The following is a 144,179-nucleotide window of genomic DNA, read 5'->3' as shown; positions in this document are numbered from 1 at the left end:
TGGGGACTTCCTCTTGGGGGCATTCAGTGCGAGAGAGTAATTGTGATATGCCTAAGAACAATGCACATACATGTGGCCCTCCACCCCCACACAGGTTGCATTTCACTCGCTCAGTGCACTCAGCGCCAGTATGGCCAATCTGTTTATAACTCGCACGCACCTGGGAACTGTTGATTTTCCGTCACCCTGACATTACCGTGAATTAGCTGGGGGGGGGGGGGGGGGGGGGAAGGGGAGGCAGGAGATGGGCAGGTGGAACTGGATGCACACAAACTTACCTTCATACACACATTAACATACTCACAAGTTCACACTCACTTTCACACACATACTGTCTCACACACACACACACTCTCTCTCTCCCTCTCCCCCACAGTCATGCTCACTTGTTCTCTTTCCCCATCAGCCTCCTACTCAGTTCCCCAGAGCAGACACCTCTTATTTTATTGATGGTTTCTTCTTCTGAGGGTCCAATGCTCCGCGCCTTCAGCCGCATAGGCCCAAACAGGCATCTTCTTCTCTCCAGCTGGTGCAGCTCAATGCCCCTTCTTTAAGCGCACAGGATCGAAGATGCTCCTCTTCCTCCCAGCCCACGTGGCTCTGACGCTGCTTCTTCTTCCTGGCCTGACACAGCACCTGGAGTTTTTTCTTTTAGAAATCCGGAGTCTCCGGGCCCAGCCCAGAGAATTCCCAGGTATGATTTTACATATTTGCAAGACAAGCTAAAATGCTCTGTGGGGCCACATTTAAAACATTTCTTTATCTGCCCAGGAGCCTCTCTCCCTTGCAGTCATGAAGCTATTAGGAAGGTGCTGTATGCGGCCATCAGCCAGTGGGAGACACATCATTGCTTTCCAGTCTGCAGCCCAGAACCCCTCTGAGTCCAGCACAGGACAAGGCTCTTCCAGCACCGTGCAGTATCTCTGCAGCCAGGCGCTCAACTCACAGGCCTCAATATTCTCAGTTTTAAATAGAGATGTGATTCGTTATTGGCCCGCCACAGGAAATTTTGTTTTCTCGTGGTTTGGGCCAATTTTATTTCGTCTGCCCCCGAAACGAAACCCGAATCCCGCTCTAACCCTTCAAATTTAATTAATTACAACGGGGGTTGTAAAAAAAAAACAAAAACAAACAAAAAAAAACCCAACCCACCCCAACCCTTCAAATTTAATTAATTGCAACCCCCCAAGACTTACTGAAAGTCCCTGGGGGTCCTGGGAGCGATCTCCCACTCTCGGGCCGTCGGCTGCCACTAATCAAAATGGCGCCGATGGCCCTTTGCCCTTACCATGTGACAGGGGCTATCGGTGCCATTGGTCGACCCCTGTCACATGGTAGGAACAATGGATGGCCCTCGCCATTTTTTAAGATGGTGCCGGCCGTCCATTGCTCCTACCATGTGACAGAGGCCGGCCAATGGCACCGATAGCCCCTGTCACATGGTAAGGGCAAAGGGCCATCTGTGCCATTTTGATTACTGGCAGCCGATGGCCCGAGAGGGAGAGATCACTCCTGGGACCCCTGCTGGACCACCAGGGAATTTTGGCAAGTTATGGGGGGTCAGGAGAGTGGGAGGTTGCAATTAATAAAATTTGAAGGGTTGGGGTGGGTTTGGGTTTGGTTTTTTTTAATGTGCCCTTTCTCCCCCCACCCCCCCAAAACGATAAGAAGACCACACGAAATTTCTTGGGTTTTCTTATCGTTTCGGTGCCCTCCTGAACCGCGACAAAATAGGAAATATCATCTCTATTTCCTATTTAGTCGCAAACGAATGCATATCCCTAGTTTTAAAATGTACGTTCACTGTTCTCACTATGTTCTATGAAAGGATCGATGCATTGAAACCCTTCCACTCTGGGGTGTCTGTCAAACTTTTCATACTGGTTCCAAAAGGCCAATAGGTGATTCCCAGCTCTGAATACCACATCATACTGAGAGCTTCCCAGAGCAGCAATTCTCAACTGGTGTGTTGTGACACAGCAATGTGTCACCAAGCACCAGCAGGTGTGTCGTGGCTTTCCAGTGTCCTGCTGCCCCGGTTCTGCATCCCTCTCTTTCCTTCATCAAGGCGAGACGCACATATTCTTCCACTAACACCGATGCCATGCTGTCCGGGGCAGGAATGACAGCAGTTAGTGGAAGCTGGTAACATCAGCGGCATAGCCTTTTCTTCTTCCCGTCCCCATGGCCAGGGTCAGGAAGTGATGTACAGTGGGGCGCGCAGGAAGAAGAGAAGACCATGCTGCACGAAGTAGTAACAGAAGTGCGAGCCTGGACAAAATGAAGCACAGCCGGCGATCAGCAACGGGAGAAAGAGCAGATTTAGCCAACCGATGGGATTCTTCATTCTCAAGATGCAGGGGATGGAGGAGGCTACTGCAGCTGCCATTTGTGCTAGGGAGGGGGGGGGGGGGGGTCGTGAGTGAGAGCGAGCCAGAGGAAGAGAGAGCGTGTACGTGTGATTGACAGATTTATGTAAGTGTGAGCGTGTTTGTGCATGTGTGATTGACAGTATGTGTCTAAGTGAAAGAGCATGTGTGTGTGATTGAGAGAGAGACTTGTCTGGGAGGTGGACTGGTGTGTGTGTGTGGGGGGGAGACAGAGACTGGTCAATGAAGTGACTGTGTGTGAAGGAGAAAGAGAAACTGGTTGGGGAGGTCACTGGTGTGTGAGAAAGACTGGTCGTGGGGTGTAATTGGTGTGTGTGTGTGTGTATGAGAGACTGGTTGTGGGCCCTAAGGAAGAGGACCATGAGGACAGAGCTTCAGCATCCATTGCTGCTTCTGGTGTGTGCTAGTGGCCTGCAAGGAAAATGCATAGAAGAGTTACTGGAGAGGGTAACGGTGGCTTTTAACGTTTATTTTTCTTGATTGACTGCCATTTTAATTATTGGGTATTTTGTGACGTGTCAGCTGTTTTGAAATATTTTATTGGTGTTTGGAGAATTTTTAATCATTTTTAATCTTTTTAATTGCTTTTAATTGTTTAATGTTTTGTTCATCAGCTGTTTTGTAACATTTATTAGTATAGTTTTACAATTATTTCTGTGTGGGGATCTATAGCAGCTTGGCTTATTCTGTTTTCATAATAGGAGGTGTATTGGTGTTTAGGGTCTGATTTAATATTTGTAGTGTTGCCTTTTCATAGATAGGGTTGTTACTGTTTCAGCGTATTCCATAATGTAGGTGTAACTTTGTGCAGATTAATTTCTGTGCATTATTGCAGATCCTGGGAGTATGTTAGGTGCTATATTTCTGTTTCCATTTCTCCAGGTTTGCTCTGCATGCAAAGTGGCTTTTTTGGTTTTCCATTCCAGTTTGTCTCCATATTTATAATTTGTGGTCTTTCTGTACTTGGTGAAGGTCAGTTCTGTGAATGTGACTGAGGTGAGGTATTTTACTAACATGTAGGCATTTGTATCAGTCTTATTAGTTGTGTTTTCTCAATAGGACATGCATTGGTGGTAAATTACTGTCTTTTCATAAGGAGGGTTATTGTGCCTGGTAGTAGAGGGAGTTTGTTTTGCTGTTACTGAGATGACACCAGAACCAGAATATACTTTTTATATGGTGAATTGTATGGGGAATGTCCTAGTTTTGCTCTGCACCCATTGTTGGGGGAAGTTCCCTGTGGATGCAGAGTGTATGTTTACATTTAGCCCTGTGACGGTCACATGTTCAGTGGGTCACGCATGTGAGAACCATCTGTCAGGTGTGTCCCAATTGAAAACAAGATGGAGAACCACTTTTCCAGAGGTATGAATTAAAGCCTTCACTTGCTGGGGGGAGAACTTTAAGCTTTTCTTTACTAAAACTTTCCCAACATATAGCATTCTCTGTCAGGAGGGCCAGCAGTGAGTCCCATATAGTGGAATCTCACCACATATCTTGCTGTATTTTGCTGTTTTCTACGCTGGTTCTGTTGCTTAAACGGGTCAGAAAATAAAGATTTACTAGCAGCTAGGTGCCCTGGGTTTTGTCCTGGTTCCTTCTGGATATTTCCTCTGGTTATCAGCACAGTACCTTATCTTTAACTTGCTGCTTTTGTCTCTCTTAAGGGGTTTGCTCCAGTTTCAGGCACAGTTCCTTGGCTTTGGCTTTCTCCTTTCAAGGTACTTTCATCGTTTTCCAGGAAACCTTCTTCCGGATCCATGCACTCAGCAGCAGCAGCCACGCCCCGTGGCCTCTGTGCACTGAGCTGCCTCACCCCACCAGAGCTGCAGGGACAGTACTAGCACTGCAGGGGGTGCTGCCGAGCAGGACATTGCATAGAGGTGTCTGGTTATTAATTATAAGCTATGCTTTTAAATTAGATGAGCCCTAACCAATGTTAGTGTCCTGTTCTTCTGGAGTCTGCAGAGAGCCCCAAGAGGGCAAGTTGCTAGTTTGGCTCTGGATGTCTTTGCCAGCCATGTTGACAAAAGAGAATACTTCACCGCTATCTTACATTTAGTTGGATATGCCTGTTTCTCTTTAACTCCCTTGATTCCTGCCATTTTGACAGATGAACACATTGTTACTTCCATCGTGCTCCCTATTTACTGAAGTTACGTTGTTGTATCTTGCTGCTGTCTGACATATATTTCATATGCCTGTTTCTCTTTTGCTCCCGTTTCCCCGCCCTAGTTCTATGTAATTTCATTTCTTTTGTTAACTATCGGGCCAATACAGTAAAATCGCGGGAGAGCGGGCAAGCGCCCGCTCTCCTCTCCTGTGCACACGATTCAGTATTTTAATTTATTTTAATCAGGGCCGGTGGTAAAAAGAGGCGCTAGGGACACTAGCACGTCCCTAGCGCCTCTTTTTTGACAGGAGCGGCGGCTGTCAGCGGGTTTGACAGCCGATGCTCAATTTTGCCGGTGTCGGTTCTCGAGCCCGCTGACAGCCACAGGTTCAGAAACCGGATGCCGGCAAACTTGAGCGTCCGGTTTTTGACCCGCCAGCCGCGAGCCCATTTTAAATTTTTTTATTTTTAAACTTTCGGGACCTCCGACTTAATATCGCCATGATATTAAGTCGGAGGGTGCACAGAAAAGCACTTTTTACTGCTTTTCTGTGCACTTTCCCAGTGCCGGCAGAAACTAGCGCCTACCTTTGGGTAGGCGCTAGTTTCTGAAAGCAAAATGTGCGGCTTGGCTGCACATTTTGCTTTCTGAATCGCGCGGGAATACCTAATAGGGCCATCAACATGCATCAACATCCAGGTGATTTACAAGCTGGGATAACACTGCTTTCTCAAGAACTTTTGCGAGAAAAGACAGGTTGGATATTGGACGATAGTGGTCCCAATTGTCTAACAGACTTGTTCTTTTTATGATTGGCTTTATCACAGCTTGTTTTAACCTTCTGAGAGGGACGAGTTAATTAATGTTGTGACTGTCTGAGTGATTATCCTGTCAGAGTGTAAGCAGGTTTAAGGGTGCAGGGATCCGTCTGCCACAAGATACTGCCAGGCAGCTGCCCTCCCACCTTACTTGTGATCCTAAGTTAGAGAAAAGACAACATGTATTCTCTTCAGAAACAGACTTTTATTTATCAGATTTGGCAGGACATAGCATTTAGAAAATAACAACTGTTCCTGTCTCTAACATCCTGGCCACCAAGCACCAGTTTTCCCTAAAGAAAGTTCTGTTTCATGGGTGGCAACAAAACATGCCATAAACCTTAGCCTGCTCGATATGTTACTATTTAGGGCTAACTTACTCGCCCTGGGTCCAGACTTCATGCAATATCTGTATTCTCCTCTGAAGCAGGCTCCGTCTGGAGGGCTGGAGAATGTGGGCAGGGCAGAGGCTTGGTGCTGGCAGAGCGGACAGGCTGTCCAGGAGGGAGACTCGTTTCTGACTCTGGGGCTTGCCAGCCGTCTGGGCTTGTCAACAAAATCTCAGATAATAGAAGGACCAGGGGGCACTCCATGAAGTTAGCAAGTAGCTCATTTAAAACAAATCGAAGAAAATTCTTTTTCACTCAGCACATAGTTAAGCTCTGGAATTCATTGCCAGAGGATGTGGTTACAGCAGTTAGTGTAACTGGGTTTAAAAAAAGGTGTGGATAAATTCCTAGAGGATAAATCCATAAACTGCTATGATGGTAATTAATAAGCAATAATAGCTTGTGATCTATCTAATGTTTGGGTACTTGCCAGGTACTTGTGACTTGGATTGGTCACTGTTGGAAACAGGATACTGGGCTTGATGTTCTTATGTTCACCCTTCATGGTCTACGATTCCGTGTCACTCTCCACACCTGAGCCGGGGGGGGTCTCCTCTCTCCCATCACCTGGCCACACCTAGTCTTCTCCCTTCTGGCTAGCAGGGAGGGCTGGTCTGCTTCTGGGCCCCCCCCCCCCTTTCAGGGACACCTCGGCACAGGTTCTCGCTCTCTGGGTTTTCTCCCCGGGTTTGTGCTCTCTTTCTCCCTTCCTTTTTCAGGGGGGTCCTTCGCTTACCTTTCTCCTTTTGGATTTAGGATCGCTCTCCCCGGGGGGAGGGAGGGTCCCGTTGCTTCAGCCTCCTCTTTCTGTTCCTTGCCCCCCCCCCTGTCTTATACTTTCCAGCTGATAAATATGCATAAATAACCACCTGGTGGCCTTTGCAGGTCATTCCCCCCCCCCCCCCCCCCCCCCAATTCCTGCGGGAGAAATGCTAGGTCTGTATGCCAAGCTGTGTGTCAGTGTTTTTCTCCATCTCTGACTGCCCCTCCCCCCAAGAGTGAAGGGCTTTCTGACCTTTGCTTGCCTGGCCCTCCCTGACACTTGCTTAGGAGCTGAAGTGGTTGCCTCTCTGTTTGCTTTCTTTATTTAAATAGCCCCCTAGAAACAGGCAGATCTGATAAGGCATCCTTCAGTGTATCGGGACAAGGCCACTTCATTTTCCCCAGAGACAAGGTTTTTAAAGTTCACCTGGGCAAACATTTCCTTCTCTTGCTGTGACGGTGTCTGGGGCCTGTCCGCAGTTGGCCCGTGCGTTTCTGTTGTAACTCATATTTGATTCAGTGGTAAACACGAGATATCTCCTTACGAGAGCCGTGGCGAGTTCTGAATAAAAGCCAGTTTGTGAGCAGAGCGTTGTGGCTGTAGATTATTATTACACTGGTGACGAGGATAACAAATAAAAAAAAAGAAACTGGTGGAATGGCAACTTCTGAAACAATACCTGGGTGGACTTAACGTATGGAACATTTGATAATTCTTTAAAGCAAATGAAATCATGGATGAGGACTGGGAGCTGCTGCATTTTCCCAGAGCTGTAGCCAGCCTATGACGGATGTGGCCTCGGCCATAGGCGCCATCGAGTAGGGGGTGCCAGCGTTCCCTCACCATGCGGCTGAAGAAGAGCCACCTCTCCTCCTTCCACAGCGCTGGCACCCTGGTGGAGAAGAGCCTGCTGCTCCTGGTGTCCCCTAGGGAGGGGGGGGGGGGGCGATCATACCTGGGAACATCCGAGATCTGCTTACTCTGAGATTTCTCAAGATTAATGTAGGGAGTGGGGGGAGGAGAGCAGGTTAAGCGACAACACTTTCTCTCTTCCTTCCCCCAACAAACCACAACAGGCATTTTTGACCATGGGCCCCTGCAATCCTCGTGCAGAGAGAGCTGTGCAAGGGTCTGTAGCGTCCTACGCAGATCAATGTAACACCATCCCCCCTGCCCAACCCACCCCGAGTTGGTAGTGCCCCTCCTACAGTGGCAGATATTTATAGAGTCGTGTTGTCCCTCTGGCAGTTCTTTCGCTCTCTCTCTCTCGTTCACCGACGGCATCTGCCTAATCCATGCAGCTATTGCTGAAATCGTCGTCACATACCTCCTAAGGTAACAGAACAGTGAAGCAAAATCCGGAGAGTTCTCAGGCATGGCGGTCATCCCGTGCTCCATCCAAATGAGTGAGATTCTAGGCCAGAGTGAGATTTTTCAGGCGGTGCATCTGAAGAATAAATCTGGGTGCTGTGGGCTGCTCCCTGTACCATGAGAGGCAGATGGTGTTTGCCCTGTCACAGTACAGTAAACACAGTAAGACCCCCGCTATGCTTACAATTTGGGGACTATGTCCCTGACCTGCTTCCCAGCTCCCGGTCTCCTCTTTCTCTCCATGTGCATTGTCTGCATGTGGCTCCCGGCCACAGCAAGTGCAAGGGGATTAGGTGAACCTTACAGCCTTGTGCCCTACCTACACAGCCTTCACCCATCTCACTCACTCACTCCCCTTCACTCTTCCTTACCCCTTCTCTTCCTTCCCTCCCCTCTCAACCCTTTCCCTCACTCATTCACCCTTCTCTTTCTTCCCACTTACTCCCTTTCCCTTTTCTTCCCTCCCCCTCATCCCTTCCCTATCTCAAACTCCCCCTTCCCTTCCCTCTCACTCTTTTGCTCCACTTACTCACCCAAACCTCTTTCCTTTCCCTCCCTCCTCCTACCACCTTCCCTCTCACTCAGTCATCCCTTTCCTTTCATCTCCTCTCTTAGCCCCTCCCTTCTCTTTCCCTCTAATTCACCCCACTTTCCCTTCCTCCCCTCTCATCTCTTCCCTCATTCACTCCTCTTCCCTTTCCTCTCACCTCCTTCCTTCTCTCATTCTCTTCCCTTTCCTCCCTCCTTCTTCCCTCTCCCCTTGCTTCCCTTTTCTTCTCTCCCCTCTCATTCACTTACCCCTTTCCTTTGCTTCCCTCCCTTCACCCCTTCCCTCCATCCACTCAGCCTCCTTCCCTTCTCTCTCAGCCCCTTGCCTTTCACTCACCCAACTCAGTTTCCCTTTCCTCCCCTCCCTTCTCACATAAGGGAGGGGAGAAAAGGGAATGGAAGGGGAAAGGGAGATGAGCTGAGTGAGTGAGTGAGAAGGGAAGGAGAAGCAGTTAAGCAAGACGTTTTCACTCACTCACCTTTCCCTATCTCACCTCGCCTTGCCCTCTTTCTGCCTAGCTCTTTCACACTGCCTCAGTTCTTTTCTTCTGCCCATGGCGGGTGAGTACTCTGTGGGCACATCATTACCATACTGTTGTGGTTCGTTTCTTCTGCCCACCGGGGGGGGGAAACCTGCAAGTATGTCATTACTACAGCCACTTTTTTTTTTTTTTTTTATTTCCACTGGCACCAAGGAAGCTGAATGCATGAGAGGAGGGGCTCAAACCGTGAGTGTGTGTGCGACACCTTCCCCCCTCCTATCCCCGACATGGGAACCTCCCGCTTAATATGCGAGAGCTGGTGTGCTTAGGCGAGGCCAGTTGGACTGCAGTAGCCCCACTCCGGCAGCAATGTTGCAGTATCTACCTGGTTGCCTAAACAGGCAGGAGGTGGAGCAGTGGCAGAGGTGTGGGCCAAAAGGAGGAGGAGCCTGGGCAAAGCGGCAGCATCCCGTGTGGCCAAAAGAAGGAGGTGGTGGATGAGGAGGTAGAGCAGTATTACTTCCTCTCAGCAGAAGCAACAGCCATGGATGTGAGAATGACAAGTATGTGAGAAGGTACAGAGAAGGGCTACCAAAATGATAAGGGGAATGAAACAGCTCCCCTATGAGGAAAGACTAAAGAGGTTAGGACTGCTCAGCTTGGAGAAGAGACGACTAAGGGGGGATATGATAGAGGTGTTTAAAATCATGAGAGGTCTAGAACGGGTAGATGTGAATCGGTTTTTTACTCTTTCGGATAATAGAAAGACTAGGGGGCACTCCATGAAGTTAGCATGTGGCACATTTAAAACTAATCGGAGAAAGTTCTTTTTTACTCAACGCACAATTAAACTCTGGAATTTGTTGCCAGAGGATGTGGTTAGTGCAGTTAGTTTAGCTGTGTTTAAAAAAGGATTGGATAAGTTCTTGGAGGAGAGGTCCATTACCTGCTATTAATTAAGTTGACTTAGAAAATAGCCAATGCTATTACTAGCAACAGTAACATGGAATCGACTTAGTTTTTGGGTACTTGCTAGGTTCTTATGGCCTGGATTGGCCACTGTTGGAAACAGGATGCTGGGCTTGATGGACCCTTGGTCTGACCAAGTATGGCATGTTCTTTTGTTCTTATGTTCTTAAGAGAGCATGAGTGTGTAAATGAACATGTGTGAGACAGAGTATGTGAATGATTGAATATGTGTGTGACAGCATAAGCGAGAAAGAGCAGGTGTGTGCAATTGAGTGAGACAGAGATAGTATGTCTTTTTTTCTTTTTAAGTATGAAAGCATACTGTATATGTGAGCATGAGAGAGAGTATGTGTGTGTGTGTGTGTGACTGAGCATGTGTGAGAGCACTGAGCGAGTGTGTGTGTGTGTGTGTGTGAAAATATGAAACAGGGAGGAAAACGTTTGTGCATAACAAATCCTCCTTCCCCCTCTCCACCCACCAATTCCACAACAATCTCAGAGTGATTGTAACCAAAAGTTTCCAGATATGGAGAGTGCGGTAATCCTAAAGAGCTGTATGTGATGGGGGATGTAAGACTGATGTGTACAGACCAGGAGGGAGAGATCTTGGGGTAATCGTGTCTGGAGATCTGAAGATGGCAAAACATTGTGACAAGACGATAGCTAAAGCCACAAAAATGCTGGGCTGCATAGAGAGAGGAATAGCCAGAAAGACAAAGGGAGTGATAATGCCCTTGTACAGGTCCTTGGTGAGGCCTCACCTGGAGTACTGTGTGCAGTTCTGGAGTCTGTATCTGAAGGGGGATAATGACAGGATGGAGGCGGTCCAGAGAAGAGCGACCAAAATGGTGAGGGGTCTGTATCAGAAGAGCTATGAGGAGAGGCTGAAGAATCTGGATATGTATACCCTGGAAGAGAGGAGGCAATCGATTGTCTGGTGCCGCTGGGCTAAGCCAACTAACCTATGAGTAGTCCAAGTCTATAATGCAAAGGTATTTTCACCCCGGAGGCAAGGGCCTTGCTTCTGCACTACAGTCACTTGCAATGAGTACTGCTGCTTGTTCCTCAACCTCATATCCACTATGTTGGTTTCTGCCAAGGCGATGAGCTCCCCTGTATCTGTGCGAAGCTGCAGTGCCACTGGTTGCAATCGTGGCCACAGTAACCAAAAACAAGTTCTTCCCCATTACTGAGAAAGCTGTATGAGTATTCAGCTCCATTTCTACTAGGTGCCCATCAACAGCAACAGGAAACATGACAGGGGTGAGCGTAGATCTGCCAGAGTATTCCTGTAATAGCCATCCTCCTCTTCCTCAGGTACAGATTCCTGTTGGCCCAACCCGTTGGACTGGCTCTGAGGATGTCTCCTGGAAGCCTCTATTTTCGGTAGTGAGGGGCACAGCCAAGCCACATTTTTCCTTTCAAAACCTGCAGGATTAAGGATTAAGAATGCCGCCACAGCAGAAATAGTGCTCACGCTGGTCTCCACCTCTCTGGATGTGGGGTCTTGCTGAAAAACATCTGGAGCCCAGCATGGGCTTGGCAATGAAGAGGCAGAAGGCTGCTGGGCTCGTGTCACGTGGTCAACAAGAGCTATTTCAAGCCCAGCAAAGCACTGTAAAAAAAAATGAGCCTGCCTCATACTCAGGATAATCTCTATTGCTTCTTTAAAATCCATCCCAGGCTCTGACAACAGGTGATGCTGAGTGTGTTCATCTTCTACCTCTTTCAGATTCAGATAACTTTATTGGCATGGCAATTCTGCATGTGTTGCTAAAGTAGGAAAAGAAGGGAAAAAAATGACAAAAGATTTTTGTCAAGTACAGGTTATGGAAAGTACAGCAACAGGGACATGTCTCAGTTTTTGGTGCTGGTCCATATTGTCATTTGTGGCCTGGTGTCAGGTTACCATATATTTTGCTGCTAGAGCTGCTGTTGCTCCTCTTTCCCAGAGGATTATAAAGAGTTTTTCATGCTCATTCTTTTATGGGAAGTCTTGGATTTTCTATAATCAGCTTTGGAAATGTGCATCTTAGTTGCCATGTCAGAGAATCACCAAAGTTTCAAAGCTGAGCCACAGAGCACGGTTCTGTGAAGTAAGTAGCAATGAACTCCGCTGGCTGGCTCGGGCAGCTGTGATAGTTTAAAGTCTGCACGATAGCAGTGACCGAGGGATAATAACCAAGGTACATATTCTTTCAGATGTTTTGTATCAGGCAGAGGTGGAGCAACCAGCTTCTGAATCAGTGAGTAGGTCTGCTGAACACAGACCGTGAGGGAAAATGTAGAGGCACAGCCAGGCAGTTTGGCACCTGTGCCCAAGTGAAAAAGTGCACCGTCACCCTATCCACAACATACACCACCAGAAGATGGAAGATACTCTCTTAATTATTATTTTTTTAAACATAACGCTTGCTATTATAATCTATAAGCAGATACAAGTATGACCTTGGTGCCAAAAGTGTGACACCAAGCCCTAAAAAACAACAATACACTTCCTATTAGGAAATCAGAACAAGCCAAACTGCCGTTGATCCCTATACAGAAATTACAAGCTAGTAGAAGACAAACCCTCACCAAATACAGAATAAAGAGACCAAAAAAAAAAAAAAAAAGCAGATGAAAGGTTACTATTCCATAAAGTTTATACTTGAATGGTATTCGCCTCTAATTTTGTGTAAAAGAAAAAAGCTGTGAGGTGGGGGTCGTAGTTTAGTTTATAAGAACCTGTATGTTCAAATACCACCTGAAATAAAAGATAAAAATGGTAGGTTTATCTTCTTGAATGTCAATATGGGGGGTGAAGTGGGTACCATCGTACATATCTATGCACCAAACTGAGACCAGGATTTGTTTTTTGATAATATCGTTGAGCTGCTTGTATTATTTAAAGCAGAAAGGGATAATACCACTCAGGTGGGGAGAGCACTGAGGAAACAAGGATTAAAGTTGATATTGTTGATCTCCTCCATGAGTTTGGTGAATATTTGGAGAGCTTTGAACCCTGCCTGCAGGGATTATACTTTTTATTCAGCTCCACGCTCATCCTACTCTAGGTCTGATTTCATACTTATTGATTAATCTTTAATGGGGAAAGTGCAGTCTGAATGTGGTATGGTCAGATCTCACTCCAGTACTGGTGTTGGTGGGAGGGCTAAGGCCATCTAGCCCGAAAACCTTTGGAGATTAAATGATTCTCTCTTGAGAGAAGAGGGCATCTCTGGTAATATAGAGAAAGCGATCAATGAGTATTTAGAACTGAACAATACAAGGAAGGTCGATTTCCATATTATATTGGAGTGTTTGAAATCTGTGATTGGGGTAAATTTATAGTGTGGGCCTCTAAAAAGAAAAGGGAAAGAGAGAAGGAATCAGAGGCCTTGCAGGACTCGATTTAAAAACTGGAAGAAATGCCTACAGTGGCTCATGGAGAGTATTAAGACTAACTTGAAAAAAGCAAGGGAAGAACTAAAAAATTATTACTATTACATATCAAATGCAGCTGACAAGATAGAAGTTTTGTGAACCCAGGAATAAGGTTTCTAAAATGCTGGCTCAAATTGACAAAGAAAATAGCACAAACACAAATTATCCAGATAAAAGACCAAGGGGAGAGGCTGGTATATGAACCTTCTCAGACTGAGCAAAGATTTTGATCCTTTTATCAGGAGACAGACAGAGGTAAGCGATTTAGATGAGTATTTGAGGGAAATGGAGATTCCAATTATTACACAAGAGCAATGAATATGGATATTTCAGAATATGAGATTTCAATGGCAATTAAACCATTAAAATTAGATAAAGCACCAGGCCTGGATGGGTTTTTGGGGCATTTCTATAAAAGATTTAATTAATTATTGGTAAGGCCCTTATAGACAGTGTTTAATTCTTTGCTATGTGGGGGAAAGTTACCACCATCCATGAGATTTCCTATGATAATGGTGTTACTCAAAGAAGGAAGGGACAAGACCCTTTGTGGATCATATAGGCCTATCTCGTTGTTGAACAGCAATGTAAAAATTTTGGCCAAGATATTAGCTGATATACTAGCAAGATGAGCTCCAAACCTGATACATGAAGACCAATTAGGTGACATCCATGGAAGGCATACTTCAGACAACATGAGGCAAGTCCTAAATGTAATTTGGGCTGCTCAGAAAGAGAAGATCCCATCTCTAGAGTTGGCTACGGATGCAGAAAAAGCCTTTGATAGTGCACTGGCCTTTTCTGTTTAAGATATTAGAAAGGGTAAGATTGGGAGGAAATGTCTCTACATGGGTAAGGAAGTTAAACAAAGTTCCAGAGGCTTAAATTAAATTAAATGTAGGTTATTTAGATATCTTTACATTGGGCAGAGGGACAAGGCAGGGGGAGTCCCTTATCCCCCTTCAGTTTGCCGGGTTGATGGAACCAAATAAGATTTCTGGATATCGCAGGAATCAAAATGGGGAAGGAGGAATACAAAATTTCTCTGTTAACATAAGATATGCCATAGTGGGTCAGGCCAAGGTTCCATCAAGCCCAGTATCCTGTTTTCAACAGTGGCCAATCCAAGTCACAAGAACCTGGCAAGTACCCAAACATTAGATAAATCATAAGCTAATACTGCTTATTAATTACCGTAATATCAGTTTATGGATTTTTCCTCTAGGAACTTATCCAAACCTTTTTTTAAACCCAGTTACACTAACTGCAGTAACCACATCCTATGGCAATGATTCCAGAGCTTCATTATGCGTTCAGTGAAAATGAATTTTCTTCAATTTGTTTTAAATGAGCTACTTGCTAACTTCATGGAGTGCCCCCGGTCCTTCTATTTCTGAGAGAGTAAATAACTGATTAACATTAACTTGTTCAAGTCCTTTCATGATTTTGTAGACTTCTATCATATCCCCCTCTCAGTCATCTCTTCTCCAAACTGAACAGCCCTAACATCCTTAGCCTTTCCTCATAGCACAGCCATTCCATCCCCTTATCATTTTGGTCGCCCTTCTCTGCACCTTTCTCCAGTGCAGCTATATCCTTTTTGAGATGCGATGACCACAACTGCACACAGTATTCAAGGTGCGGTCTCACCATGGAGCAATATAGAGGCATTATGACATCCTCCGTTTTATTTGCCATTCCCTTCCTAATAATTCCTAACATTCTGTTTTGATCACCTAATAATTCCTAACATTCTTTTTTGATCGCCACAGCACACTGAGCCCACAATTTCAATGTATTATCCACTTTGATGCCTAGATCTCTTTCCCAGGTGATAACTCCTAAGATAGAACTTAATATTGTGTAACTACAGCATGGGTTATTTTTCCCTATATGCATCACCTTGCACTTATCCACATTAAATTTCATCTGCCAATTGGAAGCTCAGTCTTCCAGTCTCACAAGGTCCTTCTGCAATTCATCACAATCTGCTTGAGATTTAACTACTCTGCATAATTTAGTGTCATCTGCAAATTTGGTCACCTCACTCGTCATACCCTTGACATCACATGACTTTTTACTTTTCCTAGAAGCCTCTCATGAGCGACTTTGTCAAATGCCTTCTGACAATCCAAATACACCACATCTACCAGTTCTCCTTTGTCCACAGTTTATTCACTTCTTCATAACAATGAAGATTTGTGAGGCAAGACTTCCCTTGGGTAAATCCATGTTGTCTGTGTTCCATTAAATCATGACTTTCTATATGCTCTGTGATTTGGGTCTTTAGAATAGTTTCCACAATTTTTCCCGGCATTGAAGTCAGGCTCACCGGTCTATAGTTGCCGGGATCACCCTTGGATCCCTTTTTAAATATCGGGGTTACATTGGCCATCTTCCAATCTTCAGGTACATCAGATGATTTTAATAATAGGTTACAAATTAATTGAAATAGGTCTGAAATTTCATTTTTTAGTTCTTTCAGAACCCTGGGATGTATACCATCTGGTCCGGGTAATTTAATACTCTTCAGTTTGTCAATTAGGCCTACCACATCTTCCAGGTTCACCATGATTTGGTTCAGTTCTTCTGAATCATCACCCATGAAACCTTCTCCACCACGGGTATCTCTCCAACATCCTCTTCAGTAAACCCTGAAGCAAAGAAATCATTTAATTTTTCCATGATGGCCTTAACTTCTCTGTGTCCCTTTAACCCCTTGATCATCCAGTTGTTCAACTGACTCCCTCGCAGGCTTTCTGCTTCGGATATATTTAAGAAAGTTTTTATTGTGAGTTTTTGCCTCTATGCTCACCTTTTTTTCAAATTTTCTTTTAGCCTGTGTCTTATCAGTGTCTAACATTTAACTTGCCAGTGCTTTATCTGCATTTTCCTTTGATGGATCCTTCTCCCAATTTTTGAATGAAGATCTTTTGGTGAAAATGGCCTCTTTCACCTCACCTTTAAACATGCTGGTCATCATTTTGCCTTCCTTCCACCTTTCTTAATGCTTGGAATACATCTGGTCTGTGCTTCTGGGATGGTATTTTTTAACAATGTCCATGCCTGTTGCACACTTTTTACCTTTGTAGCTGCACCTTTCAGTTTTTTTTTTATTTTACTCATTTTATCAAAGTTTCCCTGTTGAAAGTTTAATGCTAGAGCCATAGATTTACTTACCGTTCCCCTTCCAGTCATTAATTCAAATATGATCATATGATCTCTCTCACCAAATCCTGCGCTCCACTGAGAATTAGATCTAAAATTGATCCCTCTCTTGTTGGTTCCTGAACCAATTGCTCCATCCAGGAACTTTATCTCTCTAGCATGTCCTGATGTTTCACTTACCCAGTCAATTTTGGGGTAATTGAAATCTCCCCATTATTTCTGCACTACCAATTTGGTTAGTTTTCCTAATTTCTCTTAGCATTTCACTGTCCATCTCACCATTTTGGCCAGTAGTATATACCTATCACTATACTCTTCCTCAACACACAAGGGATTTCTACCCACAAAGATTCGACTGTGCATTTGGTCTCATGCAGGATCATTAACCTGTTGGACTCTGCCATCCTGGACCTACAGCACCATCCCTCCACCAAGATGCTCCTCTCCATCATTGCACTATCCCATTGGTTATCCTCTTTCCACCATGTCTCTGAGATGCCAATTAAGTCTATGTCATCATTCACTGCTATACACTCCAATTCTCATATCTTACTTCTTAGACATCTGGCATTAGCATACAAACATTTCAAAGTGTGTTTTTTGTTTGTATTTACATTCTGCTTTTCAGTTGACAGGGATGAATTGGAATCTTTTAGCTCAGGTGAGTTTTTAGTTACAGGCACTTGGACTACTTTTCTTATTATTGGAACCTCACTGTCGGGATGCCCTAATTCTAATGCATTATTAGTATCCTTTGAAGATACCTCCCTCTGAACCATGCACTGCTGAGCGACTGTCGGCTTTCCCCTTTGTTCTAGTTTAAAAGCTGCTCTCTCTCCTTTTTAAAGGTTAGCGCCAGCAGTCTGGTTCCACCCTGGTTAAGATGGAGCCCAGCCCTTCAGAAGAGACTCTCCCCCCTTCCCCAAAAGGTTCCCCAGTTCCTTACAAAACTGAATCCCTCTTCCTTGCACCATCGTCTGATCCATGCATTGAGACTCCATAGCTCTGCCTGCCTTTGGAGACCTGTGTGTGGAACAGGTAGCATTTCAGAGAATGCTACCCTGGAGGCTCTGGATTTAAGCTTTCTACCTAAGAGCTTAAATTTGGCTTCCAGAACATCCCTCCTACATTTTCCTATGTCGTTGGTGCCCACATGTACCACGACAGCAAGCTCCTCCCCAGCACTGTCTAAAATCCTATCTAGGTGACGTGTGAGATCCGCCACCTTCTCACCAGGTAGGTACCAGGCGATCCTCAAACCTACCAGCCACCCAGCTGTCTACATTCCTAATAATCTATTCACAAACTATGATGGCCGACCTAACCCATCACTCCTGGACAGCAGTCATGGGAGACACTTCCTCGGTGCAAGGACAATGCACCACCTGGAGAGCAGGTCCTTGCTACAGGATCGTTTCCTGCTGTACCAGGTTGATGCTCTCAGATCATGAGACCTTCCTCCTCCAAGGCAGCACCAGGGCTGCCAGTCTGAAGTTGGCACTTGGCTTCTATGTCCCTGAAGGTCTCATCTATATACTCTGTCTGCCTCAGTTCCTCCAGGTCTGCCTCTCTAGCCTCCACAGATCGGACTCGTTCTCTGAGAGACAGAAGCTCTTTGCATCAGATGCACATGTACAACTTCTCACCGACAGGTAAAAAATCATACATGTGACACTCGATGCAAAAGAGTGGGAGACCCCCTCTTGCTCTGTTTGCAGATAATGTGTTGTTTTCATTAGCTAACCCCACTGTCTCGTTACCTACTTTGGTAAATTAGATGAATAAATATGGGAGGGTCACAAGGTTTAAAGAAAACATAAACAAATCAGAAATTTTGAATATCAATACCTTTAGGCATATAGTGGTAAATATACAGGAAAACGTTCCTGTCATGGCTGTAGCATGGTTGGCGCAGCTTAGCAGGCAAACTTATTAGGCCCCCACCAACAGCAGGTGGACTTGCTCTTACTGGGACTGAAACTAGGGCTTCACCTGTTATCAGCCCTGTTCCCTGCAGGTTGAGCCTTCGGGTTCCAGGGACCAGCAAAGCTTATGAGATCGTCCCATAAGAAGCGCTCAGAGGAAGTCATGTAGCAGGCAGTGGTCATGGCAGGCAGCGAGCAGACAGAGTCTAGCTCCAGGCTAGGGTCTGGACAAGCGGCAAACAGGCAGTGTTGAGGTCCAGGCTAAGGTCAGGGCAGGAGGCCATCCAGAAGAGAAGTCAGAATCCAAGGCCAATGTTAGATCCAGGAATCAGTCAGAGGCAGACAGGCAAGACAAGCATAGACGCTGCGAGACCAAGACACCGAGGCAGCAGCAGGGCAAGGCAGGACACGGTAAGAACGAGGCAGGACTGGGAAATAAGGAGGAGGCAAGACAAGGTACAGAGAGGCACAGAAAGATAGCAAACATCCTGTTTTAAAGTGTACATTCACCATTCTTATTGCACCCTGTGAAAGGAGAATCATACTGAAATCTTTCCACGCGAGGGTGTGTCTTTCACCTTTTCATACTGGTTCCAAAAGGCCATTGGGATACCTGGGAACGTTTGCTTTCCAGTCACCCTGATATTATTGCAGATTGGTAGGGGGAAGTAGGGTGCACGCCCTTAGCAGCATGCACACAAACTCTCTCACCTACACACACTTGCATGTTTACTCTTACATTCTCTTTTTACACATATATATGCTCATTCTCAAATACATACACACATTCACCCACAAACTCTCAAGCCCATGCACATGCACTCAGTTCTCCCACACACACACACACATACATACGACAGCAGGAGCAAGACCAATAACTGCACCAACGCAACCCCTTCCTTGATTTACCTATACACTCCCTCCATTCTAGTTTACCTAATCGACAAGGTACCCAGTGAGCTCTGCTGACACCAGCAACGACCTACGCCTTGAGCTAAAGCTGTTATGGATCTTGTCTGGCCTCGCCCAGACTTTTCACACACAGCTGCAGGACGTGCACGCCCAGGTTTGGGTGCAGCACATACAAGGCTCTGAAAAGTTCAACACCAGCGCCGGTTTGAAGCTGGACTCAGCGTCTGTTTCCCCAAGTCATTGGGCAAAGAACAGAAAAGAACAGAAAAGTGCCAACAAGGGGGGGGGGGGGGGGGGGGGGGGTAGGGAGAAGTGGTTCCTACTTAATCTTGCACCTGCCACCGCCTGACGGTTATGGGAAATCTGCAGTTCCTACGCGGCCTGAGAGAAGGGCTGGCGCTCTCCTTGCATGATCCTCTGCTGCCATTGCTGCTGGAGGCTCCAAGCGCTCCCTGCTTCGCCATGCGGGCTGAAAGCTGCACCGGTCATGCACCGACGGTGGCTCCAGCATGCAGCCACACCCGGGCCAGAGCACAGAGACCAGCAGGTCAATACAGTAAAGTGCGGCCGCGGTTACCCTGCTCCTAACCCGCTTTCTACCCACTTTTCGGCCGCGTTAGCCCTTCCTGCGATCCACAATCCCCTTTAACCTACTCTTACCGCGTCCTTAAATCACCGGGTAACCCCTTCCGCACGCGGCATGTTAATTGCATGTAAACGATCGAATTAGCTATTCCCTACCATCCAGTAACGCGCGCCCCGACTATCGCTTTTTTACCCTGCCGTTTTGCCGCGCGTTTAACCTGCTAACTTACTGCCTACCCTTACCCCTGCATTAGAGGCAGGGGTAAGGGTAGGCGGCAAACTTTCCCCCAGCCCCCGCGCACCTGCCCTGGCCGCGTCCATGGGTGCTGGGCTCCAGGGCAGCCCCAGTCCTCTCCCCTCCTCTCGAAGCAACGAAAGCAGAAAAAAGCGAAAAAGCAGGAAAAAAAAAGTTGCAAGAGAGAGAGGGGAGAGAGGACGGGCAATCCTACGCTCGGGATTGCCAGTCCTCTCTCCCCTCCTCCCGAAGCAAGGCGCGAAAAGCAGCCTTGCTTTTCGGGAGGAGGGGAGAGAGGACTGGCAGTGAAAATCAACGAAGCGACTTACTTTTTTTGCAGCCCCCTTCCGGAGACGGACATCGGCGACGAGGGACCGCGGCTCCCCTCCCCTGCCTCCAGCTGCCCGCGAAGATAGACGCATCGCACGGGCGAAAGCGGCCCCTGTGCGTGCAATTGGGCCGCTCAAGATGTGACGTCACGACGTTTGGCGTCACGGCATGTGACGTGACGCCTTGAGCGGCCTAATTGCACGCACAGGGGCCGCTTTCGCCCGTGCGATGCGTCTATCTTCGCGGGCAGCTGGAGGCAGGGGAGGGGAGCCGCGGTCCCTTGTCGCCGATGTCCGTCTCCGGAAGGGGGCTGCAAAAAAAGTAAGTCGCTTCGTTGATTTTCACTGCCAGTCCTCTCTTCCCTCCTCCCGAAAAGCAAGGCTGCTTTTCGCGCCTTGCTTCGGGAGGAGGGGAGAGAGGACTAGCAATCCCGAGCGTAGGATTGCCCGTCCTCACTCCCCTCTCTCTCTTGCTACTTTTTTTTTTTTGTTTTTTCCACTTTCGTTGCTTGCTTCGGGAGGAGAGAAGAGAGGACTGGCAATCCCGAGTGTAGGAGAACCGTCCACTTCCTGGTACCTGTCATTTCAAAGGTCATTTGAAATGACCTTTGAAATGACAGATACCAGCGTGTCCGTGAAGCGTTAGGCCAGCGCACCCAGGATACTGTATAGCGCTCTATACAGTAAAATGGGTTGCGCGGGCCTAACGCTTCACGGACGCTTCTTAGACGCAGCTTGCATTTGCAAGCTATTTACATACAGTATCGAGCGGTAGGTGAGCTGCACTGTACGTGCGGCAACCGCGGGTGCACCCGGCACTAACGCAGCTCTCCCTACCGCTCCTTACTGTATCGGCCCGCTAGAGTGGTGTGCAGCAGCACTAATAAAGCAGACGGCGGCACGGCGCCTGCGCCCTTCCAGCTGGGAGATTGCGTGGCCCTGCCCAGAGACTGGGTAATTTATCTAAATCCGGAGAATTGCCAGATCTGGCCCCTGGGCCATTCCCAGCTCTAAATGCAGTCTCAGATAAGGTATGAATTAAAGCCTTGACAGACTGGGGGCAAACAGATTTGTCTTTCATAAAAACATTCCCAACATATTCTCTGTCAGGAGGCCAGCAGCAACTCCCATACAGTGGAAGCTCACTCTAGATCTTGCTCTATTTTGCTGTTTTCTAGGCTGATTCTGTTTCTTAAACTGTTCAGAAAATAAAGGGTTACCTGCAACTTGGTGCCCAGAGCTTGTTCTAACTGCTGCTGGATAGTTTCCCAGGTTACCAGCAGAGCTGGATTTCCATTGCCGGCACCCGGGGGGGGGGGGGGGGGTGGCACCCCCTTCCTGTCCCCTCTCATGAGATGCAAGGGGTGAGGTTTCAACCCTTAGCTGCTTACCTAAAGCGGCACTATCTCAAACCCTACAGCAGTAGTGGCAGCAGAAACTTACCTAAAGCTGCTGTGCTTCTGTCGGGGCTTACCTAAAGCGGTGGCGTTCCTGTACTGTGGTGTCAGCGATACCAGAAGAAACTTAAAAGAAATTCAGTGCAGGGCCTGTAACCTGCGGACTCGAGGCCCTGCCTCCTCCTCTTACATGAGCCTCCTGTTAGAGGCAGGGCCTCGAGTCCGCAGGTTACAGGCCCTGCACTGAATTTCTTTTAAGTTTCTTCTGGTATCGCTGACACCACAGTACAGGAACGCCACCGCTTTAGGTAAGCCCCGACAGAAGCACAGCAGCAGCAGCAACTATCAAAATTTGGTGCTGGAGGCAGTTGCCTAGATTGCCTGTGCCAAAATTCAGGCCTGGTTACCAGCACAATTTCTTGTCTTTGGCTGGCTGCTTTTGTCCAAGGTGTTTCCTTCAGTTCCAGGCACACAGTTTCTTGTCTTTGGCTTTCTCCTTTTGTTTTTTTTTCCAGTTCCATGCACAATTTCTTGTCTTTGGCTTGCTTCTTTCATTATATCTTCAAAGTACTACTTTCACCATTTTCCAGGAAAATTTCTTCCAGCTCCATGCACGCAGCAGCAGCAGCCGCCTCGCCTTTGACCTCCGTGCACCAAGCTTCCCTTCCCAGCTTCCTCACCCCCACCAGCACAGTGGGGGAAGCTGCAGGGCAGGAACAGGACAGGGAAGATGAACTTGAACTGCAGGTCGGTGCTTAAGCCTCCTTTTTGCCTCCCCATAGTCGGGGGTTCTGCTCCAGCTCCGGACCACAGTAGACAACAGTGCCTCTCATCTCTTGCCTCAGGAACTTTTGCGTTGCCAGCACACCCAGCCGAAAGCCCCCGGGTTTCGTGAGTCTCCAGCTCTGTAGTCCTGGGGTAGGCAGCGCATCTCCAAGTTTTGTGTGGCACGCTGTTTTGCCAGGTGTTGCCTCTAGAACCCTTTCATCTTGCAGTAATGGCCCCTTGTTAATTTTATTGCGCTTCAGGCACATATTGGGGGGGGGGGGGGGATGAGAGTGGTAGGGGTGAGGAAAACAGGAAACAGCAGTTTTCGGCTCCAGCTTGTTCACGTTAAGGATATAATAATAATTCCTTTCCCTCACTGCAATCATGTCAGATCCTGCCTAAAATTCCACAGATTTAAAGGGGAAGTGCTTCTAGCAGGCTATAATCACATATGTACTGTAAAGTATGAGCATCCTTATACAACAGGACTCTAGTCATTTGCAGGCTGGCTCATTAACATACTAATTACTGCTCGATGCTTCCAAGCAGTAGCACCAGGACCGACGCGTCCATTAGGCAAACATCGGTGATCACCTAGGGCGCAGAGCCATAGGGGGCACCGAAGAGCAGCCACGTGGTGCCGCAAGCAGGGCCAATCCCGCTCGGTGCCGAAACAGGGAGGGGAGGGGAGTGGCAACGTAAGGGTCGCCTAGGGCGCCCAATACCCTTGCACCGGCCCTGAGTAGCACCAGTTTCCATTCCTGGTTCTGGCTCCTGTTGCTTGGGGTGGGAGAATGTCTGCACGGGTCAGGGTTGTTGTGCACTGGAAAGTTTACTGGCTGCATAGGAATGATGGCCTGACCACCTTTTTCAAGGATTTGTGCGTGCTAAGATGACCAAAGAAAGAGAGTCACGGACTATGGGTCACTTGAGCATGGTCATGAATTATTACTACAAAGTCTAGAAAAGCATGACAAACAATGAGGATGCAGCATCTTAATCCCTACATAGACTGCATCCAGATCTCCAAGACATTCCTGCCCTGCCTGTTTAAAAACAAAAGCAAAAAGAGACATGTGGCCTGAACCAGGGCAGATACGCATTAAACTAAGAAATGCAAATCTAAGCCTATTAAAATAAGAGAAGAGGGACACCACTACACTAATCTGACATCACTGGGCTTTCCAGCAGACCCCATCTTCATCATTGCTTTCAAGCCTAGCCTGGATTGAGGCATAGGCAACTTCTCTTATGGTGCCAGATTTTGATAGGCGCTGTAGCGTTGACTTTGCTGCCACCAACCAAGCCTGCGGAAACGGTCATCTGGGTGCAGAGCAAGAAGCTGAGCTAAATTCAGCACAGGGCCTGTGAGCTGATGCCTGCACTCAGCAACCCTGCAGTGTTCTGCCCCTTGCACAGGAAGCCTGTGCGAGAACAGGGGGTGGGATGACACAGGCACCAGCTCATAGGTCCCACGCTGAATTTGGCTCGGGTTTTTGCTGTGCACCTGGCAGAACGTGAGATGAGGGGAAGATCTGGGCAGGGGCCCCTACCATCTGATTTCGGGGGGGGGGGGAATTCCTCATCCCCTCCACAGACCCCATTGTGGCTCAAAGCCTGGACGTGAATACCACCTTCATAGAAAATACCTCCAGCTAAGCCTCTTTCAGCCCTGGGGTAATGTTCCCTCTTTTGAAAGGTTAAGTGCGCAAAAATATTCTTTTGTGCTTTTTTTTTTTTTTTTTTTTTTTTTTTTTTTAAATCGGTAGAGGTCAAATGTGTGCTACAAGCCAGTATAATGCAAAGCTCAGGATTTCTTGTGCTCAGCTGTTTTTTGCCACTGCATGGGGTTCACGCCCTCTGTGAACATGCACAAGTGCAATGGCTGGGGGTAAGGGCAGACTGACGGGCTGCCTGATCAGCTTCACTAGTCGAGGAGACTCATTTAGTACAGTCTGCCAGTGGCTATAGGCAGCAGAGACTCCTGCACTGTGGTTTCTCAGGGGCTCAAGGGTCCCTTCTTGTTACAGGGTTTGCGGGTACTGGCAGACTCTTGCTTTGTGATCAGTTGTGCTGGTCCCGGAGGGTCCCTTGCTTCCTGTTTGGGTTTCTCGTCTGTACAACACAGTAATTAAAGCACAGATGTGGGTTCTGTTCCACTGTCCACCATCCAAACAAGTTCCTTAACTTCCTAGACTTCAAGCTCTCTAAAGGCAGAACCCTTTTTCCATCTGAATTTAAAGTTGTCTTCTACATTAACCATCCAGTAAGTGTGACTTATTTCATGTTACACTGGTTATCTTAGCTTCTCCTCCCCCTTAGCGATTTCCTCTACAGTGGATGGACTAGCTGGAGAGGTGCATTATCTAGTCCGTTATCTTATCTCCTTCCACTTTTGCTCTCAGCCAGTTGCAATCCCCACCTCAGGCTGCTGAGGAATCATAAAAAAGGTGAGAAATGGATTCTGCAGGCAAGGGCAGAAATTCACCAGTGACAAAATAATGCAAAGAGCCGCCCCCATCCAATACACATTCACAAAGAGGATGGGGAGAGCTGCCTCAAAAACTCTGTTCCTTTCTTCTTTCACTATGAATGGCAGGATGTGATAATGGTTTATATTATACAGATGGGGCATGTTCTAATTTACAAAACAGAACATTTATCCGAGCGCTGTTTCTGGTGCTTGTGCTAGTCACACTACAGGCTCCTCCCTACTTCTCACCTCATGCACAGGTGGATACGTAACAGCGGCTCCCACGTGTGTCTGTTCGGGACCGCCTCGAAGCAAGTAGATCCCGCGCTCTTTCACCGCTATTCTACCTGGCGATTCTTGTAAAACAAACCAAGCGGAACCTCAGATGACACCACAGCCACACTCGATAAAGACCTGCCCCACTCTTCACTCAGTTTCTTTTTCCTCACCTGAAAAAGATCTTCCATTCCTACTTTCTTTCCATGCACATTTCAACCAAGCAGAAGTGCCTGTTTTTCCAGCAAGGGGGGAGGGCACATGGAGACCGGGGCAAGCTGTCTGTGTGTGTCAGGCTGGGAGCAGGGAAGGTTCCCAATGAGGGGGCTCAGGGGTGTCACTGCCCTACACTTGCCTCCAAGGCATCGCTTCTCTGGAGCCTGGAGGGGCTTGGCTTTTGCTTAGTGCTGGGTGAGGTGAAGTAAAGTTCAAGGTGTATGCCAAACAGGTGCTACACCTGCATGCACTTCAACTTGGTTTCATAGGGTTGCAATTATTTTTAGCAGCTGCCTCAACTGTCCAAGGGTAACAGCCACAGGCAGCACACGAGCCTTCCCCTACATGCTGTCCCATCCAGTCACAGGCAGCAGCAGTGTGAGCCTCCCCCACACACTGGCCCATCACAGGCGACGGCAGCGGGAATTTCCTCTCATGCACTGCCCAGATACTGCACCTTATTCCAGCTCTAGTGGAGCCTTACAAAAATACAAGGTCTGTTACGGTTTCAGACCCACTCAAGGCTTGGACACTGGTCAAGTCAAATCTTGTTTTATATGTGATGTGAACACTTGGGCACTGGATTGACACCATCACCTCACTTCATATAAGCCCCTAAGCAGTCATACAAAACAATGAATGCTGATCTGCAAGCCACGGGCTTTGAAACCTGTGCCCATACCCTGAGCCATCCAGGCCTAGTAGTGTCAGGCCCTATGCCTCTGTAGCACCTTTTTGCATCTGCATAAATTCTGAACAAAATCCTCCACACAACTGAAGATTTTTAAAAAAAAGACTTTAAGCTTTGTTTTAAATAATTTCCAATTTTTCCCCTTTTGCAGAGTTCCTCACTGTTGCTCCATCTGTTAAAGGCTGGATGTTTTGTGGCAGTAGATGGGAGAGGCATTTGTGTCCAGTAAGTGCATAATTTCCTGGCAGCAGGGTCCAGGGTCTCCCATTTTGCACGCCGGGTGACATGAAGCAGCCGGAGTCCCATCACTGCCACATGCTCACAATCGGAGTACAAGGGCACAGAGCAGCAATGATGTTAACAGTTTCAGGGCACGGGCAGCGTCAGAACCCACTGCACTATTACCTACTGGCTCCTGCTGCTCGCAGCTCTGTCCCTTCCAGCCCACATAGCACTGGCACCGAAACTGGATCTTGAGGCTCTCAATGTCCATACGGGAAAACTGACCCTCAGCTCGCAGTGCTGGCGACTTGTGCCCGCCCTCCACTGGGGGCTGAACAATGCGGAAACTGGAAGCCGGCAGGTGGAGGTAAGCATTTGTGTGGTTCTCCCGTCGCAGGCAGCGCCCGTTGGCATGGCAGAGCACCTGGCTGCAGAGCTGAGCTGCTGTGGTGACGTTCACAATGTAGCGGCCCAGGTCATCCTCCAGGTAGCGCTTAATCATCTGACAGGTCTCCTGGAGAAGGAAGGAAACGGAGAAAGATTTAAGACCCATGGCCCACAGCACCCTGTGCTTATTCTCTACGATTACCACTGCTGCTCCAGGTGCACTTGCCACCAAACTCAGACCGCCATCACACCTGTCACACATATATCCCTCATACCTATCAGCCTCAGACTAGGCTTAGAAGAGGGATAACAAGAGTCTAAGTCATTCAGTTCCAGCTGTGAAAGCCTGTGCCAGTCCCGACAGACACTATTTCTGTATCATTCCCCCAGAGTTTTTCCAAAGCCCTCTGCCTCACCCTGTGGACATCATTCAGGGAAGCAGACACTCAACTGAATACCTGCAGCCCTTTGGAAGAGGTGAGGGAATGGTGCGATTATGGAAACATTGTGACATAATAATTAGCTGCAGAGGCTAAACGCACTAGTTCTCAAACTGCTTGTAGGGATGTAAAAAAAAAAAAGTATTTATATTACAGTGGGGGGGGCCCCCAACACATTTGTTTGACTAGGGCACACCAAAGGGTTAATCCTGCCCTAATGTACATCTAATTCTTCTTTTCAGTGTGAACCTAGAACACTTTCAAAGTGGAACAGAGGATAAGACTAACCCCAACAATCTTATCTTCCTGCACAGCGACATACAAAAAAACAAAGCCCTGGAAGACCTGTGTGAGCCTACATCTGCAGTCTGACACAGCACGGTTCTGCTCTCTCCAGCGTAAGAGGCATGGAGCAGAGTTAAATTAGGGGACATGAACATTTCCCACACGAGGAAAGGCCGGGTAAGCTAGGAATGTTTACCCGGAGAGGATGCAACAAGGGCTCCTATAATTACCACCTACAAGTGAATTAGCGGTCAGTGTGTGCAACAGACCAGACAACATGTTTACTCTGGGGAATACAGAAGAGAAACAGGGCAAAGTTGAAAGCTACAATATCATTGGGCTGTAAGAAAGAAGTATTGTACTTTAGGGAGATCAAACCATGGAAACTACAGCCCAGCAAGATTCCTAATACAACAGCACTGGATGCTAAAGGAAAACCAGATATGATGGACCCTTGAGACAGCAGCAGATAACAGCGATATTAAACAACTCTGGATGGATTAGATCAAAGATTGCATTATGCCATCTTGGACTAAGATTGCCTGCACCACACCTCCCACTCCAAAAACAAACCCAAAAAAACCCCCACCCAAACCCTAGAAAGATATGGGGCCAATTTTAACATTTTGCAATCCATCTGGGATTTATGCAGCAGAATGGATCAAGGAGACGGGTCTTCGGCAGTCAACACAGCTGGCGTGCCTGCGACGCAGTCCACAGTCACATCACTGAAAGCCCTGAAGAGTGTCCAGTGCCACTGCTGACTCTGGATCCAAACTCTGTGCAAGAGCCAGAGTGCAGATTGGAAGAGAATCCATTCAAAATCAGATTTATGAGGGAGGGTGGTGTGATGACTCAGTGAAAGGAGGCGGCAGCCACACATATGGGCCGATACAGTTCAGTGCGCTCCGGTGGAGCACACTGTTAACCTGCAATTGGGATGCGCATTTGACGCGCTAGCTTTACCCCCTTATACAGTATGGGGTAATAGTGTGTCGAAAACGTGCAGCCAACCCCCCGATACTAATAGCGCCTGCAACACGCAAATGCACGTTGATGGCCCTATTAGTTATTCCCGCACGATTCAGTAAGTAAAATGTGCAGCCAAGCTGTACACTTTACTTTCAGAAATTAGCGCCTACCCAAAGGTAGGCATTAATTTCTGCCGGCACCGGGAAAATGTACAGAAAATCAGTAAAAACTGCTTTTCTGTACACCCTCTGACTTAATATCATGGCAACATTAAGTCGGAGGTCCCAAAAGCAAAAAATAATTAAAAATAAATTAAAAAAAAAATGTAAAATCAGCCTGCGGCTTGAAAACCGGACGCTCAATTTTGCCTGCGTCTGGTTTCCGAACCCGTGGCTGTCAGCGGGCTCGAGAACCGACGCCGGAAAAATTGAGTGTCTGCTGTCAAACCCGCTGACAGCCGCCGCTCCTTTTACCGCAGGCCCTAAATTAGCATATTTTTCGTTACTGGATCGCGCGCCCAGGACACTGGCCTGTGCGCTCGCCCGCGTTTCCTTCTGTATCGGCCTGATAGTGTTTCTGCAGGCTAACCCTGAAATCAATTCTTAATTGCTCCTAATCGGCCCCTCAAGACATTTAAGACTGTCTAAAAGACAACCTCCATACCAGCCCTGTGATCTGATCACAATCCAGAACAGTGAACTAAGATGACAAAATGGAGGCGGAGGAACTTGAAATCTCAGACCCAGCTCTCCCCTGCAGGTGGGACTGCTGCAATGAAGGACCTGCTTAACCAACTTTCTGCCAAGATCCAGACCAGCTTAGATCTTCACAGGGATAGCCGTGTTAGTCTGGTGTAGCAAAGATGACAAGAGGCAGGCGGCACCTTATAGACCAACCAATTTATTGAGGCATGAGCGTTCGAGGACAGAGTTCACTTAATTGGTTAAGCTCTAGGATGCCACCCGCCTCTTGTCATTTTTACCATCTTAAATGCTAGACTTACAACAGTGATAGACAAAGCAGCCCAAGCAGTTTCTCCCGTCAACAAGACTAACACCTGTGCTGAGGAAATGGTGACGGGGTAGGGGAAAATTAAAGTGGCCCACCAGAAGCTAGAAAAGCTGGAGTGATCATGCAAGGCGATAGTAGAAAAGCAGGATGATCTGGAGAACTGTAGTCACCATAGTAATATCCCTGTGATTGGTCTCCCTGAAAAATCAGAAGTGGAATTTCTTTTTTCCCCCTGAGTGGCTGCCACGGGTTTTAAAACTTACTGAATCTAGAAACCTAGAAATGATGGCAGAAAAGGACCAATGGTCCATTCAGTATGCCCAGCAAGCTTCCCATGGTAGTATCTGCTGCGCTGGGCAGGTTACCCCCATGTATCAGTCAGTGCTGCTTGATGTGCTTTGCTTATGGACTTGGCTGAGAAGCAGTCCTGTGTTTTTCCTTAATGTCTGTGCATCAGTACACCCCCAGACTGTAAAAAAAAAAAAGTCATGGCTCGTGTTAGTTGTCTCTGAATCCAAAATCCCTTTTTCCTCCATCATCAAAAGCATCAAGGGTTATTGTGTAAAGGTAGTAACTGCTGCTCTGTGCAGGTTACTCTCATGCTTATCAGTTCCCCAGACCATAAAATTCTTGGACCACATTGGTTGCTGTCTGAATCCAATTCCCCCTTTTCCCTTGCCAGTGAAGCAGAGAGCAATGTTGGAGTTGCATGAAAGTATCAAGGCTTATCGATTAAGGGTAGTAACCACCTCCAGCAAGTTAACCCCAGACATGCTTTGTTTTCTTGGCCAAAGAAGCAATCCTGTGCTTTTTCCCTTAAGTCTGAGTATAAATATCGCAAATCAGGGAAGTCAGGTTGTCGTTTTGGTTTTTTTTGTAATTAACATTTTTTTTTTAATTGATGCTCACTAAAAGAAACATAACAACAAATTTTTTCACTGTGTCTGTCATTTGTCAGTGGGTCAGAAGGAATAAAGGAGATATAAGAAATATAAAAATATAAAAAAGAAAAAAAGTATAAGTATAGTAATGGTGCAGAGAAAATGCAAGCTATAATTAAATATATCAAACAAAGGAAATGCATAATCTGAAAAGAAAGGTGTGCCCAGCGAAAAAACCAGCAGTGAATTTATCAAAGCAGTGTGAAGGGTCGTGAAGCTGAAGAGTCTTGGGCATGAAGCCACTCTGAGAAAGATTCCCAGATAGCTTTAAAATTGGATACCTTCCTGCTTTGCTGCCTCCCTCATGGTAGGTTTGTTTAGCTAATTCAATGTGATGTGAAAGCCTCTCATCATCAAGGGGACTGAAAGGCAGATCTAGCTAGTGAAAGCTCCTTATTCCATATGAAGTCTAGTGAGATGAGAAATTTTATCTATGAGTACGAGGCGAGATGACTTCTTGCAATACGACATGCGAGAGATAAGGAGGCCTCTTGCCACTGTTTTAGAAGATTCCCAGAACGTACTTTTAGAGACTGTATTAAATGCATTTACGTGAAAGAAGAAATGGAGTTCATCTTCCAGAGACTTGACAAAAGTATCATCCTCGAGTAAGCTCTCGTTAAGGCGCCAAAAACAGAGACCTTTATCTGAAGCCTCAAACAAGCCAGATAGGTGCGTAATCTGACCATGTTATGTCCCCAATCCCTACCTCCACCATCCGGTTCTGTAAGAGAACATCAATGAGAAAATAATCTATTCCAGAGTAGGAGCTGTGAGGATGAGAAAAGAACGTGTACATAACAAGAGGTAGGGTGACATTGCTGCCATATATCAGTAAGTTTCCAGTGAGACATCAAGGCAGCTAGAGTGCGTCTGCACCCCCGATGCGAGCAAGGGATGGAAGAAGCATAGGAGTTATCCAATGTAATATTTCTAGTGAGATTATAATCACCACCCAATATAACTAAACCTTCAGCAAGGTCCAACAAGAGCTTATTCAAGGTATGCGAAAAAGGGTTCTGGTCCCTATTGGGGGACATACACATTAAGAATAGAAATTACTTCCTTCCCCACCCATACTTTCACCATGCAATAGTGGCCCTTTGGATCCATAATCTGCAACAGTAATTCATGAGCAAAGTGAGTTGAAAGCAGTAGGTCCACCCCGGTATATCAAGCATCCTTAAAACCTGCCACTACAATCTTATGAGGAAAATCAGGAAGATGTAAGTGTTCATGCTGTTTCTGGAGATGCGTTTCCTGGAGGAGCGCTATAGACACCTTTAGACGCTGTAGTTCCTGAGATAATAGGTACCTCTTCTGAGGAGTATTGAGACTCTACATTCAGAGAGAATTTTAGTCGCCACAAGAAAATAATGGTAAACAGAGAGAAGAGCTCAGGGAAGGCACACTAAGAGGTAACATATCAAAACATACTGCACCAATATTTTGCAAATAAGGACCCAACCAAATGAGAGAATCCCCCCCAAAGCCCACAACCCCCTAACCTGATTCACCCAACCAATCCAGCGAATCCCACCACCCTGAGGGGACCCAGACATCAGACCAGAAATAACCCCCATCTTTGCTCTCTGCTCCCCAAACTGTAGAAAAGAAGAAATGAAAAAAGTTTGACCTTCACCGGAATACAAAATGGCAAACAAACCTTTCAAAAATAAGGAAAATGATTATTTATTCATATAACTAAGTAAGAAACCTGCCGGTATAATGGCATGCTTATCGCCTAAGAACCAGCAGTAAGCAATAAACGAGAGAGAACTAAACAGTCCACGTACTTCATCTGTTATGATGGTTTTACCGATATGACGGCATAAAAATAATCTTCAGAATGCCTGTGGAGTCGTCTGCCCCCCCTTTTCCAGCTCTGTACCCACCTGGGTTGTAAGTCCACTTTCAAAGCTGTCGGCGCCCTCTTGGGCAGTGCGAAAGCCACAGTCAATCCAAGCTTTCTGAAACACCTCTGCAGCTTCCGCCAGAGAGACTTCACTTGATATGTAGATCCCTTAGCTGTAAATTGTAGGCTGAAGGGAAAATTCCAGCGGTACCGGATGCCAGTTGCTCTTAAAGAGGACGTAACTTTGCGCAATTCATATCGCTTTCGCAAAGTCGTGGGAACAAGGTTGTTGAAGATAAAGAGGGAGTTCCCCTCCCAATCCCACTCTCTCCGACTTCTGGCTGCTTCATAAGTCTGAAATTTCTGCACAAAGCTGTGCAAGCAGAGGATCAGATCTCAAGGGCAGTTCTCAAGGCATGGACCCAAAGCACGGTGCAGTCTCTCAATTTTAATAGAAGATGCAGTAGGGCTATTATCGGAGGCTCCTTCTGTGTACGTCGATAATATTATATTATGTTATTGCATTTACACTTTCTCTTGAAACTCCTCATTTTACATAAAATACTTTATTACCATTGATCCAGTTATAAGTAATTCTTTTTCCTGTTAACACCGTTATATGTAAACCGGCATGATGTACCTATGAATGTTGGTAGATAAAAAAACGTAAATAAATATGAATGCACATTAGGGATGTGAATCGTTTTGAACGATTAAAATTATCGTCAGATAATTTTAAAATCGTCCAAAATCGTTAGAGTGCACGATACAATACAAATGCCCCCGATTTATCGTCAGGGGCATTTGTATTGTATCGTTAAATAGGGCGCGGGAAAACTGGCACACCAAAAAAACCCTAAAACCCACCCCGAACCTTTAAAACAAATCCCCCACCCTCCCGAACCCCCCCAAAATGTTTTAAATTACCTGGGGTCCAGTGGGGGGGTCCCGGCGCGATCTCCCTCTCTCTGGCCACGACTGCGTTAAGAGAAATGGCGCCGGTGGCCCTTTGCCCTTATCATGTGACAGGGCAAAGGTAGCGCCGGCGCAATTTTGGTTCCTGGCTCCCGACGTCACGCGTGCAGGAGATCGCCCCCGGACCCCCGCTGGACCCCCAGGGACTTTTGGCCAGCTTGGGGGGGCCTCCTGACTCCCATAAGACTTGCCAAAAGTCCAGCGGGGGTCCGGGAGCGACCTCCTGCACGCCGGTCAGGAGGCCCCCCCCCAAGCTGGCCAAAAGTCCCTGGGGGTCCAGCAGGGGTGATCTCCTGCACGCGTGACTTCGGGAGCCAGGAACCAAAATGGCGCCAGCGCTACCTTTGCCCTGTCACATGATAAGGGCAAAGGGCCACCGGCGCCATTTCTCTTAACGCAGTCGTGGCCAGAGAGAGGGAGATCGCGCCGGGACCCCCCCCCCCACTGGACCCCAGGTAATTTAAAACATTTTGGGGGGGTTCAGGGTGGGTTTTAGGGTTTTTTTGGTGTGCCGTTTTCCCGCCCTCCCCCGATTTACGATTTAAAAAAAAAAAAAAAAAAACCTCGATCAGATTTCCCTCCCCCCCCAGCCAAAATCGATCGTTAAGACGATCGATCACACGATTCACACCCCTAATGCACATACCTTTTGAGCTGTCACATGTGTGTCGGCATAGTCTGCTGTTTCAGGCAGGCCCCTAATTCTTAAATTGCAGCGCTGAGACCTGTTTTCCAGGTCGTCGAGCTTTTTAGCTAGGGAGATACATTCAGCTTTTAAGTCTCTGTTGGGTTGCCATGTTAGTAAGAACAGCAGTGTGGTTTTCAAGTTGCAGGTCTAATTCATCCACTCTGGTCCCCATGGAGGATAAATCTTCACAAATCTCTTATAGATGCCAGCATTTCAGCCTTAAACTGCTTCGTGTCTACCCAAATCTCTAAAAACCAGCTACAGAGCTCGTCCCACGAGGGAAGGTCATGAGAGCTGATCCCCTGCACGAGTTGAGTGCGGCTTCCTCCATTTCTTTCCCGCCTCTGCAGGCCGTAGCTGTTTCTCTCCCGCCTGTGCAGGCTGTGGCCTGCTGCGTTGGATTGTTGTCCTCCCCAAGGAGCGCTGAGGCACTTTTACTAAAAGAAAACTGCTTTAAATCAGCAGTTTTTCGTTTGGTCATCATCGCTGGCACACAGGTAGCTGAAGGGCTGCGAGAGAGTCTGAAATCTGCAGGTATGAATCGCGTTGGTGAAGGATTTGTAACGCCGAGGTAGAAGAGCTCCGGAATTAGGCAGCCATTTTGGTCCACGTCGGTATAGCTCCCCTCTCGGTTGTCTTCTAAATCCAATTCCTCTTTTCCCCCTGCTATCTAAGCGGGGAGCAAAGTTGCAGTTGCATTAAAAGCATATTGGGAACCTCCATGCCTTCTGCTAAGGGTAGTAACTGCTGTACCAGCAAGTTACCCCCTTGCACACTTATCTCATTTCCGTCCTCTAGCCTTTAGAGATCTACAATATTTATCCCATGCCCCTTTGAATTCTTTGACTGTTTTCTTCTTGACTACCTCCTCCGGAAGGGTATTCCAAGCCTCCACCATCCTCTCCGTAAAGAAATATTTCCTGACGTTGGTTCTGAGTCATCCCCCTCCTCCCCCTCCGGAGTTTCATTTCATGACACCTAGTTCTATTGTTTTCTTTCCAACAGAAAAAGTCCTTTTAGGTACATATTCAGATCGTTCAACCTCTCCTCATAGGTCTTCCGAAACAGACTCCACACCATTTTCATTGCCCTTCTCTGGGCTGCCTCCATCCTGTCTATATCCTTTCTGAAATACGGGCTCCAGAACTGAACACAATACTCCAGGGGAGGCCTCACCAAGGACCTGTACAAGAGCATCACTGCCTCCTTTTTCTTACTGGTTATTCCTCTCTATGCAGCCCAGCATTCTTCTGGCTTTAGCTATTGCCTTGTCACATTGCTTCACCATCTTCAAAACCCAAGACACTCCCACACCAAGATCCATCTCTTGGTCTGTGCACAATCTTTTACCCCCAGCCCCCCATCACATACAGCTCTTTTGGATTACTGCACCCCACATGCATGACTCTGCACTTCTTGGTATTGAATCCTAGCTGCCAAATCTTCAGCCACTCTTCAAGCTTTTTTAAATCAGTTTTCATTCTCTCTACTCCTTCAGGCATGTCCACTCTGTTGCAGATCTTAGTATCATCTGCAAATAGACATACTTTACCTTATATCCCTTCCGAAATGTCACTCAAAGATATTGAACAGAACTGGTCCCAACACTGATCCCTGTGGAACTCCGCTTAACACGGTTCTCTCTTCAGAGTAGATTCCATTTACATTACACGCTGTCTCCTATTAGTCGACCAGTTTATAATCCATTCCATCACCTTGGCACCCAGTCTCAAGCTTCTCTTTATTCACAAGCCTCCTATGCAGGACCGTATCAAACGTTTTGCTGAAATCCAAGTAGATCACATCTAGCACTCTTCCTCGATCCAATTCTCTAGTCACCCTATCAAAAAAAGAAAATTCAGGTTTGTCTGACAGGTCCTTCCCCTGGTGAATCCAGGCTGCCTTGGGGTCCAGCAACCCAAATTGTAGATAGTTCACTATCCTTTCCTTCAGCAGTGTCTCCATTAATTTCCCCACCACCGATGTAAGGCTAACTGGCCTGCAGTTTCCAGCCTCCTCTCTGGACTACTCTTGTGAAGCGGGACCACAATCACTAGAGAAGATTGATTGTGCACATTGTTCACTCAGGCCATTGCTTAACAGAATGCACACTTCACTGACAAACTGTTGATATCATCAGTCAGAAAACTGAGCAAATATTGTGATTTGAAGATTTTCATATTTCAAGATTTTTCTACTGAGCTTCAGTATTGGAGACAGATTCCTCAGTGTCAAGAAGGAGCTGAGAAGATGGGGAGCAACATATTCTATGCGTTACCCTGCAAAGCTTAGAGTAGCCCTGGATGGCCATATAAAAAAAGTATTTGAAGACTAAAAGGTTGATTTTAAAAGGGCCGCGAGTGCGCCCTTAAACACGTGAATATTGCTGCACGAAAAAATGTGCTATTTTATAACCTGCATGCGTAGGTTATAAAATACTCTTCACGTGTGCGTGTCTGCAGCTTTACACGTGCCACTTTGCTACAGCTCCTAGTTAGGTGCAGGAGTCTGGTGAACATCGGGGGGGGGGAGACTATAAGCCTCCATCTGATACGCTATACATGGACCATTTTAAGGGGGCACTTTGACTTGGGGTGTTTCACACTCATTCAGAGGTATCCATTGTAAAATTGACCTCATTAAAGAAATTTTGACCTTATAAGTGATGAAAAGGAATTGATTTGTACACTGCAATGTCTGCTAACTGCAGTGTACAAATCCTTTTCATCACTTATAAGGTCAAAATTTCTTTAATGAGGTCAATTTTACAATGGATACCTCTGAATGTGTCTGTAACACCCCCCGCCCCAACCTCCCTCCCGAAAACTCACCCCAATTCAAAGTGCCCCCTTACTATGGTCCTTATATAGAGAATCAGACTGAGCCTTATAAAGAGACACTCTCTCTCTCACCCCCCCCCCCCGATGTTCAGACTCCTACACCTAACCACACGCTGGCTGAGGAAAATCAGAGGCTACACGCATCAGTGCTGGCCCCGCCTCTGGAATGCCCTTTTCCGCCTTTTTCTGGGCGCGCGTAACTCAACGTACGTGCCCCCTTCCCAGCTATTTACAATTCACGTAGCTCCCACGCAGCCGACTTAACGTGCATAGGTGGTCGTTTTTGCACGCAAGGCTTTTAAAAATCTACCTTTAAGTCGGTGGAGCAATTTTTGCAGGAGAACCGTAGTGATGACATGGATTCTAATGACTGAAATTCGGCTTCTGCTTCAATTATTTGCCTGCGCAGACCATTTTATTTGGTCGTCCCATTAAACTCTTCCATGCAGTTGGGCTCAGTAACTCAAAATGTTGGCACAGGGGAGCTGCAGCGCAGCAAGGTTGCAGTGGTGACTTTGGGAAGATCTGCTAGACACGGTGATCTCTTATTTGAACATTTTTTAGTTGCCTGTTTGAGCGCATCTTTTTTTTTCTTTCAGCGTGGTTCTTTTTGTTTATGATTTTTACTGGACTCTCTCAGCTAAGTCAGTCTGGTCATCTGATGGGCGGAGGCCAAAATGTTTTCTAGATTTAATTTAGGCGTCTTGCCTGCCCATGTGGAAGTCCAATGTCATTACCAACGCAACCAAGAAGAGAGAGAGAGAGCTATGGATGAACAAGAGAAATCTATTACTGTTTGCATTCTGCTCTTTTGTTGGCAGGGCTCCTTGGCACCTTTTTTCCCCCTTCAGTACTTGCTGCTTCCCCTACAACCTTCTAGCATTTTGAAATTTTTGTTAATCGACTCTGCTGATAACAGCACCAATGTAGAAGCAATCAGAGGTCCCAGTGCAGTCACCGTGTCTTTTATTTATTATTGTAATTTTGTTAGTTTTCGTCTCTGTGGGTATTGAAGTGGACATGTTTCTAAGGGGAGGGAGGGTGATGTAAGAGTAGAGATGAAGTGGACCGCTTCCTGGATACCCGGGCTACGGAGGTATTTGCTTCCACGCATGCTTGGCTGCACCCAAGTCTGTATTTGATGAATGCGTTCTCTTCTGTTGGCAGCTAATTCTATAATCCTTGCCTACTTGGTGTCATGGTTTGATGTTTATGGGGTTTTTTGTTGGTCTTGTGTGTGTGTGGGTGGGAGAGACAGTTAAAAAGTTCAGGCCGACTTGTGCACAGATCACCTTCTCAATATTCCTTAATGCTCACTGGATGCTTTTAGGTTGAGAAATGGGACTTTGTCAATTTTTTTTTTATATGTTAGAATGGCAAGCTTAGAAATCTGCGAGACTTCTTCACAATGCCAGTTTACAGCTAAATAATTTATTGCATAATGAACGTGGAATTTCCTCACCCATTAAGCATGAAAGAATTCTTCAAAGTATCACAAAGCCTAAAGGTCCAAATAGCTCTGCCGCAGGAAACATTTAACAGAAGCAGAACATCAAAAGTTAAAGCAGGATTGGGTGGGCCAGGTTTACACTTCCTCCTTAAATACGAAAAGCAGAATCATTGCTTATTGTAATCCATCATGTGAAGCATGACACAGAAGGCCAATGGATCATGCTAATTTGTGAATTGCTTGCACTTAAGTTTGGCTCGGTGAATCTATATAGGTCTCTTACTTCTCTAAGCTTCCTGACCTGTTAGCAGAACCCTTGAGGACTGAAATTTGTGCATAGCCCAGATCATCGATAGGTCCACAGGGCTGTCTATGTCCTAGGATCGTAATGCGGAACTGTTGGACAATCAGATTCAGCTTGCAATCAGACATGCAAAGAGTATTTCTTTTCCTCACCTACTCAATTCTTACAGTAGAATTGATTTTTTTTTTTTTTTTTGGTCTATGTTCTCCCAGGGCTTTTCTGGTTAGTGACATTGATATTTTAACCAATACCATCTCTGATCACCATCCCATTTTCCTTCAGTTGGACAGAGCCAATCAGGAAGCTCCTGGAAGTTACATTTATTATTTTGGGGGACGGGCTTAGCCGGTTGAGAGTACAGGACCGGATATTCAGTCTCACCATCTGGAGTCAGAATATTCCTCCATCTTCAGGTGGGAGACACAAAGGGGTTCTGAGAGGGACAATTGTCTCCTTCTCTAGCTATTCTAGAAAGATCAGACTGCAGAATCATGATCCTGAGGTGTGGACTGCACATTTAGAAGGCAAGCCCAAAAAAAAAAAAGGTTTGGGTAAGATCTATGGGGAGCTAGGGAGGAAGTGAAAGATTTACAGGCAATAAGATGTTGAAAACCTCTTTCACAGGCCCAAGCAAAAATTCTGTGACCAAGGGGACAACACAGGCAAGTTGTTGGCTCGTCTTATTCAGATAAAGAGACAGGGGAGGATGGTGAGTAAAATAAAGGACAATAAACACATCAAGTATCTTTCTGGAGCGGATGCACAGAATGCCCTCCTAGAAGAGGTAGTGACGACAAGAACAGTAAAATTCAAAAGGACATGGGATAAATACAGAGGATGTCTTATGGCTAAAGGACAGAAAGGAAGAAAAGGAGTAACCTATGTTAACTGGGGTGAGCTGCACAGAGCAGCAGTTACTCCCTTAATAATACAAAAAATAAAAAAAAGATTTGCTGGGTAGCCTGGATGGTCTAATTGGGTCTTTTTCTGCTGGCATTTACTATGTTACTAAATAACCGCTGAATTACAGAAATACTATCAGCAGTTATACATGCCCAACATCCCACTCTGATATCTACTCCTTTTTGGAGGGAATTAATCCACCTGGGCTCACTGATAGTCAGCAGGCTTTATTGGAGGCCCTCATTTGTCAGGGGACATTGAATAGGGCAATTTAAAAAAAAACAAAAAAAACTTCCCACCCGGAAAAGTCCGGATGGATTCCAAATTGAATAGTATAAAAAACATACTTTGACTTCCTTTCTCCGATATTAACAGACATACGTTTAAAGAAGGCATCTGTAGGTTCACTGTTGGATGTGGATAGGACAGTTCTTCATAAAAATGGAAAGGATGCACTGGATTATGGCTTCCATTGACTGACATCCTTGCTCAATAGCAAAATAAAAAATGTTAGCAAAAAAATTTTACATCCGCATCTGGCGTGGCTCATGAATGACTCGCTTGCTCCTGATCAAACTGGGTTTTATTAAAGGCAGGCTATCCTCAACGAATACCCATAGACTCCTACCTATTATCAAGTGGGCCCGATCTAAAGCAGCTCCCGGGTTGATATTCCCTTTAAAAGCCAACAAGGCCTTTGATTAGGTTAAATGGGTGTTTTTGAAAGTGGTGTTTGCGAAATATCAATTCCCAGTTGGTTTTCTGGGATGATAGCTCTTTACTCCAACCCCAGAGCAAGAGTGCAAGTTAATGGGTATTCTCTGGCTTTTTCCTGTTCTTTGGGTTGTCCCCGTTGTCCCCTTGTCTAGTTTAGTTATAGAGCCTCTGGCACAGATGATTAGAAGTGCTGGAGCAATCTGTGGTTATCATATTGATGGTATGGCTTTATGCCGATGATGTATTATTTCTTACTTCTCCCACTACCTCGACCCCTGTCCTGCGCAAAATCTTGGGAACTTAAAAGCCAGATCTCAGGATATAAGATAAACTTTAATAAGTCTGAAATCATTTCGCTAGGACCACCAACTATAATACCCAGCTGTCTGTCTTGAATTAAAGAGGGTCACCCGGAGAGATGCAGCAAGAAAGATCTCGTGGAACGGCAGGACCTCTTTTTATCCTCGTCGGATAGGATTAAAGTATTAAAGACGAATGTATTATCAATGTTTCCATACCTCTTTTCAGCACCTATAAAGCTGCATGCTGGAAATGCCGAGAGCAGCACTGCCCAGCCGAGGTTTTTATGCTCCTGGCAGGGTGGGGGGATATCACTATGATGGTTGAGGGTGGCTAAAGGGTAGCATTACAAAATTTAAACAAAGAGGAGGAGGTGGGAGTGATCAGCGAACCCCACCTCATGGGGGGGGGGGAAGGGTGTGGGAAGATATCCAATTATGTAGAGAGCTCTCTGGCGATCCAATGCCGGATAACTTTAGACCTCCTCTGAAGCAGACCTAAAAGTTATCTGCCTACCTTAACTTATTTATGAACTTTTAATATACCGACATTCGTAGAACACATCATGCCGGTTTACAATTAACTCAAAGGAAAATTAAATATAAGGAACTAAATATAGTTCACATTCAGCTATGTTACCTGGGTAACTAAACCCCTTCCAGAAACGCCCCTTTTATCCGGATGAATTATAGCCGGATATCATCTTATCCAGCTAAAATTTAGCCAGATAAATGGCTAGATGTGGCAAAACTTGCCTTTTAGACAGATAACTCGTGAGCTATCCGTCTAAATGGCTTTTGGATATTGACCTCTACATAACCAACCCATGTGCCCTCTTCCTTGATTTGGCACCACCTCTGCTGCTTGCCTTGGACAAACAAGCAGGCTACAGTAATTGACTCTATGCATCTGTAACTGGTACACACCTTACTCTTAGTGTAGTCGGCATCGCCCCAGAATATGGCCCCGGCAGCTCCTAGTGCAGCGCTCTCACCTATAGTAGAGACCAAGTCTTTCTGCAACAGACAAACAGCAAGAGATGGATGTTAGTAGCAAAATCTCTGACAATGAGACCCTAGAGGGGGGAAGACAATCCTACCAGAGAAGGACTTGGGTTCTATGCGACGAAATCCTGCACCATTACCGCTGTTCCTGTTCTTTGTCAGCGCGCTGGGGCAGGAGCTTACACTGCTGCTGCCTGTGCTGGGCTAATGTCTGTGTGAAGGAAGCTTATGCTGCTGCCTGTGCGATGCCTGTTCTGTGGTAGGAAAAGGTGGGCAATGTGATGTAAGTGTATGCAGAAAAAGACCAACTGGTCCATCCAACCTACCCAGTTATTCCTGTCCACTGCAAGAGTACATCCTAGTTGCAGAGGCTTGACAGCTTGTAAGTCTGTTTTCATCTGCTTCTTCATTGATTCTCTACCATCCTGGGCAGATGATCATCCAACATCCAGTCTCCCTTATATCCTACTACCACCAAACTTTGTAAAAATCAAGACAGCTACTAAAAAGTAACAAGGTCAGTGCCCAAACATCCAGCCTCGTAGTCCCTGTGGCCTTGCTGGACAATATCCAGCCACCACCATCCAGCTACAACTCCCCATTTGGTTTCTGGGGCCTTGTAGCCAGATGGTACCAACATGCAGTACCACTAGATCGAGTTTCCCTTTTCTGCCCTATCACCTCTTCCCTTGCCTCTGCTCTTGAGGGAACGAAGGATAGATTTTTGTAACCTCCCAACCCTGCTCCTACTCTTCTCATAGAATACAGCAACAGATAAAGCTCATTAAGCCCATCTTGATCTCTGGCTTTCCCCTTATGTTTTCGCTCCCTAGGATCCTCTGCACTTATCCCAGGCTTTTTAAAATTCTGTTAAGGTTTTTGCCTCCCACCACTTCCACTGGGTGTCCATTCCATGCATCACTACTCTTTCAATAAAGAAATAATTTTTTCTGATGTTGTTCCTGAATCTTACCTTCCAAAGCCTCATACCCTGACCTCTTGTTCTGGAGCACTATTTCCTCTGAGGTCCATAGGTAAATGTTTTCTCTGGCTACGTTTCAGTTAGCCAGACAAACCTTGCTGTTTCAAATACTGCCCCTTCCCCTAACCAGCTACATTTAATTTGGGCCAGGAAAATTATAGCTGGTCAGCCATATAGGCTGAAAGTTGATCAAACATGCAGCCAGACCTTAATCGAGCTGAATATCAAGACAAAGTTATTTGGTTGATTTTGGCTGCACATGACCAGCTGAATATCTGTCTCGATTTGCTTCTTGTATCTGATTTATACCTTTGAGGTATTTGAATGTCTATTATCTCTCTCCCTTCTTAATTTAAAATGGCACATTCCTGTCTCTTTTCCTCCAGGATATACGTATTTAAAGTAGTTTTTTTTTTTTTTTTAAGGCGTTTCCGTGGCTAAAACAATGCCTTATCTGTAGAAATGGCTTCTTATAGAATTGCCTGCACGCCAGCCCATGTCCTGTATGTGTGTAGAGGCATTCCCAGGGCAGGGTCTCAGAGGGGTTTGCACTTACACACACTTTTGCATTTTCAAAGATATGCACATAAAATCTGCTGCACACAGATGTAATTGTGTACAAGTAAACTTGGTGAGATAATTAAGAGCTGACTTTGAAATTTGGTGTAATTTACACATGTATTTTCCTAATTTAAGCAGGCTGCTATAAAATATATCCCCTAAGTCTTCCCTTATATGATTTTGGGCAGATCCTGCAGCATTTTGGCAGCCTCTCTCTGGACCACCTCCCAGCCTGTCTATATTATTTCTGAGGTACACTGGAACTGATATTCTATGTGGGGGTCTCACCAATGACCTGTGCAGAGGCATTATCCCCTCCTTTTGTCTGCTGGTTATGCCTCTCTCTATGCACCCCTGCATCCCACTGGCTCTGCCCACCACCTTGTTGCACCGTTTCATTATCCTAAGATCAGACATGATCCCCCTAAGGTCCCTCTCCTGGGTGGGGCGCGTCTTTCTCACTCTCCCATCATGCGTTACTCCCCTGGATTTCTGCACCTCTCACTTGTACGAGGATGCGTGCATTCAGCTGCTCTGCACCTAAAACAGTGGAGCAAAGTTTCACTGGAGTTACGTAGGGAATCTTTCCTTCCATAAGGAAGTCAAAACTTGGCTGTTTAGCCAGGCCGTCACGTCGACACTTTCGCATGCGCTACTCTTCTCTTTGCCCACATCCCTTGTCACAGACAAAGGTCCTTTCCCAGTTGCTTGCCTGTCCTTCATCCCTAATGACTGCCTGCTCAATATTTGGTTCCGCACGCTCCTCTTTGTGTTATGCGATATGTAGTTTGTAACATGACTACATAATCAACCTTGTGCCTTACCGAGGAATAGGCTGGGGGGAGGGGGAAGAGGGGAGGGGAGGATATAACCTGTATGGAGCAGCAGTTACTACCCTTAAAAAAAAAAAAATAAAATAAAATAACCACCTTGCTGGGCAAACTGGATGGACCATTGTGCCTTTTTCTGTCATCATTTACTATGTTACTATGCTAAGGCGGTATATCAACTGAATAAAAATACGTGTAAAATTCTACTGAATCTTAACCAGGTTTGCAATTCATTCCTTGAGCTTTCTGAGATCACTTCTCATTCCATCTACTCCCTCAAAAGGTTCCACTCTGTTGCAGATCCTAGCATCATCTGTAAAAAGGCAAAAAAAAAGTTTTCCTTCTAACCCCTCCACTGAATTGCAGCCATAGGACTGATCACACAGGCACTCCACTCATCACCTTTTTTTTTTCCTGCTGAGTAAACTCCTGGCCCGGATTTAGGCACAGACGACACAGGAAACTGCCTAGGGTACCAAATATCCAGGCCAAGGAAGAGCCTGCTTCTGCTTTCCTTTGGCCGAGCGCTGGCACAGCTTGAAAGGGGCGCCGCCATGGCACTCTGCCTTTGGGTGCCAAAATCTTAAATCCGGCCCTGCCTTCTGCCGTCTCTCACTTAAGCAGTTTCTATTCCAATGCATCACCTTGGGCCCTACCACCAGGCTGCTCCGTTAATTTATGAGCTTCCTATGCAGGACAGCATCAAAAGCTTTGCTGAAAGTCAAATAGACCACATCCAGCACATACCCTTGAATCTAATGCTCTAGTCCAGCGATTCTCAGTGTCTCGCAGCTCCCGGTGTTCCACTGCCCCACTTGTGCCTCCCTTCTCCCCGGGGGCAGACTGGCCGATGCAGTTGGTAGGGGAGTGCCACCACCGGAGGCCAGGCCGGCAGGGCCAAAGAGCGGAGGGACGCTGCGAGCCGGCACCGGAGGCCGGGCCGGCGGCTGAAGTGCGGAGAGAACCTGCGTGCTGCCGCCAGAGGCCAGGCCAGTGGGACCGAAGAGCGGAGAGGCTGAAGAGCGGAGGCCAGGCTCCACGTGAGTGTGTGTGCGGGTGTGTTAGAATGGGTGCATAAGTGGCAGCATGTGTGCGTGTGAGAGACAGAGACTGGTCAGAGAGGTGACCGGTGTGTGCGAGACAGACTGTGTATGAGTGACTGGCCCTAAGGAAGAGAACCGTGAAGACAGAGCTTCAGCAGCCACTGCTGCTCCTGGTGTGTGCTATTGGCCTGCAAGGGAAAGGAGCAGGAGAGTTGCTGGAGATGGTAAATAAAAGGTGTCTTTTAAAGTTTATTTTTCTTGATTGACTGCCATTTTAATTATTGGGTATTATGTGATGTCTGCTGTTTGGAAATATTTTATTGTTATTTGGACAATTGTTAATAATTTTTATGAGTTTTTAATTGTTGGATGTTATTCTGTTCATCAGCTGCTTTGTATCATTTATTAGTATAGTTTTACAATTATTTCTGTGTGGGGATCTATAGCAGCTTGGCTTATTCTGTTTTCCTAATAGGAGGTGTATTGGTGTTTAGGGCCTGGTTTAAAATTTGTAGTGTTGCCTTTTCATAGATAGGGTTGTTACTGTTTCAGCGTATTCCATAATGCAGGTGTAACTTTGAGCAGATTAATTTCTGTGCATTATTGCAGATCCTGGGACTATGTTAGGTGCTATATTTCTCTTTCCGTTTCTCCAGGTTTGCACCGCATGCAGAGTGGCTTTTTTGGTTTTCCGTTCCAGTTTCTGTCTCCATATTTATAATTTGTGGTCTTTCTGTACTTGGTGAAGGTCAGTTCTGGGTGTGTGACCGAGGTGAGGTATTTAACTAGCATGTAGGCATTTGTATCAATCTTATTTGTTATGCTTTCTCAATAGAATATACATTAGTGGTAAATTACTGTCTTTTCATAAGGAGGGCTATTGTGCCTGGTAGTAAAGGGAGTTTGTTTTGCTTCTGAGATGTCATCAGAACCAGAATATCTTTTTGTACAGCGAGTTGTACGGGTAATGCCTTAGTTCTGCTCTGCACCCATTGTTGGGGGTCGAGGGGGTTCCTGAGGATGCAAAATGTATATTTACATTTAGCCCCATGATGGTCACATGTTCAGTGTGTCACGCATGTGAGAACCATCTGTCAGGTGTATCCCGGCCGAAAAAAAGGTTGAGAACCACTGGTCTAGTCACCCAATCAAAAAAACTGATCCGCTTTGACAATCTCCGTCTGGGAACGCCATGCTGCCTTGCATCCTGCAATCTGCTTGGCTCTAGGTACTTCACTATCCTTTGCTTCCTGAAGTAAGGCTAACTGGTTTGGGGTATCCAGCGCCTCCTCTGTTATCACTTTTATAGAGGACAATGACCACTCCTGACTCCAAGAAAGCTCCCTTAACATCCTAAAATATTTCTCACCCTACGCCGCAGCTTTGTCTGCTTACAATCTTGCTAGTTCTTTGCAAGGCTTTTCTTCTGCAAATGGTGTAGCATTCACCCTTGTACCACATGTACAACCACCTGCAGTCCTCCAGTTCCTTAAGTGACTACTGAACAAAAACATTTTTTTTCTTCGTCATCCTCCATACAGCCCTTTTCTCCTGCTAATCTTAATCCCACTGCTGTATTTTCTCTTTTTGCTAACATATATGGAAAAAAAGAATTTTCACTTTGCTTTACCCCCTCGAGTTATTTTTCTTCTGTTCTCATCTTTTTGCTGTCTGGACTACCTTCCCTCCTCCTTCTGGCTTTTACCAGAGATTCTTCTCTGTGCTCTTTTTGAAATGCTTTGTACTTTTCGAATGCTAAATGATTTTGCCCTCTCTTTTTCAGCCGCAGCCTTCAGAAAGCCAAACCAGTTTCCATTTCCTCTTCCTTTTGTTTACTCTCCTAACACGAAGATTTGTTCTCCTTCCTGTACATTTTTGCCCATTCCTATTCTGCTTCAAAGAGCTTCCCCACCCTGCCAGCCCTTCTGCAACATTACTGCTCCTGAAGTCCAGGACGCTGACTTCTGCAGGATCCGCTGCTCTATGCTTCGGCTCCAACATTAAACCGTCTCATCTGATGATGACTGAAAGTTCTGGTCACCACCCACCTGCATATTAGAGACACTTTCTCCATCTGTAAGCCCCCCAGGTCCACTACTGCCACCACCTATGACCATTTGCCCCAAGAGAGATGCTCGGAGGGAGTTCAGGATCTCTGCGCCTCTGGTTCCTTCGATGAAATGGTCCAATCACGTTCAGGCTCTGCACGGAAGAGGGAGGCGCTGCTGGAAATCTTGTGTAGGTCTCTGATTATCTCTCTATCCAACTTTTCTGCTGGTGCCAGGAGTTCTGTAGGTCACGCCAATGCAGATGGAAGGGGCCAGCTCTCTTCTGCAGCACCTCCTCCTCTCCCCATATCTTCAGCATCTCGCTTTTTTTTTGTTTATGTAAAGTACATTTCTTTCCTCTTTCTCTGCCCAATCTGGCTTTTCTGAACAGATTATAGCTAGATAGTTTTATAACTGGGATGTAGCCTATTTCTGTGATAGCGATAATGATAATGTTTAGATCTGCTTAGCCATGAGGATTTGCAACACGACAAGCATTTGTGCTCATTGCCGTGCCTCCTGCATATCCTCAGACCTGCCTCCACTTGTCATCCCTTTTCTTTACAGATTACCTTCTGAGACAGATATTTTTGTGACGTGCCCTCTTTAAGAGTCGTGGGGGATAACAGCCCAATTTCAGCTGCTGCCATATACCTCCCCCCCACTCCATTTAAATGTTTGACGATGTATGATCTAACTGTGTAGATAGGATCCTAGGCAGGACTGGCTCAGTGTTAACTGGCTGCTATGTCACGGGTGATTTGTAACAGGTGACTGAAGCCAGCATATGTTGCTTCTTGGGTTACTAGTCCAAACCGAGTTACTGGAAGGCCTCAGAAACGGTGCCCCTTTAAGTGAACGAGTGCTCCAAGAGTGAACACCACGTGCTGTCCTGTTTATTCCGTGCAAGGCACTCATGAAACGGTGCAAGCACTATGTGATGCTATTCTGTTTCCTCCACGTGAGGCACCTTTTGAGTGGTATGATCACCGTGCGATATTGTTCTCTATCCCCCATGGAATGGTATGAGCACTATGTAACCCATGCTTAGCACTCCTGCTATACCATTGAGAAATTAGTTTTATTATTAAAAAAAAAAAATAAAAAAAAGAGAGACACCTTTCTCAAACTAGTATGAGGATGGGGAACCTTTTAAGTTCCCAGTGCCATAAAAGTAGCAGACCTCTGGAGTTTCTAGACTGATAATTATTAGTATCTGTGGGATTCCATTTTCATTTTGGAGTTGCATCCCAAGAGTCAGGTTAGGTACCTGTGATTAGCCATGCTTGGCCAGGAATGGTAGGTTTAAGTGCAGGTGAAATCATAGTGTCAAGCTCAGAGTCTCCCAAAAATATGGAACACAGACCGTTTTGACTTGGAGCCCCCAGAATAAATCAGACCTTCTACCCCCAGTTCTAAGTCACGAGATCCCCTTCCGGGTCCAGGTCAGAGCTTGCTATTATGAAAATGACCGGGGGGGGGGGGGGGGGGGGGCCTGAACGCTGGGCAGATATGCGCTTGGAAGCAGCAGCACCCGAGCCATCCTGCGCTGGCAAGCACAGCACAGCACACTTCACTGCTGCAAGTCCGAAAACCTCCTACTGAACCCCTCACATAACTCTGCCTATGTCTTGCCCTTGAAAGGGGTGGCTCGGATATACCCACGTCTGTACAGATCTTCCCCTCTTTTTCTCCTTGGGACAAGTCTATGAATTCATGATCTCGGCACATGATCTCCACTGCATCATCCAACTGCCAAGATCCCTCTTTACCAGTCTGGATTACTATGGTTTGCAAAACTAAAGAATTTGGAACACAGGAAGTGTAGAATGAAATGAGAAGACACTAAATTCCCTTCTGTAGAGAGAAAAATTTTAAAAACTGGAGAGACTATACTGGAAAATAATTCTACAGTGGTGAGCTTCAGACAAAACCCTTTATAGCTACTACTAGAGAATGTATAGGATCAGTGAAAAGGGATTAAAAAAAACCCCCAAAAAACCACCAGATAAAACCAACAGATTTGTGGAATTTCTGCAAAAAGAAAAAAAAAAATAGGCAAAGCGAGGAGTTAAATCTCTCAAATGTGATGAACTGAATACACATCACTGACAAATTCTCAGAAGCCACTCTTGTCAATGTCTTCATTCTAGTCCACAAAACTCAAAGCAAGGGAATGTGGAAGACCAGAAGACAGCAAGTTTGATAGCGCATACCACTTTTGCAGGTCACTAGAAACAGAATCACACTAATTGTTGAACAGCATCTAGGTGAGACCCAACTAACAGGCAGATACAGTACAGTGTGCTCCGGTGGAGCGCACTGTTAACCCATATTTGGATGCGAGTTTGTAAGGGGTAATAGCGCGTCCAAAACGTGTGTCCAACCCCCCCCCCCCGAAACTAATAGCGCCCACAACATGCAAATGCATGTTGATGGCCCTATTAGTTATTCCAGCATGATTCAGTAAGTAAAATGTGCAGCCAAGCCACACATTTTACTTTCAGAAATTAGCACCTACCCAAAGCTTCATGCACACTAACTTTCATCCTGTTTGGCAACCCCACATTTCGCACTTGCTTATTTTTAAAGAGAAACAATGCAGGTAGTTGGGCAGGGAAAGTGCCCAGCCAGCTGCAAATTACCTACATGGGGTGCAATCTGGGAGAAATGAAGGGTCTTGAAAAAAAAGGCTATCAAAAAATGACAATCAAGCAGAAAACCTTGCTATAGAAATTTCCACTGATGGAACAAAACTGGAACAAGTTAAAAGGATATCCAGGTAGTTGGATCATTAAAAATGGAAAATGTCTAAGATAAAAAGATGACTTGGGAAAGCAACACACGAGTTTTAGAATAGTCAGGAATTTCATTAGGAGGAACTAAGATTTATAGCTAAAGAAAAAAACTACTGAGTACAGACATCAACTTACAGTACAGAGATCATAAAGAAAGCACAGGGATTTGAAATGTGGTCTAGAATTATTCTGAAGGAAGAGAGCCTGAGCAATGTTCCCTCTAAACTGTGCGCGTGCGTGGCCACACACAAAAACTTTTCCCATGGCTGTGCACAGCTTTTCTCCCTCAGCGCAGGAAGACTAGTGGGGACTACAGAGGAGCTCATCCCACCATGGCCTGAAGCAGAAGAGGCCATGTATGTGTGTACGTCTGTGTGTGAGCCTGTAGGCATGTATCTATGTGAGATGCTGCGTGCAATGCATGTGTGTAAGCTTGTGTGCCTGAGTGTGCACGTATATGTGAAAGTCTGTGTGTGAGATCCTGTGCTCAATGCATGTGTAAGCTTCTGTGTGAGTTTGCATGTCTGTTAGAGCCTGTGTGCATATGTGTGTGAGATCCTGTGTACAATGCATGTGTGTCTGTGTGAAAGCCTGTGTACCTGTGTGTCCATGACTGTGCGAAAGCCCGTGTGTATGAGAAAGTAGGTGAGCCTATGTGCATTTGTGTGTGTCTTTATGAGAGCCTGTGTGCATGGTTAAAAGACAGGAAACAGAGCTGGATTAAATGGTCTGTTTTCACAGTGGAAAAAGGTAAATAGGGGAGTGCCTCAGGGATCTGTATTTGGACCGGTGCTATTTAATATGTTTATAAATGATCTGGAAAGGGGTATGACAAGTAAGGACCAAATTTGCGGATGACAGAAATTTATGCAGAGTAGTTAAATCACAAGCGGATTGTAATAAACTGCAGGAGGACCTTGCAAGACTGGAAGATTGGGCGCCCAAATAGCAGATGAAATTTAATGTGGACAAGTGCAAAGTGATGCATATAGGGAAAAATAACCCTTACTATAGTTACATGATGTTAGGTTCCATTTTAGGAGAAACCACCCAGGAAAGTGATCTAGGCATCATAGTGGATAATACATTGAAATCATCAGCTCAGTGTGCTACAGCAGTCAAAAAAGCAAACAAAATGTTAGGAATTATTAGGAAGGGAATGGTTAATAAAGTGGAAAACTGTTATAATGCCTCTATATCGCTCCATGGTGAGACTGCATCTTGAGTACTGTGTACAACTCTGGTTGCTGTATCTTAAAAAAAAAAAAAAAAAAAAAAAAAAAAAAGAAGATATAGTTGCACTGGAGAAAGTACAGAGAAGGGCGACCAAAATGATAAAGGGGATGGAACAGCTCCCCTATGAGGAAAGACTAAAGAGGTTAGGGCTGTTCAGCTTGGAGAAGAGACGGCTGAGGGGGGATTTGATAGAGGTCTGGAAAGAGTATAAATAACAGATTCACATTTACCCATTCTGATAATAGAAGGACTAGGGGGCACTCCATGAAGTTAGCAAGAAGCACAGTTAAAACAAAATTGGTGAAAGTTTTCTTTCACTCAATGCACAATTAAGCTCTGGAATTTGTTGCCAGAGGATGTGGTTAGTGCAGTTAGTGTAGCTGGATTTAAAAAAGGTTTGTACAAGTTCCTGGAGGAGAAGTCCATTAACTACTATTAATCAAGTTGACTTAGGGAATAGACACTGCTATTACTAGCATCAGTAGCAGGGGATCTACTTAATATTTGGGTACTTGCCAGATACTTGTAACCTGGATTGACTACTGTTTGAAAAAGGATGCTGGGCTTGATGGACCTCGGTCTGACCCAGTATGGCAATTTATGTTCTTATGTCTGTGTGCATGTCCAAGAGAGCCTGCTTGCAGGTCTGTGTGGAAGCTTATGCGCATGTAAAAACCTGTGAGTTCAACAAAGGCTCTCTCAGGTAGGCGTAGGCGCACACATACGGGCAGATTTTAAAAGCCCTACGCGCCGGGCCTATTTTCAAAAGGCCCGGTGGTGCGCGTAAAGCCCCGGGGCGCGTGTAAGTCCTCGACTTGCAAAAAAGGGCGTGGCCAGAGGCCTGCAAAACAGCGGCCTTTGCCACTGCGTCAAAGGATAGTGTGCCGGCACCCCCAGAGGCAGGCGCAAAAGGTAAAATATAAATTTTGGGGGAGGTTAGAGTAGGGCTGGGGGGGGGGGGAAGGAAACTGGGGAAAGCAGCGCGGCTCGGCACGCGCAAGGTGCACGATTGTACACCCCCCTTTTGTGCGCTGACCCTTGATTTTATAACTTGTGAATGCAAGTTATAAAATCCCCATAATGTGTGTGTGAGGGATAGAGAGCCTGTGTATGTGAGACAGGGAATGTGTGAGAGAGCATAGGCTTGTATATGAGAGAGAGAAGAAATTGTGTGTGGCCCTACCTTCCCCCATCCACATCAATCTCATGATGACTGGAAATTAAAAGATCTCAGGTATAGAGAGAGAGGGGAGGAGATTTTTAAATCCTTATTAGTTTCAACTATTTGGTGTAATTTGATGTTTGAAATATTAAAACATTTTAAAAATTACTGTATGTTTTATTCACAGATGTTTTGAAATATTTGGCATTTGGGAAATATTACAATTATGTACATTCTTTAAATTATTGGATGTTTGTTTTGCCATTTATTCTTTTTATCATCAATATGGTTTTAATATTATGAATGTTTTATCTCTTAATTTCCATTTCAGCTTTCCTTTTGCCACTTTACAAAGTTTCTTTGCCAAAATTCCAAACAGAAGATTGTGAAAGTCCTGGCCCTCTTTCCTCACACGCAAGGAAAACCTCTTTAATATTTAAACGGTTTGGTTTTATATTTTCAGAACTGTGTTTTGGCCCCTTTTCTGTTTGTATGCACTTTCTCTTCAGTCTCTTCTCTTGCTGTTCTTTTTTTTTTATTTTTTTTTCTCTTCTCTCTCTCTTTATCCCCCTCTCACATAGTTGGTCTCCTACCCATCCTGGTTTCAGTCATTCTCTGCAGTCTCTAGCGCCAGTTTTTCTGCCCCTTGAAATCTCCTACCCGGTGCTGACTTCTCACAGCTCCAGAGCTGCCATGGCCTCTCCTTTGCACCATCGGAGGCCTCTGGGCAGGATGGGGAGATGGAGCGAGGGGCAGGATATGAGGCTCCATCTGCAGGCAGGGACATCCTTAGTAAAGGCATCTCTTGAAAGTGTAAACTATTTGTTCTCCCACCTGCTAGAAGCACATGCTGTTATCTCAAAACGTGGACAATTGGACCTTAGAGATGTCAATCAAAAACAGGATTAAAAGAAAAAAAAAAAAAAGTATCTTGTAGAGCCAACAGGAATGGGCAGCTCTAATGCAAGAATTCCTGCTTTGCAATGTACACTTTTACTCACTGGTAAAACATTCAGACAGTAAGCACTGTGCTTCCATGGCATATTCATCCATTATTAGTGGGCATGAGACTAACGGGCCAGGATGCACTCTTAAAGTCTGCTGTAAATTAACTTTTGCTGAAAAAAAGTAAATCAGTGAAATATTGCAGGGGTAATCAGGAATTCTGTTGCACCTCTGCTCAGATGGGTAGCTCACGGGTTGGCCCCCCCGTGAGCCACCGCACTCACCCCGGGGCTTGGCAGGGCCTCCCTCCGTGGCATGGACACCACCAGTACACACGCGCGCTACCCGGACGTCATCTTCTTCCTGCTTCTCTCTGGCCCTCTCTATGAAGTGCGCCTCCGGACCTGGCATCAGCGCGTGTTGCCTAGTGTTCCCAATTCCTGTGCCTTGTCCTGTCCCCATCTTGGCCAGTATCTTCAGTGTGTCTTTGTCCACCCCTGGCCTGACTCTCCAGATCTTCAATTCTTGCTTGGACCCGACTACACATGCCTACCACCTGGACTTCACACCCCTTGCCTGGACCTGACCACTCTTGCTCGCCGCCTGCCCCGAGCTTGGCCCATCTCTGACTCCATTAGTCTGCTTTTGGACCCAGTCTTCACTGCTCTAGGGGTCCCGCCTAAGTCCTGCCAGCTACCAGAACCAGACTGTCCCGCTGCAGGGTGCGTTTGCCAGCTGCCAGCGTGTGCCTCATGGGTTCACCCTCGAGGCTGCAGCAGCTACACCGCAGCACAAAGGGCTCACGTCACCGCCTACCCTGCACAACCTTATTTTAAACTCAGGATTACCCCGATCCTAAGGAGGGAGAGACATAAGGTATAAAGCTTGATGAAGGGCATGCACTACCTGTAACCTCTCTCTATCTGGCTGAATTCAAATCCAGTTTAAAAACTCCGTATTTTTTAAGTTTCTTTTAAATCCCAAGCACTTTGTGATAAAAAAAAAAAAAAAAAAAAAAAAGAGCCACTTCTCATTGGCTCTTGTACATCATGCACATTTGTCTTTACTAGATGGTAATTCCATGGAGCAGGGACTCTCTCGTGTGTGTATCTGTACAGTGCTGGGAACATCTAGTAGTGCTACAGACATGATAAATAGTAGCAGTAGTATTAGATTCTTAATTACAAAAAAAATACGACAAGATACTTAACTATGAGGTACAAAGAATGCAGACCTGTGCCTTCTAACCCTGAGGGGACACTCATGCTCCTAGGCCTGCTCTCTCAGCAGCTGGCAGCATAGCACAATTTATAGGATAGACAGGAAAGAATCGGGAAGCAGGGGCAGTTGTGAGACAGGAGACACAGGAACAGGTGCATCAGTCTCCAGCCGGATGATAATCTGAGAGAGTGGGGACATTCCATGCCCAGAGGGTGACTTTGCTTGCCCACGACATGCATTGCCCCAATCCCGGCGAGGCTCCCGAGCCACAGGTTTACAATAACTTTCCTTTACACTCCTATCCAAGTTCAATGCGAGTCACAGACTGTGCATGCCAGCTAGGATGTTTACACAGACCTGGCATGGCTAGTGCACACAATCGCCCCTTTTGTCTGGGGCTACTGCACAGCTGCCAGGTGACCCAGATTCTGCAGGCTGTCCCAGCACCCTGACACTGTTTTCTTGACCTGCCAGTTTCCCCTCTGCTCTTTGGGCTTCCAACTCAATCCCAAACTAGCTTCTGATTGGGGGTTACAATGCCAGGAGCATTCATACACAACTGCCCGGGGGAGCCTGGCCCCATTTTTACCCCCCTCCCAGCCATCGCATGTGAATTACTGTTTTGTCTGGAACTGGCATGTGTGCACTCTCAGACGTCTAGGAGTTGGCAGTAGTCCCCAGGGGCTGTGAACGCCACCTCTGAATTACCCCCAGTGCCTATGGCTCAAGGAGCAGAAGCCACGCTCAGTAACAACTGAACCTAGGTCTCTTGCTACTGCTGCAGAGCCCCAATGTCTATTTCTGATGCGTTTTGCTGCCACTGGTGCAGGTTTCAAAATAGAAAGAGAAGGACTAAATATAACAAAGCTGGAAATTAAAAAAAAACAACAACCCATCAGTGGGAGAGCATACCCTATGGCTTTGATGGATCACTGTGCTGCAAAAGAGTTATAAAATTAAAGGGAGGATCAGGAGTGGTGGTTTCCCTCCAGAACCCAGATCCCTTTGGCTAGCTCTGCTACACAGCCCCTGCTTATAGAAAACGCATAGGAAGAGAGGATGCCTTCTTACCTCACTCAGCAACTGAAGCTTGCGGCTGTAAGTCGGCCGTGTGTACACAAACACGGGCAGCGAGTAGCCCTCGTGGTGCTTGTTGGCGATGCGCCTAGCTTCCTTCACGCGCGAACGCACAAACTTGCGCCCGTTCTCGGAGGAGGCCAGCACTTGGTCCAGATAGATGGAGGGGTACAGGGCCGTGCTCTCCTTCCACAGCCACGCCAGCTGGTCGTTGCGGCTCTCCTCCACGTCGGGGCAGCGGCCCGTGTACGTGTCGGCATTCTTGTTGTAGTCGTGGTTGTAGCAGTCCGGGAAGAGGTAATAGCCCCAGAGCTGACGGGGCCGGTAGCTTTTGGCATGTTGCAGCGTCTTGACCATGAAGTCACGGGCCGAGGCCTCGAACTCAAACACCGCCTGCTTGCCCACCTCTTCCTCCGACCAGTTTGTGTGCTTCGCTGCCACCAGCTGGCGGGAGGCCTTGCGGTAAATGTCCTTGCTCTGCCAGTTCCGCACCCAGATGGGCCGCCACTCCTCCCAGTCGATGACCGCCAGCCCGTCCTTGTGCAAGGAGCGGATGTACTTGTTAATGCCTTCCGGCAGTCGGTCCAGATGTTCCAGCAGGCTGCTGTTCTGCGGAACGCCCCCATTCACTGCTTGCTGCTGCTCGTAGTACGGGTAGAGGCCCAGACGCTCCTTGTAGAATATGGTCAGGTTCTGGTCCACAAAGCCCTCATTTGGGGACGCCTGCAGGTCAAAGAGGCTGAAGTCCAGCTGGACCCCAAAGCGAGGCTGGCAGTCCTGGGTGGGTGCATTCCAGGCCACCAAGAAGGGCCGGCGGGTGAAGACAGGCCGGAAAGTCGGCTTCTCGTCCTCCCTCTGGGCACTGGCAAAGGTAATATACCAGAGCCATGGCAGTGCCAAAGTGGAAACCTTGCGCATTCTCCGGTCCGCTCAGGTCAGCGCTGGCACGAGGAAACCGCAGCTCAAAGATCAGAACCTGTGGGAGAAAGCTCAGAAAAGTTATACCCTGCCGGCTTCTTTGGGGGGGGAAGTGAAATGAAATCCAGAAGCAGCGAGTTACTAAATTTAAGCCAAATCCAGTTTTTCTTAGCTAATGCAAAACTAAAAAACAAGTGTCAGGCATTCCAGCTTTAGCTCTGACATGCATCAATTAAAATCACTGATAGCAGAACCATTCAGAAAACGCAGTGCCCCACCCTCAGCCTGGCAAGTCAGTTCCAACTAGTGCCCTAAGGCTCTGCCAGCTGCTGCCTCCCTGAGAAGCACTCAGTTTAAACTGCAGTAGGATGAGAGATTTAAACCGGAGCCCTTCGGAAGAACAGGCTGCCCGGAGTTGTGCTGAAATCTCTGTCACTGGAAGATTTTTAGCAGATTAGGTAAACCTGTCTGGGAAGGTTTAGATATAGCGGGACCTGCCTGGCAGCAGCAGCAGGAGGACTAGCTGACCTCCCGCGGTCCCCTTCAGCCCCATATTTCTAGGATTCTCAGAAAGAAAGGTTAACAAAAACACCACGAGGCGATGCCTTTTTCTTGGGCTAACTTAATATTCATTTATTTGATTTTTATAATCCGCTTTTTTTCCCAGCACATACATTCAGGTAAGGTAGGTAATGCATTTATTAAGTAGTTTTTGGACACCGATGCTCCCTTCCTCAGGTCCAAACAAAATAAACGGCTGAGATTTGCCAGAATATAAGTGAATCATAAAATATGTTTCAAAAGATAGCGTGAAGGGCAAGAGGGTTCTGAAGATGACAGGCAGTAGAATTTTGTGTCTCAGAGCAGGTTAGAAAGCCCAGGGTTTTTTGTTAAATCTTCTGTCAGTTTTGATTAATTTAATTTCAAAAACATCTTAAAATGTTAGTGGACGGGTTTGAATTTCTCTTTAGTATCCCGATCACATTTAAATACAGTATTGAGCGGTAGGTGATCCGAACTGTGCGTGCGGCAAACATGGGTGCGCCGGGCACTAACGCACCCTCTTTCTACCGCACCTTACTGTATCGGCCCGAAGGCGATCTGGTCCTGGAACGTGCTCCCCCAACAGTGCTGTCACCTTAGTCTTCTCTGTGCCGTCTGATTCCGCGTTTGTGCGAGTTCATTCTTTTCCAAGCTCCTGGCCTTCGTCAAGGTAGCATCCCAACTTTTTTTTTTTTTATTTGTTAACCTTTTTTTTTTTTCTGTGCATTCAACTGGACCACCACAGCAACCACACTACTTTATCCCAGGATTCTCAGAAATCCTTCTGCGGGTAAGTCATCAGTAAACCTGCACAGGATGGTTTCCATTATGCTCAGAAACTTGTGTTGAAAATCCCACAATGGTTTAAAAAAAAACCCCACACATCTGCACATTCAAGACTACCATGGAACTTTTAAAATAAAATCTGACACTTAGAATCACATTTACTCATGTGTATGATTTAATAAAAATTCTATAGAGCCAGGGCAGAGTTCCAAGAGAGAGACGAGACGAGACGGGCACACGGCTCTGCGAAGGAGAAAGGCGCCGGGCCACGCGTGTACATGCAGGCCAACGGCTGTTCAGCAATGAAAACAAGATGTGGCTGTCGATTTACACCGCACATCTGTCTAAATACATAGCGGCAAACTGTCTGTTATTGAAAAAGACAGGTAGCACAGAACAACTCCTTCTGTCAGAAGAAGAAGAGATGAAAACAAGGAAAAAACGCACAGTTACCCACACATTGAAAAACAACTGGGAAAAAAAACAAAAAACAAAGTGGAAACCAAATCTTAGAAACTCTGCACCTCACAACACACAACTGAATGTGTAAACTGGCATCAAATGGGCAAGTGAGGTATACAATTTCACCATTCGTTTAACCCTGGAAAGTCATCATATGCCACATTAAAAGAAAAAAAAAAAAGTCTGCTTTAAATGCCTGCAGTCTTATTAGTAATTGTATGCTGCATTTAAAGCCATAAAAAGTCTCAAAGTCAGTCCAATACTCTAAACAATGAGCTCACATCAAAGACTGGAAAATAGAAGCACTTAACTTTTGAAAGCACATCCATGAGCAACACTTTCAAAACTTCTCCACATATGGTGCCTCAGGAGGAAGAGGAGCACCAAGCCCGTAACACACCAGCTCTCCCTCTCTCTGCAATTCACCCAAAGAAAAACCCGGCCGTTTCACCTCAAGACCCACACACATATTGTTTCATAGCACGGAAATAAAGGTTAGAACTTAGGAACCACTGACCATGACAAAATGAAACCAGTGGGGAAAAAAAAAAAGGTTAGAAATAAAATCAGTAGAATAGAGAATATTTTGAGGATGGTTAACAGTACATTTTGGTGTAGTAGTGAGACATAACCAGAATAAAGGAGCAGGGAGTCCGAGAATAGCACTAGCTTGCTCTGCGTGCAGCCCCGCAGGAGGAGGAACCGGACGAGGGGGCGCAGAACACTCTGGGATGGGAGCTGGAAACAATGAGGTCATCTGGCAGCCCTGAATCTGCTCTCTCGGGATTCGTTTCAGCCGCTTGGGGCGGTCGGCACTGGACACAGCACGGCTCATGCAGCAGGCTTGGGCACTTCTTATGTACTAAACTCCCGCCACCTGTTCAGGCCTTTCCAATGGAAGGAGACATGGGCCACGTCGGAGGCACGCAGTGTAGACTTGACTCACTTTCTTTCCACGTCTCCCGCCAGAATCGCTGAGGGCAAGGAGGCAGGCGAGTAGGAGATGTCACAACATTCACTGTGGAGTTACTTGATGGTTCCAGATCAGCAGGCCCAGGCCACTCCCGTCCCAATTTTGCCTCATTATATCCATACACTTGAAGGGCTGCTTAATTTTTTTTGTTATTTTTAAATAGAAACTGAACTACATGTACATAGGACCCATTTGATAATCCTATTATTTATCTGACTTTTGAAAGACATCGTAACTAATCCAACAGGGTGGCACCGTGCACCATGGGACATGTAGTTCAGAAGGCTGCATCTTTCAGCTTGCATCATTCCCTTGGCGTCTATGAACCCAGTCTGCAGCATGAACTTGAAACTGAAAGCCTCGACATCTCCAATCAACCTGAATACACATATCCTTCCACTATTTCTGCTCCCCCCCTAACCCACCCTACCTTTTCCTCTGTAAAAGACCTCCGAGTCCTTTTAGACCAACACCTCAACTTCAAACCACACATTCAGTCCCTACTAAAAGGAGGTTTTTACAAACTCCACATACTCAAAAAACTGAAGCCACTCCTCCATGCCCAAGACTTCCGTTTAGTCCTGCAGACGACCATCCTTTCCAAACTGGACTATTGCAATGCCCTTCTGTTAGGCCTCCCTTCCTCCACCATCAAACCGCTTCAAATCTTGCAGAATGCGATGGCAAGAATAATAACTAATACCCGCAAGACTGAACACATAACCCCCATTCTAAAGGACTTGCACTGGCTCCCAACCCCTTTCCGTATTCAATATAAAACCCTCACCATCCTACATAACACACTGCACAAAAATAACACCACATGGCTCAAGGACATGCCTCGCTTCCAAATCTCAAACCGCCCCACTAGAACCACCCTCGCCGGCACCCTGTACACCCCACCCCTCAGAACCGCCCACCTTACCAATACCAGGGAGAGAGCTTTCACTGTCGCCGGCCCCACACTCTGGAACTCCCTTCCTCCCCACCTACGACTCGAACCCTCCTTACACAATTTCAAAAAAGGCATCAAGACATGGCTCTTCAGACAAGCCTACCCAGACATCAAACATAGCCCTTCCTCCCTCTCCCCCCCATCCCCCCTTCCCTCCCTGCCCTCTGTTTTTGTTTTTTGGAGTTTTTCTTCCTTCCCCCCCCCCCTACTCTGCTTGCCTTAGACATGTACCAAGGAAATTATGTAAAATAGTTAATTTTCTATTGTTTGTTACTGTTCATCATTGTTAATTCCTGTCATTTTTCGCTAGGCTGCCTCTATAATTCCAGCTGTCTTTATCCCTTACCCCCTCTTCCCTTTTCTCGCCTGCTCCCCCTTATCTGCCCCCCTTGTTCAATGTATTTTCTACCTGCTTCAGTTTTTTGTAAACCAGTGTGATGTGCCCTACGAACGTCGGTATAGTAAAAGTTCCTAAATAAATAAATAAATAAACTTCACAGGCTCATAAACAAACAGGACAGTCTAAGGATAATACCTAACAGGCCGATACAGTTAGCCGGCATTTGGACGCGCGTTTGATGCATTAGCTTTACCCCATATTCAGTAAGGGGTAATAGCACGTCCAAAACGCGCATCCAACCCTCCTGAATCTAATAGGGCCATCAACATGCAAATGCATGTTGATGGCCCTATTAGGTATTCCCGCGCGATTCAGTAAGTAAAATGTGCAGCCAAGCAGGCCAATGAAAGTATGCTTCGCTCGCGCCGTGACTGGAGAGGGCACAGAACAGTGGGCTCTCACCTGACTTCACAATTTGATGAGGGCCGAGCCAGGAGAACCGGGACCTGCGCGGGGGGGGGGGGGGGGGGGGGGGAGAACGCTGCAAGCCGCTTTTGCTGCCGGCTCCCCCCTCCGGAGGGCGGCAGAGAAGGGAAGGAGCTGAAAAGCACAGAACAGTGGGCTCTCACCTGACTTAACAATTTGATGAGGGCCAAGCCAGGAGAACCGGGACCTGCGCGGGGGGGGGGGGGGGGGGGGGAAACGCTTTCGCCGCTGGCTGCCCCCTCCGGAGGGCGGCAGAGAAGGGAAGGGGCTGAAAAGCAACAAAAAGTAATGTCGAGTCGCTTCGGGAGGAGGGGATTTTAGGTTTTTAGAGGTTTCCTTTTGGGGGAAAGTTTGCCGTCTACCCTTACCCCTGCCTCTAACGCAGGGGTAAGGGTAGGCGGTAAATTAGCAGGTTAAACGCGCGGCAAAACGGCAGGGTAAAAAAGGGATAGTCGGGGCGCGCGTTACTGTATGGGAGGGAATAGCTAATTCGCTCGTTTACATCTCATATACATGCCGCGTGCGGAAGGGGTTACCCGGGGATTTAAAGAGGCGGTAAGAATGGGTTAAAGGGGATTGTGTATCGCAGGAAGGGCTAACGCGGCCGGAAAGTGAGTAGAAAGCGGGTTAGGAGCGGGGTAACTGCGGCCACACTTTACTGGATTGACCTGTGAATGAGCAACTAACTGTATCTTGGCTTCAAATGTGCTTTTACCACGGAGGTGTGCACACATGTGAAGCTGATGTAACAGGACAGACAATAAAAACACATCTAAAAGAAAATGGAGCCTCGTGTACTGTGCCACGTCCCAGTGGCAATTACACCTAGCAAGTGTCAGTTAGTACCTCGTTTACTGTCAGAGTTAAAATCCTTGAATCTGCTCCCCTGCAATATCCCTGAAGTCCCCCTCCCCCCAAGAATAAGATCAGGTTGGTGTGCACGGGCTCCCTTTTCACAGGATGTGAATTGTGACTCTTAACTCAATTGCTCGCTGAAGTCAGCTCAGAGACTTTCAATTAGGCCAACTAATGGTGATGCCTACATTGATACAGGGTTGATACTTAGTATATTGATTTAAAAAAAAAAAAAAAACAAACAAACAACATTACACAGTGCTGAACGTGAAAAGATGTTTTAAATGGCTAAATACTGGGCTAGGGCATAAGAAGTTTCCATTCACAGAGACCAGAGAAGATGTGGGTTGTGTTAAATATACAATAACTATAAGGAGTACCAAAGATGTGACTAACATCACCATCCCTGTTCCAAGAGTAGGCTGGGTAATAAATTACCTCAAGGCCTACTCCATCCTCATTAAAGGCTCTTCCCTGCTGTTATAAATCACTGACACCCTATCATGTCCCAGCACCACTGTAATCCCAGCTATGCATGGCTGTGTGCCCCATGCTGTCACTTAACTCCCAACCAGCAGGGAACACAGTTAGTCCAGGCTTTTCACCACCTCACTCCCAAGTATTCCGGGATTTCTGTTCCAGCATTTGTACTGACCAAGTCGAATGAGAAGGGTCCTAATGACAAGAGGATGGACGTTTAGGAGCTCTGCCCTGTTAGAAGGCTCTCCCTCCAACACCGTATGGCTGTTAAACACCCACCGACCCCCAAGCGTTCTTACGTCTGCCGAGCCAGCCAGTCAGTCATCGGGGCCAGGCAACACCGGTACATGCCCAGAGCACCAAATCCTGACGTCACCCAAAAACCTGGGACGCCAGCTGCTGCTGCTCTGATTTCTGGGGATAACCCCTCACCCCTGGGGGGGTCCATAACGTTAGATCCAGCCCCGGTCAGACTTGTTGAAACTTCGGCAGGCATTTCAACAAAATGGCAGAAGATCCAGCTGCATAAAAACTAAACAAAAAAAAAAAGCGTTCCAGTCAGAGGAGGGATGAAGCACACTACAAATCAGGCCGATTCAGTAATCTGCTCGGGAGCGCCAGTGCCCGCTCTCCCAACGCCCGCCCAGGCCACTCTCCCGGGCGCGCGGGTTCAGTGTGCAAATGAGGGCCCGCGCTAATAAGGAGGCGCTAGGGAAACTAGCGCGTCCCTAGCGCCTCCTTATGGGTGGAAGCAGCGGCTGTTAGCGGGTTTGGCAGCCGAAGCTTAATTTTACCGGCGTCGGTTGTCGAACCCGAGACTGCCATGGGTTCGGAACACTGACGCGGGCAAAATTGAGCGTCCGACTACCAACCCGCGGGCAGATTTTTTATTTCGCTTTATTTTTGGGGCCTCCGACTTAATATCGCTATGATATTAAGTCGGAGGGTGTACAGAAGAGCAGTTTCTGTATCGAGCGGGACTAACCAATAGGCTCATCACTGCATGTTGAGCGCACTATTAGTTTCCGGGAGGGGGGGTTTGGCCGCACGTTTTCCACGCGCTATTACCACCCCTTCCTGTATAAAGGGTAATAATAGCTTGTCGAAAGCGTGTGTCCAAACGGGGGCTAACGGTGCGCTCAGCCTGAGCAACCCACCGTACTGAATGGGCCTGAATGTGCGCAAAGGAAGTTCGCGCTCCTGCTGGTTCGCCTGGGAGAGTCTCTTGGGCTTTCTGACCTCCCTCCTTCCCTGATGGGTTTTCCTGGCACCAGAAGCAAGACAGGAGCGCGCAGCTGGGAAACCAAGAGCGGCGCTGCGTGTACCCCAGCAGAATCCCTTCTCCTCCACCCTGGAACTTCCTGTGCTGTGAACAGAGAAAGCCCCTGGGACGGAAAGGGGAAACGGCAGGGACACTCCCCAAGTGCTGCTCTTTGCAGAGGGAAGACGTGGCTGCTGCAGCTGCTGGTGCCACCTCAGTGGCCGTGATCCGTGCCCCCTCCCTGGCAGCCACTGCCTCTTCTCAGGCCACCGTCGCTGCCACAAGAGGGAGGAGGCCACGGGGACAGAAAGCGGCCTCCGTTGCCCTCTCCTGCGGCACCCCTGCTGCTCCTGCCAGGGCATGGGGGTTAGGTGGGGAAGACGGTGGTGTTTGAGAGAAAAGGGAAACAGCAGGCTGGTAAAATATGGGAGCTGAAAGGCTCGGTAGGGGAAGGAAAGGAGAACATGCAGCTAGAAGGGGTGAAAGGAAAGAAGGCTGGGAGGTAGTGAGGAAAAGGGGAGATAGGACCGGGATAGGCACACAGAGGGCTGGAGGAAGCAGTGGTGGTGAGAGGAGGTTAGGGAGTGGCACAAGGCGGGAGGACGAAGGCCTGGGATAAAAGATGGGGGGGAGATGCAGAGGAGGGAAAGAAGTGAAAAAGTGGTGCTGGATGGAAAGGCTGAGGAGAGAAATTACACGGACAAGCACAAATGTCAGAGAGCTGGAGAGAGGAAAGTGAGAAAGTAAAAAAAGTATAACGTGAAGGCAATGTGCTATGGAGAAAGAAAACAGAGGTTACGTTATTTTCATTTTAAAAAAATATCTGCTTAAGTGACTTGGGGAATTAAATTCTTGACCATTTTTTAAATTCTGGGTGTAGTAACTGACAACTGGTGGGTCAGTTAGGGACTAGTGATGAACCGAGGTTAAACTCTTACCAGGTGAATTTCAGCCTAAATCAGAGTTTGGTAGGAAAAGTTTATTTTGATTTTTTCTCTACTTAAATCACAAGCAGATTGTTTACCTGTTGTCAGAGGATGTGGTCAAGGCATCTGGCATACCAGGTTTTAGGACGGCTTGGACGAGCTCCTGAAGGAAAAGTCCCTAAGCAATTATTAACCAGGCCGACTTGGGAAAGCCAGCGCTTAGCTCTGGGAGTGAGCAACAAGGAATGGATCTATTTTGGGGGAATTGTTGGGTACTTCCTGGTGATCTGGATTGGCCACCGTCAGAGACAGGATACTGGACCCTTGGTCTGACCGAGCGGGGCACTTCTTATGCTCCTGCCTTCTCCCCACTGGTTCCCCTCTGCTCCTCCACCCCAAATCAGGGGCAGGGATGTTTTTCAGCAGCCCAGTCCCATCTCCCTACATCACTCGTTAGCTGCAGGGGCACCACCTTTCGTTACATCCGGAATGCCGCCATGATTAGGAGGAAATGAAGCTTTCTTTCTGGCTGAAAGATACAAATCTCCCTCCTCAGCAGGTGAGGAAAGGGGAGGGAGGGTGGTTACAGAGACAGAACAGATGGGACTCATGGCTCAGTTCAAACTGGCCATCAGTGCTGGGGTCTCCAGAGAAAGCACAGGCCCCATTAACCTGACCACGAGGCCATCTGTGTGGGAAATCTGTGCCAGTGGCCGAGGGGGGGATTAGGTAGAGCTCCAAGGGTTACTGAGCCAGAAAATCTCACTCTCTACAGCTTCCCCTCCCCCCACAGTCCGACAAAGAGGGGACAGCATCTCCCAGAGAGGCCACTGAAAGACACAAAAGACTTTTAAACCAGCATGAAGAAGCTTTTTTTTTTAAACCACACAGCGCTCGGATGTGCCTGTATTCAGCAGAATAGCTGCGAGCTAAACTTTATGAAGAAACAAGTTATTTAATTAATTGTTTGAGCAACCAATGCAATGGATTACTTTTGTCTTTTTTTTTAGATAAATCAATCTATTATTGCTTTTACATAAAAAACTTAACATTTTAAATTTCTCCCATTTGCTTTTTTCTAAAACTGCTGGTAACACCCCGCCAGGTGTAGATGCAATTTCACATTGGATTTTAAGCTTTTTAAAGAGAGGTCTTGGATCTCTGAAAAGTCTGTAGTTTCTGGTTGCTGCTCTAATGCACAATTCCCAGAATATTTGTATTGCTGCCATTTATAAAATGTACAGCTAGGATAAAAAAAAAAAAAACAGCAGCGAAGCAAAGTGCTTATATCCCATTCTCAAGCAGGAGAAAACAACCTAAAAGAGGTACACGCACAGTTTTCAAAGAGTTTGGCTGCCCCTGGGAGGTGGCTAAAACTGGCCAGTTTGAAATATTCTTGCAACTTTCGGTTATCTCTACTGGATATTTCTGGAAAGTTTTCCCATTTTCTCAAATAACGCATTCTCTGTGGCAACTGGGTCCCCATAATATCGCCCAAGTCTCTCACATACCTCTTTTAGTGATGTTAAAAGGATCACGTGGGTAGACATTTTTTTAAGCCTCACACGCATTTGACCGATTCACGTCCCAACCATTTTACCATCATCAAGTTTATCTCTTCCTTCGGAGTAATCGTGCCGGACTGAGCACCCAATTTAGGGAGCCAAGAAGTGGATGGGGCCAGATGCAGAGTTAGGTTCGGAGAAGCAAGTTAGGCCCGTAGCACTGATTTCCAATGCTAGATGCAGGAATAGCAAGGCCCAATTCAGGTCAACTTGAGTGAAGCGGCGAGTGCTTTCTGAAATTTGCTTCCTACTTAGCCTGTAAGGTGCCACCAGCCTTGCTGTTGTTTTTGTTGCTAGAGACTAACACAGCTACCCCCTAAAAAGTAACTGTAACTGGTTATTTTTATTCCAAATCTTCTCTTTATGAGAGAGACTAATATGATAGTATGATATTTTATCAGTTTCTGTGTCAATGTATTGATACAGAATGAAAACTAGGGAGAAAGCAAACCATAAGAAGCACAAGAGACATCAGAGAAGGAGGCTTAACATTTAGACACACCTTTTACTCCCAAAAAGGTGACAAAAAAAATCATTTGAAGGGAGAACCAAAAAGAAGAGGAAGAGACGGTGTAAGAGTCAAGAAAAGGCATTGGGAAGCGCAGTTAACATCTACCTCTCGGTACAGTTTATGGCAGGAGGCTCTCAGCTGCTGCACCTCATGTCAGGACTTACCTCACAGGGTCTCCGGCCTACAAGCGTCACCACGTCAGAAGGGAGCCTTGAGGCAATGTCTATTGCTCATTCTTACAACTGGCTTTTAAAAGGAAGCAACCTGTGAAGAATCCAGATTTTCTCTAGGACTGTGCTGCTCCAAGGTCTAACCCAGTGTTTCCCAGCCCGCTCTCCTGGAGGCACACCTAATCAGTCAGGCTTTCGGGATTTCCACAATTAAATACACACAAGATAGATTTGCATAAATTGAAGACCCAGGATATGCAAATCCATCTCATGCATATTCATTGTGTTATTCCCGAAAACCTGACTGAATAGGTGTGCCTCCAGGAGGGGGGTTGAGAAACACTGGTTTGGCACACCCTATGAGATGTATCTCCATGCATACACCATCATGAAGTGTTCTACGACACTTACATTGTGCAAATAGCCTGGAGCTGCTACTTTTAAGTGAAATGTCATCATACACACAGGGCAGTGCTAATTCCAACACTGTGGGGTGAGGGGGTCAGATCAGAGCAAGGCAACAGCAGCCCATGGAACACCAGCTCAGACACCAGCACAGCAGTTTTCAAAAGAATAAAGCATTTTACCTGCATAGATTAGCTGTCTGACTCACCCTCAAAGAGGATAGAAGTCCACGTGATGGTCCACCATTAATGGACTTTTAGCCACATTGAGGGGAGGGGGAAACACATGAATAGATTTATATTCTTAAATCTACATGTCTACTTTTCCAGGAAACTTCTACCCACAGGGGAAAAAAAAAACAGGTGCTTTCCCTCTGGAAATTGGTGGAAATCCCATAGGTACATGAGTATGCATTGGCTTTGTCCCAGTGCAGTTGGAAAATTGCCCCAACCAGGAAAAGCAGCACAGGAGTCAGTTCAGAAAATGTTATTGGCATGACAATTTTACACTGGTTGCCAAACTAATAAAGCTGACCCTATAGACTGCAGTCACAGTAATAAAGTTTTATTGCTTAAATTTCCACTAGGTCATTGAAAAAGCACACAGTTAATAATCATTTTGAGGGCAGCAGTCATACCAGAATAAATCTGATACACAAAGAGACAAAACTGCTTAAAACTCTGAGCAAATTATGCACTAAGAGGATAACTTTCAAACAATTCCATGAGGCACCAGACCCATACATATGGTCATACAGAAATCTACGATAGTATTTAAAAAGCCGCTCATATCAGATACACATGTATTATAAAAATGTGCATATTTATTTACCCAGCAAGATACGCACATATACATGCTTATGTGCAAACACATGCAATGCACTGAAAGTGGGTATTGCAATGTATTGAAGATGTGTACTTTTCCTATCAATTTAAAAAATGTACACGTGTAAATTTTACGCTCAGAAATAAAGTAGAACTTACTCGCATAAAACCCGATTTGCGCACGCAAGTCAGCATATTTTAAAACATGCGCGCATAATTGAAATTAAGTAGTTTTCCCATTATTCCACCAATTCACCCACCCCTTCTCCAGGTCATCCAGACTCTCCTGATTCTTCAGCCTCAACTCCCCCCAGCTCACCCAGACGTCCCACCCAGCCAATAGTGCACAATAATAAACAAGTCTATCAATTACACCAAATAACCAGCAGGTGCAAAGTTACATAAGTTGCCAAACCTATGCAATTAAGTTTCTTATAAAATAGCAATGTATGCGTGTAACTGTTGGCCTTGCCCCAGAATGCTCCTTTTTTTTCCCGTGTGTATATGCGCGTGTGAAATCGTGTACTTTCGATTGTTTATAAAACGGCTAATTTGACATGCCTAAGTGCTTTGAAAATTCACCTCTAAACTACAAGGGTCCCTTTTCCTTCCATGGAGTGTCTCGTGAAATAAACCATCCCACAGGAGCATCCTAGCCTTGGTTAGTGAGCGACGATCTGGGCAGATATTCCATCCAGCCCCCTCTGGCACAAATCCAGTGGCCAGCAGCCACCATAAAACGTGTCCTGGCCATTAGCGTTCATCAGCAGGTGGCCAAGGTGATCACAGAGCTCAGGAAAGATTCTTGCAGCTTCGCCTGCAGCTCTCAAAAAGTGAGACCAGGGCACCAGCCATCTTCCCCTCAGCCGAGCACTCACACAGATCACCCATTCTTCTGCACCTCTACGTGAATGCCAAAAAAACAGTGCTTAACGGAGCCTTCTGCTTATGAGAGGGAAACCTAAATAAGTGCCGGTTTTTTTTCTTTCAAACTTTAGCAAGCTCTTGCTCACCACAAGCTAGGAGTAGAGCAATGCCATAGCAGCAGAAGCAGCCGCGTGGGGTACCAGCAACACTCAGAAGGGGGCCACTGGAGCTAGGCGAAAAAAAAAACGTCGATGTCAGCAGACAGGCAGATAAAGGGAATTGCTAATGACCATTACAGTAAGGCAGGCAAGGGAGGGCTTCACTCTCACCCATCTCCCTCCCTTTGTTGAGGAGAAAGGTGCTCGCAACTGGAAGTAAGAGAGGAACTTGTGATACACTTGGGCAAAGCACTGCCAGGCACGTTGGGAAATGTATTTTAGTAACTGGGTGTAGTAACTTATGTTTGTGTGTGTTTTTTTTTTCTTTTTAAGATCGGTAAAAGTATTCAGCAAAGGGCAGCACCGAAATCCTGTACAATAAACTCAGCTCCCAGAAGAAAGTCAGTTAACGCTGGCAAATGTAAAAAAGAAGGACCAGGCTGAGTTTAAAAATGCCAGTCCAAAATAACAAATTCAGCATAAGGGGAGGGATTCTAAAGAAGGACAAAGCAGATTTCCCCCCCCCCCCCGATGCACGCACGATCTCCGAAGAGGAGCTAACATGACTAAAGAGGAAGAAAAAAGCAGCCAGCTAACTAATGGTGGGGGGCAGAATGAAAAGACGTGCAGATACTTCGGTGAAATCTGCGGGTCATCGCTCATCGGTTCAGCAGGAAAAACTTCAGAACAAAAAAACAAAACAAAAAAAAAAAAACCCCAGCAAGCAACAGAGGCTCCTGCAGGAGAAGCTTCAAACTGTTACACTACAAAGAGATCCAGAACTTTTTCCCCAGAGTTGAGATTCAGCTCTCCGAGCCCTGCACCGCCGCTGCTGTTAGTGCGAACAATAAGCCCATGCCCTTCAGAACTCAGCTTTCCTAGATCGCATTTGTTAACTGCGGGGAGAGGAGAAATCTACAACCTCCACACTCACCTAGCGAGGGACCTTGGCGTTAAGCTCCATCCCCCTCAGTGCCCGCCGCGAGCAGACCGGGACAGACAGCTCCTTAAAGGGCACGAGAGCCCTCGGCACCCACCCCCTTTCTGCAAGCGCCAGCTTTTCCTTTAAAAGCTCGGAGGATGGGTATGTGGGTCCCGCCACATCCCGCGCAACCTGCAGGGGAGGGAGATCTGTCCCTGACTCGCGAAACTAGTCCCACAGTGATCTTCGGTGCAAGATCCGAGCTCCTGATGTGGGTTCACTCAGTATAAGCCAGAAGAAAGGCGAGGCCCCGAGGTCTGTTTTCCAAACAGTGAGGACTTGGAGCTGCGAATGCTCTGGGAACTCACACCCCCCCCTTCTCGCCGACTGAGATCAGATGGTACATTCCAAGTCGCTCCTCCGCTCAGAGCAGGTCTGCAGTTTAAAGGGTCCGCTCCCTTTTCCCTCGCCCACCGTACGGGGCTGAGTAATGTTGCCAGTAACGAGCAAGTTCAAACTCCCTGAGCTAAAGAATGCAAACGTTGCAAAACTGATCGCCAAAGGAAGGATCTCGGCGCATATGTACTGTAGTCCTACCTCCTTAAGGACTGATAGGAGAGGGGATTTAGGGAGGAAAGCAGATCTCGAAACTGATTTATTTTAATAGGGTCCTGATAGTGTACATAGTACTATACCAAGTGAGCACAGTACATTGAAAGATTAACCCAGGTCAGGGAGGTTCAGTATTAATGATCTTTTTCTCAGAGTTATTTATTTGTTAAACATTAGATATTCTGCTTTTTCCTAAATTAGTCTCAAAGCGAATTAGAAGCCGAATTATAATCCAAATTGCAATCATCAAATCAAAACCACCAAACATGAGTTTAGTTACCATCTAAGTGGCAAAGAAGAGATATGAGAATAGGGTAGTTGCAGGAATGGGTTTTAGAATTTCACAGAGGAGGTGGTGGTGGGTTTTATGGCACCAGCTATAAAGATAAACAACTCATAAATGATACTGTTTCAGCGAACTAACATGGCACATTTGTGATTGGCTTTCCAATACTCTGCTACCAGGCCCGGTGCCACCAGGTGTGCAAACCGTGCAATTGCACAGGGTGGCACACCCAGTAGGGCGGCATCAGGAGCAGGGAGAGGCCACCGGCAGCAGAAAAAATCAGGAAGCAGTTTCGTACTAAGGGGGGGGGGGGGGGGGCATGTTACTGTGTGCCGGCTGCACGCAGCTGGAAGATCGGCAGGGCCATGCTGGAGCTTATCCCACCACAGCCAGTAGAAAAAGTCATGTCCAGGTGCCCCTCCTCCTTCCTGCCTGCATGGCCCTGGCAGAAAAACGTTGCTGGAGCCGCATGGGCAGGAAGGAGGAGGAGCATCGACCACGTGTAGCAAGGCCGCCAAGGATCCCAACTCGCAGCGGCCCGAGAAGATCAGGGCCGCCACGGATTCCAACTCACAGTAGCCCAAGAAGATCAGGGTCACCACGGAGCCCAGCGACCCACAAAGAGGGGGCTCAGAGGTAAGAGAGAAGCTGAGTCCCTGTAGAATGTGTGTGTGTGTATGAGAGTGAGTAGAGAGATTGTGTGTGGGAGTGAGAGCCTGTATGATGGGAGAGATGGCATGTGAGAGCCTGTGTGTGTGTGTGTGAGATAGCATGTGAGTGAAACAGCATGTGAGAGAACCTGTGTGTGTGAGAGAGAGACAGCATGAGAGCGTGAGTGTGTGTTTGAGGGAAGAAGAGAAGAGGACAGGTGGATAGAGAAGAAATAAAAACAAAAAGAGACCCTGTAAAAGGAATTGGCAAAAGTCCAAGAAAGGGAAGGTGGGAAAAAAAAAGCCTGTGACTGTGACCAACCAATTAGAAAACTAAGATCAGACAGCAAAGGTGAAAAAAAAATCTTTTTTGAATTTTTAGCGATTGGCATATGTTATCTTTTTTAATGTAATTTTTTTTTTAATGTAACGCCTTAGCTGCGATTGTTCTGTTGTATTATATTCTATTAGACGCTATGTTTTAATGTAACGCCTTAGCCGCGATTGTTCTGTTGTATTGTAAACCGATATGATTTGTAAATTATACAAGAATGTCGGTATATAAGAATTAAAAAAAAATAAAAAAATAAATAAATGTGCCAGAGTAGCACCTTCTCTATGCTGATCTCACGGTGTATGAGATCAGCATGGAGGAATTGGAAGCCCCGCAAATTTGTAATACCTTGGGGTCTGCACAGAGGAGGCAGCAGAATGGGCTTCAGTGCCAGTAGCAGCAATTGGCGCCTCCCCGATAGCCATGCGACAGCAGTACCAGTGGCAGCAGAGGAATAAGAGAGGTTCCTGGCAAAAGAAAGAGAGGGGGGGGGGGGGGTCTGCCTTCAGAGAGAGAGAGAGAGAATGTGTGCTGCAGGTGGATTCCAACCTGCCAGCAGCTGAAATGGCCTGACGCTGCTGGTAGATCCCAACCAAGGAAAAGCTGAAGATGCCTGTGGGTTTGTCTGAGAGGAAGCATATGTGTATAAGAAAGAGAGAAGAAAATTTGTGCAATGTGCATCCCTCTTCCACTAAGCCATGATAATCTCAGGGTGACTGGAAATCAAAGTTCCCAGGTATGGAGCACGTGAATTTTTAAAATCCTTTTCACTTTTATTTTTCAGGTGTTATTTGCTGTGTCTACTGTTTTGAAATATTTTATTGGTGTTTGGGACATTTTAAAAACTTGTGTATAAGATTTTAATTATTTGATCTTTTATTCATTAGCTTTTTTTGAAATATTATTAGTATGTTTTTAGTATTATGATTATGAATTTATTTTATTTCTTGATTTTGTTGTTTCATGTTTGAGGAATGGAGATGGTTCTGGTTTTTTTTTTTCATTGTTGCACTGCATAGTGTGTCTGGCTTCTTGCGGTTTCCAGTTCAGTTTTTGTCTGCACATTTGTATTTCTACTTTATGGTTGCTCTATTCTATATATGGTGAGGAACTGTTTATGTTCTGCATGTGTGACTGAAGTGAGGCATTCTCTTAATAGGAAGTGTATTAGTGTTTTAGGGCTTTCGGAGGGTCAAGCCCACACCCAACACACATCACAATAGGCTTACAAGTATCTTTTTTTGCAGGGATTTCTTGTTTGCATCACGGCAGTGCATATAAATATAATGTAAGTGATATTTTTACCTCAGAATACTGCACTTTGATATTTTTCGTGTAAAATATAAATGCATAACTCTTAACTGTGTGTGTGGAATGGGGTGGGAGGCGTTGTGCAAGGCTATAGGTTCACCTAGGGCACCTAATAGCCTTGCAGCAGTCAGTTTGTATCACCAGCTAAGTTTGTATCACTGAAGGGGGGGCAGCACAGTAATTGTTCACACAGGGCAGCAAAAAAGCTAGCACTGGCCCTGTCTGCTGCCTTCATAAAGTCAGTGCATAATGTCTCTTTCTTCCAGTGAGGCTGGAAGGTGTAAAATGGAAGTGGGGTATTAAAAGGGGGAATGAATGCCACATGGGAGAGTAAGATGAAACAATAAGAGGCAATAATGAGGCAGAGAGAGCTGAAATGTAGAGAGGCAGAGGAGTGTAGAGCCTGGGAAGAGATAAGGAGAAGCTTGAAGTTATTTTGACAGTGGATGAGGAGTCCGTGAAGGGACTCAAGGATGAGGAGGAGGAGGCAAAGAAGGATTATAAGCTGTGCAGGGGACAGGCATGGGTTGTCTGGGGCTTCAGACAGAAAAGGAGATGAAAAATGAAATTAAAACTGTGCATGACAATAGTGGCATAAATTCTGTTCAAGTAGATAGGAAGGCTCACTTCCCTGAAACAGCTGATTGCCCTCAATAGCAACAGAAGGGAAAGTCAGCATATAGGGCCAGGGTCAGTGAGGGTATTAGGATATTATAACCTTATAACTTAGTATACCCCTCCTCCAGTCACGTCCACCTCATACACGAATAAAAAATCATGTGTTTATAATAACGGATTTTACATGCACTGCTGTTGTGTCAACCAGAAAACCCTACAGAAAAGACACTTAGAGGAAAAGGACCCCAAGATGGGTCATGTTTGGGGGGGGGGGGAGACAGAAGAGAAGAAGAAGGCCCAGGAAACGGCCATGGGGGAGAAGGAAATAACCTGATGAGGAGGGAGACGACCCTGGAATGGACCATTGGGTGGCGGGAGGCTACTAGCAGTCTAGATACAGGACAGTTTACAGGAAGGAAGCATTTTTGCTGGTACACTCAAAATAGAGTGCAAGAGTGGGAGGTGAAGGTGGTTACAGTAGTCGGGATGAAATATGTTCGGGATGTGGTTTTGGGTTCTGGCTGGGGAAGGATCTTTTTTAAGTTGTGAAGGAAGACGTGGGAAGATTAAGTAAGGGAGCAGATACAGAGGTGAAGGGGGAGGGGGGTGCGAATCAAACATAGCGCCAAGGTAGTGAGACTGGGAAGAGGTGGCATACAGAAAGGTAGTGTGGCTGTGAGATGGCTAGGGGTTTGGGCGGATGGTTGTCTGGGTGGCTAGTTTGGTAGAGCAGAAACGTCTCTTTTTGTAATGTAAGTTTAATTTTGGTGTATTGTGGCTCTTTGGATTTTACATGGTATGCTTTTATGCTTTGTTAACATGATGCATATGGTTTTGCTTAATCTAAAATAAGCTGTTTATAAATTTTAAATAAATGAAATGAAATGAAATGGAGAGAGCAGAGAAAGGGAAACCTAGGAGTGGGTGAATTGGGAAAGGTCCAGGATAGAGAGAGAAATGCATTTATTTAGGCTAAGCTCACGCTTTTTCATTGGTAGCTCAGGATGAGTTACGTTCAGGTACTGCAGGTATTTCCCCGTCCCCAGAGGGCTCACAATCTAAGGGTCTCATTTACTAAGCATTCTTTCCCATAGATGCAGAATGGGAGAAAACGTTTAGTAAATCAGCCCCTGAGGCGACTCAAGTTTGATTTGAGTGAAGGCGGTCACCCAGGACATTTGTGTAAAATGCAAAGAGGGCATGGGGGCCCAGAGCTGGCCTATAGGACACTCCCACAGACAGTGGAATAGGGGGAAAAAGAGGGCCCAGCAAAGGAGACCATACAGAAGAGCTGGAGAGCTAGCAGGAGAGATAGGCGAGGACGGAGTTCTAGAATCCAAGGGAGCTAAGAACGCCGAGGGGCCAAGGGTGTTTCAGGAACAGAGAGGCTGAGGACGGTGAGCATAGAGAAGCGACCTTGAGATCCTTTGATTCACTAGTGGGAAACTGTCTCCATGGAGCATGAGGGACATAAGTCACATTGCAAGGGTCATGATGAGATTGATATGAAAGGACAGTAAATTGCATGGGAACTGCTGAAATCAAGAAGTCTGGAGATGAGTGGGAGGAGGCAGACTGGGCTCGAAGGAAGGGATTTTTCAGTTAGGAGGGTTAGGTCTGAAAGATGAAGGAGCCAGAGGACAGGGAGAGATGACAGAGCGAACAACAGTGGATTAGAGTACAGGGATGTCTGGTAGGCATTGCAGTGAAGTTTAGAGGTGGTTGGATAAGAAAGAGACTTCAACTTCTGTAATCAGGCTGAAGAAACAAGAGGAGGATGGAGGGAAAATAGGGGACAGGAGAGTGGGATGATGTAAGTTGTTAGGTGGCGTCAAGCTTACTTTAAGGTAATTCACTATAATAAAGTAGAGCAGAGTGGGAGAATGGCTGTGGAAAGTCAGTTGAAAGCCAGAAATGCATGTGAGGGTTGGATGTATAGATACTAATAAAAGATACAAGTAGAGTCCTTTGCTAATGGAAGGTCTGGATTTGAAATGTGGCAAACATTAAGTGTAAGAAGTCATTGTGGGGGTGGTATGATCTTCAGGGATGAGAGCAACTGGAGAAAAACCAAGGCTGGGAATTGGACAGATGAATGTACATAAGAGCGTACAAAATTGTCATACTGAGTCAGACCAAGGGTCCATCAAGCCCAGCATCCTGTTTCCAACAATGGCCAATCCAGGCTACACGTGCCTGGCAAATACCCAAACACTAAGTAGATCCCATGCTACTGATGCCAGTAATAGCAGTGGCTATGCCCTAAATCAATTTGATTAATAGCAATTTCCTAGCGTGTAGCCAGATGGACTCAGGACCAATGGGTTATATGCTCCCCTGCTAGCAGATGGAGATGGAGTCAGGTTTCAAAGTTGACGTCACCTTAGATACACCCCTGCAGTGACCTCAGCCCTTCAGTATCTCTCCATCTCCTATCAGATGTGGATGTGCTTTCCCTATCGGGATTGCAGTACTCCTTAGAAAAGGAAATTTTATCTTAAAATTGGAGAAACATTGAGCCCCACTTCCCTGCGGTGATACCTAAAGGTTCCTCCCCAGTTGAGAATTCCTGAGGTGATTTCCGAGCTCCCTCAGAGGTTTGCCTTGGTCCGCTAGACGGTTCCCGGCATGGACTTTGCTGCTGAAGCAGCTGAAAGGCAGCAGATGCAGGAAGCTGAGTGCGGCAGTGACAGCCAAAGCCCTCTCCCCCCGCAGCCGGAGACCATCTCTGTTCTCAGCCGGTAAGCGCTGAGCCCAGGTAAGTAGAGAGAGAAGAGGATTCCTTCCGATTCAGAGAAGTGGAGGAGCTTCCGTAAGTCTTCCTCCAGTCTACTTGCTTGGCACACCATACTGACGATGTTCCTGACCCCGGTGGGGTAAGGGAAGGGGGCCTCTGAGCAGCCCCCCGATGGGCTAGGCCCCGCTTCAGGCATGGTGGGCACACCGCGTGGTAGGTCACGGTGGCACCATCCTACACGTGGTTTTGTGTGTCCCCATTTCCCTCCATAGAGTGTCGATATGCGCGCTGCATGCTGGCTCTGAACATGCACTGTGTGCGTGACTTGCGCGCATAAGCGCGCACATATGTTTGCACATACGTGTGCTTCAGTTTACACGCATCGGTACAGGATCTGCATGCACTTGATTTCAAGCGCTAGTTGGCTGAGCACACAGTTACCGTTCATAATGGCTCCACAGCAAAGAAGCATAAGCGATACTCTTTGTGCTGCCTGCCATATTAGGGTTAACAGTCTGACCTTGATTCATACCTTTGTCAACACTGTGAGGAGGCCCAGGGAGAGTTGGACTCCCAGAACTTTTCTAAGCCCTGCTTCTCCCATTCAGAGGATGGGTCAGCCTCAATCTTAACCGATGGCACTCTGGATCTGAGTATTCCCAGGGCTCGGTCTACCACGGGAGAGGGGAATTCAGCTGCACCTACCCCAGTTCCTCCCTGGCTAAGCATGGACCTGGCAGCCTTTTCTTAGCTGGAATTTTTTCAAGGCCTTCAAGCCTTTGTACAGGCGCAGTCTGTCTTTCCTGTCCCTATCCAGATCAAACCCCAGCCGGGAAGGCCTTGCTCTCTCAGCCCTATCAGCAGGCCTTGAGACATGCCTCATCTCACCAAGGATATCCCTGACAAGGACTCAGATATCACAGATGACAAAGGGGATGCAGATTCATTGGAGATTGGGGAAATCCCTCCAGGCTTGGAGCCATATCAAACCATGTTACGTTTTTCCATAGAGATGAATTGCCGGCCCTGGTTTCCCAGACCCTGAAGACTCTGGGAATTCCTGGTGCAGACCCTATGACTGAACCAAAGAAGAATCCCATCCTGGTGTCTCTACGGAAAGCCTTGTGCTATTTTCTGATGCTGGAAGCCATCCAGGAGTTGATTGACCTGGAATGGGACGCCCTTGAAGCCAGCTTTAAAGGTGGTCGAGCATTGGATCTGGTGGCCAGGGAATGCCTGTGTTTCCACAAAGTGGATGCTCTGGTCTGCGCCATTTCAAAGCAAACAACTATGCCAGTGGAGGGAGGAGTAGCCTTAAAGGATATGCTTGATAGGTGGTTGGAGTCCATCTTATCTTATGTTCTTATCCTTAAACAAGCCTTTGACGCGACAGCAAAGACACTACAGATTGCTTCCTGTTGTGCCCTGGTGGCTTGCTCGTGCTTGCTTCTCTCAAGAGAGGCAGATAACTCAGGGGCACATTCCAGAGCCCGCCGCTGCCTTTTTAATGGACGCGGGCTCCGACCTAGTCCGTACCTCGGCCAGAGGAGTGGCCTCAATGGTGGCGGCCAGAAGACAGCTATGGCCATGAAACTGGTCAGCGGACATGACCTCCAAGGCAAAATTCACCAAGATGCCCTTTAAGGATCCCTCTTATTCGGAAGCAAATTGGAAAAGCTGGCCAGTAAGTGGGGTGAATCTCCAGTGCCTCAGCTACCAGAAGATAAGAGAAAGAGGTTGCAGTGCCCCTCGCCTATGAGGGGTCAGGCCAGGGGCTCCCAGTGCTTTCAACCCTACAAGAACTCGACATTTCAGACATCTCTTTCCTTGGGAAGGTCTCAGTCCTTTTGGAGTCAACAACCAAAGAGAGGGGCTGGTTCAGGTTCAAGTTCGGCACAAACTTCCCAATGAAGTTTTGCCGACCCATCCACGAGACAAGGAGATAGGAGTTCGACTATCCCTCTTCTACCAGTAATGGGTCAAGATCACATCAGACAAATGGGTACTGGATATCATACGAGAAGGATATGCGCTGGCATTTTGCAGCACTCCTCGGGCCATATTCATGATGTCTCCATGCCACTCCCAGCACAAGAAGCTGGCAGTGGAACCTACTCTTCAATTTCAGGGCTATAATTCCAGTATCTACGCCCCAGGAAAATACAGGGCGTTATTCCATCTATTTCATCACCCAATCATGGACTTCAAGAGCGTTAACCGTCATCTACGAGTAAGTCATTTCCACATGGAAACTCTGCGCTACTTCATAATGGCCATACAACCAGGAGAGTTCTTAACCTCCCTGGATCTCTCGGAGACCTACCTTCATATTCCAATCCAACAAGACCACCAGCATTTCCTACACTTTGTGGTGCTGGGCTGCCATTTTCAGTTCTGGGCGCTGCCCTTCAGCTTGGCCACTGCCCCCAGAACATTTTCCAAAACTATGGTGTCGTGGTGGTGGCACTGACAAAAGAAGAGATCCTGGTGCACCTATACTTGGATGACTGGTTGATCCAAGCAAAGTAGTTAGAAAAGAGTCTCCCTGCTTCGGGAGCTTGGTTGGGTTGTGAACATGGACAAAAGCAGTCTCAAACCCTCTCAGTCCTTAGAGTATCTGGGAGTCCGGTTCGACACCAAGCAGGACAAGGTCTTCCTCCCACTCTCGAGGATAAGGAAACTGATGTGTCAATGCATTGGTTGACAAACAAAATTTGCCCCAGGGTGTGGAGCTATCTTCAGGTTCTCGGTCTGATAGCGTCTACCCTGGAGGTAGTACCATGGGCGAGGGCACACGTGCGTCCACTCCAACACTCCCTGCTGTCATGTTGGAGCCCGCTTTCCCAAGACTATTCCGTTCACTTCCACCTACTGATGGAAGTATGTTCTCAGCTCCAGTGCTGGCTACAGGAAGCTCACCTAAGGAAGGGTGTAACCCTGTCCCCATTGAACTGGCTAGTCCTCACGACTGACGAGAGCCTCCTTGGGTGGGGAACTCACTGTCAGGAACTGACGAGTCAGGGGCGTTGGACCAAGAAAGAGGCGCACTGGAACATAAACCGCCTGGAAGCCCGGGCAGTCAGATTAGCGTGTCTACAGTTCAGCCAAATGCTCCAGGGTCAGGTAGTCTGCGTGATGTTGGACAACGCAACAGCAGTAGCCTACATCAACCATCAGGGAGGAACCAAGAGCCAGCAAGTGTCTCTGGAGATGGATCTTCTTATGGAATGAGCAGAATCGAATCTACAGATGATCTCGGCCTCCCACATCGCAGGAAAAGACAACGTCAGAGCAGACTTTCTAAGCAGGGAGAGTCTGGATCCAGGAGAATGGGCGTAGTCGGCCAAAGCCTTTCAGCTGCTGGTAGATCACAGGGGCCTTCCTGTCCATCAACCTGCTGGCCACATCTCACAATGCAAAGGCCTCCTGATTCTTCAGTCACAGAAGAGATCAGCGATCCCTGGGAATAGACACCATTGTTCAGACCTGGCTAGAGGAGGACTTCCCTCCGTGGCCTCTGCTGGGCAAGTTCATTCGCAAGATCGAGCGCCACAGGGGATTAGTCCTTCTAGTGGCTCCGAGTTGGCCCAGGTGCCTGTGGTATGCAGACATGCGGAGGCTTCTGGTGGAGACCCCACCTGTGCCTTCCACTGCACATGAACCTGCTCCAACAAGGTCTGGTCCTTCACAAGGATCCAACTTGGTTTTGTCTTATGCTCTGGCCCTTGAGAAGGGCTAGAATGATGAAGCTTGGAAATTCAGCCGCAGTAATTTCCACTTTGTTCCATGTGCGGAAGTTCTCAAGATCCTTAGCGTATGTGTGGATCTGGAGAATATTTGAGGCCTGGTGCGAGGAACGCGGGACGGCCAAAATCCCTCTAATTCTGGAATTTTTACAGGATGGCCTGAATAAAGGGTTGTTCCTTAACTCCTTGAAGGTCCAGGGAGTGGCTCTCTCCTGTTTCAGAGACGAGGTAAACGGAACCTGCCTATTGGCGCATCCAGACATGGTCCGTTTTTTAAAAGGGATAAAACATCTCTGACCACCCCTATGCTGGCCAGTTCCCTTGTGGAATCTTAATCTAATATTGGACTTTTTAGCAGGGCCTTGCTTTCGGCTGCTGCACAGACTATCTTTGTGTCTGTTAACGCTGAAAACTGTGTTTCTGGTGGCGATATGCTCGGCTTGTCGCATCTCTGAATTACAGCCATTGTCGTGTCAGGAATCTTTCCTCTGCATGACTCCAGGAGCATTACAACTTCATACCGTTCCATCCTTCTTGCCCAAGATAGTCTCGGAGTTTCATTTAAATCAGCCTCAGGGATCTGTATTGGGACCCTTACTTTTCAATATATTTATAAATGATCTGGAAAGAAATACGACGAGTGAGATAATAATTTGCAGATGACACAAAATTGTTCAGAGTAGTTAAATCACAAGCAGATTGTGATAATTTGTAGGAAGACCTTGTGAGGCTGGAAAATTGGGCATCCAGATGGCAGATGAAATTTAATGTGGATAAGTGCAAGGTGATGCATATAGGGAAAAATAACCCATGCTATAGTTACAAAATGTTAGGTTCCATATTAGGTGCTACCACCCAAGAAAGAGATCTAGGTGTCATAGTGGATAACACATTGAAATCGTCGGCTCAGTGTGCTGCGGCAGTCAAAAAAAGCAAACAGAATGTTGGGAATTATTAGAAAGGGAATGGTGAATAAATCGGAAAATGTCATAATGCCTCTGTATCGCTCCATGGTGAGACCGCACCTTGAATACTGTGTACAATTCTGGCCGCCGCATCTCAAAAAAGATATAATTGCGATGGAGAAGGTACAGAGAAGGGCTACCAAGATGATAAGGGGAATGGAACAGCTCCCCTATGAGGAAAGACTAATGAGGTTGGGACTTTTCAGCTTGGAGAAGAGACGGCTGAGGGGGGATATGATAGAGGTGTTTAAAATCATGAGAGGTCTAGAACGGGTAGGTGTGAATCGGTTATTTACTTTTTCGGATAGTAGAAAGACTAGGGGGCACTCCATGAAGTTAGCATGTGGCACATTTAAAACTAATCGGAGAAAGTTCTTTTTCACTCAACTCACAATTAAACTCTGGAATTTGTTGCCAGAGGATGTAGTTAGTGCAGTTAGTATAGCTATGTTTAAAAAAGGATTGGATAAGTTCTTGGAGGAGAAGTCCATTACCTGCTATTAAGTTCACTTAGAGAATAGCCACTGCCATTAGCAATGGTTACATGGAATAGACTTAGTTTTTGGGTACTTGCCAGGTTCTTGTGGCCTGGATTGGCCACTGTTGGAGACAGGATGCTGGGCTTGATGGACCCTTGGTCTGACCCAGTATGGCATGTTCTTATGTTCTTAGGCACAAGGACACAAAAGACTGCCGCCTCCTCCACCATTTAAATGTTCTTCTTCTTATTTGTTCTTCAAGGTGAAAGGAGGCAAGGCGAACCAGCTTCACCTTGCTACCCTAGCTCGCTGGATCAAGGTGGTGGTCACAGGTGCTTATGTAGAGGCAGGAAAGCCATTACCCTTTCAGGTCAAAGCTATTCCTCTAGGGCTCATGCAGTATCCTGGGTGGAAGCTAAGCTATTGTCTCCTGTCGACATCTGCCGAGCAGTAACGTGGTCTTCCTTGCACACCTTCTCCAGGTTCTATCGCCTGGACATTCGGGCTTGAGAGGACACAGCCTTTGCAAGGACAGTGCTAACTAATTGGGAGTAGCTTTTGTACATCCCATTGGTCCTGAGTCCATCTGGCTACGCGCTAGGAAATGGAGAAGTTACTTACCTGATAATTTCGTTTTACTTAGTGTAGACAGATGGACTCAGCATCCCGCCCACAGCTGCCCAAGAACAGTGCCAAGGAATTGCCCATGAGGTGAATATCTATTCCAAGAGGTTACGGATAAGCCGTCGCCCAATCCCTAGATCAGGGCATCTATAATCTTGCTGGGATTCAGCACTTATGTTTGGTTGAGTACAGTTATGGTTCTCCATTTTTAATCAAGTTTTTCAATAGTATGTCCACAATGGCCTTTGAAGAGAATACTGAAGGGCTGAGGTCACTGCAGGGGTCTATCTAAGATGACGTCAGCTTTGAAACCTGACTCAGTCTCCATCTGCTAGCAGGGGAGCACAACACATTGGCCCTGAGTCCATCTGTCTACACTAAGGAAAACAAAATTATCAGGTAGGTAATTTCTCCATTAATGGACTTCTCCTTCAAGAACTTATCCAAACCTTTTTTAAACCCAGCTACACTAACTGCAGTAACAACATCCTCTGGCAACAAATTCCAGAGTTTAATTGTGCATTGAGTGAAAAAGAATTTTCTCCGATTAGTTTTAAATGTGCTACTTGCTAACTTCATGGAGTGCCCCCTAGTCCTTCTATTATCCGAAAGAGTAAAAAAACTGGTTCACATCTCCCCATTCTAGACCTCTCATGATTTTAAAGACTATCATATCCCGCCTCACCCATGTTGCGCTCCTCGACCCCGGGTGCCAGGGTTGAGCATGCTCACCTACCTCCGTGGCGGGCCGTCAGCCCCAGGGGCGCCGAGGCAAGGATGGATGGTGCGGCTGATTTTCCCCAGGCCTGCTCTGAGGCAGAGAAACCTTTCTTCATGGCAGAAACGCTGCCGCTGCCAAAGCTCCACCCCCTGACGTGGCCTAGATGCGCGCAGAAATGACATCTCTGGTTTTAAAGGAGCCAACGCAGGAAATACCCGGGTCTGCCCTGGAAGTTCCCCACCTCCGTCCGGGTATTTAGCCTGCTCATCAATTGCTAACAACTCGAGTTAGCAAGGATTGGTATGCCTCCGGTCTGAGCTACTCTGCCGCTTCCGTGCAGCCGCTGGAAGCTCTCTCTGCCCTTCAGGGTATTTCATCTAACCTGGGTACCCGCTCCTCGGGGGCCCTTTGCTTTCTTTCAGGTGCCTATCTGGGATACCAGGTACTCGCTCCTCGAGGGCCTGCTCTCTCTCTGCCTTGGTGCCTGTAATCCAACTACTTCTGCCTCCTGGGATCTACATCTATACAGCTACCAACCTAGTGAGTAATCTAACCCTTATCAGTCTGTCTCATCTACAGCTCTGCACTGGGAACCTGCAACCGAAACTCCCTATACTACCGTGTGCTGCTAACATCTACCGTTGTGAGACAGGTCTCCTCTGCCGAGGGTCCCTGGACTGCTACTACTGGATCACCTCACTACTGCCACCTCTGGTGCTATCATCCAGCTGTATAATAAAAGACAAATCTCTGTGTTTGCATGTCTCGAGTCTAGCCTAATACTGTGGTTCCTCATGGGGCTCCTCCCCGTAGGAGTGGCCATCACCACAGTACCCAAGAATCCACTCCAACACCTCAAAACCATAACAACCCATCTCTTCTCCAAGCTGATCAGCCCTAACCTCTTTAGCCTTTCCTCAAAGGAGAGCTGTTTCATCCCATTTATCATTTTGGTTGCCCTTCTCTGTTCCTTCTCCATCGCAACTATATCTTTTTTGAGATGCAGCGACCAGAATTGTACACAGTTCTCAATGTGCGGGCTCATCATGGAGCAATACAGAGGCATTGTGGCATTTTCCGTTTTATTCACTATTCCCTTCCTAATAATTCCTAACATTCTGTTTGCTTTTTTGACTGCCACAGCACACTGAGCCAACGATTTCAATGTATGATGTCTAGATCTTTTTCCTGGGTGGTAACTCCTAATATGGAATTGTAACATCGTGTAACTACAGCATGGACCAGCCAGCTCCAGATTTTCAAGACCGTTTGATCCAGTCCTGGCTTTATGCCATTGCATGCTGGGACTTATTTTGATTTACCTATTGCATTCCTTAAGAAAATCAAGACTAGACGTCCGGCGATGATGTCTTCCTGATGGAGGTCTACGCTCGATGCTCCTCGGGGGGGTCCATGGCCTTTCAACCGAAAACCTAAACAAACCCCATTAAAATCATCTGATATTTTATATCCTGAATTGCAGTGAGCCTCTGCTGCATTTTTTCTTCTTATCATCCCGCATCATGTCAAGTTGGGGAAGGAGGATGACTGCAAATAAGAAAGCTAGCTCAGAAGACAAAATGGCAGCCAAACTCACCCTAACATCAGCCGACATCTCAGAAGTCTTGCTCATGGAAATCACCAAAGCAGTGTTGGCTGCTTTAAATGACAAGCTGCAGAAATTGCAGTCGTCACTCGATGAACTTCATGACAAGTGGGCGAGCGAGCAACCCCGAATTGCAGCGATAGATGCGCATGACATGCACCAGGAAGATTGGCAAGAACAGGCCGAAGCCAACTTGACGAGCTGGAAAATTGCTCTAGGAGAAATAACATTCGGGCTGTGGGTTTGCCGGAATCACTGCAAGCTGAAGCGCTACACCACTGGTTCAAGGTATGGCTGCCCAATGGCCTAGGTATAAGCGCAAATGCAAGAACCATATTGGTGGAACGTGCACACTGCTTGGACCCTCTGGTAGACTCGAACCGTAGACCATGACAATCTATTGCCCGCTACCTACACTATATAAATAAGTACAACATACTCCAAGCATATCGCAAGAAAAAGGAATTATTGTATGAAGGTCACAAAATCCTTCTCTTCCCTGATTTCTCTGCCAGAGTGCTGGCCGCCAGAAAGGAGATGATGCCATACTGCACCCAACGTTTTGATAAAGGAATCTGGTTTGCCCTCCAGTTTCCCTCTAGACCTAGAGTGTATTACCGTGGAGAAGCCAAAATGTTCACTACGAAGGATGAGGTGCGCACATTTCTGGAAGGATTGCAATAGACCTGTTGGCGCCTAACTTGTTCATAATCTTGCAAGTCTAAGTATTTGTTTTGATGAGTCTGCATTTGAGGCCATGCAGGCTATTTCAAGGGGCCTGTTCCATGCATCTCAGTCAGGCACAGACCCCCGGAGCAACTGAGTTCCTGCCTAGTGTGGATTACAACGCTGGAAACTGGCTCCGCCAGTGGAAGATCATACATGCCGCAGGGCTTGGATCAGGGCTCAGGGTTTAGAGCTTTTGGGATTAATGTTGCTGTGGGTTCTTGGGGTGTATGAATAGGATTTCAAGCGTGAGTGGGTCTGTTTGAGTGTGTGTCTGGTATATAGAGGGGCTGTGGATATTTATGGCTTTTTCTGTAAGAATGTTTTTTGGGGTCTTTCATAGGATCACAATGGGAACATATAGGAGGAGTCTCTGCTGGGAACTCTTCCTGTTGCCGTGGGAGATCTACACTGCAGCTGGGTGGGAAACCATAATGTTTAATGTCTAATTTTAATATTGGATTTCTCAATATAGCAAGCTTAAATTCTCCTGTTAAAAGAAAGAAAATGTTGCAGTACTTTAAACGAAAAAATGTGACACTGGCCTTTTTACAAGAAACACATCTGTCTGCCGCTGAGCACCAAAAGCTCAAAAGAGAGTGGGTTGGGCATGTTTTTTATTCCTCTTTCTCCTCCAGTCAACGGGGTGTTGCCATCTTGATAGCCAAGACTCTCACTTTTACCTGCGAAGGCACAACATCTGATCCGGAAGGTAGATATTTAATTGTGAGGGGAGTCCTGCAGGGGCTTAAAGTCTTACTAGTAAATAACTACGCCCCCGATTCCTGTTCACATCATTTTTTTCTCTCAGCTGACCACCCAATTGGCCACTTGGAATGAGTATACCATAGTAATGGGGGCTGACTTTAATATCACTGATAATCTGATCATAGATTGCAAACCCTCAAAAACTCCTAAAAAAAAAAAAAAAATCAAGCAAACATTGGCATAAGCTATTTATGTAAAGATTTACAATTAATCGATGTGTGGCATGCTGCCCACCTAGAAGAGGCGGGTTTCACACACTACTCCCATTCCCATTGGGTATATGCTAGATTGGACTATCTACTATTTTCGGAAACTCTATACTCTTATGGTAGAAGACTGTCATATAGACCCTGTAGTTTTTTCAGACCATGACACTGTGCTGTGCCGCCTGGAGTTTCCCCCGATGTTCAGCCCTCCAGGTGGTAGAGAATGTCCCCCTGGTTGTATGAGGATCCCCAATTCGCTCTCTTTCTCGAAGAGAAGTGGGAAGAATACCAATGTCTTAATGACACTGTGGATGTGGACATCATCACTTTCTGGAACACTGCAAAGGCATTTCTACAAGGTCATATACTGGCTTACTCTGCACATATAAAAAAGAAATACCAACAAGACCTTCTTGACCTCACAAAAAAAATTCTCTCCTTAAAGCAATCGCATTCCCAAACGTTGGATGATTCCATCAAAAAGGAATTGATGCAAGCTAGACAAGAGCCGAATGCTCTCCTCACGGCAAAAGCACAACGCAACCTGTTCTACAAGTTTAAATTATATCAGTGGGGAAATAAATCGGGGAAGTTACTCGCACAATTAGTTAAGGGCAGTAGGGGCCCGCGGGGACTAATAAAATATTTACAAGTTCCTTCCAGGTTCGATACGCGAACCCCGGAAATTTTAACCACTTTCGTTAACTATTTTCAGCGAATATATTCCTCTGCGCATTCTTCCAATTCAAACAGGGATGACACTTTTTTTTTTTAAAGAGTTGACGGTCCCATGCTTCTCTGAGGAGGCTAGACAATACTTGGCGGCCCCCATTCAATTGAAAGAAGTGCTTGAGGTTATCTGAAAGATACCCCTAGCCAAGTTGCCAGGTCCCGATGGATTCGGCCCAGAGTTCTATAAAACACTAGGACCTCAGATGGCACCATATATGATTCTAATTTTCAAGCGGCACAATCCAGGGGCTTCTTCAGGGGAGATCAAAATGTTGCCACTATAGTCTTAATTCCTAAACCAGGGAAGAACGCGGAATTGCCAGACAGCTATAGGCCCATGTCATTATTGAACCAAGACATAAAAATATTAGCAGCTGTCTTGGCCACATGTCTGAACCAGGTAATATAGCAGGTTGTGCACAGGGATCAAATTGGATTTATTAGAGGCCGCCTTTCAGTTTCCAATTTAATTAAGGCCATTTTGGCTTTGCAGGCTCCCCTCCAAAGTAACCCTGATGGCATGTTGCTTAGCCTTGATGTGGGTAATGTGGAATGGCCTTATCTTTTTTGGTCTTTAAATTGATTCAGTGTTGGGGAAGATTTCATTGCATGGGTCCATGCAATTGGGATTATTTGCCGACGATATGATGCTCTTTATTAGAAACCCAAGGGAAGCGCTAGGTGACATATTGCGATCTATATCTTTGTTTGCTCTTTTGCGGGTCTCCACTTGAATTATGACAAAGCTGAAGCCTTGCCTCATGATGCATTTCTGCCTCATCGGTGGAGTGGTCCCTTTCCCTTGAGTTGGGCTCCTTCTTCCATACGCTATTTAGGAATTCGCCTGGATGCTAGAAATAAAAAGTTATATAAGGTAAATATTACTCCTGAAGTTGAAAAATCAAGACTTCAGCTTTGTCATTGGAAGGATCTACCATTATCTTTTCTGGGGAGATATGCTCTTGTCAAGATTGTGGTCCTCCCATGATTTCTCTGCTGTCTCCAGATACTCCCTGTCTGGCTGAAGGAGAAAGATATTAGAGCTTTTCGTTCAATGGTTGGCTCATTCCTTTGAGGTGGGGGGGGGAAGCGGGCCAGGGTCAAATTTGATGTGCTCAGGTTGGATAAGAGGTTAGGTGGAGTGACGCTACCTGACCTACGTTTATATAACATTGCTTGCCTTATGTGTTAAATTCATGAATGGGCTGCGGGACATTTTAAATTCGATGTTGAAGGTTTGTTCCACTACTGGGTTGCTCCTTTTATACCTCTCAATCTTCTACATCTGTCTCCCACTAGTATAGCTTTGGTGCTCCCCATACTGTTTTGGTTGAGAGCTTACAGCAAGGTGTGGCGATGGTGGCATCAGTCAATTGGGCGCAGTAGTCGAGTGTCTCCCTTCCTATCCTTTGTAGGTAACAACAACGTTTTACCAGATTGGGGGAGTGGTATCTTCAAGACATGGGCCAATAAAGGCTTCCGCATTCTCTCCCAGTGGGTTTGTAGCTCCTTTCAGCAGCTACAAACGCACTGGGAGATTCCCAGAAAGCAGTTTTTTGCATACTTGCAAAGATGCCACTTTAGTTATCAAATCTGTAAGGGAGATCTTAGTTTATTAGTTATGACTGATGCAGAAGACTCTTTTTTTGACACGCCCCCTAAGTTTAAGAAAATCACAGTTTGGATCATGCAATTAAAGCCCACTCTCCCCGACCCGCATCTAACCCGTTTGGCCGAAGGGTGGAAGATTGACTTGGGGGAACCTGTCTCAGTCAAAATATTAAAGAGAGCCTTCTTGGGACTTTGGCGGCAGATACCGTCTGCAGCCATGTGAGAGATCCAATTTAAACTACTACAGAGAGCTTATTTGTCTCAAACACAGGGGGTTAAAATGCAACTTTGGGACTCTGACCATTGTCTTAAATGTAATGTCCAAGCGGGGACTCTTTGTCATATGTTTACCGGGAGTCCCAAGTTAAACAGCTACTGGACACAAATTCAGGGACTTGTGGAACAAGTACTTGGAGGATTGGTTCCTAGGGATGTGAATCGTTTTTTGACGATTTAAAACAATCGTCAGATATATTTTAAATCGTCAAAAATCATTAGAGCCACGATACAATAGCAATTCCCCCGATTTATCGTCAAAAAATCGTAAATCGAGGGAGGGGGAGGGGGGAGGGCGGGAAAACTGGCACACCAAAACAACCCTAAAACCCACCCCAACCCTTTAAAACAAATCCCCCACCCTCCCGAACCCCCCCAAAATGTTTTAAATTACCTGGGGTCCAGTGGGGGGTCCTGGCGCGATCTCCCGCTCTCGGGCCACGGCTGCGTTAATAGAAATGGCGCCGGTGGCCCTTTGCCCTTACCATATGACAGGGCAAAGGTAGCGCCGGCGCCATTTTGGTTCCTGTCACCCGGCGTCACGAGTGCAGGAGATCGCTCCCGGACCCCCGCTGGACCCCCAGGGACTTTTGGCCAGCTTGGGGGGGCCTCCTGACCCCCACAAGACTTGCCAAAAGTCCAGCGGGGGTCCGGGAGCGACCTCCTGCACGCGAGCCGTATTGCAAATATTCAAAATGGTGCCGGCACTACTTTTGCCCTCACTATGTAGCGCCGGTTTTCCCGCCCTCCTCCGATTTACGATTTTTTAACAAAAAAAACTATGACGATCAGATTTCCCTCCCCCCCCAGCCAAAATCGATCGTTAAGATGATCGATCACACGATTCACATCCCTATTGGTTCCTTGGTTGGGAGCTTTATTTTACTTGCATCTGCCCGGTGATGGCGCTGCCCTTCCTAGAGGGGGGAGTCGGTTTCTCTCTATTGCATTGGTCTTGGCCAAAAAGCATGTTCTGCTCCAATGGAACTCAGACTTCTTGCCTTCAGACTTGCCAAAAGTCCAGCGGGGGTCAGGGAGCAACCTCCTGCACGTGAGCCGTATTGCCAATATTCAAAATGGCGCCGGTGCTACTTTTGCCCTCACTACATTTTGAATATTGGCAATACAGCTCGCGTGCAGGAGGTCGCTCCCTGACCCCCGCAAGCTGGCCAAAAGTCCCTGGGGGTCCAGCGGGGGTCCGGGAGCAATCTCCTGCACTCGTGACGTTGGGTGACAGGAACCAAAATGGCGCCGGCGCTACCTTTGCCCTGTCATATTGTAAGGGCAAAGGGCCACCGGCGCCATTTCTATTAACGCAGCTGTGGCCCGAGAGCGGGAGATCGCGCCGGGACCCCCCCACTGGACCCCAGGTAATTTAAAACATTTTGGGGGGGTTCGGGAGGGTGGGGGATTTGTTTTAAAGGGTCAGGGTGGGTTTTAGGGTTGTTTTGGTGTGCCGGTTTTCCCGCCCTCCCCTGATTTACGATTTTTTACGATTTTTTAACAAAAAAAACCATGACGATCAGATTTCCCTCCCCCCCAGCCAAAATCGATCGTTAAGACGATCGATCACACGATTCACATCCCTATTGGTTCCTTGGTCGGGAGCTTTATTTTACTTGCATCTGCCCGGTGATGGCGCTGCCCTTCCTAGAGGGGGGAGTCGATTTCTCTCTATTGCATTGGTCTTGGCCAAAAAGCATGTTCTGCTCCAATGGAACTCAGACTTCTTGCCTTCAGTCTATGACTGGCGAATGTCAATGCAACTGCAGCTCAGCTGGAAATTGCTTCAGAAAAAGTCAATCCGTCAACCTAAGCGCCTGCTTTTGTTGAAGGACTATTTTCTTCTGTGGAAGAAAGCTGCCACCCTTCTTTAAGATGTTATGCCATCCCAGCCCGAAGGGCATGAGTGTGTATGTATGGTGTGTGAATGATGGGGGAGAGGGGCAAAAACTGTTTGTTTATTGGAAAATGAAACCCAAGGGATAATTGCTTTTTATATTTTTGGTCATGTTTGTAAAAATGTCACATGTACCTATTATGTATATTTCCTGCTAATGTTTAATGTTCAGAATTCACTTTGGTTTCAATAAAAGAGATATTAAAAAAAAAAAAAAAAGACTATAAGTACCTGTGTGCAGGGGATAAAACCAGGACTGGATCGACCTGTCCTGAAAATCTGGAGCCAGTTGGCAACCCTAGATGGAGCAGGAGGAAACCATCTGGTTGAGGGCAGAGGAAGAATAGATTTATTGGAGGTGGCAATGAGATCAGCAACTGAGAGTGGTAATGAGAAAACTGAGAATGGAGGAAACTGAAGGAAGTCAATAATTTAGAGCCCATATTCCTATTCTCTTCCAGCAGGAAATGGCGGAGGGTTGCTGGCTGTAAGGGAGCTCTCAGGCTCTCCCAGCAGGAGTCACCATTGCAAATTTTACGAGTTCTGGTTGTGAGCAAGCTCAAATGTCCCAGTCCCAGACTTCCCCAATAAGATTTTGTGCCACTCAGTAATCCATTAGTTTGGGTGTTAGTTGGACAGAGTTCGTTCTGGAAGAGGTCCGAGTTACTGGGACTGCCTTGGCTTTATTCTCAAGTGACAGGGCAGCTGTTCTCTTTGTTTTCATGTTTACAGACCGTGGATAAACATTCACTTTCAAGCCCTTTCTGAATGCATGCAGTCTGGGTGATGCCCTTTTTCAGCTAGGAATGTGCTGACCCTGCTGGCTTCAATGACCAGGGCACCCTGGCAACACAACGTCAGTCGAGTGTTAGCATTCCTCAGTACTGGCGCCTTCCAGCCACCCGTCACTCTGGCCTGCGGCCAAGTTATAAAACCCAACTCTCCTCGAGCTCCTATCAGAAACTTCAGAGACCATAGTTCCCCCATGTTTAGGGGTTTTTGAAAAATCCCTTTTCTCCTCCAGTAATGATGTTGAGGGGACCCAGGATCCCTTGGTGCTGCCTGCAGGTCTAATGCCTCTCTTTAGCCAGCAGATGTTGCTCCTGCACTGGCAGTCATCCTTCCTTCCTGAGGCCCTAATTTGATGGACAAGACCAGAACACAGTTCTGTGGAGTGCATGCCGGGAAGGTTTAGCAAGAATCAGCGTGGATGAGGCAGGCCCGTGGCTCAGTGTCAAGTGCAGTGCACTACCATGCAGGGGACCTAGGCTTAGGTTCAGTTTTTGATTGAAACTGTAGAAAACCTGTGTGCCAACCAAAAGCCTTGGGAGCCAGCATGGGGGAATTATTTATAGTCTTTAATTTTTGTAGATATATATATATATATATTTATTTATTTTATTTTTTTTTAATTTCCAGCTCCCTCACTTCTGCCTCCTCCTGCAGCCCAACAGCTGCTGCTCCTCTTCCTGGTGCCCACCTAGCCCCCAGACTATCGCTGCTCTTCCTGGCCCCAGACAGCCACGGCTCCTCTGCTCAGTGCAGAATGTTAGGCCACTGGGTGACACGGCAGCTAGGAGTTTTACAGCCCAGTCAATGGATGTTTCTATAATCACTTCTTCATGTTGTAAATACTGAAGGGCCCAGCGCTTTGTCCCTGAGGGCTAGGAAAAAGCTCAATTGCCAGGTCAGCCAAAATCCTCACATTTGGGATTTGCGTTTGGGCCCCAGAGAAAAGCTGGCCTGGGGTGGGAGAGCAGTAGCCATGGAGAGATGGGAGAGGAGCCGGGCTCAGGTGGGAGGGCTGCTACTGGGCCTGTCCCCTGATCCTGGCCACCAAAGAGGAGAAGGTGTGGGTTGGAGGATAGGGCAAAGAAAGGGGAACAAACAGTAGAAATAATTGTTTTACCCTGGCTGATGAAAATGTGAACTGGTGCCCAGGTTTTGCAAAACAATTTTCCACCCCTCATCCCTGAGCTTATTTCCAATGTAAATCATTTGTAATTTCATGAAAACTTCCTCAGCTGAGCGTAACATAGAATTTCCCTGCACTTGTGATGAATCCTTGGGCTCTTTCTTCTTCCTGTCTCTTTTTTTTTTTTTTTTATTCATTGCAAAATTTCCTAAGGCTTGTCAGCCTGAATGGCAGGGGTGGAAAAATATTTAGAAAACTTGGCTGCCTGCCAAAATGTTTTAGAAGCCAGGGCAAAAATGTGCTTTTCCTTGTAACCTTTGTTGCATTTATTTATCTATTATTTTGTCTACATTTTGGATTTCTCTTTACATTTTCACTCATATCTCTTTTTTTTTTGCTTTGATCTTGGTGCAGAGTTTGTACCAAACCCCTTATGAGATAAGACTTAAGGACTTCAATATGTATAACCCTAGAAGAGAAGACACATAACATAAAAACATGGATTCCCTGTCCGAACCTGGATCAGTCCAGACAGCTGGGTTTTGCCTCCCCTCCAGCAGATGGAGACAGAGAAGTTTTTGAGTGACGATGCTGGTTAAGTTGAGGTGCCACCTGCAGTCTGCCAGTATTTCTCTGTCTCCAGCAGATGGTGGAGGTGCAAATCCCTGCAGTCTGAGTTTCAAAAAAGAAAGAAAAGCAAAAGAAGAGTAAGAAAGACCTGAAGTCTCCATAGCCTCCCAGAGGGTTGCTAGATCCTGGGGGGACCAACCATCCTGGTAGTTGAGGCATCTGGGCAGAGGATCAGAGACCGTGTCACTCATTCTCCTTCTAGCAGCCGCCAGGGTTGACACTGGGAAGCCCAGCTCACGCACCCTGCAAGGGGACGGTAGGAACCTGCAGCTGGGCTCTCAATAAAGTGTTTTTGAAAAAAAAAAAAAAAAGGAACAGTTTGCAGTTTTCTGCACCCACTCTGTTTGCAGATAGGCTCAGCGTGTCCTGGCTCTTGCAGCTCCCGCTCCTGGCGGCTCCCCTGCTGTCTGCTGTTTTTCGGCGCTGCTTTCCTCAGTCCCAAGCTTACCGACCATGCTGCATGGTGCAGCCTGTGGTGCCTGTGGGGCCATGCGCTTGCGAGGCAGCCTGTGCTCGGAGTGTCTCCCCGGTGGGGAGGGAACCTCCGGAGCAGCTGTTAGGGGACGCCTTCTTCGCGCTGGGAGCCTGGCAGGCTCGCTTCGGCACAGAAGCCCTTGGGAGACCTGTTCCCGATTAGCATGGGAATGGAGGCAATTTTGGCCGCATTCGAACAGCCCGCGGAAGGGGAGGGAGATTTCCCCCCCTCGTTATTGCCTCAAGTCTCAGGTCTCTGGAGGGGGCTGCGTTGAGGTGGCCGGGGATTTCTCCTCAGAGGAGAACGAAGGGGAGGACTCTGACTCCTCCTCTATTTCTGCTGACTGTTTGTTTTTTGAGCAAAGTTTTTAAAGTGGGGCGCTCTGCCAGATGGCATGGCCATAAAGGGGTTTCCTTTGGGGCCCGGAGGATCAAATGCCCGCGCAGGAAGAGGTTGCCCCGGCGGCTCCCACAAGGCCTAAGGTTCCTGAGGAGTTGGGGGCCCCCAAGGGGGGTTCGGTCTGTACGAACAGTGTCTCCCTCTTGATGGGGAATTCCTCCCCCACTACCACTCTGGCATCAGATCCCCCGGGGGGGGGGGGGTCCCTCGATGGGGGAATCAGGACCCCGACTAGTCCCACCCAGATGCGCCGGGGATGACCCTAGAGTGGTACGTTTGTTTCGCACTGAAGAACTAGCCCCCCTAATTCTTACCGTGCTTGAGGAGCTGGGTATTGAAGCCCCACAAGAGAGCACAACGCTAAGGGCTATGGATCCTGTGATGTTGAGTCTTAGGGGTCCCACCACAGCTTTCCCTTTTCATATGTCGGTCAGTGCCCTGCTCTGCTGGGAGTGGGACACTCTGGATGCTGGTTTGAAGGTGAGCAGGGCCATGAACAAGTTATACCTGCTTCTGGATGAGGCACTGGATTTTCTCAAGATCCCGAAGGTAGATGCGGTTGTGTCTGCCGTCACTAAGATGACGACCATCCCTGTCAGTGGTTCCACGGCGCTCAAGGACCTTCAAGATAGGAAGCTAGAAGCTCACCTTAAGAAGATTTGAGGTCTCCACTCTGGTGGGCTCAGGCTGCTATGTGCAGCAACTTTAAGTTGCGGGCAGACCTTTGCTGGATGCAGCAGCTCAAGATGGATAAGGCCCTCTCAGAAGTGGAGTCCCTCCAGGCGGAGCTACTGGAGGCTGTGGTAGCCTATAGTGCAGATGTGTTGTTCAATCTGCTGTGGACCTCGGCTGGAACCATGATGTCCGCTGTTTCCGCTCGCAGACTCCTTTGGTTGAGAAATTGGGTGGCGGACATCTCCTCCAAAGCGCAGCTGGGCTCTCTGCCTTTTAAGGGAAAGCTGCTATTTGGTAAGGAGTTGGAGGAGATGATTAAATCCTTGAGGGAGAATAAGGTTCATAGGTTGTCTGAAGATAAATCCAAGGAGAGGACTTCCTTTCCCTCTCGGACACGGTTTCATGGAAATCGTAGGTTTCAGGCCTCTAGATCATTGGGATCTTCGTCCAGACAACTGTCGGGCAGGCAGCAGTCTTGGACTCAGCCTTTTTGCGGTTGCCGGCCCGGCAGAGACTGTACCACCCAGGGTGTGGGTGGAACAAAGTATTCCCAATGAAGTGAGGCCGGTCCCCTCGTGCCACTAATTGGGGGCCGGCTGGCTCTCTTTTATGAGGAGAGGACCAAGATTACCTCCAACCAGTGGGTCTTAGACGTGATAAGTCAAGGTTATGCTTTAGAATTTGCTCAGCCTCTCAGAGATCATTTCCTCGTCTCCCCATGCTCTTACCAGCAAAACGTTAGCCATGCAGGCTACCGTCCGTCGTCTCTGGGTACTGGGGGCCATTATGCCGGTGCCTCTGGTAGAGCAAAGAACAGGCAGATACTCCATCTACTTTGTGGTGCCGAAGAAGGAAGGTACATTGCGGCCCATCCTCTATTTAAAGAAGGTGAACAGAGCTTTTCAAGTGCTGTGTTTCCTCATGGAGACTTTGTGGTCGGTAATTGCAGTGGTTCACAAGAGAGAGTATCTCGCATCCCTGGACTTGATGGAGGCTTACCTACACATCGGAATTCAGCCCGACCATCAAAGATTCCTCTGCTTCATGATTCTGGGGGAACACTTCCAGTTTTGCGCCCTGCCTTTTGGCCTAGCAACAGTGCCCAGGACCTTTACCAAAGTAATGTTGGTGGTGGCAGCTGCCCTTCGGAAGGACGGAGTTCTGGTGCACCCTTATTTGGATGATTGGTTGATTCGGGCGAAGTCCGAGTCCCTCTGTTGGGAGGCAGTGGATCGGGTCCTGTGCCTCTTGCGATCCCTGGGGTGGATAGTCAATTTGGCCAAGAGTCATTTGGTTCCCTCCCAGACCTTGTAGTTCCTGGGGGCCCTCTTTGACACTAGGTTAGGCAAGGTGTTTCTCACTGAGGAGCAGATCCACAAGTTGCAGGCTCAGGTTTGCTCGCTGTTATTCATGCGCATTCCCAGGGTCTGAGATTATTTGCAAGTTCTTGGATCGATGGCATCAACTCTGGACTTGGTCCCGTGGGCCTTTACTCATATGAGGCCTCTTCTGTCAGCCTTGCTATCCTGTTGGGATCCAATCTCCGAGCAATTTCAGCTACCGCTTCCGCTTACAGAATCTGGGCGGTCCAGCCTCGCCTGGTGACTCACCCCAGTCAAGCTCCGCAGAGGGGTAGACCTGGAGGTTCTCTCTTGGATAGTGGTAACCGCGGATGCCAGTCTTTCTGGTTGGGGGATGGTCTGCCAACACAGATCGGTCCAGGGCCATTGGTCGAGGATGGAGTCCTCATGGTCCATCAACTGGTTGGAGACCAGAGCCGTGTGTCTTACACTTTAGCTCTCCTTCCCCTGGTGAGGGGGCATTTGGTAAGGATCCTGTCGGACAATGCAACAGCAGTGGCTAACATAAATCGCCAGGGAGGCATAAAAGAGCCGAGCGGTAGCTCTAGAAGCCCGAGAATTGATTAGCTGGGCGGAACCGCATCTGGAGAGGATAGCAGCTTCTCATATTGCAGGTGTGGACAAAGTTCAAGTGGACTTCTTGAGCCGGCACCAGCTGGATCCTGGAGAGTGGATGCTTCGGAAGAAGCCTTTTCCTTTATATGCAGCAGGTGGGGCCAGCCCTGCACGGACCCGATGGCGACTTTTCGCAACGCCAAGGCCCCAAGGTTCTTCAGTCGGCGTCGGGAGACGGGTGCAGAAGGGGTGGATGCACTGGTCCTCCCTTGGCCATCAGATGTTCTGCTGTATGTGTTTCCACCATGGCCACCAATCGGCAAGGTGTTGCGCCAAGTAGAGGTCCACCAAGGGGAAGTAATCCTCGTAGCTCTGGAATAGCTGAGGTGGCCGTGGTTTGCAAACCTGGTAAACCTAGCGGTGGACGGCCCATTGCGGTTTACGCTTCTGCTGGATCTCCTCTGTCAAGGTCCCATGTGTTTGGAACGGGCAGATCGCTTTTGTCTAGTGGCCTGGCTTTTGAGAGGGAGCGCCTAAGGACTAAGGGTTATTCGGATGCGGTGATTGCTACTCTCTTGCAGTCCAGAAAGACCTCTACTTCCCTGGCATATGTCAGGGTGTGGGGTATTTTTGAGTCTTGGTGTGAGATACGCAAGGTGGTCCCCACTCGTGCCTCTGTGGGGGATGTCTTCGCCTTTTTGCAAGATGGTCTGGTCAAAGGCTTATCCTTTAATTCCCTGAGGGTTCAGGTAGCTGCTCTGGTTTGCTTTCGGGATAGAGTACACGGAGTTTGCTTGGCGGTGCACCCGGACGTCATGTGCTTCCTGCGGGGAATTAAACATCTGCGTCCGCCCGTCCAGAATCCCTGTCCTTCCTGGAGTCTCAATCTGGTTTTGAGGGCCATGTGTATGTCACCATTTGAGCCTTTGAAATGTGCGATGCTAAAGGATCTTACTTTGAAAGTGATTTTCCTGGTGGCTATTTCCTCAGCTCGACAGGTGTCAGTGCTTCAGGCCTTATCCTGTAGAGAACCCTTCTTGAGGATTTCTGATTCAGGGGTGTCCTTGAGAATGGTTCCCTCTTTTCTGCCTAAGGTTGTATCATCTTTTCATTTAAATCAGTCTGTGGAGCTCCTTTCCTTCCCGGATTCGGGTCCTTCCAGCCCTCCGTCCTGAGATTTACGTAGGTTGGACATGCGACGGGCTCTGTTATATTACTTGGATACTAACAGTTTCTGCCTGTTGGATCATCTTTTTGTACTGTGGAGTGGCCCCAGGCGAGGGAAAAAGGCTTTTAGCGCCACTATTGCTCAGTGGTTGAAGGAGGCTATCAGCTCTGTGTACATCGCCAAAGGGCATCCGGTTCCTAGTGGGCTTCATGCTCATTCTACTCGATCGCAAGCAGCTTCTTGGGCTGATTGTCAACATGTTTTGCCACAGGAAATCTGTAGGGCAGCTACTTGGAAGTCTTTACACATCTTTGCCAGTCACTACCATCTGGATGTCCAGGCCTCAGGTTTAGGTGACAGTGTGCTTTGAGTGGGACTCTCAGGGTCCCACCCAGTGTAGGGAAGCTTTGGTACATCCCAGCTGTCTGGACTGATCCGGTTACATTCAGGGAAAGGAAAATTGATCCTTACCTGTTAATTTTCGTTCTTGTAGTACCACAGATCAGTCCAGACTCCAACCTATGATGGGATATGGGAATTGGAGAGTCCGCTCAATCAGTGTTTGGTTTCAGGTTCTGGTCCCACGCAGATGTGGTGTGCGGGCAAGAGTTCTTACTGAATCTACAAGGTTTTCTTCTTTCCTCTGCTCGTTTGGGGATAAATTGTACATAGTTAGTGTGGTTGTATTTCCTATTCATCTAGCTTGGGTACAGTTCAATACTGGCAGACTGCAGATGGCACCTCAACTTAACTGGCAGCGTCAGTCAAAAACCTCTGTCTCCACCTGCTGGATGGGAGGCAAAACCCAGCTGATGGGATCTGTGGTACTACAGAAATGAAAATGAGCAGGTAAGGACCAATTTTCCTATTTGCCATACTGGGTCAGACCAAAGTTCCATCAAGTCCAGTATCCTGTTTCCGTCAGTGGCCAAGCCAAGTCACAAGTGTCTGGCAGGATCCCAAAAGGTCTGTAGGGATAAGCAATGGATTTCCCAAGTCCACCTTAATAAAGGTTTATGGACTTTTCAGGGGAACTTGTCCAAACCTTTTTTTAACCCCAGCTATACTAACAGCTTTCACCACATCCTCTGGCAACGAATTCCAGAGTTTAATTATGCACTGAGTTTAAAAAAAAATTCTCCTATTTGTCTTAAATATATCATCTAGTATCTTCATTGCATGTTCCTTAAGTCTTTTTGTACTTTTTGAAAGAGTAAACAACTGATTCACATTTACCCATTCCACTCCACTCCTTATTTTACAGACCTGTATCATATCTCCCCTCAGCTGTTGCTTCTCCAAGCTGAAGAGTTCTAACTTCTTTAGCCTTTCCTCATAGGGGAATCATTCCATCCCCTTTATCATTTTGGGGGATATGATACAGACATTGAAATACCTGAAAGGTATTAATGCGCAACTGGTAATTTTCAAAGAGTCCGCATAAAGAAGTTGACAAAAGTGCATCTAATCTACACCAATTTTTAATCAGAACCAGTGCTGGGATCTGGCACCATGAGCCTTCAGTCATAACTATTTGAGAATTTTTTCCTGTAAGATTGTACCTTAACCCTTTCCAACTTACCTAGTCTGATCATTGCGGTGATGATCCTGGGCCAGAAGCCGTGCACCAGAACCATCTAGTCAAGGACCCTAAATACAGCTATGATTCACTCTGCAGCACCCCTAAGAAGTCTCTTGTGAGGGACTTTGTCAAATGCTTTCTGGAAATCCAGATACTCTATATCAACTGGCACACCTTTATCCATATGTTTGTTTACACCCTCAAAAAATGTGGCAAATTTGTGAGGCAAGACTTCCCTTGGCTAAATCCATGTTGATTTTGTCCCATTAAACTGTGCTTATCTATATGTTCAGCGATTTTGTTGTTTATGATAGTTTCTACCATGTTGCTTAGCATAGATGCCACACTCCCTGGTCTGTGATCCAGGAAACTACAGACCACTGAGTCTGATGTTTGTGCCAGGCAAAAACTATCATAAAGAGAAATTAGGAAATTAAAAAGTCATGGGATGGGAGGCAGTGTCCTATTGTGGATTGCCAACTGGTTAAAAGATAGAAAACAGAGAGTAGGGCTAAATGTTAAATTTTCCCAGTGGAAAAAGGTGAATATTTGAGTGCCCCAAGAATCTGTTTTGGGACAACTGCTTTTTAATATATTTATAAATGATCTGGAAATGGGACAACAAGTGAGGTGATAAAATTTGCCGATGACACAAAATTATTGAAAGCTGTTAAATCACAAGAGGATTGTGAGAAATTGCAAAACTGGGAGACTAGGCATGCAAATGGCAGATGACATTTAATGTGGTAACCCAAATTATAGCTACATAATGCAAGGTTCCACATTAGGAGTCACCAGTCAGGAAAAGGATCTAGGTGTCATCATTGAAAATACATTGAAATATTCTGCTCAGTGTGCAGCAGCAGCCAGGAAATCAAATAGAATGCTAGGGATTATTAGGAGAGGAATAGAGAATAAAACAGAGAATATCATAATGCCTCTGTAATGCTCCATGGTACGACCTCATCTTGAGTATTTTGTGTAATTCTGGTCACCACATCTCCAAAACAATATAGCAGAATTAGAAAAGGTACAGAGAAGGGCAACCAAAATGATAAAGAGGATGGAACAATTCCCCTATGAAGAAAGGCTAAAGAGGTTAGAACTCTTCAGTTTGGAGAAGAGACTGCTGAGGGGAGATCTGATAGAGGTCTATAAAATAATGAGTGGAATGGGACGAGTAACATTAATCAGTTGTATACACTTTCGAAAAGTACAAAGACCAGGGGATACACAATGAAGTTGCTAATAAGAGAAAATAATATTTTACTGAACTCATAATTAAGCTCTGGAATTTGTTGCCAGAGGATGTGGTGAAAGCTATTAGTGTAACTGCGTTTAAAAAAGGTTTGAACAAGTTCCTGGAGGAAAAGTCCATTAACTATTATTAAGGTAGAATTGCAGAAATCCACTGCTTATTCTTGAGCTAAGCAGCTTAGAATATATCTACCCCTTGGGATCCTGCCAGGTACTTGTGACCTGGCTAGGTCACTGTTAGAAACAGGATATTGGGCTTCATGGACCTTTGGTCTGAGCCAGTATGGCAAATCTTATGTTCTTATATTCTTAACTTAGCCAGGAAGTTCAGCAACACGACTGTGCCACTGAATATACCTAGATAAACTTATCCAGCTAACTTTAAAGTTATCTGGCTAACTTTAGACCAGCTCAACAGCAGGTCTAACTTATCCATTTAACTTAGGCTTAGATTCATTTTGCTATAAATTTGCATGAATAGCGCCCGTGATAAAAAAAGAAAGGGCATGGTTAGGGTAATTTTTTAGTTACTGCACGAGTGCTATTTTATCGCTTTGCATAGGTATTTTACTGCAACACGTGTTAAATTTATCGCACCTGCGATATTTTCACTTTGCAAGCTGCGAAGTGCCCAGACAAGCATTTCCATGTTTTGGGCTGCTCCAGGGGAGGGAGAGAGAAAGAGAGAGGGAGAGAGAGACTCTTTATGAAGCTCCTACCGTAGTAGGAGGGTCAACTAGTAACTCGAGATGAGGTTTTGGTAGTGGTCTAGGTTTGGGAGGCAGTTTTACATGCACAGTCAGAAGTATGAACAGCACAGTACACATCAGTGAAGATTTGATGTGATTTGGAGTGAGAAAAGATGAGATTTTTACAATGTACTCTCGCCTTAGCTTGATGCACTCTCTACCTAGCTGCCCTAACACGATTTGAAAAATGACTCTGCCAGCTGGATAAGTATGAATGAATATCACCACTTGTCCATCTGAGTTAGCCAGATGAGTAGCTCTTCCTTGCTATGCCCCCATCCCACCCACCACTTAGCTGGATAAGTAGTTAGCCAAGAGAAGTGGCAACCGCTGAACGGGACCAGATATTCAGACCTCGCCACTTAGTCAGATAAGTCTCTACTTAGCCTGATAAGAAGGGACTTATCCAGTTACTTGGCATTGAATATCGACCTCTTACAGTCTGCTTAAGACACAGACAAGTAAAAGACTTAGGAAATATGGGAGGCAAGCGAGAAAATGTGGAGTATGAGAGAAAAAGAGGCCATAAACGTTAGGCAGCTCTGTGAGCCCTGCAACAGTTCCCTTCTGCTTGCTCAGACTCCTTGTGCACGGTGACATCACCAAGGCAGCTAATTAAGAACAATTAGCTGGGAGACCACAGGAGAGACGAGCGTGGCTCATGAGATAAATCGAAAGAATCGGTAAAAGAAGGGAAATACTAAGGTAATAAAACCACAGCTCCATTTTAGATTCTACTCAAAGAACTTAACATGGGAAATTGTGAGGCCTCCACAGTAAGGGATGCTGGTGTGCCACTAGTTTAATTAGTTTATCCTGGGTTCAGCCACCAGACCACAGCACCATCAGCTGGCAATGATGTGGCCCACCCACAGAGGCAAAACTGTGGTTGTGCTCTGATGAAGAGATTCCTGGTTTGAGAAACATCCCGGGAAGAAAGCTCATGGCCATTTCTGTGGTATAATTGATTTATTTCTTGGCCGAGACTTAGAATTTTTGATAATTGTGCTCCAGTTGTCTCTACTCTTTCACCTTGCACCTGCTATCCATGGCGGAGGCATTGCATAGTTACTGTATTTCATCTTATTCTGGTATTCCCCATGCTCTTTATTGTACTGTGCAGTTCCCAGGAGGAGACCAGCATCTCCCACTGATCCTGTGTGACCTTTGGCAACTATCATGAAGCAGTTTAGCGAAGTGAAATCGTGTTGTCTGTATATAATAGCAATGAACTATTTGTTCCTCCTCCTTTCTTTAGAAACCATCATTCAGCTCGGACACCAAACTTTAGAGCTAGCCTTTCCACCCCAGAGATGGCCGTCTATGTATTTCAGAGCACAACTAGAAGAAGCCGGTGCTGCAGAGAGGTGAGAGACCTGAGGCAAAGCATGACACTTCTTCAGTCAAGGAATACTTAACAGGACTCCGGTAAGATCAATGAGGCAGGGCACCGTAATGTAGGGGTCCAAGCCCCTGCAAACCCTGCTATGTTGCTAGCTCTTTTTTCCCCACAGGGCCCTGTGAACAGGACACACCAATTTTTAGAGTCTTAAGATATAAGCCTTTTGAAGGTCAGCTGATGGCTGAAAGGAAATGAGTTGAATTTCCCAATCTAGCTCCCAGTTGAGGTTCATATCTTATTTATTTATTTAAAAAGTTCTTATAACCCACATGCTTCATTGAATGTTCACACGGCTTATAAAAAATACATACACAACAGTAAATGCAACAGTAAATAAGTGCATAATATTAAAACAATATCGCTAAAACCACCATCAGAATTGTGACTAATCAACACCCTTGTTGGTGTGTGTGTGTGTGTGTGTAAAAAGCTTGCACTGCTGCTATCTGTGCTGCTCCTGCTCTGTGTGGGAAGCTGGCTCTGTTGCTGCCTGGGTTGTCCCTGCTCTATGGTGGGGGGAGCGTGGAAGCTGGCACTGCTGCTGCCTGTGCCATAGCAACTCTGTAGTGAAGACGTGTGTGTGTGTGTGTGTCTAAAGCTTGCACTGCTGCTGCCTGTGCCGTCCCAGCTCTGCAGTGGAGGTGTGTATGTGTGTGTTTGGAAGGTTTGCAAATAATATACTTTCAGAATAATATAAAAACCACAAATGTGAACATAACCTACAGGAATCCGGCATCAACTGGAATAACTGAAAGCAATGCTGTTCATGCACACAACTTGCATATTTTAAAAAAAGGCATTGGACCTTTACTCATGAGAATATATTTACTAAATAAGCCCGTTTGGTCTGGTACAATGGTCAACTGATACTGGCCAGTTTCAGTTGACCATGGGGCAGCTTGGTCCTCTTTGGGAGAGGAACTTTGTTTAGACTAACAAAAAAGGAGTAGCAGTATCACTTTTGTGTGTGTGTTTGTGTGTAAAGATTCCACTGCTATTGCTTGTGCTGCCCCTGCTGTGTAGTGGAGGTGTGTGGGAAGCTTGCGCTGCTGCTCTCTATGCTGTCCCTACTCTGAGGTGCAGGAAGCTTGCAATGCTGCCTGTGATGGGGCAGTGAGTTTTGAGAGTGAGAGCCAGAAGAATGCTGGGGTGCACAGGGAGAGAGATGTAACCATGCCTACCTACCTACCTACTTTCAGAGATACCTACCTACCTACTTTCCTACTGTACCTACTGTACCTACCTACATACCTACTGTAGGTAGGTATGTAGGTAGGTACAGTAGGTAGTATGTAGGTAGGTAGGTACCTACTGTAGGTAGGTATGTAGGTATGTAGGTACCTACATACTGTAGGTAGGTACCTACTGTACCTACCTACATACCTACCTACTTTCAGAGAAGTAACCATGCCTACCTACTTTCAGAAAAAGGCTTAAGACTTGGCTATTTAAGCAAGCCTTCCCAGATCCCAATTGAATGATAGCAACTTTTATAAGAGACTTCACAATATAATGTAAATAATTAATCCTAACTGCTCGGTTATCTTACTCTAATTCTCTCCCCAGTTATATGATCCTTGTTGTAATGTAACTTTTGATCTCTTTGCACTTGTTTATGTTCCGTTTTTTGTTCACACCCCATTGTTATATGTAAACCGGCATGATGTGGTTTCTAATCACTAGAAAAACTCTAAATAAATAAATAAATAAATAAATAAATAAATAAAACCAGCAGAGAAAAGGAAGTGGTAATGCTCTTGTACTGATCATTAATGAGACTTCACCTGGGATGCTATGTCCGGTTCTGAAGACACAGATGGTCCAGAGGAGGACTACCAAAATGCTGTGGAGTCTGTGCCTAGGCCCTGTGGAGATTTAAGGAGCTAAATGTGTATACCCTGGAGGAGTAGGGAGAGAAGAGGCTATGATAAGCACATTCAAAGGTAATTATAATGCAGAAAAAGCAAGCATTGTCAGTGGAAAGGAAGTTCTAGAGAAAGGGATTACAATTTAAGGTTCAAAGGGGGGTAGACTGAAGACTAACATAAGGAAAGGGTGGTGAATTCACGGAACAGCCTTCCTGTAGAGGTGGTACAGGCGAAGACAGTATCAGAATTCAAGAAAAGCTGGGATAAGCACAGAGAGGCCCTTGTTACACGGAAGTGAAGGTAAATAAAGCTGGAGATTAGGAAGAGTATGTGGTACTGCGACAGGAAGGGAAGAAGGGCAGATCACACGAGCCTGGCAGACGTTGTGCTATCCTATTTTCTCTGTTTTACCTTTTTTTGTGGTGGGCAGCATATGAGAGAGAAGTTTTGCACTGTTTTGTAATGTGAGTGTGTGTGTGTGGGGAGCAGGGGAGCTTGCTGCTGTACTCTTCCTGTGTGGTTGTACAGCAATGCATTTAGGAAGCGGGCAGAGTTTTTCATGCTTTTTCTATTCCCAAGTACTGTGAGAGGGAAGCTTGCAGCGTTGCTGTCTGTGCAATGCCTGTTGTGTGGTGGGGCAGTGTGTGTGTGTGTGTGAGGGATGCTGAACATTGCTGCCGGTAGATGCATAAGGGACGGTTGTTTCCAGTGCTGTCAGTCTGGTGTGTTTCAGGAGCATTATATTCACTATAAAAACAGGCAAAACTGAAACGCTGTCATTTGTGACTGACCTGGCTGGGCTAGCCTGTAGCACACTCTGGAGGAGGGCAGTGGTTTCTATGGAAATGGATGAGGAAAAGGACTTAAGGTGTTATCTTGGAAGAATGCTGGCTGTCCTGGCATAAAGAGAGAACGAGAGACATGAGATAGGAAATGGAGATAAAGTTCTGACAATTGGCATCTGCATGGGCTAAGTTTCACTAGGTAGAATAATGCAAAGGAGGGATCTGAGTGCCACACACAAATCTTATTAGTCAGAGCATCTCCCAGGTTCTGCAAAGGAAGTCCCTACCTCTTATCTTCAGCTGTACTCTCTCTCTCCACAGCACTCTCTCCTTCACTTCGTTCTCCCTCTCAGGTCCATCTGTCCAACCTGCTTAACTGTGAATATGCATCTCTCTCTGCATCTTTCGTAGAGACAATCTCCTTGCTCTTCCTGCCACTTGCTTCTGTGTCACTCTCGGTCACCTACCTCTCGCTCTGGGTTCCGTGGCTCCTGCTGAGGGGTGGCTGAGTCTGCAGCCCTTGCGCTCGGACACTGTGGTCTGTCCCTGTTATCTTGGTCAGCCTCAACCTGTTCCGCGTTGCTGCCCGCACCCTCTTCCTCCCCCAGCCTGCTCACTTCCAGAATCAGCCCTCGTTTCCTGCTAGTGAATGGAAGAGGAAATGCTCCCAGCCCTGCCCTGCAACTGGCTTAGAGAAAAAAAAAAATCCCACTAAGAAAAGCCAGGAGTGAGAACTCGAGGTCTGCAGTCTCTCAGAGAGAGCTCCAAGCTGCGGCAGAGTTTGCGGTCTCTCTCAGGATGCTTTCCACCCCCTCAAAGAGCTCAGGCTGAGTTTTCTGTTTCTCATGGGGCATTTCCAAGAATAGATCCAAAGTCAGCCAGAGCTTGTGATCTGGACTGGCCACATTATCTTTTCCATGCTCTGTACTTTCTCTGTCCCATGCTTTCCCTGCTTACGCCTGTTTTTTTTTTTTTCCTCCTCTTGTGACCCTGAGCACCTGCTTTTACCATTGAGTACAGATGTAATGGTGAGAGTTTAGGGTTCTGCTGAGAGGGTGGGGTGGGGGGGGGGGGTCAGCTCCATGGTCCTCTGGCATGTAGCTCCTGACCTCCGTCAGAGGTCAGCATGCCTGAGCTGCCACCTCATCCCATGCACTTCCTTAGTGATGACCTAATCATGGCTTCCCAGTGCTCGCACCAGTCTTGACCCAGTAATGATGGCAGAGAACTGTACACCACATCATGAGGTCACAGGCACTGTCAAGCACACGCAATGTGCTTGACAGTTCATGAGAGGTCTAGAACGGGTAGATGTGATTCAGTTATTTACTCTTTCGGATAATAGAAAGACTAGGGGGCACTCCATGAAGTTAGCATGTGGCACATTTAAAACTAATCGGAGAAAGTTCTTTTTCATTCAACGCACAATTCAACTCTGGAATTTGTTGCCAGAAGATGTGGTTAGTGCAGTTAGTGTAGCTGGGTTTAAGAAAGGATTGGATAAGTTCTTGGAGGAGAAGTCCATTACCTGCTATTAATTAAGTTGACTTAGAAAATAGCCACTGCTATTACTAGCAATGGTAACATGGAATAGACTTCGTTTTTAGGTACTTGCCAGGTTCCTATGGCCTGGATTGGCCACTGTTGGAAACAGGATGCTGGGCTTGATGGACCCTTGGTCTGACCCAGTATGGCATGCTCTTATGTTCTTATGCTCTACACATGAACGTACCACATCCATGGGATGATTGTTTATCCAATCTTACGATTGGGGCAGGTAATATCGTGAGCAAGAAGCCCTTTCCCCCAATCCAAGTGAAGAACCAGTGGAACATCACCACCACGGATGCGTAATCTGCCTTTAGCTGTCTTAAATACCCAGTTCTTCGCAGGTTTGCCACACCTTTAATTGAATCAACAGAAGACTCACCCCAAGATGACAGTGTGCAGGAACACCTGCGTGATCTCAGAAGTTCATGTGCAGTACCGTCTGTTGGGCCGATACAATCCCATCTTCTTCAGGACCAACGCAGCTATGAGAGCTCTGCCCCACAGATAGAAGTAATGCATTTTAAAACATTTAATCCCAGGCTGAAGCATTCTGAATAGCTTGAGGAGTTGATTTAGGAGGGAAGAGGCATCTGAGATCACCTCGGATCACTTGATTCTTGTAAACATTTAATATGTCTGAGGTGGGAACTCTCTTGAGGGCAGGTTGGAGCACTGCTTAAGCTCAGGGTTTTGGTACTGCCGCTCAGCCAGTGCATCTCCTGCGCTTGCCTGCTGGTGCTGGTGCTGCTGCCGAGGCATCCAGGGCCTCTGCTTTTCCTAGAAGGGGGCTGAAGTGAGAGTCCCCAATTCCTTATTGGTCCAACGAGTTGGAGGTTTCTCAGGCCAGGGCTCAGACCGGGATCTTCTGTACTGCAGCAAGTGCCTGCAGTGGCCTTTAACTCCTCCTCCTTCCCATCTCCCCCACCTTCTATAGGCCTTGCCGTTGGGGATTTTGTTGGGAAACGCAATGAGATATTTTCTGGGGACCTCTCTTCCTGCCCTACTCCTCTGACACAGCATTGCTCAGGAGCAGCTGATGTCTCTTATGTTTTGATTTTAGCAGTACATGCCTACAATGAAGAGCAGTCCAGAGGGTCTTCTGAGATTACTTGGGTTCTTGCTACTGGGTGAACTGTTGGAATGTAGGCAGGATACTGGGATTAATAACTCAACTGTTGAGAAAAACGTCAGGTGGTCTTCATAGTAGAGGGAAGCTTGGTTTAATATCTCGCCCTAAAGATGACCCCGTTGGCAGCGGAGTGCCTCCCACGTCATGCTAGGGCACTGGCTCAGTATTGTTTCTTCTGGCTGCTAGAGATGCTGGTCTGAGAAGAGAACTCACAGCGACCTCGGATCCAGAGACTCGGAGTGGATCAGTGATTTTGAATGATCTCCCCTGATGTAGTGTGTAAGTGCAGGTCTGATGTCGGGACTTTGGTTTTAACTGCAGTTTGACAAAAGCATTTTGTAAAATAGTAGTTTGGGCTTCGCTGTTTTTGAAACCTTTGGGACACATCTATTAAGTGGTGCAAGTCTCTCTCAGGTGAGTAACAGAGAAGGCTGGGTGGCACTCGAGGCAGGCCTGCCAACACCTTTCAGATTTAATTTTTCTAGATATCCTTCGTGTTCATGTCGTTGCTGCTTTCGGTCTCTCTTTACTCCGTTTCATGGGAAGCATCTTTTCCCTTTTTTATGAGGCGTTTTGCTATTAAACTGCCCAGCCCATGTGCAGGTAACACGTGCATGCCCTGCGGGCGGGTAAGTTTACCTCAGCTGAGTTGGGGAGGGATTTGCCCTTGCTCCCATACATTTGCCTTTTCAAAAGTATGCACATACATTTTTCCCCAAAACTTTCTGTATACAAATTTGCAGGTGTAATTGTGTGGGGGGTAGTTTTCAAAGCGATCATATGTGCATAAGTTTGCTTTGAAAACTGGTGTAACTTATGAGGGTATTTGCTGCTTATCGTCTGCAGCCTGTTACAAAATTTACCCCCAGAATGCCAGTCATTTTTTACTCTCCACAGGAATTGCTGTGTGACTTTTGTATCTTATCTATGCAGGTACAGTGTATGGGGCACCCTATCCTTTTGGCGATATGCAGACCCCCCCAGTAAGTGTTTTGAAAACTCAGTTTAAATTTTCTTTTTAAAAACCCACAGGTCCCCATGCATTGAGGACGGGGGATGGAGAGAAAAAAGTCCTAGTACACCCTGAGCTGATTAAACTTGCTAGAAACAGTAGAGAATTATCCCACAGAGCAGCGAGACATTTCCTGCACCGTCTCTTTGGTGCTCGGTTGCCTTTTTCAATCTGGATAACAACTATGAAGTGGCTAATCAGCCTTAGCACTGCCTAGCCCATTGAGAAGATCCTAGCACAGATAATGGCTGGGAAACCAGGAATGAGAACTCTTTCTACGTGGTCGATAAGTGCCATGCTGGGGTCAGATCAATGGTCCATCGAGCCCAACGCCCTGCCTCTGACAATAGCCTATTCAGGCCACCCGGAAGCATGGAAGCACCTACGGGATCCTAACAGGAAGGGCCACTCCCAGTCATAACAGGTGATGAACCTTCACACCTGCCTGGCTAACATTTAACTGACCTGTCCTCCAGAAACTTGTTCAAACCTTTTTTTAAACCCAACTATATTATTAACTTTCTGTAGGTATCTGTTAAAAAGCTGGACATGACTTGTGGGCAAAAAAAGGCTGGCACTTGAAAAGGAGCAGGCTGATGTAATTAAACCTAGCGACGCTCCCATTCCTACCACCTGATTTTCCACATTGTCAACGCATAGGTAGAGTGAGTCCTATCCTTGCTCATGCTTTGCAGGTTTGGAGGGGGGTGAGAGAATTTCTAGGCAATGACCATGGCCCCGATATATTGCAATCCGGTTTTATCCGGCTGTTCCTTCTCTCCGGAGCTGAGGGATTGGAGAGACAAGGGTTTGATTTCTGTTGCTCAGCTCTGGGATGATGAAGGATTTCAGATGTTTCAGCAGTTACAATTGGAGCATGAACTTAATACCCAACTCAGCAGCCTCCTACTTGCAACCACATAGAGCTTTAGATGGCCAGTTTGACTTGACTGAACCACTGGAGACTTTGACTGATGTGGAGGCCTCCACTAAAGGCATAGCAATCCTAAACCATGGAGTGGAGGAGAAACCTAGCACTTAGAGCAGCAGACCATGAACCAGGGAAACCAGGGTTCAAATCCCACTGCTGCTTCTTGTGACCTTGGGCAAGTCACTTTACCCTTCATTGCTCAAGTGCAAACTTAGATTGTAAACCTTCTGGGGATAGGGAAATACCTACAGTACCTGAATGTAATCTGCTTTGAAGTGCTGAAAAGCTTGGAGAGCTACAGCATTTGGGTGTCTGCTCATTGCTTATCAATCTGTATTAGAAGGACTGAACTTATGATAAAGCTACTACGTCATGCCGAACTCTTCTCAGATGTTGGAGGGGGTGTGGGGAATTGGGGTACATATTCCCATATGTGGTGGAACTGTCAGGGTACATACTCTTTTTGGTCACAAGTTACACAGGAGACAGCCGACAGATTAGGTGAACCGATTTATGTCAGAACAGTCCTGGGCCTGCTTGGGTGGCGGGATGATTCCCCGTTTCTTTGGAAACACAGAGCCTTGGTTGGGCAATTGCTGTTATCAGCACACTTCACTATTGTGACCTTTTGGAAATCCAATCCTTGTATGATTTATGGGCGGGCCCAGGTACGCACTATTGCGATATTCAGAAACTAAGATATGATTTATAAAGGAGAGTGTTTTAAATATGAGACTGTATGGAACATCTGTCATCAATATTATCGGTCTAATTAAACTGACATCTTAGTTGCATAATTATGAGCAACCACATCGGCTAGATTCATGTACCTTCAGTGTTTATATATTTTAAAGGTGGCTTGTTTGACTCTCTGTAGTGATTAGGTTACATTTCTGTCTGTAGTGTATATTTCTGCCAATATCGTATGCTAAAAAGTTTAAAAAAAAAATAAAAAGCTGGACATGAGGGTATTGCTCTTGTCCATTGCAGCAGTTCAGCCCTTGAACAGCTGACGCTGTCTTATCAAGGCATTTTGCTCTCCATGCATCGGTGCCCTGCTGCAGGGCCTCGAGTTGGCAGAAAGCGATGGTCACATTGTGGAGATGCATGGAGAAGCTCTGAGACATGGATTACCACATTATTTTGAGAGTGCTCTAGGCAGAATCCCTGCAAGCTTTTCCAGAGAAGCTCTCGCGCTTGCAAGCTTGTGCCAGCCCAGGTAATGACAGTGACTTCGTCATGCCACTTGGCATGAATCTGTGTGTCATGCCAGACATGACGAGGTCTTGTATAGAACATCGTTACACAAGCCTCAAACCCTACCAAATCTAGAAGATTTCCTTCAACTTCAGTGTGAACATGAAGCTGACAACTTAGCCATCTGACTGCGTAATCACAAGTAAAAAAAAAAAGCCATGTGAGCTGATAGCTATGGCAGCTATTTTGCCACAGCTGAAGTTTGCCAAGATCAAGACTGATAAGGATAAATGGAGTATCTTGGAGAGACTGTCTTTTGTGGCCAAACCACTGGAAGTCACACTGCTTATTTATAACATCCGTGTAGAAATCCACCTATCTCTTTAATGACTCCATTCATGTGCCAATCTGAGAATTGTTTTTCTGCTGTGTGTTGCTCTGGAGGAATTGAATCTGTAAGACATATATTGCTGAAATTGATCACTAAACCTTTACAGCTCTCAACGGAAACCCCAGGAGACACTGAGTAAAGATGTTTAGACACCAGAAAGTGTCTTGAGTTGATTTAAGCAGTTGCAAGCTTTTGCCTTTCTCTGTTCAGTGTATCCAAGTTGCATTCTAGAGCAAAGTTAAGAGTTACAAGGTGAACAGAGCTGATTGGAGCTTGTGATTTGAACTATGAAAGCCGTGAGTTTCCTCAGGAGGAAAGGTTCCTGGAAATGAATGTAAAGCATGGTCAGCTTTGACAGCACAACAGAGCTGCTGACTGGTGGCAAAAGTATTAAAAAAGCTGGCATGCAAATTCTTGATTCTTTTTAAACTTTATTTTCCTGTACAATAGCAAAATCAGCCTCTTTGTATGGCCACTCTTGGACATGTGCACAATTCTTTTAAAAAAAAACAAAACTTTAGGGGATGATTTTCAAAAGGACATATGCTGATAATCCCCGGGTTATGCATGTGATTTTATAGTCAACCAGGGGATTGTACAGGTCAAAGTATACACGCAACACAATTTCATACTTTCTCTTCCCCTGTATTCACAATAAGCATTCCAAGGGGCAGGATTGGGGCAGTGAAAGCATTTCTCCATATATTTCTGAATAAATGTACATGCAGAAAGTTACTCCTGCTCAGGAGCAGCTCTAACTTCCTGCATGTCTGTCCACACGCATACTGGCACAACCTGGGGGATTTTCAAAGTGGATGCATGCGCACAAATCCACTTTCTAGCCACAGACTTTAGCTTTATGCAGGCCTGCTGAAAATTACTATTTTAAATGTCTAAAATAGATCAACTTGGAAATATAAGAAATGCCATACGAGGTCAGACCAAAGGTCCATCCTGCCCAGCATTCTGTCTCTGATGATGGCCAAGATCCCAAAGAATAGATCCAATCCTTGCTCATAATCAGGGACAAGCAGCGGCCTTCCCAGGTCTACCCTTGCTAATAATGATTTCTGGACTTTTCCTCCATCAGCTTGTCTAAACACTTTTTAAACCTAGATATGCAAACTTTCATGTCCTCTAGCAGCAAATTCCACAGTTTAATTGTGCACTGGGTAAAAAAAAAAAATACTTTCTCCTATTTATTTTAAATGTGCTACCCATTAGCTTCATGGAGTGTTCCCTAGTCCTAGTAATAGGGTTGCCAACTGGCTCCTGATTTTCAGGACAGGTTGATCCAGTCCTGGTTTTACCCCATTGTATGCTGGGATTTATTCTGATTTCCCTATTGCATTCCCTAATAAAAACAAGACTATAAGTACCTGCATGCTTCCACAGGGCAGACACCAGGTGAGCTGTTGGACCAGCAATAGGGTGGCAGGCTTGAGTTCCTTATATACAGCAGTCTATCTGGGCCACACCTATCGCTGGGTCCATGAAGTAACCTCTCAAGGTGGGTCTCCCTAACTTTGCTTTGCTTGAAGTTTACTAGAGGATTTTCACTGATCCGGAGTCCCCTTGGCTCCGCTGCATGTTCCCCTGGTCTTGAACACCTGGGGCTGCTAGTTCCGTCTGCATTGCCACTGGGAAGTTAGGCCACATATAAAGAGACTAACCTTGTTGTCAGGGCTTCGTCCTGTGCTTGTGTGTAAGAGTGGAGTTCATGCTCCTGTCAACTTTAGATTGTTTTTAGATTCTTGTCTGCCTTCCTGTTTATCTCTGTTTCTTGAGGGCATGGACAGGTGGTGTGCAGTAAGATTATATCAATTCCAGTTTCACAGATTTAAATTTCTGTAATCTTTTTTTCTTCTGTTTACAGTTTTGTTTTTTTATTCTATTCAGTGCTTGGTCATAGAGATACTGAGTTGTTCCTGTGCTGCACCACATGGTGATGATGTCTCTCAGGAAAATTGTTTTCTGCCTCCATCTGCTGGTAGGGGGACAAAAACCTACTTGTCTTGACTGAACTGGTGTAGCAGGATTCATGGAAAGAATATTAATAGGTAAAAATATTGCTATTTGACCGCTGCCGCACACTCAGGTGAGGATTTCAAAGTATTGTCCACAATGACGCCAAGATCCTTTTCCTGGGTGATGATGCTTAATATGGAGCCGAACATCTTGTACCCTATAATTTGGATTATTCTTCCCTATATGCTTTACTTTGCACCTATCCTCATTAAATTTCATCTGTAGTTTAGATGCCCAATCCTCCAGTCCTGCCAGGTCCTCTTGCAATTCCTCACAGTCAGCTTATGATCTAACAACTTTGAATAATTTTGTGTCATCTGCAAATTTGATAACCTCACCCATCATTCCTATTTCCAGATCATTTATAAATATATTAAACAGCACCGATCCCTGGGGTAATGCACTATTTAACTTTCATCACTAAGACAAATTACCATTCAGTTCTTCTGTTTTCTATCTATCTTTTAGCCAGTTACTCATGCGTAATAGGACATTGCCTCCTATCCCATGACTTTTTAATTTCCTGATGAGTCACTCATGAGGGAATTTGTTAAATGCCTTCTGAAAATCCAGATATCCTATATCAACTGACTCACCCTTGTTCACATGTTTCAAAATAAAATTAAGAGATTTGTAGACTTCCAGTAATGCAATTGAGATGAGAGGTCGCATGGAAGTGGAGCTCGATTGAGGCCCAATGTAATTTTAATATTCTTACATACCAGTCATTGATTATAGTCTGCTCTCTTAGATACAGTTGCTATCAACTCTGCAAAGCTGAGAGTGTTGACTATTTTTTTCATTGGCTTGCGGAATGTTCATTAAAGCACCAATCTCAGCCTATTGAAAACAAAATGGCGATGGAGGGTAAACGTTCTATATTTCTTATGTCTTTCTTATGTCTCGTTTTTTACCCCATATTTGATATAAACCGGTGTGATATGACTATTTGTCCTGAACATCGGTATAGTAAAAAGAAGTAAATAAATAAATAAATATTTGATCTCAAAGAAGAAATGGTAAAAGAAATATTTGGGAGCATTTCAGTGATATTAGAAGACTGCCTGAATAAAATACAAGCTTCCATAGAAGAAATTAAAGAGGGATTTGAGAATCAGAATACCTTGATTATTGAAATGGATCAGAGGATCAGGGCACAAGAGATAAACACCCAACTATCAATGCAACTGCAAGCTCTAAAAAAAGAAAATGCCACTGTGTGAGATTGGATCAAAGACCAGGAAAATGGAAGTCATCTAGCAATTCCGGAAAATATTAAAGAGCAAGACTTCTGACATATAAGGAAAGTCTGGCTCCCGGAAATTCTCGGACTGTCCCTAGAAACCGAGATTATAACGGTGGAGCAAATTTACAGAGTCGGTACAATGTGAAGCAGGAGCAAAACCCCACCAGTTATTGCACGAATTCTCAATTATGCAGACAAGGTTAAAATCATGATGCCATAACAAAAAGATTCATTCTGTATAAAGATCACACAATTTTATTATTTATGACTTCTCAGTGAGAGTAAGAGAGAGCAGACTAGTATTAACCCATAAAAAAGGGATACAACCCATAGCTACATAAAAAAGGGATAAAATTTAATTTACGGTTCCTAGCAAAGCTACAAATTTTCTATGGTAAAAAGAATATCTTTATCCACTCGAAAGACCAAGCGGATCATTTTTGGCTTACCCTTGTGGAAGATATAAAACTGAGAATAGCAGACAAAACAAAGTTTACCGATGATTATGATTTAAATTTTGGTTGCTTCAACAGTGAGGGTTTTTTGTATTATTTCTGCTTCCTCTCTTACTATTGTGCTCCCTTTTGGCCCATTGCAGTATATTTTATAATCTACATAGGATCATGAAATTAACACCAACATGAAAAAAAAAAAAAGAAAGGAAATGAACATTGGCAGGTGAGGGGAAATAGATGTGTGACTGAGAGGAAGATCGGGAGACCACGCCCCCCACCCCGATGTCACTGAGAGCTTCGTCGGCAGTTGAAAAACGCCTCACCACCAGGTGCCGCGCACCAAAGGGGCGCAGCAAAGGGGTTCTCCCCTTTGTGCATCCCTTCGTGCAACCCTTTGTGCTTCATTTAAAACTCTTTTATTTATTTTTTCTGTTAATTAACCGTTTTTCCAAGTTCTTACCCTTATGGCTTGATAATAATTTTAATTATAAATGTTCATTGTATTAGACTATGGAAATATATTTCCTGCTTTTTCTGTTTAATGTAAACCGGTATGATTTACATTTGATGTAAGAATGTCAGTATATAAAAGTTAAAAATAAATAAATAAATAAATATAAATCTTGTTAACAATCCTATACTTGAGTTTACTGGGCAACATGATTTCTAAAGTGTAAAATGAGGAAATATAAATAGATATTTCATTAGTTATAACGCCTGGTAATTTCTGGACCATACATAATAGACTCCACAACTGGTGGACTACACGGATGATAAACACAATCAATATCAAGTTAAGCAGGAGTAGACACATACAAAATGGCGGCTGCTTCAGTGGGAACACTTAGGGGTTTTTTTCTTTTATTTTGATGATGCATAACTCTATCCTATTTCAGGAGTGATGAGCGGCTAATGGAACTTTTGCAGGTTTATAAAGATAATGGGGTAGATTTTTTTAAAAAGCGCGATCGTGTACTTTATAAGATACGCGCAGAGCCGCGCGTATCCTCTAAAATCCTGGATGGGCGCGCGCAAGGCTGCCGATTTTGGGCAGCCTGCGCGCGCCGAGCCGCGCAGCCTGCCTCTATTCCCTCCGAGGCCGCTCCAAAATCGGAGCAGCCTCGGAGGGAACTTCCTTTCGCCCTCCCCTCACCTTCCCCTCCCTTCCTCTACCTAACCCACCCCCCCCCGGCCCTATCTAAACCCCCCCCCTTACCTTTGTCCCTAGATTTACGCCTGCGAGAAGCAGATGTAAATCTACGCACGCCAGCAAACTGCTGGCGCGCCGTCTTCCGACCCAGGGGCTGGTCCGGAGGCCTGGACCACGCCACGCGCCTGGTCCCGCCCCCGAAACGCCCCGACACACCCCCGACACACCCCCTTCGAAAAACCCCGGGACCTGTGCGTGCCGGCGGCCTATGCAAAATAGGCGCGCCGGCGCAAGGCCCTGCTCGCGTAAATCTAGGGACAAAGGTAAAGGGGGGCTTAGATAGGGCCGGGAGGTGGGTTAGGTAGGGGAAGGGAGGGGGAAGGTGAGGGGAGGGCGAGGGGAGGGCGAAAGGGAGTTCCCTCCGAGGCCGCTCCGATTTCGGAGCGGCCTCGGAGGGAACGGAGGCAGGCTGCGCGGCTATGCGCGTATCTTATAAAATCCAGCGTACTTTTGTTTGCGCCTGCTGCGCAAACAAAAGTACGCGATCGCACTTTTTTTAAAAATCTACCCCTTTATGTATTTAAAGTGTCCTTTTACTTTGTGCTACACACTTTTCATAGACTTGTTTCTCAAAGTGCAGAAACTAGACGTATTTGTTTTTCTCAAAACGCTTGATAATCTGGTTCCCACACAGCAATGTTAACCATCTTTTTGATATATGATTTGCTGATACAATGTGAATGAGAAATTTTTAGTTGATAAGTTTATTCTATCTTTCTTACAAGATCATTAATTAAATTGCTTTATGGCGTTTTTGCATGCATTAACACATTTTTGCATGCGAAAAATGGCTTAACGTATGCGAGAACAACTTAACACACACGCTAAACGTCATAATGCTAGGTGCGATGCAAATTTTTAAAAAGGGATGGATTGGGGAGGAGTCCGGGGCAAGATTTCTGAAAAAGTGGGCTAGCTTTGCACAGTGTGAAGCCATAACGCACGATATCGCCGAAAATAACGACACCTTTTTCAGTTGTGTTAAGCTGTATGATATCGTGCATTATGCCTATAACGCAATCTGCAATTTTTTCGCAAATTCCGTTTGGGCATTTTTAGGCTCGGGGACGGCCTGAGATGTGGGAGAAGAGTAGAGGGGGGGAGAGAAAGAGCGTGAGAGCACCTCTGTGGGTGGCATCATAGTAAGCAGCTATTTATGCTACTATAGGAGGCCCACCTAGTAACTCGAGGTAAGGTTTATGTAGTAGTGTAAGGGTTAGGGGCCACTTTTACATGCAGAGTGAGATGTACGAACAGAACAGTACACTCTTGAGAAGATTTGATGTCCTTCGGAGTGAGGAAACTCACACAAAGATGAAATTTGTATAATGTTCTCTCAACCTAGCTTGATGTTACTCAGGTAGAGATAAAGAGATAGGTAGAGATAAAGGTAGATTATAAATAGCTAACTACTACAAGGGCCTTGTAGATAGTGTCTCTCTCTCTCTCTCCACCCCTCTCACCAGTGGTGAAATGAGCACTTTGCAGGTAGAAAATGCAATTATGTAGGTATTACCGCAAAGTGCAAAAAGTTACCGCACTTTGCGGTAATACCTACGCGAAGCGCTAACATAGCGCACATTGCGATAATTAGGAAATTACCATAAACACACCCCTTTTTCTACCGCATGTGATATTTACAGCAATTTGATAAATATAGGCCTCAGTTGGTTTGCACAAATTGCCATTCAGATAACTAACTATATATGCTGATTGCTCAAAATTGGCTTATTTAGTAATATGGATTTTGTTAAATTTCATTTGGAAACACTGAAAATAAGTACAATTTTCTTTCTTTTTTTGTTGTTTAGACTATTTTTATTTCTCATTTTTCTACTATATATAACAACACACTGTTGACCTGCTTTTATTTTCCAATTAAGATATGTGATATGGTTTTCAGTTATGGACCTTATTCTGTGATATAATAGGAAATACTTTTATGGTCTGTATTAATATATCACTGGCTGTTTATTATCTCAACATGTTAATTTTTGTATAGTTATAATTGAACTTAAATTTGATTGGCCAAAGCTATATTGGAAAAGATCTACTTAGTAAGTAATCAGGCCGATATGTTTCTTTTTTTGTTCATTATGGGGCGGATTTTAAGAGCCCTGCTCGCCTAAATCCGCCTAAATCCGCCCGGATTTAGGCGAGCAGGGCCATGCACACCGGTGCGCCTATTTTACATAGGCCTACCGGCGCGCGCAGAGCCCCGGGACTCGCGAAGGTCCCGGGGTTTTCAGAGGGGGGCGTGTCAGGGGCATGTCGGAGGGCGGGCCCAATCCGCGCGGCGTTTTCGGGGCTTGTCAGGAGCGTTTCGGGGGCGTGGTCGCATCCCGGCGCGCTAGCGGCCCGCTGGCGCGCGGGGATTTACATCTCCCTCCGGGAGGCGTAAATCCCCCGACAAAGGTAAGGGGGGGTTTAGACAGGGCTGGGCGGGTGGGTTAGGTAGGGGAAGGTGAGGGGAGGGCAAAAGAAAGTTCCCTCCGAGGCCGCTCCGATTTCGGAGCGGCCTCGGAGGGAACGGAGGTAGGCTGCGCGGCTCGGCGCGCGCCGGCTATACGGAATCGATAGCCTTGCGCGCGCCGATCCCGGATTTTAGCGGCTACGCGCGTATCTACTAAAATCCAGCGTACTTTTGTTTGCGCCTGATGCGCCAACAAAAGTACGCCAAATTGCGCTATTTGAAAATCTACCTCTATATGCCTGGAGCAAGTGAAGATGATGCACTCCCTAGGAACTAATGTATGTTTTCGTAATTGTTTTGTATGGTTTAATGCAGCATATTTAAAACTAATCGGAGAACATTTTTTCACTCAACATACAATTAAACTCTGGAATTTGAGGCCAGGGGATGTGGTTAGTGCAGTTAATATAGCTATGTTTATAAAAGGTTTGGATAAGTTTGAAGAAGAGCCTACAGGTCTTCCAGATATCTTCCAAATTCTTGAGTCTGAGGTCAGTGAAAGGTTCACTGTATACCAGCAGGTTCAGTTAAGGCAGACAGCAAAGGACCCTGGGACAAGCTGAGTGAGCCAAAGGCCTGAACCAAAATCTTATGTTACGGCGCTGCCATATATCAAAGTCCATTACCTGCTATTAATCAAGTTGACTTAGAAAATAGCCACTGCTATTACTAGCAACAGTAACATGGAATAGACTTAGTTTTTGGGTACTTGCCAGGTACTTGTAGCCTGGATTGGCCTCTGTTGGAAACAGGAAAAAACGGTAGTCTCAATCATTCAGTAGGCGACACCTGGCATGATGCGGAAGAGTCTGAATGTAAGGTTCCCAAATATCCAGAAATCGACTCCTGTGACGAGATGAGCTGGGTGATGAGAGGTATTCCATATGCATAAGCGAGTAGAAGAGATTTCTCCAGGTCCAAAACGAAGGCGGCTCCACCTCTGTCCAACCCAGAAGGATCACCCGCTTCCCCACCAGACAGGCCTTTTGTATCAGGAGACGGGTGCCAGGGTCCCTGATCCTCAGGGATGGAATACAGCCAAAAAGAATCCACAGAGGTGCTACTGGAATAGAAATGGTTAAAATAGTGGCCAGATATTTCGCAATTTTTGTCCAAAAAATCTTAATAACCGGGCATGCCCAAAAAAACATGTGTTAAGGTACCAATAGCCTGGGGACAGCGACCACAGAAAGCGGTAGCTGTAATACACTGGCGAAATGCCATCTGTGGCGAGACATAGGCCCTCCCCAAAAACTTATATTGGAGCTCTCTGTAATAAGAGTTTTGCGAAATAGGGTGAATTTTAAAAGCCCTACGCATGCATTAATTAGGGGATGCGCGAATATGTCGGGCTCCTGCGAGCCGAGTAGATCTTAAAAGCTGCCGAGATACGCACATATCTACAGGAGTGCATGCATTTCGGAAGATTTCAAAAAGGGGCAGGACATAGGCATGGTATGGGCATGAACCTGAGATATGCTGAGACCCCCTGCCACATAACTTTACTTCTGCTATGGATGTCATGTAAGTTAAAAAAAATAAAGAAAACTATGCAGATCTGCAAGGTTTTAAGGGTTGGGTCTAACTGGAGGGAGTGAAGGCTATTAAACTAGAGAGGTTTGGAGGACCTCTCTCAACTGGGCAAACTGGGGACGAACTGTTTAAACTGGGAATAGCATTTGCGCGCACTTGAATGCACCCATTAAAGATTGGCGCACATGTGCGCAGGGTCAGGCTATTTTATAGCTTGCACACCTGTGTTATAAAATGGCCACGTCCTTGGACGCGGGCAGATATATGCGCGCCAATGTGCACCCACGCGCCAGTTTGAAAGTTGCTATCTCTGTGTGATGAGTTTAGTTGTGTCATTTTTAAGCGGGTTTGTCTGTATTTAAATGTATGCCAAAAAAAAAGTTTAAATAAAAAGTTTAAAAAAAGAAAAGAAATGTAAAATAAAACAGATGATATCAAAATGCCTTTGAATCGATCCATTGTGCGACTGCACCTTGAATATTTTGTGTATTTCTGGTCACTTCATCTCAAAAAGATAGAGCAAAGCTAGAAAAGGTGCAGAGAAGGGTGACTAAAATGATAAAAGGGATGGAATAGTTCTCCTATGAGATGAAGTTAAATTGGGTAGAGTTCTTCAGCCTGGAGAAGAGATGGATGAGAGGAGATATAACAGAGGTCTATGAAATCATAAGTGAGGTGGAATGGGTAAATGGAACAGTTGTATAGCTTTAAGTACTACTAGGACTAGAGAATATTCCATGAAGCTAATAGGTACCACATTTGAAATCAGAAAGTATTTTTTCATTCCGCGCACACTTAAATTATGGCATTTGTTGCTAGAGGATATGGTGAATGCAGTTATATCTGGGTTCCAAAAGGGCTTGGATAAGTTCCTGGAGGAAAATTCCATAAGCCATTACATAGAAACATAGAAATGACAGCAGAAGAAGACCAAACGGCCCATCCAGTCTGCCCAGCAAGCTTTCGCACTTTTTTTTTTCTCTCACATACTTATCTGTTTCTCTTGGCTCTTAGTAACCTTTTGTTATTCTATTTCCCTTCCACCCCCGCCATTAATATAGAGAGCAGTATTGGAACTGCATCTAAGTGAAATAGCTTAATTTAGTTAGGGGTATTAACCACCACAATAAGCAAGCTACACCCATGCTTATCTGTTTATTCAGACTATGTAATTCAGTCCTTGTTGATTGTTGCCTGAATATAGATCCACCTTTCTTCATTCCCCCCTGCCGTTGAAGCAGAGAACCATGCTGGCTATGCATTGAAAGTGAAGGATCAGTCTTGCTCCTCTGCCGTTGAAGCAGAGGGCTATGCTGGATATGCGTGAAGTGTCAAACTTCCTCCCCTGCCGTTGAAGCAGAGAGCTATGCTGGATTTTTCCATGGATTTTCTCTTATTAGCTATGTAGACTTAGGAAAGCCACTGCTTATCCCTGGTTATTAGGAAGAAGGATTACATCTATTCTTTGGGATCCCACCAGGTGCTTGTGACCTGGATTGACCACTGACAGTCACAGGATGCTTAGCTTGATGCCCTTTGGTCTGACCCAGTATAGCTTTTCTTATGGTCTTATGATTATCCTAATATGTGCCTCCAGAAATTAAGTAGTACGATTGATAACCATTCACAACCACTTTCTCATTTGGATTAGAGTCCAAGGTCCTTACCCAACCTATAAAACAGGAGGCAGTTGAAGTTTTATTTATTTTTTTTAACATAAGGGCCATGGCCTTTTCCACATCTAGGGACAAAATTAGACCAGGTATCATATCTGTCGGCCCAGATAATGATATTAAATAAGTTACCTTGTGTTAGCCAAAGAAACCTTATTTCACAAACCCGGTTTGATCTGCTTGAACCAAAGAAAGAACTAGAGATTCCATCCTCAACTTCAGTACTGTAGCCAAAATCTTGATGTTAGTGTTAATTAGAGAAATATTTAAAACTGGAATTAGAGAAATTGATCTGTAAAACCCACAGTCAGATATTTCTTATCTTTCTTTGGCAGTACTATAATGTTAGCATCCAACAGCTATCCCATGGATTCAGATGTCTTAGCATGATTGAAAAGTTTTAAGAAGCAGGAAGGAGAACAGTGGACTACGTTTTTTATAACACTCAACATGGAAACCATCGGGCCATGGACTTTTACCTGATAACAAACACGTAAGTGGTCTATATATTTCCTGCCTACCAACTGGGGCTTCTAATCTTTGTTTCTGTTCATTGCTGAGAGCTAGTAACTGAATATGATCCAAAAAAGCTTTAATACGAGACTGAGGGGCTGATTGTTCTGAGTAGTTGAATAAGTAGCTCTGCTCTGTAATGCGCTTGTCTCATGCCCTCACTTATCCAGATAAACTAAAAAGTTATCTGGATAAGTGGCAACTGCTAACCACGGCTGAACATTGAAACGGCATCACTTAGCCAGATAAGTTTGAATTTATCCAGTTAAATGGCACTGAATATCGACCTAATGGATACCAGCCTCCTCCGCAAAACAGGGGAAACTCCGATATCTTGTCTAGATTGGCACCTAACTGGACAAAAAAGGGCAAATGCACTTCATTTAGCCCATATATATATTTGCTAACAAAAAACCAGTGAGAAAAAACACACACACACCAATACTATCTTCTCTGAGTCCCATATAGTTCCGCTGATGGATATAGGCAATGATTTGCGAAACTTGTCCCACTCAATCAGATATGAGTTTTACATGCTCTTGATCTGTGAGATGAATTTCTTGAATTAAAGCAATTTAAGTCCTCTCCCTCTTAAAAAAAAAAAATAACTAAAAACTGAAGCACTCTTTCTATTGTTAAGCGATGCAATAATCTTGAACATCAAGTGAGAACACCTTCATTCTCAATTCACGCATTTGAAAGGTATGAACAAAAGCTGAAGCCAGACTGTGTGCGTGTACAAAGCTGAGCCAGGTAAAAAGCAAATGTAAGCCAGTGGCATAGGAACATTTATTTATTTTGCTTTTTTCTTTGCCTAAGTGCAATTCCAGTAACAAATGAGAAAGTTCTTGATCGCTTCCTTTGAGCGCAGGAAAAAGGCCAAATGATATAAGGGAGCAGATGTTCTTTCGAAAGACAAAGGACATAGAATTGATACTTGTTCATGATGGCCATTTCTTGCTTTTGATATCCTATAGGAAAGCATGTGGTCCTGTTGGCAAGGCCATCTGCTGGTCCAAGCCGCCCCCACGAGGAATCCCAGTATGGGAAAAGGATAAAATATCTGTTAGTTTATGGGATGCTGGTAAATTTAAATTGACAAATGAGATACTTTTGCATCAGAGCTTAGCCAGTAAAAGACAAGGGGCTGAATACTAATGAAACTTCTTAATTACATATAAAAAGATGACTCTGAGACAGAGAAAGGAGGGGGGAGATAATTAAGTAAGTCCTGTATCTTCGCCTTTTGGCTGAGTGAAACAAAAAGGAAAAAAGTAGTTTTTTGGGGTTTTTTTTTTCTTTAGCTTCAGGAAGTTTGCTATTTGGCTCTCTCTCTCATTCAGTCAGCTGAAACCAATGTGGCCTTTTGTTGTTTTCCTAGCAAGAATAATTAAGAATTTTATTTTTTTCAAGTTAGCTCAACAGTATTAACATAGTTTTTACATCCATTTAGTATGAGGAAAATGTAATTTTGAGGGGCATTTTGGAAGATTTATCGTAATTATATTCACTTGGGATTGTTTATTTCATGTAGACGAGACTTTACTGACATCTCCATGAGGCAAGTTGGTCGCTGGATCCCCGTAGAACGTTGGAAGTCTTTGTGGATTTCCCAAGAGTTTCAACTGCATTCATCGCCTGACTGGACTACAGAGAAATTCATCTCGGCTAGAGTACTAAAACATTATAATAGGTTGAGATGAGGTGTTAGTGGTGGTTTTGGGTTTAGGGGCCAGTTTCGCATGTAGAGTGAGACGTACGAACAGCACAGTACACCCTAGCTTAGCTTAGGGTGAGAGAACATAGTACAAAATTTCATCTGTTAGACTTTCCTCACTCCAAATGATGTCAAATCTTCACCAAGGTGTACTGTGCTGTTCGTACGTCTCACTCTACATGCAAAACTGGGCCCTAAATCCAAAACCACCACTGACACCTCACCTCGACCTATTAGATGGCCCTCCTATAGAGATTTAAATAGGTGCACCCAGTGAGGCCCTCCCCAAAGGCTCTCTCTCTCCCCCCCCCCCCTCCCCAGAAATGGCAATTCCAAAAATTTATCGCGAATTGCGTTATGGCCATTTTGGGCATATCATACAGCTTAACACCAGGGAAAAAGGTGTAGTTATTTCTGGCATTAAGACCGTGTGATATGTCCTCTAATTTAACTAATTCCCGTCCAAAACTCCTCCCCGATCCCGCCCCCCCCCCCCCCCACTCCAAAAATTTGCATTCGCAGCATGCGCTACAGCATTTTTCCCATGCGTTATGGCGTTAACGCCATAACCCATTTTGAAGAATGATGCAGTAAACTGGATGTTCAGAGTTAGCTGGTTAACTTAGCCAGCTAAGTCTAGTTGGGTCAAAGTGCTGTCCTAAAGATAACTGGCTATCTATATTCAATTGTGCAGCTGCACTACTGAATATGCCTCAAGTTAACCGGATAAGTTTATCCGGCTAACTTTGCTATCTAGACTGTGTCTGAATATAGACCTCAAACTATATAAAATGCCAGTACCTATACTTATTTTTATAAGTTGTGATTTTTTTTTTATTTTTTATTTTTTTAAATAAGGAGGTAAGAGCAACCCAAATTATAGTTACACGATGCAAGGTTCCACATTGTCTGTCACCACCCAGGAAAAGGATCTAAGAGTCATCTTGGATAATACATTGAAATCCTCTGCTCAGTGTACGGTGGTGACCAAGAAAGCAAACAGAATGCTAAGAATTATTAGGAAAGGAATGGAGAATAAAACAAGAGAATATCATAATGTCCCTGTATTGCTCCATGGTGAGACCACACCTTGAGTATTGTGTGCAATTCTGGTCACCGCATCTCAAAACAGAGTGAATTAGAAAAGATCCAGAGAAGGATGAGCAAGATGATAAAGAGGATGGAAAGAAATTAGGGAAATTTAAAGAGGTTAAGGCTCTTCAGCTTGAAGAAGAGATGACTGATGGGAGATATGATAAAGGTCTTTAAAATACTGAATGGAGTGGGAACGGTAAACGTGAATAAGTATAAAGTTTAAGAGACACACAATGAGGTTACTAGGTAATCATTTCAGACAAATAGGAAAAATATATATTTTTACTTAATGCTTAATTAAACCCTGGAATTCATTTTTGGAAGATATGGTAAAAGCTCTTAGTATAGCTGGGTTTATAAAAGGCTTGGACAAGTTCCTGGAAGAAAAGTTCATAAACCATTATTAAGGTGGACTTGAGAAAATCCCCTGCTTAACCTTGGGATAAGCAGCTTGGACTCTCTCTACCCCTTGGGATCCTGCCAGGTGCTTGTGACCTGGATTGGCCACTGTTGGAAACAGGAAACTGGGCTTGATGGACCTTTGGTCTTATCCAGTATGGCAAGTCTTATGTTCTCCAACAGGAATTTATCAAGTATTTTGATGTATTTATGTGGCTACAGTTAATGAGTCTCCTATCTTCTCTACCTTTTCATCAAGAACATGAACAGGCAAGTTTGTTATGTTCATGGTGGAAACCAATTGAGCCACCTCATCTAGGATAATTTCTTCAATAACATCAATTTGAAAGGAAAGTTACTGCAAAACCTCTCTCATGGCTGAAATAATCTCTGCTGGAAGAGATGGGGGAAAGATTGTAATTGCCTTGGGCGTCATCTTTTCTTTAGGCCCTGACCTTTTCACCATCATCTTCCTTATGGATTTTTTTCGGTTTGCTGGATTGTTCAGACTACAAAACTGGCAAGGATTTGTTAGGTCCTTGTTTAGGAGAAATCTTGGCCATTTTAGAGCTACAGAGGTAGCTTTAGAAATAAATAAATTATTTAGCTGGTCCATAGAAACTGAGCATGTACACTCATTCCTCCTAAGGACGCATCACATGACCCCCATACACGATAATCTCACTGGTAAGTAATACACATGCATACGAATCTTACATTGCAGTTCCACAAAAGATCAGGGATTTGGTCTTTTATTCCAAATTTTGTCCCCATCATCTTTTGAAGGGAAATGGACTTGCTCCACTTTTTTCTACAGCAAAGTGTTTAGTCTTCCTGCTGCTGAGTAGCTCCCCATTCAGCAGACCCATCAGACTTTTATATTTCTCACCAAGTGTTAACTTGATTACTTGACAAGTTGAAACGGATCTGATCCAGGACAGTGTGACAGAGCAAAAACCTTTTCTTTAAATTACTCAAAGGAGATGCAGTCAAGGCCCAGAAGAAGTCGCTCAAATGTAAATTGCTAAATAATGTTAACATCTTCAAACCAATGGAAGGTCAGTTCAACGAAATGCAAAATGTGTGTCAGGAGAGAGCTCTCTAACTTTTTTAGTCTTTTGCAAGTCTTAATTGTAGCTACTACACAAGGGTGGGCCTTACAAAAAGATCAATTATCCTTAAACAATCTCAAGAGTGTCTCACTGCCACAACTACTACTATTTATTTATAAAGCACTACTAGACATACATAGTGCTGTACAGCCTCACATAAGAGACAATCCTTGCACTATGGAGCTTACAATGTAGTCAAGAGGTTTCAGGAAATACATTTATGAAGATGATGAACATGCTTAACATTGAGAAGGTTAAGATCTGGAAGAACTAATGTTTAAGATTTAAAAACAACCAAAAATGGAAGGCTTTTAGGCAGGACTTTAATTTGCTTTATGTGAGGTTATTTCTTTTATGTAGTTTTATTTTTCAATTGTGCTCTGCCGAGAATGTTCTGTACCTTGGCAGAATATGAATACTTGAAAATAATTAAATAAGGACTTAAACATGGCCAGAGAAGGGAGCCTGATGCACGAACACAGGGAGGTTGCTCTTGGCATACAGTGGAAAGTTCAAATTAGGAGCTGGCAATGAAAGAGAAGGGCACGGATGAGTGCACTACTCCAGATAAGCAGAATGGAGAAGTAGCCTAGTATTTAGAACAGCAGGCTGTGTACCAGAGACCTATTAGTAAAAATGTTTAACCTATTATTAAAATCATCAATTGTACCTGAAGACTGGAGGGTGGCCAATGTAACCCCAATATTTAAAAAGGGCTTTAGGGGAGATCTGGGAAACTATAGACCAGGGAGCCTGACTTCAGTGCCGGGAAATCATGGAAATTGTTATAAAGAATAAAATCACAGAACATTTAGTTAGCCATGGTTTAATGGGACACAACCAGCATGGATTTACCCAAGGGAAGTCTTGCCTCACAAACTGCCTACATTTATATGAAGGGGTGAATAAACATGTGGACAAAGGAGAACCGGTAGATGTGGTTTATTTGGATTTCCAGAAGGCATTCAACAAAGTCCCTCATGAGAGGCTTCTAAGAAAACTAAAAAGTCATGAGATAGGAAGTGATATGCTTTTGTGGATTGCAAGCTTGCTAAAAGACAGGAAACAGAGAGTAGGATTAAATGGTCCGTTTTCACAGTGGAAAAAGGTAAACAGTGGAGTGCCTCAGGGATCTGTACTAGGACTGGTGCTTTTCAATATATTTATGAATGATTTGGAAAGGGGCATGATGAGTGAGGTGCTTAAATTTTCGGATGACACAAAATTATGTAGAGTAGTTAAATCTCAAGCGGATTGAGATAAAATTGCAGGAGGAACTTGTAGACTGGAAGATTGAGTATCCAAATGGCAGATGAAATTTAATGTGGACAAGTGCAAGGTGTTGCAAATGGGGGAAAATAACCCATGCTATAGATACACAGTGTTAGGTTCTATATTAGGAGTTACCAACCAGGAAAAAGATATTTATTTATTTATTTATTATTTTTATATACCGACATTCATCTCAATTGAGATATCACACCGGTTTACATTCAGGTACTGTAGGTATTTCTCTATCCCCAGAGGGCTTACAATCTAAGTTTTTGTACCTGAGGCAATGTAGGATATAGGCGTCATAGTGGATAATAGATTGAAATCATCAGCTCAGTGTGCTGTGGCGATCAAAAAAGCAAATGGAATGTTAGGAGAAAATTATTTTTCAGCTTGGAGAAGAGACGACTGAGAGGGAATATGATAGAGGTCTACAAAATCATGAAAGGACTTGAACGGGTAAATGTGAATCTGTTATTTACTCTTTCAGATAATACAAGGACTAGGGGGTATTCCATGAAGTTAGCAAGTAGATCATTTAAAACAAATCGGAGAAAATTCTTTTTCACTCAACACATAATTAAGCTCTGGAATTCATTGCCAAGGGATGTGGTTATGGCAGTTAAAGTAACTGGATTTAAAAAAGGTTTGGATAAGTTCCTAGCTCAGAAGTCTATAAACTGCTATTAATAAATAAGGCTTAGTAGCTATGTATCTATTCATTAAAGCCCAAATTTTAAAAGCCCAGAGTGTGTAAAATCCGGGGGATATGCGTGTGGCCAGGCTGTGCGTGCACCGAGCACATTTTTAAAACAGCCCAGCTGTTAGGAACCTCGGCTGCGCTGGCCTGCGACCTGGTCCCCTCACCTGCACCAGCCAGAGGCCCGGCTCTGCCGCCGCTGCTCCCGGCCGCTGACTCCACCTGCGGCCTGTTCTTGCAGTGCCCTGAATGCCACCAAACCCAGCTCCTCGTGGTCTTCTCTCTAGGTGCGTATGTGCACCGAGTCATGGGATTTAAAGGGCCAGCGGCGGGAAAGTTCCCCGCGGCCTGGACTGATGTCGGGCTAGGCAGGTATTTAAACCCTGCCTCCTGGCTCCCAATTCGCCTCAGCAACAGGTCCTGCTCTCCTGAAGAGTGTGAGTTGTCTGTGTTCCTGATTCCTGCGTTCCTGACTCAGCCTTGCTTCGTTCCTGATCCCTGGCTCCCAGCGCTCCTGTTCCTTGCCTCCGGTCCCTGCCTTGCTCCTCGTCCCTTGGATTGCTTTCTCGTGCCCTGACTCCTTGCCTGGTTCTTGACTCTGCTTGATCTCCGCTTGCCCTGACGTCTTGCCTGGTACTGACTCTGCTTGATCTCCACCTGCCCTGACTCCTTGCCTGGTAGTTGACGCTGCTTGATCGCCGCCGGCCTCTACACCTGGACTCCTCCGACATTGCCTCTCCTCGCCTACTGGTTCCATGCCTGGGAAGACCCGTGCCTAAGTCCTGCTGGCCCCGATACCCAAGGGCTCAACCTGTGGGGAACGAGGGCTGGTATAGGTGATGGTCCTGTTGGGTCTTCTCTCCCAGAACCGCCGCCTGATGACGAGAACTTCCAGGGATAGCAACAACCTCGTCTCGACTCAAGGGTCCACCTTTCCAACACCAGCCGTGCACGTATTTCCCCGGTACATGCGGAAGTGCTGGGCTCCTTGAAAGGGGCAGGCCAGGGGGCAGGGCGGGGTGTGGGCCGGCAGGGACAGTGGCCATTAGGCCCTATCCTGGGTAAGCTCACACTGGCAGTTGGCCAGCGCCCGGAACTTCAGTTGAAGTAAGTTCCAAAGTTTATAACATGATTATAACATGATTATATCATGTTATAATGTAATGATGATTAATTACATCATGTTACATCATGTTACATCATGTTACATTATAACATGATGATTAATCATGTTATAATGTAAAATAGGGCTGTTACCACCCTATTCCTTTAGTTATCTGGAAACCGATGTGATATCTCGATCGAATGTCGGTATATTAAATAAATAAATAAATAAATAAATAAATAAAATAAAGTTAAAAAAAAAAAGGTAGGAAAAGGGGTTTTAACTGTCGGGGAGGAGAGGGGAAAAGGGAGGCAGAGTAGGAAAGGGGATAGGAAAGTTTCCTTCCAGTCCGCTCCAATTAAGGGACCCAACAGGACCATCACCTATACCAGCCCTCGTTCCCCACAGGTTGAGCCCTTGGGTATCGGGGCCAGCAGGACTTAGGCGCGGGTCTTCTCAGGCGTGGAACCAGTAGGTGAGGAGAGGCAGCATCAGAGGAGTCCAGGTGTAGAGGTCGGTGGCGATCAAGCAGCGTCAAGTACGGGCAAGGAGTCAGGGCAGGCGGAGATCAAGCAGAGTCAGTACCGGGCAATTGCCGGGCCCTGAAAAGGGGGCGGAGCGGGGAGGAGAGGGGAAGAGGGAGGAGGTTTAGGTAGGGAGGTAGGGAAGTTCCTTCCCAGACCACTCCTTAATTGGAACGGACTGGGAAGGAACAGGGGAAGGCCCAATTTAGTCGCTGTGCATAATCTACTAAAATCCTCCCCCCTGTGCGCTGCCCGCAAATGCATGCGTGATTTTTAAAATCCAGCGTGCATGTGCACATGGCCAACAGATTTTATAACATGTGCGCGCATCCATGTGCGTGCGCCGGGAACCGCGCGCACCTTTTAAAATCTACTCCTTAGTTTTCCAAACTTTATATGGACAATTTCTTGATTAGACAGTTATGTTTGAAGGAGAAGATCTTTTGACTTCAGCTGGACATTAGCTCTGAAATCATTTTCACATTTTTTCATGGACTGGACAGTGAGATCCGGGAATATGTTGTTGATTTTTCAATCTAAATCTCTTTGCTGTTTTAGGTGGTATTGGGAGTGGCACAGGTACACAGAGTCTGTGGCCTTTTGATTTTTGAGGGAGTCCAGAGATGCATTCTGTTGTGAGGACATGTTAAACATTACGGGGCGGATTTTAAATGCCCTGCACGCGTAAATCCGGCTGGATTTACGCGCGCAGGGCCCTCGCGTGCCTATTTTGCATAGGCCGCCGGCACGCGCAGAGCCCCAGGATGAGCGTAAGTCCCGGGGTTTTTTTAAAGGGGGCGGAAGGGGGCATGTCGGGGGGCGTGGCAGAATGACGCGGCATTTCGGGGTCGTGACGCGGCGTTTTGGGGGCGGCAACGCGGGCGTGGTTTTGGCCCGGGGGCGTTCTGGGGGCATGGCCACGGCATCCGGACCAGCCCCCGGGACCGGAACACGGAGCAGGGCAGCCGGCCGGCGCACGAAGATTTACGTCTGCTTTTCGCAGGCGTAAATCATAGAATAAAGGTAAGGGGGGGTTTAGATAGGGCGAAGGAAAGTTTCCTCCGAGGCCGCTCCGAAATCGGAGCGGCCTCGGAGGGAACAGGCAGCGCGCGCTGGGCTGGGCGCGAGCAGGTTGCACAAATGTGCACCCCCTTGCGCGCGCCAACCCCGGATTTTATAAGATACGTGCGGCTACGTGCGTATCTTATAAAATCCAGCGTACTTTTGTTTGCGCCTGGTGCACAAACAAAAGTATGCGATCGCGCAATTTTTTAAAATCTACCCTTAGGGGTTTTTCTATTTCATTTAATTTTATTAAAAGATATATATACCACCATCGCTTAGCCCGACAAAGCTTAGGAAATTCCTCTCACGATGAATATGCCAGACGAAACAGATGAGTTATTAACTTCACTTTAAACATCTTCACACAGCTTATTACTAGCAATTCATAAGAGAGGGAGAGTTCCAGAATGTCAGAGCTGCACGTTCTCCCGTCACCGAACCTGATGAATTGTCAGAATTTCCAGCAGTCCTGTCTGTGAGGCGCGTAATGCCTGCGTAGGATTGTAAATCCGCAGAAGGGCATCCACTCATGGACAAGAATCTGCTGCCAATAGCTTGTGCGCCAAACATTGCAATTTTACATAATATCCTAGACTGAATCAGGAACCAGGGCAGCACTGGAGAGATGTGTTCTCTCATAGGACTTCTAGGAATCAGCCGTGCCGCTGAATTCCGCCAACAGTTGTAGCGCACGTGATACTTAGTACCACTACATGAAAATCAGCAGGATCTAATAGAGGTTTCAAACCGCGCACCAGGCAGAGCTTGTGAAACCCAGCCTGTGTAACTGCTTTTATGGTTGGGGAGGAAAGTAGGTGTATAACAAGAATATATCGAAGTAGTGTCATACATGCTATCTATTCTATTACAATTGAAGTGACTGTTTACTTTTGCTTATCCGGAGGCTCTTCTGTTTGAATATTTTTTGCTCAGGCAGAGTTCTCTTGAGTTTTTACATATGCTACAAATTAGAGTCATATCATGGAATGAGGTGGGATGGGTTATCCTATTAAAAGAGAAAATGCTTGTAGTCACCTCCAGAGGCTTAAATGCAATATAGCATTATTTGCAGGAAACACATTTCTCTGAAGCAGAGCACTGTAAAGTTTAAAAAGTGGGAAGCACAAGTGTTCTTTGCCGCAGGCAACATGAAAGGCCAAGGAGTAGCAATTTTGATATATAGAAATATCAATCCCTATTTTTCATATCCTGTGCTGGAGAGAGAGACAGAGACGAAATTTCATCTTTGTGAGACTTTCCTCACTCCAAATGACGTCAGATCTTCATCAAAGTGTACTGGGTTGTTCATACATATCACTCTACATGTGAAACTGGCCCCTAAACCATAACACCTCACCCTGACCTATCAGAGGGCCCCTCCTATAGAGATATAAATAGGTGCACACAGTGAGGCCCTCCCCAGAGGTGCTCGCTCTCTCTCTCTCCTTCTCTCCCCAAGCCCAGAAATGGTCAAAACACAATTCCAAAAATTTATCACGAATTGCGCTATGGCCATTTTGGACATATCGCACAATTTAACTCAGGGAAAAAAGTGTAATTATTTTGAGCATTAAAACCATGCAATAGCATGCATTATGCTATTGAACACCGCGATAGAGCCCCTAATTTAACTAAAACCCACCCAAACTCCTCCCCCAATCCCACCCCCTCAAAAATTTGCATTTGCGCCATGTGCTACTATACCTTTCGAATGCGTTATGGCGTGCACGCGTTAACGCCATAACGCATTTTAATGTGTGAAGCTATTAAATTGGTAACCTCAGTAATACACCCAGATGGACGATATATTTTTGGGCGGAGGAATTGCAAGGAAAATTAGTCATCTCAGCTTTAGTTTATGTTCCCAACAATAATGGGCATGGATTTGTTTCCACATTGGTAAATGTACTCATACACCTAAGATCTTAGCTAATTGTGTTTGATTGTTATTTAAATTATATATGATATCCAGTGGAAGTGTTAGTATACTGAATGATCAGAAGGGTATTTCTTCTTGTGTAAAAATTTGGGACTGATAGATGGTTGGAGAGTACTTATCCAGTTTGTCAAAGAATTCATGGACTGCAGAGAATTTTAAGATTTCCCTCTAATTTGCTCCACAAAAAGTAGATAAATATGTTGCAGTACAATGTTACAACTTTTATTGTGTGGAAGAACAAACTTTGAGCAAACGCTCAATAGGTGTTCCCAAATATCCAGTACAAACAAATCAAACTTATATACATTCTAGAATACAGAGTCAGCATGAGTTAGCAATACATAACTTAGATCGTGATCAGTTAACAGATCAGCATGACCTAAGTTCTAATTATAATTCATCTACAAGCATAACACATTTTGTATACTGGTTAGAAAGGATCACACATCTTATATCTATTTTCTACCAATTATAATTACCTTTGCCTTGTCCATGGAGCCAAAGGGGTGGATTTTAAAAGGGTTACACGCGTATATACGCGCGTTACTCTTTTAAACCCGCTCCTGCACGTGCCGAGCCTATTTTGCACAGGCCCGGCCACGCGGGACCAAGGCCTCCAAGCACAGCAGTTGTGCCGAGTGCCAAGTGCCGGCGCGCGCAACCTATGCCTGCCGGGAGGCAGGTGCAGCTTATAAAATAAAGGTAGGGGGTGATTTAGGTAGGGCTGGGGGGCGGGTTAGGTAAGGGAAGGGAGGGTAAGGTGGGGGGTGGCAGAAGGAAAGTTCCCTCTGAGACTGCTCCGATTTCAGAGCGGCCTCGGAGGGAACAGGGAAAGCCATCAGGGCTCCCCTAGGGTTCGGCGCACACAAGGTGCACAAGTGTGCACCCCCTTGCGCGCACACGCATGTTATAAAATCGGGCATAGATTTGTGTGCGCCGGGTTGCGCGCACAAATCTACGCCCGTGTGTAGCTACTAAAATCTGGCCCAAAAGGTCCTAAATTATAGCCTTGTGCAAGTTTGTTTACATATCTTTCATTCTTATTATAATCTAAAATTGTAGCTTCTATCTTTTGTTCAAGGCAAAAAATCAGTAAATATTATAAGCGAAATTGTACTATATTGGACAGAGAGATACAATAAAGCTTTTGATTTCATCAGCACCAAGTCAGAGCCCATGACAAGCAAACTCTAGATTGTTTTGTTATCAGATATGTGATTTTCAAATTTAATTTGTGCAGATATTGAGAACTTAGTTATATCTGACCACTGTCCAAGGTCTTGTTCATTGGAATTTGGAGGCAGGTCATGGGAAAATACCCTTATATTTATTTTTTATTTAAAATATTATAGCCCGCTATGCCATAGTTTGAAGTGGGTTACAGAAACATAAATGATAAAACAAATATTACATCATTTAAAAAAAACAACTTACATTGTACATTTTTCAATAATAATGCAAAAATACATTACATGAAAATGTGAAAATCTGGGACTAACTTTTAAACAGCCATACGGGTGCACATGTATGCACATCTGCTGGCTCACACACATGGTATAAAATAGGCTGTACACATGTGCATGTGCGAACAGTTTTATATTTGCGCAAATGCCGCCTCTACCATATAAAGTGGGGGGATTTTAAGAGACACGCAACACTCATGCAATTACCACTTTCCCCAGTTCCCTCCCAGGTCACCCAGGTAAAGGATAGGACTTCCTAACTCCCCTAGCTAATACCTCCTTTTTACCCTGTTAGTGCCAACCGTTAGAACCCCACTGACTCGCCTAGATTTTTTTTTTTTATTTTACAACTTACACGAAAGGGGACCCCGGCATGCACATGTGCACATAAGAATTTACACACAGATTTAATTTAAAAATCCTGGAACACCCATGCCCTGCCCAGACCACAGCTCACAACCAACCACTTTTTAAGAAAACATTTTGGGCACATACTGGGAGATACATGCAAACTCGCATGCTTTTTATGTTCAAACTGTTTATTCAAAAGAAGTTATCATTACAAAGCAAACAGTACGCAGTGCGCAGCGATCCTTACACAAGCTGCATACGATACAACTGTATCAGAAACATTTTTAACATTTTCTCCCCAAACCAAAGAACAAGTCACAGCATCTATCCAATAACATCTTCCCTTCCCTCCCTCCCTACCCCATCCTGCATCAAGCAAAACTGAATAATCGAGCAGAGTCAATGACATATTGAATGGGTGGCAGGTCATAGAATAGTTAGTTGAAAAATAATAGAGAAAAAATAAAGAAGAAAATTTGTAAGAATCATGTAATATTGCAACAACAAAATAGCTTCACAGGGACACAATCACAGCAATCAAAATTATGGTCGCAGGCCATTCAAGATTTAACTACGAATCTTGGTGGATAGTCCTTGAATAAAAATATTCCAAATCTCCAAGAAATCCCACCTTCTTTTACTCAAGCGTCCTATTGTCATTTTTTCCATGAGCATTTTGCACGCCTTTTAAAATCCGCTCAGCGCACCCTCGGGTGCAACGTCTGTGCATATTTCCCGGCTTTGGCACGCATAGGGCTTTTAAAACTCAACACAACTACTGGGGGGGAGGGGCTAGTCACGAATTCTAAAGAGGCCATGCCCTTAAATCTTGAGCCTATGTCGTGTGAGCATCTTTCAGTTTATTTTTAAACATTTTTGGAACTTGAACGTTGCGTAGAGAGAGTAGTAGAGCATTCCATAGTGATGGGCCAGCCACCGATAAAGATTTTCAGGAATTTTTAGTGGAAAAAGGGAAGCAGTATCAGAGCACTAAAGGACAATATAAGGACAAGCCAATTCTATTTTGGGAGACAGGAAAGCCGATCCTAAGGGGTGTTATTATAAGCTATGTTCAGTTAAAACAGAAGAGACTCAATTATAAAATTGTGGACTTAGGAAAAGCAGATAAAACATGCTAAACAGCAAATGATAGAAACCAAGTCCAGTGAAATGTAGAATAAACTTAAACCGCTTCAGTGAGTATTAAATAATCATTTGCAGCAAAGAGCCGGCTTAGCATTACAATCTCTGAATCATAAATATTATTTATTCAGTAGCATATATCAAAAGCTCCTGGAAAAAATTGGGAAAAGTCAGCACAAAAATACAGCCCAACCAAAAAATATTTTCTTAAGCTTGTTTTAAAGAACCATATGTAATAATTTGGAGGGAAAAAAGACCTCATTAACTGCTATAATATTAATGGATCCTTCTCTCAATTATAGGTCAAGACCTTCAATTGATTTAATTTTTAACTTTAACTTTAGTGACATTGCTATTTTACCAGAATGCAAACAACTGTTATAAACAAATCACTTATCTTGTGTAGCACTGATGAATATTTCATGAAAAACACCAACATGGCCAATGTTTTGCTATTGATGCATCAGGGCTCCTTTATGCATTCAAAAACTCATCCACTGCCTTATGCTGCTTCACATTTGTCTTCTGGAAAAAAAAAAGATTCTAAATAGTTTGGAAATAAACAAGTAAGCTGATACAAAAATACTCCTCCAGACTTACTCATAAAATGTTCTTAATTTTCTTATCCAGTGACCATCACCTGCTGACATTTCTGACATGATTTAATGGGACACAGTCAACACAGATTTACCCAAGGGAAGTCTTGACTAACAAATCTGCTTCATTTTTTTGAAGGGGTTAATAAACATGTGGATAAAGGTGAACCGGTAGATGTAGTGTATTTGGATTTTCAGAAGGCGTTTGACAAAGTCCCTCATGAGAGGCTTCTAAGAAAACTAAAAAGTCATGGGACAGGAGGCGATGTCCTTTCGTGGATTACAAACTGGTTAAAAGACAGGAAACAGAGAGTAGGATTAAATGGTCAATTTTCTCAGTGGAAAAGGGTAAACAGTGGAGTGCCTCAGGGATCTGTACTTGGACCGGTGATTTTCAATACATTTATAAATGATCTGGAAAGGAATACGACGAGTGAGATCCAGAATTGTTTACCTCTTATAGACCAATCTCCCTACTAAATTTGGATATAAACATGTATGCCAAAATTTTAGCAAATAGACTGAAATCTATCGTGCCTAAGTTAGTGTCCCTAGACTAGAGAGGTTTTGTATGAATAGTTGTAAACTTTCAATGACCCTGGAAATATGTCATAAGGAACTCATTGGAAGAACCTATGCTTGTGGGCTGTAATGCAGAGAAGGCCATTGATAGAGTATCTTGGTCTTTTCTGCATTATATTTTGCAACAGTTTGGATTCCATGCTGAAATCTATGAGTAGAGCACTGTTTTGTATACTAATCCATGTGGAAGGGTCTCCACCAAAGGCTGTTTACCAGAGACTTTCAGATTACAGTGTGGTACCAGACAAGGCTGCCCACTACCCCCTTTATTATTCTTATTAACTTTGGAACCTTTAATTTGAAAATTGAAACTGGATGAGAGAGAGTGGTGGGAATTCTAGTGGGACATATAGGTTTGAAAACTCTCCTGTTTGCTGATGATATCCTGATGCTCCTATTGAGGGCCAGGGTCACTCTTCCCATTGCCTTGGAGTCATTTGCCAATTATGAGAGATTTTAAGGGTTCAAATTAAATTTAGATAAAACTGAGGCCCTAGATATAATGGGTACATTGCAGAACCAGTGGTCGAACTTCCCTCTGAAATGGACTAGTGATAAGATCAAGTATCCGGGGCTTCAAATACATAAGAATCCAAAATGTTGGTACTCTTCAATATCTGTTCCATTATTTCAGGATTGAAAGTGAAAGCAGAGTTGGATGTATTTTCGGGATCGCATTGATGAAATTATTTTCGCAACCAGTGCTTGAAGTGTCATGGTACTGATGCCACCTTGCTACAGTGTCTATGGGACTGTCTGCTGATTTAAGAGGTTTTAGGATGCCTTAATAAGGGAGCTGGTTCTTACAACTAAAAGGTCTATACCTATGTCCTAAAGGTTGCCTTTATTAGGTATGCAGCAGAGGGAACCTTTTTGGGTAAGTCACATAAATTCTTGCTGGTTGATGAGATGCATTTAGTGGCAGAAAGGAACCCGCCAGATTTGGGAATGCAGAGAATGCGCATGGTGGAGATGTTAACTATGGAGTTTAAGATGGCATCATTAAAGAATTGTAAAGCAAAAGAGCTTTTTAAATAGGATTTAGGGGCCTTTTATAAAGACTTTTGCTATAGCTGTTCAAAGTCATTATTGTTTTAAATTATAGAGTAAAATATCGGCTTTTTCCTGCAAGTACTCTGGAGATGGGCAATGATTTCAGTTCCACATTGCTGAATTCACCGCTGGTTTTTGTAAGTTCTTGTGTAAATGAATGACATTATCTTCATAAAATTGTATGTTTCATGTTATTGTTTTTATGATTGTTTGTGGTTGGGAGAAAATGGCAGAAAACTGGCTCTACTGTCATTGGCACTTTGATTATATATATATATATATGTTGAATGAAGAAGTTAATTAAAAAAAAATTAGAAGGAAAAGTATGCATGCTCAATGCATTGAAATACTCGCTTTCAATGCATTGCATGGACTCACGCACAAGCACACATATGCATGTTATGTTGGGGGCAGGGTACATTTATGCATATTTGATACATGTGAGTCATAAAATACCATCGTAGATCTCCCCCCGGCCATATGCGCGCGTATATGCGGTCTCGTGGAGTTGTTTAAAAGTTATCCTCATAGATCACAAGCCATCTGAGCACAGGGAGATAAGTTCTAGACCTGAATGTGAGCTTCCTCTTCCAGCAAACTCAGTTTCCACCCCACAAGCTCAGTTTCCACCCAGCAATAAGGTGCAGGCTTCCTGTTCTACTACACAATTCCTCTGAGCAAAGCAGACAAACCGATTGCCGGTAAAGATGGGAATCCGGAAATGTCACACTTCACTTCCCTAACGGGCAGGCATAAATGGGCCAGATTTACTCCAGCTCTCCTTTCCTGCCCAAATTCACTCACAACTTAAGTGTTGAGGGAGGAGATAACAGCAGTCTAAGGAGCCAATTCAGTTTATCAGGTTAAATGGGCCAGTCCAGCGACTATACTTATTGTGAACAGACACAAAGCCTGGAAGCACCTGTGTCGTTTTGCTGCATGTGAAACTGGGAACAAAAATGACGTGTTACGCAGCCCCATTAAAAGATATTGACGTGGACCATTTGAGGTTTCTTGGTAAGACAGAGGAAAAGAGTAATTATTTCAGAGAATTGAACCTGCTCCAGCAAGGTGACTCACTGTAGCACTGACTCTGCTCATTACCCTGCTGTTCCAGGCTGACTGAGAAAGTGCTGACACTTTAAAAGCTCAATTTTTGGGGGGGGGAGGAGAAGCTCCGTTGTGCTGCCGTTCTCCTCCCCCTCCCCCAACCCTGACAAAAAGAGGGTGGGAATCCGTGGGAGAGGGTGCACAGTCCCCGGAGAGGGTCAGTAAAGGAGATACATTAGGGCTCTCTTGCTCTGTATCAGACTCTGAACTTTAGACCTGTTCACTTCTCCCTATGTTTCTTCTATGCTCAATTCAATTTTTTTCTAGAGTTGTATTTTTTGGATGGTCTAATGTTATTATGTTTCACTGTGTCTTTTTTTTGGGCAGGGATATTGTTTATTTAAAATATTTTTATCCTGTTTATAATTCTAGGTGCAGTAGAATAAAAACATACACAGTTCTATAAAACAATACACCAAGCCAATAAAAAAAAAAAAGACAGGCGTTGACCATGCTGAAACATTTTGGGGCTTGACCATCAAAGTATATTGTAACCTAGCAGCACAGAGAAAATTAACATTCTCTAGTCAATCAAGTTGAGATGTTATTTGCAATCCACTGAGTCTGCAAAGGAACAGGTTTCATTAGCTTCAGCTCTCTCTCCATTCATTCAGAATGTATGTTATTTTAAACAATTCAGAATAAACCCACATTGAGGTGTTGCACCTCAGTATAAGATGGATCTAAGTTATCTAGAGCGCTCCTTGACTTGTGAGTGTCCACCTCCCCTTTCTATGGCAGGCAGGCTTATATGCCAGCAAGTGTCTTTTGTAACAAAAGCTGCTCATTTCCAAACCACAGCAGCTATGTTTTCTTTTCGCCCATAGCTATTCTATTATAGGACCCTCCCATACACCACCACCCCCCACACTGCCTCGACCTGGACTTGATTACCCTGCCTGGCTCCGTATACCTCATTGGAATGCATTCTCAGTTAATTATTTAACTATTTAATTTACTTTGAAGTTATTGACTTCATTGTTATGTATTCTCTGTTATCCGTTAACCTCTCTCTGTCTTTCCCCCAGTTATTTTCCCTCCCTATCCCAGTTTCTTCCCACCGTGTTTGATGTATTTTCTAACTTTTGTTTGATGTAAACCGATATGATGTTCACACGAAAACTGGTATAGAAAAGCTGTCAAATAAATAAATAAATACATAAATATTATTCTGACTTTTATTAATATATTTCATTTTTTATTTAATTTATACTTTTAATTTGATTTGTGTTGTTCACTTTAAGTTATGCGATCATTTTACTTTCTATTTGTATATATGGTTAACATAAAATGAAAATAACATTAACAAACTATAACATGTTATTTTACATAGCCTGTTTTTATTATTGCTTGGTGTCCGTTATGATTTAAACTGTCCATCGCTTTGATTTGTTGAAGAGAAAGGCAATTTATCAAACCAAATAAAGTAACTACTTCCGATTTATTTGTTTATTTCAATTTATATCTCGTTTCGTTCAAACACGGTGTACTTTGAAACAAGTTACAACAGACAGCATGTGACAGAAGTATGAAACCATTAAAACTAGAACTGTAGCGCGCCTGCGGCCAATATAGCCTCGGCCACAGGCGCCACTAGCAGAAGGGTGCCACTAGCAGAAGGGTGCCGTGCCTCTGCACCTCTGATTGGCGAGCAAGTGATGCAAGCAAAGAGATGCTCAGAGGCCAATGCAAGAAAGTGTGCCCAGGCTAGCGCACAGGTTTATGTGCAATTGGGTGCACGTTGTGAATGCGCTGGGCTAGCACCTGATGCAGTAAGGAGATTAGCGCATCCAAAACGCGTACCCGATAACACCCATCAGATGTAAATTGCACGTAGATGAGGGCATTCGCTATTCCCCTCCCTATCCAGGAAAGCAGTGGGAACCCAACGCGCACTTTTTTTTTAACACAGCAAATTTAACTCTGGCCTCGGAGGTGGAGTAAAGTCAACTCGCAGTCAAGGGCTCACAAAAAAAAAAAAAAAATTAAAAATAGGATTTTCTGTGTGGCAGTGTGTGACCTCCTCCTTAGTATTGTTGTGACACTTTAATTTGTAGTGGAGAAAAATAAATGTAGGTATTGACTTGATCGAAAGAAACCCACGTTTCTTATGGCCACTTTAGATGTCCATAGCAAGGGGCGCCTAATATTTTGCTGAGGTGCTGAATTGTATTATAACAAAAAAAAAAAGAAGCAGGATGAACATGGACACTCGTATGGGAGCGCCCGTTGCAATTGGGCTACACTATCGAGCGTTATATGGATGCACAGTTCTCTTTTGGCGTGCCCTTTTAAATGCCGCCACTCTTAAATATTGCATCGGGCGCCTAGAGGATGTGGCTGCGCACACGTTACGACAACGGACGCTCGATACTAGCGCCCGTCATCGGCCCCCTCGGTTTGCTGACTCCTGGTCCACCCCCCCCCCAGCAGCAGCACTGTTGTACACCAGAAAAGCAGGAGCTGGTCTGCCTGCCTCTGCCGTCCTGTGCAGTCTCTCTGCAGAGCCACCCGCTAGCAAAGTCAAAAGCTGGAGGGCGCAATACGTGAGCTCAGCACCGGGAAGAACCTGCCCCCCTCAACTTCGACTCTGCTAATGCAGAGAAAGTGGTGGCTCGCGAGCCGTATGAGGCTCTTTGATGGATAAATTGCGGCTTTTTTGGTCGGGGTGGGAGGGGGAATTGCTAGTCAGCTGCAACAAGCTGAGAAGGATCAAACAGGCCAATGCAATATCTGCTCGTAAAAAAATGCACATCCAAACTGGGCGCACATTTTTGGAACGCATGCACATCTACCTGTCCTGGGTGCTCTGTGCAATAGACAAATGAGCTGCTGTGCTAAAAGGGAAGCACAATGGATAATTTGTGTGTCCCTAGCGCTCTGCGGCAGGCACCCAGGAGAAGTGGCTGTGGGTCTAGAACAGCCTGGCCAGAGCTCCTTCCTCACCACCAGCAGGGGCTGTCAGTGAAGGGGGCCAATCCCCTTTCAGGACAGCCTTCTGAAAGGGGATTGGTCCTTTCACTGATTTGTGACCGTGAATGGACCAATAGACAGGAAGTGAAGGCGTGAATAAGTTAATATCAAGGCTCCACCCCTTAATATTAATGTATTCACTCCTTCATTCACTGCCGGCAGGGGTTCTGATTGGGCCAGACCTTGGGGATGCTGCTTTCTGGGTTCCCCTCATCAGGAGCCACCTCAAGCCGTTTTTGTTTGGTTTTTATTTTGTTAAGCCCTGGAGCAGAACATAATTCTGCTTTCTGTGGTTCCTCTTATTTAGCAGGGCTAGGATACTAATAGGAGGAATTGCAGAAAGCAGGATTTTTTTTTTTCCGTCAGCCCTTGAGCGTGAATGCTTTAACGCCTGCTCCCGGGCAGGCATTACATTTGCAGGGTTAAAATGGGCGCTGTGGCCGGGTGGCAATTTTTTTTTTGCATCGGTGGGGGGGGTAATAGGCTAAAAGCCTCATCAACATGAATTTACGTGTGATGAGCGCTGCTAGCTACGTGCTGGTTTGAATGTGCATTTTGGACCCCTTATTGCATGAGGGGTTTTGGACGCGCGTCCAAAGCGCACATCCAAGCACGTGTAGAGCCGCGCACCCTGTTGCATCCACCTGAAAGTCTTCTCTAGGGCCAGACACGGTCTTGATCTTTGTCTCTGGAGCTCACAGCTCTTGCATGCAGTCATCCTCCCCCTTTTCACCAGTCTACAGGCGAAAGTTGTAGGATTACTACGTCTGCCCGTGTGCTGGCTGCTGAGAAGAGGGAGGCCTGCTACATGCAAGAGCTGTGAGCCAGGCATCTACCTGCTTGCCCCAGAACCTCCTCTCCCCCCGACCTGCACTCCAGACTCCAAGCTTCTGTTCCAGAGCCAGACCTAAGAATCTCCACTGCTAGTGTCCGGCTGTATCGCAGCAGAACACTGCCCTGAGAGAGGGACTGAAGAAACCATTTCCTGGCCCTGGAAACCTCCTGGTAGGAAGAGGATTTTGGGGGGTCACGTGGGGCGATGCGCTGAGGAAGACGTGT

General features: G+C 45.7%; 1 protein-coding gene and 1 long non-coding RNA gene across 6 annotated transcripts; one reads left to right on the top strand and one right to left on the bottom strand.

The window, feature by feature from the left end:
* Positions 1-26,334: 26,334 nt before the first annotated feature.
* LOC115090455 (hyaluronidase-2-like) lies at positions 26,335-106,190 on the bottom strand. 5 transcript variants are annotated; one of them, XM_029599573.1, is made up of 4 exons: positions 106,047-106,190; positions 55,438-56,419; positions 41,463-41,552; positions 26,335-26,982 (listed from the first exon to the last, which is right to left on the bottom strand). In XM_029599573.1, the coding sequence occupies exons 2-4, from the start codon at positions 56,359-56,361 to the stop codon at positions 26,566-26,568; spliced, it is 1,431 nt and encodes a 476-aa protein (XP_029455433.1). In that variant the 5' UTR covers positions 56,362-56,419; positions 106,047-106,190; the 3' UTR covers positions 26,335-26,565. The 5 variants fall into 5 exon arrangements, with proteins under 5 accessions (XP_029455433.1, XP_029455435.1, XP_029455431.1 ...); XM_029599575.1 differs by lacking the exon at positions 106,047-106,190 and adding an exon at positions 105,867-105,996; XM_029599571.1 differs by lacking the exon at positions 106,047-106,190 and adding an exon at positions 69,863-70,144.
* On the top strand, positions 71,078-124,661 carry LOC115090456. Its single transcript, XR_003856401.1, has 4 exons — positions 71,078-71,384; positions 102,783-102,952; positions 122,744-122,901; positions 124,456-124,661. It is a non-coding gene; the product is annotated as an uncharacterized LOC115090456 (long non-coding RNA).
* Positions 124,662-144,179: the final 19,518 nt, after the last annotated feature.

The sequence above is a fragment of the Rhinatrema bivittatum genome, chromosome 4, assembly GCF_901001135.1.
Source record: "Rhinatrema bivittatum chromosome 4, aRhiBiv1.1, whole genome shotgun sequence".
NCBI lineage: Eukaryota > Metazoa > Chordata > Amphibia > Gymnophiona > Rhinatrematidae > Rhinatrema > Rhinatrema bivittatum.
The sequence above is the reverse complement of the archived record's forward strand: the minus strand, read 5'-3'. Positions and strand labels throughout refer to the sequence as shown.

Bases quoted from the DNA above. Each gene is read 5' to 3' on its own strand.
- LOC115090455 (XM_029599573.1), bottom strand. From the start codon at position 56,361: ATGCGCAAGGTTTCCACTTTGGCACTGCCATGGCTCTGGTATATTACC. The intron at 41,553-55,437 runs GTAAGAAGGCAT...TGTCTGTTGCAG, and splicing joins AGCTTCAGTTGCTGAGTGAG to AAAGACTTGGTCTCTACTAT. The intron at 26,983-41,462 runs GTGTGTACCAGT...TTCCTTCTCCAG, and splicing joins CCGACTACACTAAGAGTAAG to GAGACCTGTCAGATGATTAA.